The sequence below is a fragment of the Dendrobates tinctorius genome, unplaced genomic scaffold, assembly GCF_039654945.1.
Source record: "Dendrobates tinctorius isolate UK_male_01 unplaced genomic scaffold, ASM3965494v1 ptg000058l, whole genome shotgun sequence".
NCBI classification, from domain to species: domain Eukaryota; kingdom Metazoa; phylum Chordata; class Amphibia; order Anura; family Dendrobatidae; genus Dendrobates; species Dendrobates tinctorius.
In genome coordinates this window covers 2,033,551-2,177,729 of record NW_027361726.1, presented here as the reverse complement: position 1 = coordinate 2,177,729, position 144,179 = coordinate 2,033,551, and the positions used below count along the sequence as shown (strand labels likewise).

General features: G+C 44.3%; 1 protein-coding gene across 3 annotated transcripts; it reads left to right on the top strand.

Annotated features, from left to right (window-relative positions):
• The first annotated feature begins 30,532 nt into the window (after positions 1–30,532).
• Positions 30,533–140,554, top strand: SAMD4A (sterile alpha motif domain containing 4A). Of its 3 annotated transcripts, XM_073577936.1 has the most exons (13): positions 30,537–30,817; positions 31,630–32,108; positions 104,064–104,582; positions 122,150–122,413; positions 126,626–126,735; positions 127,044–127,130; positions 127,270–127,558; positions 127,940–128,025; positions 129,089–129,207; positions 130,928–131,156; positions 134,358–134,484; positions 137,282–137,365; positions 138,645–140,554. In XM_073577936.1, the coding sequence occupies exons 2-13, from the start codon at positions 31,913–31,915 to the stop codon at positions 138,671–138,673; spliced, it is 2,139 nt and encodes a 712-aa protein (XP_073434037.1). In that variant the 5' UTR covers positions 30,537–30,817; positions 31,630–31,912; the 3' UTR covers positions 138,674–140,554. The 3 variants fall into 3 exon arrangements, with proteins under 3 accessions (XP_073434039.1, XP_073434038.1, XP_073434037.1); XM_073577938.1 differs by lacking the exon at positions 31,630–32,108 and having other exon boundaries at positions 30,533–30,817; XM_073577937.1 differs by lacking the exon at positions 122,150–122,413 and having other exon boundaries at positions 30,535–30,817.
• The last annotated feature ends 3,625 nt before the right edge of the window (positions 140,555–144,179 follow it).

Sequence of the window (144,179 nt, the reverse complement as noted above, 5' to 3'; positions counted from 1 at the left end):
GTGGGCCTTGTTTTTCACGCGTTTTAATTTTGTGGTCTCTTTCCTTCCGGGCACTTAGAATGTTAAGGCGGACGCCCTTTCTAGGAGTTTCTTTGCTGATTCTCTTGATGTGACTGAGCCTACTACCATCCTAGGTGAGGGGGTAGTTCTTTCTGCCATTTTGCCCGATTTGAGATGCGCCCTGGAGGAATTTCAGGAGGATAAACCTGAGCGTTGCCCTATGGGAAAATTGTATGTTCCTGACCAGTGGAGAAAGAGAGTGATGTCTGAAGTTCATTGCTCCGCATTGGCTGGTCATCCAGGTATTTTGGTACCAGACATTTGGTGAGTCGGTATTTTTGGTGGCCTGCCTTATCTCGTGATGTCAGGAATTTTGTACAGTCATGTGGGACTTGTTCTCGGTCTAATCCCTGTTCTCGTTCTAATGGGTTGCAGATGCCCCTGCCGGTGCCCAAGAGGCCATGGACCCATTTCTCAATGGATTTTATTTCTGATCTTCCTGTCTCTCAGAGAATGACTGTTATCTGGGTGATTTGTGATAGATTTTCGAAGATGGTTCATCTTGTACCATCTTCCGCTGAGGTGGTGCCCTTGTTTTTACAACAGGTGGTTCGGTTACATGGGATTCCTGAGAACATTGTGTCGGACAGAGTAGTCCAGTTTGTTTCCAGATTCTGGAAAGCCTTTTGTTCCAATCTGGGAATTCAGTTATCCTTTTCCTCTGCGTTTCATCCCCAGACCAATGGGCAAACTGAGAGAACAAACCAGACCTTGGAGTCTTATTTAAGATGTTTTATATCTGCTGATCAGGATGATTGGGTCTCATTTTTGCCTTTGGCCGAATTCGAGCTGAACAATAGAGCTAGTTCTGACACTTTGATGTCACCCTTTTTCTGTAATTTTGGGTTTCATCCTCGATTCTCTTCAGGGCAAGTGGAATCTTCGTCCTGTCCAGGTGTGGACACTGTGGTTGAGAGAATGCAGCAGATATGGGACCAAGTGGTGGATAAGTTGTCACTCTCAGGAAAAGGCCCAGCGATTTTCCAACCAGCATAGGACCATAGGTCCCCGGTTTAAAGTGGGTGATATGGTTTGGTTGTCGTCTAAGAATATTCCTATGAAGGTTGCATCTCCAAAATTTAAGCCAAGATTTATTGGACCTTATAAGATTTTGGAGATTCTTAATCCTGTTTCTTTTCGATTGGCTCTTCCAGTTACGTTCAAGATCCATAACGTATTTCACAAATCACTGTTGAAGAGGTTTGTTGAGCCAGTCGTTCCAATGGCAGCACCTCCTGACCCTGTATTGGTTAAAGGCAATGTGGAATATGAGGTAGAGAAAATATTGGATTCTCGTTTGGTTAGACGGAGACTCCAGTATTTGGTCAAATGGAAGGGTTATGACCAGGAGCATAATTCTTGGGTCTCTGCCTCTGATATTCATGCCAATAGATTGGTTCGTGCTTTTCACCGGGCCCATCCTGGTGGCGTGGATGAGGGTTTGGTGACCCCTCCTCAAGGGGGGGTACTGTTGTGAACTCATTTTCTGGTCTTCCAGTTGTGAGTTCTCCTTCCTCTGGTGGTAACAGGAGGTAGTGAGGTTGATAGAAATCTGCCACCTGATGATGAGGATAACGATTGGATCTCTGGAATCTCAGACTGGATTTAAGACAGCCGACGCCCTATTCTGGTGCTGGTGATTCCTTCCGGCTTTCAGGTCTTGGTTTTCAGCTCTGTTCCAGCCATTTGAAGCTAAGTGTTTCTGCTAATGTTCACACTTGATTTTGTTGGTCTATTCAGTTTTTTGTGTGGTCAGCCAGCCCCGGCTGGGGCTGTGCTGAATTTCCACTCTTGTTTATCTGTATTTGCCAATTTGCTTTTTGTCCCTTATTAGATTGGCCTCTTTTTTGCTCTGTCTCAGAATATTTCAGAGTGCTGATATAGTGGGAGAAGTCTAGTGACTTCAGGGTTAATTTTGTTATCAGAAGTGTTGGACATTATTTTTGTAGGGTTTTTTTTTTGGCAGATTGCAGACAGTGTCTTTCCTTTCCTATCCTTTCTAGTTAGTTCAGGCCCCATCGTTTGCTCAGCCTATTTTCCTGCCTGTGTTTGTGTTTTCATCGTGTTTCACCGTCAGTACGTGTGTGGGGGCTGTCTATTCCTTTGGGGTCTGCTCTGGGGCAGTTAGTTTTCCCCTTTTCTTGCTTTAGGCTTATTTAGTCCTCCGGCCGTGACGAGGCATCTAGGATCATCGTAGGAACGCTCCACGGCTGCTGCTAGTTGTGTGGTTAGGATCAGGGGTCTGCAATCTGCATAGTTACCAACCTCTCTGGTTTTCTGTGACTTAGCTTGTTTAGTTTTCCTCCTCGGTGACCCATTCATAACACATAATGGTGAGTCTTGTGGCACATCCAGACGTACATGACACAGGAATTGGAGGAAAGCACAGAGAGAGGTCCCCTCCTTTTTAATAAATAAATAATTTAAAAAATGGTGTGGGGTCCCCCTATATTTGTTAGCCAGCCAGAGTAAAGAATACTATTGGGACTGGTATTTCAGGCTGGTAAGGATCCATTACTTACCAGCCTGATAATACCAGGCTGCAGCAGTCTACTTACCTTGGATAGTTAGCAAAAATAATGGGATCACCTCCAAAAAAATAGTGTGGGGTCCCCCTATTTTTGTCAACAAACCAAGGGAAAAGCAGACAGTGCGGCCTGGCAATCTCAGGCTGGCGAAGCCCATGGATTTTAGCCCTCACTAGCCTAAAAATAGCCCGCAACCGCCCCACAATTGGCACATCCAAAGATGGCACGTTATCCGGCTCTTCCCACTTGCCCTGTAGCGATGGCAAGTGGGGTAATATTTGTGGGGTTGACGTCACCTTTGTATTGTCCAGTGACATCAAGCCCACAGCTTAGTAATGGAGAGGCGTCTATAAGACACCTATCCATTACTAATCCTATAGTTTTATGGTAAATAATGACACAGCCAGAATAAAGTCCTTTAATTGAAATAATGACACAGACGCCTTTAATATTCTTAATTATACCATGCTTAAAACCACGCCTAATTCTAATTCCACCGAAGCCCTCGATCTCCTGTAAGAGAAATAAAATAAAAAAGCAACAGTATACCATACCTGGCCGCCGAGAAGATATACATCCTGTCCCACGACGAGTCCAGCTCTGCTACATCTGGATGTCAGGCTGAACAGTGGCATTATGCCACCACCCAGCCTGACATCCAGACACAGCGGAGCTTTATGCTGATGACCGGAGAAAACTTGGTCTCCGGCGGTCACCTGCACTGCAGTTTTCACAATCAGCTGACCGTGAGAACTTGCCTAGTGACAGGAGATAACCCCGGCGGTCACGTGCACGGCAGTTCCCGTGGTCAGCTCAGCTCATTGCAAGAACTGCAGCGGACACGGACTTCCGGCTGTGGCACAAAGTAAGATATTATTTAAAATCCCATCCACTATGGTGTAACATCTTTCCGCTGCTGGTTTGACGCTGCGGATGTACACAGCCTCCCACCCATAGCATATACTGACCGTGGAAACATACCCTCACGGGCTGGGTGGTGGAACCACTGTGTCCAAGCCCAAGGAAGTCCTGGAGGGGCTTGACTGGGCGCCTCACCCAATCTGACCACTGATCCGCAGCAGCTAACGATGCCGAGATCCTAGGGGAGACAAGGGAGGGGTCCATGTGCTACTCTAGGACTGACCTTGAGTAGATGGAAGCTGACCCCTAGGAACGGGTAACTGGGGCAGCCCGAGGGAATGTCCAACGGAAGCAGGCTGGGGAAGATGATAGGAACTGCAGATGAAGACAGGACCGGCTGGCAAAGAGATAAGCACTGGCTGGTGCAACTGGACCGACTGCCGTTGAGCTTAATCCCGGCGGATACAACTGGAGCTGCTGCTGTTGAGATTAAAACTGGCAGATGCAGCCGGCTCTGCTGTCGTTGAGGTGAGCACTGGCAGGTGCAACTGGACCGGCTGCCATTAAGGTGAGCACTAGCAGGTGCAACTGAATCGGCTGCCATGGAGATGACCACTGGCAGATGCAGCAGGCTCGGCTGCCATTGAGGTGATCACTGGCGGGTGCAGCAGGCTAAGATACAAGCACTGGGACTGAGAACTCACCAAGAGTATAGGCAAGACACACAACATTGCACAGGCACCTCCATGTTGGACACTTTAGAGGAACGTGCGCGGCCCCTTTAAGAAAGAGGAAGTGTGCGCGCCCTAAGCACAGTGCCCAGGGATTTGCGCGCAGTGCACGCAGCCTGAACAACAGCCGACCTGGAAGGAACAAGATTGGAGCTGCTATGGTGAATACGCTAGTGTCTGTGCAGGAAGAGAGGGACTGCAGGCAGAGACGTGGGCGCTACACATACCTTTGACTATTGTGACCAAAGAGTTCTGTTTTAACCACAGGACTTGTTTCCAAAATTCATCAGGCTTGTTTAGATGTTTGTTTGCATACTTCTGAAGCTGAATTTTATGGTGAGGACGCAGGAGAGGTTTTCTTCTCCTGACTCTTCCATGAAGTCCATATTTTTGCAGGTGTCTCTGAAAAGTAGAACAATGTACCGCAATTCCAGTCTGCTAAATCTTTCTGAAGGTTTTTTGCAGTCAAGTGCAAGTTATTATTTGCCTCTCTAGCAATCCTACGAGCAGCTCTCACTGAAATTTTGTTTGGTCTTCCAGACCTTATCTTGACCTCCACTGTTCCTGGTAACTGCCATTTCTCAATTTCTGTATATACTCGAATATAAGTCGAGTTTTTCAGCCCCCTTTTTGGGCTGAAAAAGACCCCCCTCGACTTATATTCGGGTCACGGTTCAAACTTACCTGGTCACCCCTCGTCTCCGCGGTCCCCGGTATGTGTCTGCGGTCCCCTGCAGCCTGTCAGTGTCCCGGCGGCGGGTGATAATAGGGCCACGGCGGCGGCGTTACAAGTCGCTGCGCGCCACTCTCTCCCGCCTTCCGTCTTCTGGCAGTGACGTACAGGGGGCGCGATGACGTGGATAGCACGCGCCCTCTGCCTGAGTCACTGAAGAGCCGGCAACGCTCAGGAGCAGCTGTCAGCAACGGAGGTGAGTACGGTATATAGTGGGGGGTTTTTGTGTTTTTTTTTATTCCTGCAGGGGCAGCAGCAACATGATAGGATTACCGGTAATCCTATCACTTGGCCAATAAATTATCATGCATTGGGGCCACTATTATGGTACTCACTGTGCAGCATTTATGGGGACATATGTTGTGCAGCATTACGGTACCGGTATTTGGGCCACCATTATTCACTGTGCAGCATTTATGGGGGCATATGTTGTGCAGCATTATGGTATTTGGGCCACCATTATTCACTGTGCAGCATTTATGGGGGCATATGTTGTGCAGCATTATGGTATTTGGGCCACCATTATTCACTGTGCAGCATTTATGGGGGCATATGTTGTGCAGCATTATGGTATTTGGGCCACCATTATTCACTGTGCAGCATTTATGGGGGCATATGTTGTGCAGCATTATGGTATTTGGGCCACCATTATTCACTGTGCAGCATTACTTTTATTCTTATCTATTTTTATTTTTGAAATTTACCAGTATCTTCGGCAATTCCCACCCTAGGCTTATACTCGAGTCAATAAGTTTTCCCAGGTTTTTGAGGCAAAATTAGGGTGGTTGGCTTATACTCGCATCGACTTATACTCGAGTATATACGGTACATTATGAACAGAGGAAAGGACAACTTCTGCTTTGTGGCCCTACACCATTTTCAGAGTGCTAGGCAGCTGCTTAGAGGAACCTATGGCTGCTGGCTTTTGGCACAATGTCACAATGACAGTCATTTTGACCAGGGGTGCACAACTTTTGCATGCCGCTGTATAATCTGATCTCCGTTTAACCCAATTTTTTTTAACCAGACAGATATTGGCAGTTTTTCAAAATAAGTTACAAGTTCAGGAGACAAGGGGGAGGAGGAGGAGAAGTGGCTCATAAGTAGAGAAAAGATTTCTGAAAGATATATTACAAATATTCTATTATTTGTATAACTGAGTTATGTAAAGGTTTTGACCATTTGACTGGAGGTTTCACCATTAACCGCTTCACGACTTATGACTTATAGAAATGTCATAGATCAGAGATGCAAGCTCCGCGCCAGAGCCCACATCTTTTCAGGCACATGACAGCTGATTTGATTAGCTGTTATGTGCCACTAACAACTGTGGGTGGAATCTGACGGCGGCATTTAACGCATGCTTACTGGAAGCATGTCACAAACCCTGCCAAATGACGCCCCTGTCACGATTGTGGGGTGCTGATGGGCTGGCATTATAGCCAGGAGTCTGTAGAAGCATTCATAGGAGATGATGATTATTGCTACACATAGCACAAGTGATCTTTCAGCTTCAAGTCTCCTAAGGGAACTAGAAAAGCCAGTAAAAAGAAGAAAAAAAAAGTTTTAAAAAAAATATCTACATTTTTGTATCTACCCCAAAATGGCATCAATAGTCCTTTCCCAGCCCTAAATCTTGAAAAATGGAGACGCTACCGGTCTTGGAAAATGGCGCCTTTTTCTTCTTTTTCTTTTTTTTTTGTTTGCAAACTTTCAATTTTTTTCATCACTTAAATATAAAAGAACCAGGACATGTTTGGTGTCTGTGAACTCGTAATGACCTGGAGAATCATAATGTCAGGTCAATTTTAGCATTTAGTGATCATGGTTAAATTTCCCGTCAGTAGGATTGCACTCAGTAACTACAGACAGTGTCAGGTCGGCGCCATTATACTGATTACACTGATACCTGGTGATGAAATCCGTCTTCTAGTTGTTGTGGAATCTTTCTTTTCAGTTTTGAGTTAATGGTATGCTCGTGGTCCAGGGTGGGGCTGTGGGAGGGTCTGCATGTGGTGCTCCGATTAGGTATTCAGTATGGCTTCTGACAGGTCACAGATCCCTCGCAGACCTGCCCCCTAGTTTACATAATGAACATTATAGTGAAAAAAAATCACCTTCTGAAGGTAGGCCCTGGCACCTGCGCTGCAGCATGAAGAAGATGCGACAACCACATGTAAATCTAGCAGCTAAGGCCGGTGCTAGGTCAGAGAATAACCCACAGCCGTCATCAGGCCACCCACCATCCAATCCCAGTCTAAGATATTCCTTCACAGGTATGGACCATGAAATGATGCGCCAGAAGGTAGAGTACCACACATGCACAAGATATTACAGGCAATACCCAGGGTCTCACACTTAGGGGTGCTACTTGGTGAGTAACATGCATGAACCCCTATTCTCGTGATCAGTGGCAATCCCAGTGGTGGTACCTCCAACAATCACAATCTCATCCAATGCAGATGTGACTTCCTGCAGGACTGACTTTTGGTTTTTCTATTACTGGTTGGTAATTTTAGAGTGTAATCTTTTCTGGCGCACTGTCGTACAGCGCTGCAGTTCCCTAATTGACCAATAGATGGAATATGAAGAATGCACTTGTTCTTCCCAGTGTGTCCAGCATCATCCAGAGATGTCCCAACTGTAATCAATGTATTCATTCATTACTATGCAGATTAAAGGAGGAATACCATGGCTGAGTAATGTGGAACTGTCACCTCTACCCATGTCAGTGGCATCTAAACAAAGACGGGTATTCTTCCTAATGTGCAAAGGAAGAATCTGGAATATTTTCATACAAAACTTACAGTATATGGCGTGGCCCACATCTGCCGCTCAGATACAGTAGATAAAGTGTAATGGTTTTCTGTGTAGAAATCTACTGTGAATTATTTCCTAATGCAAAGTCTCACATTTGAACTTCAAAAATAAACTAATGAGCCATGAATAATTCTATTTCTCCATTCACACCCAAAGTAAAAGATAAATGAGAGATCATAGTTTGCAATTGTTCCCTTTGCTCCCTCGTATAGCTCTTGACCTGTTGCAGAACTACACCTTGCAGACGCCTTATAATCTGTGTCTGTCAGGGTATTCTGGGAGTTGTAGTTGCAATTGTTATATGTTTCACTGTCTCCTGTCTCGTTAATTGGCTAAAGCGCAAATATTTTATATTACTTTGTTTTATAGGTTTGTTAGATACACTATAGTCCTTCTCCCTGTATAAAAGCAAAACATTTACATGGGATGAAAAAGAAATCAGTCCATCAAGACCCAGAAAAAACAAAACTATTGCCCTGTTTATAGATTTGACATTGCATCAGCCAGTAAGGAGTAAGAAGCACGTGAAGGTCCTGGAGTGGCCTAGCCAGTCTCCAGATCTCAACCCCATAGAAAACCTTTGGAGGGATTTGAAAGTCTGTGTTGCCCAGCAACGGGCCCAAAACATCACTGCTCTAGAGAGGAGATCTGCATGGAGGAATGGGCCAACATACCACCAACAGTGTGTGCCAACCTTGTGAAGTCTGACAGAAAGCGTTTGACCTCTGTCATTGCCAACAAAGGATATATAACAAAATACTGAGATGAACTTTTGTTAATGACCAAATAATTATTTTCCACAATAATTTGCAAAATAAATCTTGCCAAATCAGACAAGGTGATTTCCTGGATTTGCTTTCTCATTCTGACTCTCATAGTTGTGGTCTACCTATGATGTGATGTCCATTACAGGCCTCTCTCATCTTTTTAAGTGGGAGAACTTGCACAATTAGTGGCTGACTAAATACTTTTTTTCCCCATTGTATCACAAATTTAAGAATCTGATCAGACACCGGCATAGGCAGTAAAATCTGTCCATTGTGGAGCATTCTGTGGGCATTTCACCTAATTACTAAATGCCCAGGTATGCGAGTGGTTTCTGTTTTGCGAATGTAGACCAAACAAGTGAATAACTTCCAGCCTCCATATTCTTGATAAAGCTAGTTACATCTACACCCACGAGCTGATGTTTAAATCTAAGCAGAAACGGATTCCGGTCATTTGAAGGCAAATAAAATTATTTTATGTCCCATTAAGTGTCAATTTGCGCCGTAGGTGACATCACCGCACTACCTGTGGTGACATCACTATTCCCAGACATGGCGGATTTAGTCTATTCCTGTTCCTCATTTATCATAATGTTGATCCTTGATGCTGCTTTCAAGGAGGAGCTGTGGCAAATCTCCATTCAACTACTATTAATTATAATATATGTTATACCTCCAATCAGGAAAAAAAAACAAAACATTTTTCTACAAAAATCTGATTAATACAGCTACATGAAAGAGAACATAATGGTTTCACTACTACTTATTTATGCCATGTTCATTTTAAGTTTTGAAAAAAAAAACAAAACCCAAATACCGTAATCTAAGACAGACTGATTAGGATAAAGCAGTCGGCAGTTTTATTCAGATTTTTCTTATAGACAGCCTAATATAGTAAATGGTGTAAGTTAGTGTATGTGTTGTGGTACAGTAAAGGGTGTTTTACTGGATGGGAGATACATTTCTCCCAGCAGATTAATGTTTGGCCGGGTTTTTCCCTAAAGACAGGACCTGCGATGATGTCATGGTCACGTGATCAGCCCATGTGATGTCTACCTCACCGGTGGGAGGGGTTATAGACTATGTAATGGAGGTTGGTGTTTGGCACATGGTGAGTGTGTGTCTGGAAGTTACAGGAACTTGGCTGGACTTAGCCTGAACTTGTATACAGGATCCCAGTGCTGCAGGACTATAGCAGCAAGACTCTCAACAACCCTGGGAATGGCACCTGGTGGATGCCGCAGGACCTGGCAGCCGCTTAGTTAAGCCCATCCCATGCAAGGGGTGAGTCTGGGACCAGTGGTTCTCCAAGCTGGAGTACATTTATGTTTTTCCCTTATTTTCTGTTAACCTGCTGTTTGCAAAGTGACATTAAACCACTGAAATTAGACTTTAAGTCTGTGTGTTGCCTCATTACTGCAGCCCTGCCATTACCTACCAGAGTGAATCCCTACAATTGGTGGACTGAATGTGGGCAAACGCAGTGAGGCCAGGCTGTTTTTGCTTATTTTTGATCTGTACCCCAGCCTATGTCCTGGGTGAAACAAGTGGCACAGACCCAGGAGGGGAACTTTCCAGAAATGGAGGCCATGGTCAAAACGCTCATAGAGGCCATGCGACAGCAGCAGCAGGCTACACTGCAGCAGCAGGAGGCCATGCGGCAGCAACAGGAGGCCATGCGACAGCAGGCTATGCAGCAGCAGGCTATGCAGCAGCAGGAAACCAATCATCTGTTGATACAGCACACCACGAAAGCACAGACAAAAGGAACTATCCGGGGAATCCATGATGTCCGGAAAGCAGTTCGTACAGCGGTTCCCAAAATGGAGAAGTCGGACGATGTGGAGGCGTACCTGGAGATGTTCGAAGGAGTAGCTGAGAGAGAAAAGCTACACCGGGACCAGTGGGCAGAAATCATCGCTCCATTTCTGGCCCCAGGACCTTTGAAAGCGTACCAGGACCTACAAACGGAGCAAAGGGCGGACTACACGGTCGTCAAGGGTGAGATACTGGCATGTATAGGGGTAAATGTGTTAGTTCGGGCCCAGCGGATACACCAGTGGGAGTTTACCCCCTCCAAGCCAGCTCGGTCACAGTATTACGACCTGTTGCACCTGTTACGAAAGTGGTTGCAGCCTGAGGTGTTGTCCCCCATGACCATGCTGGACCGCATAGTGACTGATAAGTTTTGAAGGGTTTTGCCCCACTCCCTCCAGACATGGGTCGGACAGGCATCCCCTACTAATGCCATGCAGACGATAGACCTCATAGAAAGGTATGGGGCTACCAAAGGTAACAGGTTCGCTAAGTCTCCACCCCTGGTTCGGCGAGCGGAGCCCAGGAAGGCCGCTCAGGACTTATCTGGGAAGTAAGGAGCCCCATAATCTGCTGGCGGTGCCAGGAACCAGGGCATATGAGAGCTGATTGCCCCCACCTGGCTGAGCCCATGGACACCAAATTTGGGTACCGCCAGTCTCATTATGCCAAACCGATGTGTGCAATGGGCACCCCAAAAGGTCCCAATATGGAACATTTGTGTCAGGTTGAAGTGGAGGGCACCCCGGCTGTGGCCCTGTTGGACTCAGGGAGTCTTGTAACCCTGGTACGAGCCAGCTGGATACAAACCAGCGAGTATACGGGTCGGAAAATTGGGGTGTTGTGTATACATGGGGACTTTAAAAGACTATCCCACTGCACTTGTGATCAGCACGCCAGCGGGGAGGCAGTGCCACGAGGTGGGGGTTGTGACTAATTTGCATTATGATGTGATAATTGGAAGAGACTTTCCTCTATTTTCTATGTGTGGCCATCTGTTGTCTCACCCAAGGAGCAACTGCCGGCACCAGAGGCAACCAGGTTACATTCTCCAGAAGTAGGGCATGAACCTGGTGGCCTGGAGGAAGAAGTGCTTGCGGTAGGGGTAACCTTCCCTTCAGTGGACGAGGGGAAGAATTCTCCCATAGAAGTATTGGCTGGAGAGGTGGAAGACTTGCCGCCGGGACCCGAGTTGTCAGACTTGAATGTGTCAGGTGACAATTTTGGTATGGCGCAACTCCGAGACTCTACTTTGGCCCGGGCCAGAGAAAATGTACTGTTTGTCAATGGGGAACCCCAACAACCTGGGGCACCTACAGTGCTGTCACGCTTTGAGCTACACCAAGATTTGTTGTACCGAGTGGAGAAAATACGTGGGGAACTGGTAGAACAGTTACTCGTACCTCAGACATATCGTAGGCTGGTAATGGACTTAGAGCATGCGCATGTACTTGGTGGGCATTTGGGCCAAAAGAAAACCCTAGACTGAATTCTGCAGTGGTTCTACTGGCTAGGGGTCCATGAAGAAGTTAAACGGTACTGTAGTTCCTGTCCACTGTGCCAGGTAACCACTCCCCAGCCTCACTTTCAGAGTCCCTTGGTGCCTTTGCCAATTATAGAGGTACCCTTCGAGAGGGTGGCAATGGATCTGGTGGGGCCTCTCAATAAGTCAGCAAGGGGACACCAACACATCCTGGTAGTTCTAGATTATGCTACCCGATATCCTGAGGCCATTCCTCTGCGCCACACATCAGCTAAGCTTATAGCAAAGGAACTCATGGGTATGTTTTTGCTGGTGGGAATTCCTCAAGAGATTTTAACAGACCAGGGAACCCCCTTTATGTCAAAAATTATGAAGGAACTCTGCCGTTTACTAAATGTTAAGCAGTTGCGCACATCGTTCTATCATCCCCAAACAGACAGTCTGGTAGAAAGGTTCAATAAGATGCTGAAAAGCATGTTAAAAAAGGCAGTTTCCAAAGATGGGAAGGACTGGGATCTCGTATTGCTATATTTGTTGTTTGTAGTGCGGGAGGTGCCTCAGGCATCTACGGGTTTCTCGCCCTTTGAACTATTGTACGGCAGACATCCATGGGGCTTACTCGATATAGCCAAAGAGGCCTGGGAGAACCAACCTACCCCCCACAAAAGTGTGATAGAACCTGTTACAAAAAATGCAAGAAAGAATGGAGACAGTCCTACCCTTAGTCCAGGAACATATGGAGGCAGCACAACAGTCACAGAGTCGGGTCTATAACCGGGGGGCTTGGGTAAGAACCTTTAGCCCTGGGGATCAGGTGTTGGTACTTGTGCCTACCGTAGATAGCAAATTCCTTGCAAGGTGGCAGGGACCCTACGAGATCATGGAAAAGGTGGGGCCGGTAGACTACAAGGTACACCAGCCAGGACGGAGAAAGCCAGAACAGGTTTACCATGTTACTGTAATTTGCTTAAACCGTGAAAAGATAGAGAAAACCTTGGTGGGGATAGTCCGCTGCCTGCGTTTCAGATGGAGAAGGCTCCATTACCTCGGGGCGAGGCAGGAGAAGCCCAACCCGCAGTCAAAATTGCAGATACTTTGTCTCCTAGACAGGTTCAGGAGGTCCAGGAGTTCATTAGCCGAAATACAGATTTTTTTTCAGAGCTCCCCGGACGCACCTCCCTAATCCAAAATGACATTGTCACGGAGCTACAGGCCAAAGTCAGACTAAAGCCATATCGGGTGCCTGAGGCCCGGCGACAAGACATCTCGGAAGAGGTGAAAACTATGCTACAGTTAGGGGTCATAGAAGAGTCCCAAAGTGAGTGGGCCAGCCCAATAGTCCTAATACCCAAGCCTGATGGGTCTTTAAGATTCTGTAATGATTTTAGAAAGCTTAATGACATTTCAAAGTTTGACGCCTACCCCATGCCCCAGGTTGACGAGTTGATTTGGGCGGGCACGGTAGCGATTGAGTGATTTGGGCAGGCACGGTATTTTACAACTCTGGACCTCACAAAAGGTTATTGGCAGGTACCCATAACAGAGGCGGCGAAGGAAAAAACGGCTTTTGTAACGCCCGAGGGGCTGTTCTAGTATAAGGTGTTACCCTTTGGGTTGCATGGCGCACCAGCAACGTTCCAGCGATTAATGGATATTGTTCTCCGTCCCCATCGCCGCTATGCCTCAGCCTATCTAGACGATATTATTGTGTACAGCACTGACTGGGAAAGTCACTTAGCAAAAGTACAGGCAGTGATAGACTCTCTGCGACAAGTAGGGCTAACTGCCAACCCAAAGAAGTGTTCCATAGGGTTGGAGGAAGCTCGGTACTTGGGTTACGTCATTGGGAGATGAGTTCTCAAGCCTCAAGTAAACAAAGTGGAGGCAATTCAGAACTGGCCCCGTCCTCTCACAACAAAGCAGGTAAAAGCCTTTTTAGGTTTGGTGGGATATTACGGGCGGTTCATTCCCAACTTTGCAACCCTGTCCGCACCTTTAACAGACTGCTTAAAAGGAAGGAAATCTGTGATGATCCACTGGAATGATCAGTTAGAGGAGGCCTTTACAAAGTTAAAAGAGGTACTTTGTGGTACATCAGTCCTGATCACTCCAAATTTCAAAAGAGAGTTTGTTGTGCAGACTGATGCCTCTGAGATAGGGCTCGGTGCCGTGCTGTCTCGGGAGGTTAACGGGGAAGAGCATCCCGTTAGTTTCCTAAGCCGGAAGCTTACCCCAGCTGAAACTAGGTGCAGTATTGTGGAGAGAGAGTGCCTGCCCATCAAGTGGGCACTGGAGTCATTGCACTACTATTTGCTGGGGAGAACATTTCGGTTGGTGACAGAACATTCCCCTCTTAGGTGGATGAGTCACGCTAAGGAGAGGAATGCCCGAGTCACCAGGTGGTTTCTGTCCCTGCAAAATTTTAAATTTTCAGTAGAACATTGGGCAGGCACACTACAGGGTAATGCAGATGCCCTGTCCAGAGTTCACTGTATGTCATGTGTCCACCTCTCTAGGGTTGAACATAGGAAGGAGGTAGGTGCTACAGTAAAGGGTGATTTACTGGATGGGAGATACATTTCTCCCAGCAGATTAATGTTTGGCCGGGTTTTTCCCTAAAGACAGGACCTGCGATGATGTCATGGTCACGTGATCAGCCCATGTGATGTCTACCTCACTGGTGGGAGGGGTTATGGGCTATGTAATGGAGGTTGGTGTTTGGCACATGGTGAGTGTGTGTCTGGAAGTTACAGTGACTTGGCCTGAACTTGTATATAGGATCCCCGTGCTGCAGGACTATAGCAGCAAGACTCTCAACAACCCTGGGAATGGCACCTGGCGGATGCTGCAGGACCTGGCAGCCGCTTAGTTAAGCCTGTCCCATGCAAGGGGTGAGTCTGGGTCCAGTGGTTCTCCAAGCTGGAGTACATTTATGTTTTTCCCTTATTTTCTGTTAACCTGCTGTTTGCAAAGTGACATTAAACCACTGAAATTAGACTTTAAGTCTGTGTGTTGCCTCGTTACTGCAGCCCTGCCATTACCTACCAGAGCGAATCCCTACAGTGTGTACATGGAAACACTTTGCCAACATCCATTTATTGTCATGTCAGCCTGAGTTATTAATTCAATTTTTCTGAAATGAGTAAATATTGCCAAGTAAGGTACCTACTGTCTCCTTCCTCATCATCCTGTAGAATGTAAGCCCGCAAGGGCAGGGTCCTCTCCTCTCTGTATCAGTCTTTGTTAGTTTATTTACTGTAAGTGATATCTGTAATTTGTATGTAACCCCTTCTTATGTACAGCACCATGGAATCAATGGTGCTATATAAATAAATAATAATAATGTCAGCATTGGTGCAGGAAAGTTTTTCTTTTGACTTTCCAGCCTACATTATTTTTTTTTTTTTTAAATGCGCAAAATGGTCCTGAGTGAGACAAATTGGTTGCAAAGTTTTGTATCTTTAGCAATGTTTCAACAACTAGATCTTCCCCCATCTCAGCTTGCTTTATTAATCAGGTTTCTGTGAATGGAGTACCTCTAACAATATGGAAACTGGTGCTGAGTAATGTAAAGCTGGCCGTAGACATTAGATGGCTGTCGGCTGAGCGATGCTACGGACGATTATTCGGCTCTCCCATACAGGAACGCTTGTTTAGCGGAGCACTCCTGTGCTTACTATGGGAAAGCCGTCACCAGACAGACATGATGGCTTACCTCTGGGAGAACAAAGGGTTCGGCAGTAAGAAGGTGGACATGGCCATTCTACATCTTCCCCAACTATCAGTTGTCCGGGTTCCCCATACATGTTAGACTGTGAGCTGAACCCATCGATATGTGTTTGGATGGTATTAGTCTAATGTGCAGGGAGGCCTTTACCAAAATTTGATGTATTTGATCTGTAACAACATGTAAAAAGGAGGTAGATGATTTGAGAATAACTGGTTGCCAGTTTAATGTGTCTTAAGCAACCATTTGTTATGATAATGTAGTAACTACTCTGGTAAAAAGGTAACACACTAAAAACTGCAACTAACCCTGCCAGTTCCTGTACAGATTAGAGATCTTGACCCCGCAGTCTCTAGTGGTTCCTGCATGAGCTGAGAAAGCCCTAACCACAGGATAGACAATGGCAACTCAGACCTGTGCTTCCTGAAAGGCCATCGTGCACTTCACGTTCCTCCTAAAGAATCAGAGGGCAGAACAGAGTGTGAATTACCTACAGAAAGGAAAGTGTGCTGAAAAAAAAAAAGATTCCAGAATGTGTAAAACAAGCAACAGAATGCAAAATAAGGATATACTGTTAGAAAATAAACAGCCTACTTCTTAACAAGAAACAAAAGGTAGGTGTATGATAAAGAACATAAACAGTAGAGAGATAAACCCTAGCTGGTCTTTCACTTACTGGAATAAACTACAGCCAGCAGTATGGCTGGACATCCACATGAGGCTATCACCAGCAGGGGAATAGTATATAAAGCGGCACCGGAAAGGTCATAGGGCAAATGGGTAACTGAAAACACATGTTACACTAACAAGACTGCAGCAAGGATGACAGAAACTAAATACCTGGAGGAAAGGTGTATGTCCTGTGGCTTGGTGGAAATAGAAGCTAAGCAAAGACTCAAGGGTTCGAACCCAGATGCATGACACCAGTCTGTCAGCAGCTACAACATTGCTCATCTCAGATGCTTAATTAATCAGATTAATCAGATTTTTAATAACAATATATAAAATGATGTATTTGCTTATGTAATGAGACTGGGCTTCATTTGTGTGACTTTCTGAACTTGCAACTTATTTTCTTAAACTGCAATAAAAAAAAGAAAAAACAAGGGAAAATGACAGCGGAATGAAAATGAAAGCTTCGTTGAGCATGGAATCCGCCTGGAAAACCTGACTGTAGGACATTATGCTAAATCATTAGTGTTCTGCATGAATAGCGAAAATAATTGTTATTTAAATGTCATGCAAGTAAACCAGATTGGTCCAAATCTCAACCAGATTACCAGCGCATAAAGTCACATAGGAGATGCACAAATATTTTCCTATGTAGTTGTTAAAAGGAGTAAATACTTGGTACATAAAGGCTTTCATTCATTACTAGGCGTACATGCATAGAGAAAGGGGAAGAAACAAAGGAAGTGTTCCCAGTTGAAAGCTTGGGTTCATATTACAGACACCACATTCCTACAGTCTCTGCTCAGTAACTATTTGGCTGCTGAAGGGGCCACTGCTTGCTTCTGGGTGTATATACTTTGTGCTAGTACTGTAGCCACATAGTGCATGATGTATTCACTATACAGATCATTTACTGCCCTGATCATATCTCATCCTAAAGGGGTGTAATAGAATTCATAGGGCCCATTGCAACGTAAGATGGGCCCCTACCACCTAATGACAAAAAACATAAACTGCGGCAGGTATGTCTGAGAAGTCACAAAATAATGCTAGATGTTAGCTTTATTGTGGAGTGTCCTGCACTGGGACCTCCCACCGATCTGCTTTATGCTTGCTTCAAGTACACGAGTCTGAGCTGCAGCATCAGGCACAGGATTGGGGGGGGGGGGTGAGGCAAATAATATTATCTATAAAGGGGTATATGCCACTTGTATGGCATAAAAATTTTAATTTTTGTCAAATGACATTTTTGTCTAGAGATTGAAAACTTTTTGCTCAGTGGTTAGCACCGTGACTCAGTGGTTAGCACTGGGGCTTTGTGGTTCTGGGTTCACATCTCACCAAGGACAACATCTGCAAGGCGTTTGTGTGGGCTTCCTTCAGGTTCTCTGGTTTCATCCCACACTCCAAAGACATCCTGATAGGGAGTTTATATTGTGAGCCCCAAATGGGGATAGTAATCACAATACCTGTAAAGTGCTGCCAAATATGATGGTGCTATATAAGGATAATAAATAACTTTTTACCCCTCTTTCTACTTTTGTAAAAAGGCGAGAGAAGGGGAGTGTCTAACTGGAGTTTGACATGTTTTTTATTTTAATTATTCATTTTTATAGCGCCAATTATTCCATGGCGCTTTACATGTGTAAAAGGGGCATACAAAGACAAGTACAATAAACACGAGCAATACAAGGCACACACAAGTACAAAAGGAGAGAGGACCCTGCCCACGAGGGGGTTACAGTCTACAGGGGATGGGTGAGGATACACTAGGAGAGGGTAGAGCTGGTCATGCGGCAGTTCAGTAGACTGAGGATCACAGCAAGTTGTAGGCTTTTCGGCAGAGGTGGGTCTTCAGGTTCCTTTTGAAGGTTTCCGTAGTAGGCGAAAGTCTGATGTGTTGGGGTAGAGAGTTCCAGAGTATGGGGGAAGCACAGGAGAAGTCTTGTATGAGGTTGTGAGAAGAAGAGATAAGAGGGGAGTAGAGAAGGAGATCTTGAGAGGATCGAAGGCTTTTCGGAAGAGGTGGGTCTTTAGGTTCCTTTTGAAGGTTTCCGTAGTAGGCGAAAGTCTGATGTGTTGGGGTAGAGAGTTCCAGAGTATGAGGGAAGCACAGGAGAAGCCTTGTATGTGGTTGTGGGAAGAAGAGATAAGAGGGGAGTAAAGAAGGTCTGGTGGAGGGGTAGAGTGAGATGAGGGAAAGATGATGAATTCTGTTTTGTCTATGTTCAGTTTTAGAAAGTGAGCAGAAAAGATGAAATAGCTGACAGACATTGTGGGATTTTGGTCAGTAAGGAGATGATGTCAGGTCCAGATAGGTAGATCTGCATGCCATCGGCGTAGAGATGATACTGAAAACCATGTGATTCTATGAGCTGTCCCAAGCCGAAGGTGTAGATGGAGAAGAATAGGGGTCCTAGAACCGAGACTTGGGGAACAAGAGGGCGCGGTGCGGAGGTGGTGTGGGAGAGGGAGACACAATGTCCGGTCTGTTAGATATGACAAGATCTAGGATAGGGCCAAATCTGTGATGCAAAGAGATGAGAGAATCTGTAACAAGAGGGAATGGTCCACAGTGCCAAAGGCAGAAGACAGGTCAAGGAGGAGAACAGAATAGTGACGCTTGTTCTTGGTGATTAGTAGGTCATTGGTGACTTTAGTTAGGGCAGTTCCAGTTGAGTGATGCAGTCAGAAGCCAGATTGTAACCGGTCAAAGAGGGAGCAGGTGGAGAAGTAGTAGGACAGTTCAAGATGGACATGCTGTTCCAGTGGTTTTGAGGCATAAGGGAGAAATGATATTGGGCAAAAGCTACACACAGAAGATAGGTCAAGAGAGGGTTATTTGAGGATGGGTGTGATTGAGACATGTTTGAAAGATGAGGGGAAGACACCATTTGTAAGTGAAAGGTTGAAGAGATGTGTTAGGGTTGGGATGAAGACTGGCTAGGTTAGGGATGAGGTGGGACGGGAGTGGGTCAAGCGTGCAAGTGGTGAGATTTGATGTTGCTAGAAGGGTGGAGAGCTGATCTTCTGTCATGGTGGAGAAGCTGGTTTTCGTAGAACAGTGTTAAGCAGTTAAGAGGAGGGGCATTGGGGGCTGCGGGCCAAAGCTTTCTCTGATGTTATCGATCTTCTTATTAAAGAAAGCGGCAAAGTCTTCAGCAGAAATGAGAGGAGAGGGAGGAGGTGCTGGGGGACGGAGTAGAGAATTTAAAGCTGTTTAGGGTTGTGAGACAGGGAGGATATGAGAGATGAGAAGTAAGTTTGTTTTGCAGCAGTGAGCATGGACTTGAAGCTGGCGAGGGACTGCTTGTATGCAAAAAAAGTGCTCAGCAGAACAGGAGCTCTTCCATCTCCGCTCAGCAACCCTGGAAGCCCGTCTCAGTTCTTTGGTCAGGCTGGTCAGCCAGGGTTGCCTGTTGATTGTACAAGTTTTGCTGTGCATGAGGGAGGTGGCTGAATCAAGTGTTGCTGTTATTGTGGTGTTATATAAAGTGGCAGCAGCATCTGTGTCATGTAAGGAAGCTATGTCTGTAAGACAGAGAAGGGACTCAAGAGAGTGAATGTAAATTGAGGTGTTTGAAATTTCTGTAAGGGTGAGTGAATTTGTGGAGTGGGGGTTGCGCCCTTGGAGAGAAGAGGGAAGAGAATGTCCGTAGGTTTTGGTCAGATGGGGGAGGGGTGAGTTAGTGAGATTAATAAGGGAACAGAGGTGGCTGAAGATAAGGTCCAGCGTGTGGCCATCTTTGTGAGTGGCTGCGGAGGACCATTGAGTGAGGCCAAAGGAGGCAGTCAGTGATAAGCAGCAGGTGGTGAAGTGGTCTTGGAACACCTAAAGTGGTGTAGGGATTCACGCTCTCAGGTCGGCATTAGGTAGTGCTCTCACAGTCAATGCGGTTTGGTCCAAACAAGTGCAGTTTTCTTGCTTTCATAAAACTCCAAGGGATTCAAAACTAAAAACGTCCTTTTCTGGGCACAAAGGTAGCACAGCAAATAAACAGTCAACTTCGCAGGCACATGTATGTCAGTACAGGATCACCTGAACAGATTACAGGCCCTTCTATCAGGGCAAAGACCACACCAGTCTCGGTATCTCCCACAGCTTCCAGCGCCTCCCCGGAAGTGCACACCTCTGTTTGGACAGTGGACACCGGAAACATGAGCACCAATCCGGGCCGCAATAATGGATATTAGTATGCACACATTCATTGCATGGGCGGGATTTATAATGGGCTTTGTGAGGCTATGGTGCCACTCCCCCCTGATGAAGGCATGCTGTCGAAATGTGTGTAGGGGTTGTGGCACCATAGCTGCTTCCAGGTAAACCATCATTGTAATAAAGTGTTCGTGATGCCACCTGTGATACTCGGCAATAAATATGTTAGCCGATGCTGCAGATTCAGTCCACTGGGACAGTTGTTGATGCAGCAGAGTTGATTCAGCTCTCCACAGGCAGAGCTATGTCCCAGGCCAGTTAGGATGTTAGAGGAGATGTTGGTAGAAAGTGTGGTGCAGGGCTGGTGACGCAGGAAAGATTCAGAAGACACAACAGGGTGCAGTTTCCTTTACCTTTTACTAAGCTGTGCAGGTACAGTCCAGGGTTCAGGTTACAGATGGTTCTGGAGTCGGTCAGCCTGAAAGCAATTTGGGAATCTGATTCAGGTGGGTTGTGAGGCCTCCTTTCTAGCGATATTCTCTGAGGTACTTGCTGCTGTAAACTCTATTCAAGTTCCTCTCTCTGTCTGCTACTTAGGTAGAACTCTACTCGCATGACAGGCAACTGGAGCCTGCTTCAGGGATCGCTCCTATCTAGCGTCTTCGGCTCACACGTGCTGCTGTGTCATTAAGTATCAGTTGGGGACAGAGAATCTGCTGTCTTCTGTCCTCCGGATTCTGCTGCTGGGGCTTTAATACCCACACAGCCTTTCCATGCTTTCAGGTTGTCTCAAGTTACCGTGGGTCTTCACTTCAAGATCAGGATTGAATTGGTATGAAGATTGAGACAGAAATTTATTCTCTGTTTATTTTTTACACAATTTAGTGAAGAAACCATTACTAAGTAGCAGAGCTCCAAAGAATGAAAATTTGTGAACATCCCATTTATTTGATTACCACACCTAATATACTTCTGCTACATTGCATAAAGTAGTTCATGAGCCTTTATGCATTCCAAGCGCTAAGTAATCCATCAGCTTGCTGATGTTTTCAAATGGGAGCTTTCATTTTTCTTTCTGTGTCTGGTACTACAATTTATCACATCAGTACATAAACAACAGCAATGCTGTTCCTGACCTCAGTGGTAATGCAGCATAGGGCCAATTCAGAGAATTGGACACAGAGCTTTAGGGTGCCCCAGAATACCAAACTTTCCAATTCTTCGTCTGCAAAAAGTATCTTCCCAGCCACCTACTGTGTTAAATACCTGTCCCAGATGTGGGCTGTGCTCTCCTTACTCTAGTCCACTGAACTCTGTTTTATTCCACATTTGCAGACAGCCCAGTGTGATCCCAAGTGATCACCTGCCTGAGACTATAAAAGGCCTTCCAAGATACATACCTATGTTTTGGTATTAAGAATTTCTAGTACCTACGAAGTTCGGTCTGCTACCTGTTTGTGGTTTCCAGTACCTATGCTGCCTGTTTGCTCTTTCTCGGATGTCTCCGGTCTGCCTTTGATTTCCAGTATCTCTTCTACATGTTTGTGGTCTCCAGGACGTCTCCTGTCTGCCTGCAGCTTCCAGGACCTCTGCTACCTATTTCCCGCATGTCTTAGCCACATGCTGCAATGAAGGCCATGGCCTTTGTGCCCACCCAGACCTTGGGCTTTGAAGATCCACCTCATTTAATGAGCCTAAGACTGCTCATTGACTCCAATAGCCAAAGTAGAATGTGGCCACAATTAGGGTTTTTCCTTCTATAGTACTTGACATTGCAGTGCATTACACAGACAGTTCAATGATTTCAATAGAATTTTGTGCAATGCCCTGTTTCACCTTTAGGGGCTGTGAGGCAGTGAGGGGGATCATATGCGACAGTCGATATGTGTCCCCCAGGATGCGGACAGCGCCCTATTAGACCTGCTGGAGTGCCTTATGTTCACAGCAGGATGCCTGTGAGTCCCAAGGCAAAGTAAAAGTAAGTGTGGACCTGATCAAGCTATTTGGCTAAGGCAATGTTCAGAAAAAAATGCTAAGGGCTTTTATTTTTGGAGCAAACTACAGGATAGTAGTGGGGCAGTTCGGTCCCTCTGGACAGGGTCTTACAAGTGGCCTATGGCCACAGATTCCATTTTAAAAACCCTGCAGCAAAGGTTGGTTGGGTCAGTCTTGGTTTGCAAACTTGCAGAGCAGGTGACTCTGCAAAACTCAGCCTGTGTGAGGTAACATGGAGCCAAGCAGAGCCAAAAGGCCCAGCATTCCTCAGCGTGACATGGTGGTGCAGTCGTCCACGGCAACCGGTCTGGGATTAGGACTGTTTTGACGCCCGGCTGCGATTCGGAGGATTCCGTGTGCTGTTTCTTTTGTGAGTTTTTTTGGACATTAAAAGACATGTGCTTTGAACTTTCCTGTGGTCCCTGCCTATCTGTCACACTGCATCAACCCCGCTGCACTACAGGGCGCTGCAGAATAATTAAACATATGCTGTAGAATTCCCAGACAGTTCTTAGCAGATTCCTGGGGACTTCTTGTGATCAGCTTATCATCAGGGAACGCTTCTAAAAAGAGATTGTCCAATGCTGACTGTATAAGTATCGAGTCCATGGATCTTGCATGTTCTTCCCTCCGTTTATATAAGCCATCACAAGTAAGGGTGCATTATATGTGTGTATTCTGCTGTCAGCATGTGTTACATTGTGTCTAAACCCATTCATGCTTTTTTTCTTTTGAATGAACTTGCGGTGAGTCATCCGAGCGTCACGTGGTCGGATTCTCTGGAGCTGCCACAGGGCACACTGCGATGCCCAAGTAGGGTGTACTCTACAATTCTACCCTCTCCAGCTCACTCAAGTTCAAAGGAGGAAGTTAATTTATATTCCGTATGGTCAGAATCAGCTACAGAAAGACACTGTTCACAGTGCAGTAATGATGTTGGCCTCTCAAATCAGTGGTCCTCTGCCCACTGAGGGGCTTTGATGTTCTTGTGCCTGTCTCTGAGATGGAGGGAACTTTCTGACCATCATCAGGTGGTGAAGATTCCTGGACCCCAATGCTTTCATTTGAAGAGTGAAGCAGTGAATGCGCTCATCAATCTGCATATCTTAGAATTTCAATAGAACAATTACACATTTATTTAGACTTAAGATTAAATGTACATTTTAGGGCTCCAGTTGTTCTACTCCCCACAATTAAAGACCTATGAACGCTTATTATAAGGGTCGGACTCCCTATAATTTAAAGAAGTTTTATACAAAGAGACAAAAATACGGTACCACTCAAAAGGCCGATAACAGAGAACAACCCTCAAAACCCAAATTTAACATCGACCCGACTTGCATTCTTAAGAATCGTCTTTTTGCAACAGCAGGAAAAGGTCATGTCTGATTTCCTTGCAGATTTCACTCCTTTTATAGGTCTAAATCAATTATGTCTGCTGGAATAAAGTGGATATCCTTTTTCTGCAATACATGGCTTGTGGAAAAGTCTGATTGAGGAACACACCAGTGGAACAGGTTGGTATTCAGAAATGCAGACTGCTTCCAAGAGCATATTCCACTGACGTCATAGGTTGTGATCAGTGCAGCAGCAAGGAAGAGGCCAGCTGTCTCATCTCCTCTCCCCCCCAACCCGGGATCCCCTGAGTCACATTTTTATATTATTTGTTCAATCCAGACATTTATTTACTGGAAAGTTCTACAACATATAATAATAGGGATGCTATAAGGCGCAGGCGATACAAATCGACTCCCAGTGAGAACTACAAGTCCTAGGATGCTATGACAGTTTTCAGTGCTGGTTGCAGTTTCAGCTGGAGTCACAGATTGCTGGTTTAAGCCCCCCCTGATAAAGGTTATTAAGGGTCTTGGGCGTTTTCCTTCATTGCTACACTTGGAAAGAGTCACAAAACGTCAAATGAACTTCAGCTGCACGGTTCAATATCAGATTTCTAAAAAGAAACAGAAAAGTTTATCAAAACAATTTAGCATAAAGACAAAGGTTTCTTAGAGAGCATTTTCCTCTAAAATACATTTTATCTGTTTCTCTTGAAGTTAAATGACAACCACACTTGCCACCATCACAATATGTCTGCTGTCATCCCCCACAACAAGTTATAGCTCCTGTTAGTGCACACACCAGCTTACAATGGCCAGTAACTGACCCTGTTCTCATGCTCTGTAACTTGCAGTTCACTCTTTTTCAATGGATAGTTCCTCTTCATCAGTATTTTGCCAGCATTATAGGTGCTAGACTTTCCTTTCCCTTAACTTTCCAGCTTACATTATTTCTGCCATTTTCATATGGCGTACCTGTCCTGAACTGAAAGGCAAGTGATACTGTGATATACCAGTATGCAGCTTGACAGACTGGATGGCGGGAGCAGAGACAAAGTCCAGCCTTGACTTCCTGTACAAAGTCAGCTTCCACATCCTGTAGAGAAACAAACACCTACCCTACTTCTGGTAAAGCCAAAACCTCCCACTTCCCGTACATATAATGTCCCGCCCCCACAACCTGTAGTGACAAAGACCTGCCCTCACTTACTGTAGAGGCAAATACCACCCCCACTTCCTGTAGAGATAAAACAACACCTCCACTTCCTGTAGAGTAACAAAGACCCGCCCCCACTTACTGTAGAGAGACAAAAATCTATCCTACTTCTGGTAAAGCCAAAACCCCCACTTCCTGTACAGATAAAGTCCCACCTCTACATCCTGTAGGGACAAAGACCTGCCTCCACTTCCTGTGAAGAGACAAATAACTGCCCCCACTTCCTGTACAGTGACAAAGACCCACCCCCACTTCCTGTACAGTGACAAAGACCCACCCCCACTTCCTGTAGAGAGACAATGACCCACTTCCACTTCCTGTAAAGACAAAGAACAAATCCTCAAGAGAGAAGGATTCTCTGGTGTCCCCAGGCACTGAAATCTGCTGACATACAGGGTCTGCAGCTGCCTAGGGCACCGCTGCCCCAGGGTCCCCCAGCCAGTGGCATGTTGCTAATAGTGGCACACTATGCAGCTGCTATGGGGCCCGTGAGGCAGGGGAGTCTGCCCGTCGCCAGCGGAGTAGCAGCAGGTGACAGAAGGCAGGAGCCGACTGCGGCGGCTAAAGCCTGTGCCTTCTGCTAAAGAGAAATTAATATTTACTGCTCCCCACACCCATGGGCATGGAGAGGACTGAATATTCATTTTCTTTACTTAGGCCCCATTCAACTCTATGGGCATCATAGATGTCTATACCGTTGAGAGCATTAATGGAGGAGAGGGCATCAGATGATGCTCCCTCTGTTAGGGACAGCGGAACGCACCAAATATAAATAATATGAGGTGCGTTCGCCGCCCGGGGTCCACCGTGCGGTAGATGTAAAGACCGCTGCTGGATAATGTCAGACTCGCTAGGAGGCGGAGTACTGCGCTCGGGTTGACATCACCCGAGGTGCTAGGACAGACTGTTTTAGGCACAGAGACGCCCAAGAGTAAAATAAGGCTAGACGCCGGGCCTGTTACTTCACAGGGCCAGCCAGCGTGTGGCGTCGCAGCCGCGAACGCCAAGAGGTGCTGCAGAGTGCAGTGCGGCAGAAGGTACAGCCGCTTAACGACAGTGCCGGGGAACTGGACACCGTCGGACGCTAATGTAAGGTGCGGTAAGCATAGTGGCGCATAGCTTGCCACTAACTGGCACTGACTAAAACATACACTCTGTCCACATTCGTAATATCAGAGGGTAGGGGTTTCCAATGAGTCAGTCACCAGACACATGCATCCGTCACCATACACACATAGCAAATAAGGTCTACACTAGCGCATGGCCAAGCCGTCATGCGGGCTTTTTATAGCCATGCACTTCCGGGACCTTCCAGTCTTCTGAGAAGGACCAATCAGATCCGAAGCAGGACCTGAGCATGTGACCCCTGCTCTCCACTGAGAGGTCGTCTTGCGGGCATGCCCAGTAGCACGGCAAGAGGACTCTGGAGCCTCTGGAGCGGTTCCCTGCAAAGCAAGTTGCGCTACCATTGCAGGACCAGAGGTGGCAGCAACATCCAGACTCAGAGAGCGGGTCTGAGCAGAACGCCTGGATTGCCGAGATTGCTGAGCAGGTCCCTGAGCGGTCGGAGGGGAATGGGAGACTGCTGGATGTACAGCTCTGGATTCCTGTTGTGCAGTCTCAGAAATCTGATGCCTAACACCCTTTCCTCTGACACAGCCTGTGCGTGATGATGTCACTTCATCGCGCACCATGCTGTGTGCTGGTCAGACGACAGTGCAGCTGCTGAGACCAGAGCGAGGGAGAGGTGAGTATTGTGTTATATATTATATAATCAGTGAGTGAGTACTGATGGCCATAATACTGTGGAGGGGGCTACATTATATTCTATAGGGGAGCGGCATACTATATGATGGGGGCTATCCCATCCCCTGCTATGTCATTAAGACATGTAATATCTTTTATTATACCCTGATATTAGTGTGTTTTACCACACAATTGGTGGTCTTGTATTTATTTCTGTGTGGCTACATAGTGGGCCCCAAGAATGATTTTCTCTGGTGGGCCCAAGGTGTTCCAGTCCAACACTGGATCTAACAGTCACTAAGTTACCAGAACTTAGGCTTACAGCTGTGGAAATCAATCCATGTTTTATAGACCACAGGTTGTTACCTACAAAATGGGTCATCCAAACCAGACAGCTTTAAACTGTGTCATTTTAAGGGTAAGTTCATTTGCGGTCAAATAAATTTCCGATCTATCTCTTGTTTGTAAATGTGGCGTTTTCTGCAGCATGTGCATGGATTTCTGCAAGCCCTTTTCAGCTACATGGAGCAATAGTAGACATTTCCACAAAATAATCCGGCTTGCTGGTTTCCATACCAGACTCTTCATAGACAAAAGTAGCCCAAATTTTCTGAAAATGGTAGACTAATGTGAAATAGCTCAAGGACCGTGAGATTTTACATATAACTGTGAATGTCATTACTAGCGTCTATATTTAGGCCATTTAAAGAGGGTCCGTATGGCACCTACACTGCTGCACTTACTCGCTTGCCATTCAGGTGTCTGGAAAAGCACTTGCTAGGTGTCAGACAAGTTTTTGCATGAAGGGCAGGAAGGACAAATGAATGACTTGCGGTATATTTCCCAATGAACTGTGTTCCCGTCCGCACTTTCTTCGTCTGCTCACGGTCCCTTTTTCCTCTCTAAACGTCCAGTCTTCGCTGTCCCATTCTATATTTAGCCTCTGATCCGCCTGAGACTTCACGCTGCCTTTTGGCCTCTTTATTGTAGTGAACCCCGGCTACACCAAGCATAGGCACATTCTGTTCCGAAATGACTTACACTTTGGAAAAGTTTTGAATGCTTCCGTGAGGCTGAGAATAGATGTTATTACATCACCTAATAACACTAAAAATATTAAATTATATGGTATGATATTAATAGGCAAGAGACCCACCAGTCCCCGTCCTTTATTAGTCAAAGTGGAGAGCTGCTGCAAAAAGTGACCATAATGTGATATGGCCAGTGTCCTGTGTGCACATGGGAAATACCACTATTACACGACTTGTAACCTGCACTATGCTCTAGTTCTTGTTTCTGTTACTTGTATATCACATTTTCAGTTGTCTCTCAGCTTTTGGTGGAGAGTAGCTGCTATAATGTTTCATATGTACAGTGCACATTAAGGAATTCCTGCTCTCCTGTCTCTGTGCAGCATGTGTTCAGAAGCAGCAGCTGAATGGAAATCATTACACAGCAGTACTAAGCAGTGTAGCTGTGAATCTAACTCTACGTGAGATAAAACGCTTACTAGAAAAAAACAACACAGGTCTACCTCTTTTTTTCACCCTGTTTCTCCCTCCCGTGCCATCACCATACACTTGAATGGGTAGCTGTAATCTAATATGGGAGTTTCTCAAGTAAGCCACTCTCCATCAATGTACAGTATATGGAAAATAGGATGTCTGGAATCTGTCCAGAGAGGGTCAGCAGATCCTGTTCTACCAACAGGTTAGTGCCTGAAGCATATTAGATAGGACAGCTTTATTAATATGCCTTTAACCCCAAGGAAATCACAGATGATTATAGTGTAGTACATCCATGTAGAAGAACCGCTCTCAAGTGTGAGGACCCCAAGAAACGGTTTCTTGCTGGTCTGATTATTTGGGGAAGATATACTACTACACATTCACCTCCTTCCAGTTGAATCCTAAAGGGTAACCATCATTTCTGTGTGCCACCTCTCAGTCACCAGGGTAGGGTAGAAATCGGCAGGTGCCACTTGGGTACTATGAATAGGATAGTCCCTTTTACTGGGCAGCTTCATAGCTGTTGCAAAACTATATCTCTTTGCAAGCCCTGCCAACAAAGGCTGTGAGTTGTAGTTTGGCAAAAGCCGAGAGCTACATTTTACGACCAGAGGAGACTGAATAATTACGATTTTGGATGGAGTTTTCCTTTAAGAAATGGTGACTGTTACTCATTAACCTATATTTAGTGCTGCCCTGATGTAAACCATTGTACATCTTGTGAAATCCAATCCTGCTGACATTATAGAACTCAGTCATGTGATAATAATCCTGTAATTCGGTTTTCTTAATTTGTTTGCTTTCTTAAATAAACTCTATAGGATAAACTAAAACAAAGTCCTATAAGAAATAGATGCATAATAAAATTGATGTATATTTTTATACTATGATCAACGACTTTGTTATTTTTTTTCCTTGTGGTTTATTTATTTTCATTGCTACCGATTAGTCTTTGAATTACAGTCCGTGATATACGGTATGTACATATCATGATCACTGATATCTTTCATCCTCCAATTCATTCCTTTGAGTGTAGCTGTACATATAGATCTCTCTTGTTCCTATGTGATTTTCTCAATCACAACGGTGCATATTACCAAATGGAAGTATCCAATGAGCGTTTCGCTCACAAGCTTCATCCAGGGTTCACCCCTTTCAACCATTGCCAGCTCATCAAAGTGAGAGCGATAAGATAAGGGTGAACGATGGAGTGTAATTCTTATTATAAGACTGCGATAGCAATAAAGTTAGAGAATATGCTGAGCATGTGCTGAAATTGATAACTGGTGCAGGCTCAGTAAAGAGAAGTGACGAGCCTGCAATGGAGCGCACGGCCAGTGTGCAATGTAAAGCAGAGAGCGGTGAGCAGGAACAAATATGACATTGGCGCATGCTCAATGCCTAGCCCCCGAAACGGATATTACTAACGTCGATGGGATGTTGATCCAGAGAATTAATTTGATTGTTGAATGTGGAATCAGGAGGAAAAGGTTTTCTCTAATATGAGGCAATTAACATGATTCTTACGGGGGTTTTGCCTTCTTCTAGATCACCATGTTAGGTGATATGATTTTCTAGGATAAGGAGAGGATGGGAAAAAAGTCTACATTCTCTGAGGCCATGGAAATCGGACTGCACTCAGACGTCATCAGAGATCAGGCTGATTTATCCCACTGACTCAATGACTTGCATGGCTGACTGCTATCTGATAATTGGATCCAACTTGGCCATGCTGCATTCTTTTCTGCGGACAGGCTTGGTTGGAGGAAAAAAAAAACGGGACATTGGTCCGAGTGCGATCCGATGTTTTGTCAGATCACACTCGGACCAAAACTACCTATAGTTATGGGATACGTGGTAACTTGTTCCAACCAGAATACCTTTTACACTTAGCCTTAGTAGCCAAATGTGGTTTTCGCTTTTATGTCCATATTGGGCACTGGATAGAGGTTGTCGTAGGCCGGGCAAACACTTGTGCACCTCAATACCCGGCACGGAGTGTGCGGCCGCATGTATTTCTATACGGTCCGAGTGCCGCCAGGTAGTGAGACGCGAGACTCGTGCGAGTTTCTCACAAGTGTGACCCTAATTTGTAGTCTCACCCACCTTCTGCTAATACATGGCGCACACACAGGATTTGACAAACATTGGCAGCAGAGACGAAAAACTGCAACGTAAGCACCTTGAGCCCAAGCCTTGCCATGCAGGCTCCATGCCACAATGAATGGGCCATTTCTATTTCCACACTCCTCGGGTCACTAGAAGAAGCAGAAAATGGAGCATCTGAATGAGTGTGCAAAGAAAAGTGCTCCCTGCTGCAGAGAGTGGAGGTGGGGAGACATTTGCACAGACACCCTCAGCTTGCCCTCAGCCCACCCCACCCACTGTCCTCTGCGGTCTCCCGGCGGCACTAGGAATGCGTCCTGCTCCTCCCGAGTGAGCCCCCCTCTATTTTGGTGCCTCTCCCCCCCGCTCCTCAGTGCCGAGCCCATGACGTAATGGTTTATGTTAATTATTAGCATGTGGGAAGCCGAGGCTGGCGCTTCCCAGCTTCAGTCTCTGCGAGTGAGGGAGGGAGCACAGAGCCTGCAAGTCAACATGGCAAAGCCCAGGGAGGGAGAGCAGCAGCCCCTCTAGCTCCAGCCCAGGGTCCCTGGTGCAGGTAGGTGCCTCTGGGGATGGGGAGACCCCCAGTGTTCTGGCATTCTCTGTTGGCTTTTGTGGGAAACTGCAACGCTGTATCCACTGTGTGTGCTGTCTGTATCCCCCGGATTTATCAGCTGTGTATATGGCTAGTGGGGTCGGGTACGCTCTCAGATATTGTATATATGTAGTAATATTATCTGTGTCTCTCTGCCCAGCACACGAGCCATGTGAACCTCTCTGTAGTCCATAGAATCTGTTGCCTGACATCTATGACTACATGCAGAGCTGCTCTCACACAGGAAATCAACTTTTCCCCCTTTTTTCGCAGTTACCTGGTTATAATTTATTTTTATTTTTCCTGCATTAATATCTCATTTACCAAAGCTCAAGCCAGCGGTGTTATGGATAGGTTAACCCACTGACTTCCAAACAACAGTTGGGCACAAAAAAACAATTTATGCCTGGGATCTGTCACCAGAGGGGATTTGGCTGGAATATGTATATGTGGTTGATGCAGATGCTGCTGATTTTAATGTACCTTGGTCACTAAGTGGTTACATTTTGATTTAATCACTGCACCAAAAGAGGAAAAAAAAATTTTCCCCATATTTTGTGGTTGGTTGAATGGGTTGTGTGTCAAGGTTTAGGGCTTGGTTTTGGTAGAAAGTAGCGGTTTATTAGGTTGCGGATGTTAACTGTTGAGGAAGAAACCGAATTGAGTACTTTAACTCGCAACATATCTGTCTGTAGTGTGGCGAGGCTTGGAGAGCGTTGAGTCAAACGTTTTTCTCGAGGAGAATGTGTCACACCAATGTCTTATTTTCACAGTTGTGAACATTGACTTGGAATGCGGGTGTGGAAGAGTCCGAGAGAGAACCCAAAGGGACGTCAGATCAGGAAAAACACTACCCAGGACATCAGCAAAACCCCACGACGAGCATGCCTGAAGTGGAGGATACAACATTAGATTAATTTGTGCAACGCCAGTGATAGAGCCGACCCTGTGTAAAGAAAAATCAATCAATTGAACCATCTTTTTCTCTATTTTTTTTTATTTTTTTATTTTTTCATCTCCAAATTTCTCTGTGGATCCTGTAAATCTTCTCTCATCATGATGTTTCGGGATCAAGTTGGAATGCTCTCTGGTTGGTTTAAAGGCTGGAATGAATGTGAACAAACTGTTGCACTTCTTTCCCTGCTGAAAAGGGTTAGCAGGACCCAAGCCAGATTCTTACAGATCTGCTTGGAGCATTCCTTGGTAGACTGTACAGAACTGCACATACTTGAAGGGGAAGCCAACAATCCCGGTGAGTTTTGTATTCCGGAAATGCGGAGCATAACGTTGCGCAATCTGACCGTATGTCCTAGGCCACATAGGGACGTAATGCAGATGCGTCCATGATGCCATCAGTCTGGGTTGGTACACTGGGACTTCAGGCACAACGTTTGACTGCAAAATGCCAATGACAATTGACTAAATCATTCTTTAGTTGACTTTCTTACTACATTTTACAGTTTATGCTTCCATCTCTCTGGATGGACACCAAAAGAGTTCCCTTCTGTCCCCCATATGGTAGACCTTTTGGATCGATGGCTTGATTAGTGCAGCAGACAGCAAGGTTGCATATAAAGGCATTTCTTAAAAAGACGAATGTAATGGGAGCCTTTAGGTGACAGATGTTGCTATATGGCTAGGTATATCCCTCAGACTCTGCAGAACATGGTGTGACCCTTAGATAATTGCTTTTCTTATAGGCATGAAGAAGGCCGGGGCTTAACGGTAATAGTTGCAGGGGTTGCGATTGCACCTGGAGCCTAAAGGACTCAAAGCCTCTCTTTGGCCTGTATGAAAAGACCAATTTTATGGAAAACTTGCAATAATTGGGGCCCCATTGGAGCTTTTGTATTGGTGCCCCTGAGTGAAGACCATCCTCGCCAACAGTTACTGCCGAAACTACAACTCGGTCTGCAATATGTCCAATGTAACAAGCCACGGCAAAGTTGCCTCACTGTAAACTGTCGTGACCCCAAGTGGCGGGGATTGCATAGTAGAATCCGGTCTGCCCCCAGTCTAAGGCAACATTAATGGTAAACGTGAGCACCTTTGTCAAGGGAAAAATAATTTTTGGCAGCATTTTCAGAATTTATAGGTTGGAAGATCCATATGTTTCTTTTCTGGACTATACTGTATCTAATCATATGATTGATATTTCCTTGTGGAGACTTTTTTTTTCTTAAAGTCTATGGTTTACGCCATTTTCTGACAAGATTTCCAAGTTGATACTCATGATGGTGGGCTTGAATATTAATAACCAGCGGTTTACAAATTAGTCTAGCGGAATAATAGTCACTTGACTGAGATTCCTATACTTGCTATAGTTGAAGACCAAAACTAGTGAAAAACGAGAATAATGCAGCAGTCGCCCTTCCAGGTTCAATCCCACTCCCTTCATCTTTTTCCCCTTTGGCCCAATGGTCATCACTTCTTCATTATTGCACTTTTTTTTTATATACTTAGAGAATGAATAATTGACTTTTTTTTTTCCTAGCGGTCTTGCAGTTTCTTCTAGAATAACTAAGTCAGATCACGTAGAGTCTGGATTTTGTTGGCTTTTGGCAAGGTAGTTAGTTTCATTTTAAGTAACGTGCAGCATGAGCGGATAATTAATTTGCTGTGCAGTTTATTTTCTGCCGTGTGTTTTACCCTGGTCACTGTAATGTAGCCAGCACTTTTTTTTTCTTTCTATAGTCAGGAGGTTGTTAGAATTTTTTTTTTTTTTTTTTTTTTTTTCTTTATATTGTGGCAGGGCTAAGGGTCGTGTAATCGATGGGAGATATGTGTCTCATAAATGGCTTGTCTCTATAATGTAAGGCAGAAGTAAAGCATAACAGATATTATTGTTTTTGTTTGAAGGACCTGTGGTGAGGTCACAGTCAGGTGACCAGTCAGCTGCTGGGAACGTGGGTGTGGCTACAGCCTTATAATGTGGCCTGCTCCTGAACCAAGGAGTTGTGTGTGGGGAGGACTAAACCTCCCATGTGTGCTGAGACTCCTGCTCTGAGTCTACAACTACGGACATTGTGTTATTTTGCCTGAGCTAAAAGGCTATTTGTTTGCTGTTACGTTGCCTTGTGCGTTTATGCCGTGAATAAACTGCAAGCACTGTGGAAGAACCTGTCTCACATTTGTCTCCCGCTGCACCTAAGCGAGCCACATCCCCACAATTGGTGGTACACGTGCGGGCAGCGGTCCCAGCAGAGACTTGAGACAGTTGCTGCATGTCCTGGGTGAAGTTTGCAGCGGGGCAACAAGCATTGCCTGGAATCATGGAGGACCTCATGAAACACCTGGTCCAGTCCCAGGTACTGCAGCAGGAAACCAACAAGCTGTTGTTACAGCAGATCCAGCAAAGCCAGCAGGAGCAGCGGCAGCAGTTCCAGCAGAGCCAGCAGGAACAACGGCAGCAGATGCAGCTTCTGGCAACCGCCATCCAGGAGGGCAGGACGAGCGCCCCAACCCCAGGTCGGGCTGATGCCACCGACGTCGAGAAGGCGGTAAGACGCGCATTACAAAAAATGACCCCTGAGGATGATGTGGAGGCCTTCCTGACGGTGTTTGAGAGGGTGGCTGAGAGGGAAAAACTTCAGCCAGAGCGGTGGGCGGAGGTACTGGCCCCTTACCTAACGGGGGAGCCCCAGAAGGCGTACTTTGACCTGACGGTACAAGATGCCAGAGAGTATCCCAAATTAAAAACGGAAATTCTCGCCCGCTTGGGGGTAACAATGACTACCAGGGCACAGAGAGTGCATCGTTGGGCCTATCACCGGGACAAACCCCCGCGCTCCCAAATGTTTGACCTGTTGCACCTGGTCCAGAAATGGCTGCAGCCAGAGTCGGCTTCCCCTGCACAGATGGTAGAGCGAGTTGTGATGGATCGGTTTGTGCATTCTCTGCCGAGACCTCTACAGACTTGGGTTGCCCAGGGTGATCCCCAAAATGCTGATGAACTGGTTGGGCTGGTCGAGAGATACCAGGGGATGGAAGGTTCCTTGGGGAAGCAGCCCATTCCATATTGGGGGTCCCAGCAGGGGGCGGAGTCACAAAAAGGGGTGGTGCGTCCAAGGTCAAAAGGCGCGGGGGAGGCGGTGCCCAAGGTCCCCTCGGGTGTTATTTGCTGGAAGTGTCATGGGCCAGGACATATAGCGGCCCGTTGTCCCCAGACCACCGAGCAGATGGACTGCAGCATGGGACGCCGTAGTTCATACTACGCATATCCAGCTTGCAGTGTGAACTCGCTACCTAACAAGGGGCCACAAGCGTGTCCCGTGAAGGTGAACGGTCGAGCAGTAATGGCGCTTCTGGACTCCGGGAGCTTGGTGACCCTTGTGAGGGCCAGTTTTCCTCTAAACATACTCCCGGGTAAAAAGATTGGTGTTCGGTGCATACATGGCGATGCAAAGGACTACCCTATGGCTAGGGTGAAGATTGAAACGGCGCATGGCACCGAGTCGCATGAAGTTGGCGTTGTTCGAGACTTGTTGCATCCCATAATTATTGGCCGGGATTTCTGTCTGTTTTGGGATCTGTGGGGGATGGGTTCTGAGTGTGCTAGCAAGAGCAGGGAACCAATCCACCCCACTGAGGTATCGCCACCACCAGAGGCAGACGAGTTCCCTTTATGTGTCCTTGTTGGGGATGAAGAGGAAGGGTCCCCTGTACCTGACATCCCGGAGTTAGGGGTGGCCGGGGAGAATTTTGGGACTGCCCAACATAGGGACCCCACACTAAGGGAAGCCTTTAACAATGTCACCGTCATTAATGGGGTTGCACAAGAGCCGGGAGCAGACACAAGGTTTCCCCATTTTATGTTGAGTGGGGAATTGTTGTACCGGGTCACGAAAATAAGGGAGGAGGTGGCAGAGCAGTTAATAGTACCAGGCCCCTATAGACGAAAAGTGTTGGACATGGCCCATTCACACATCTTGGGGGGACACCTGGGGGTGGAAAAAACCCAGGAACGGATTGTACAGAGGTTCTATTGGCCTGGGTGTCACCGGGAAATAGTAAACTATTGCAGGTCCTGCCCGACATGTCAGTTAACTGCCCCCACATCTCATTTTCGGAACCCTCTTGTGCCACTGCCCATTATTGAGGTGCCATTTGAGAGAATTGCCATGGACTTGGTCGGTCCCTTAGTTAAATCAGCTCGGGGCCATCAGTATATATTAGTCATCCTGGACTATGCCACACGCTATCCTGAGGCCATTCCCCTGAGAAACTCCTCTGCGAAGAGTATAGCCCGTGAGCTGGTCCATGTGTTTTCCCGGACGGGTTTGCCGAAGGAGATCCTGACCGACCAGGGGACACCTTTTATGAGCAAGGTGATGAGAGAATTGTGCAGAATCTTGCAGATTTCCCAGCTGAGGACTTCAGTGTACCATCCACAGTCAGATGGCCTTGTTGAGAGGTTTAACAAGACCCTGAAGAGCATGCTGAGAAAAGTCAGAGGAAGATGGTAGAGACTGGGATTGTCTCTTACCGTATTTACTGTTTTCTATCCGTGAAGTTCCCCAGGCCTCCACGGGGTTCTCCCCCTTCGAGCTTCTGTACGGCCGGCATCCGCGAGGTCTCCTAGATATAGCCAAGGAAACCTGGGAAGCCGAAGTCACGCCCCACAGAAGCGTCATTGAGCATGTGGCACTGGTGCAGCAGAGGGTTGCAAAGGTGATGCCCATTGTTAAAGAACATCTCCGCCAGGCACAAGAGGCTCAGGCCAGGGTCTACAACCGGTCAGCCAGAGTGAGGCAGTTCAATCCGGGAGACCGAGTTCTCGTGCTAATCCCGACGGTGGAAAGTAAGTTCTTGGCCAAGTGGCAAGGGCCATATGAGGTGGTGGAGAAACTGGGAGACGTAAACTACAAGATCCACCAACCCGGAAGACGGAAGCCATACCAGGTTTACCATGTTAACCTTATCAAGCCGTGGCAAGATAGAGAGCCAGCGGTAACTCCGTGCTTGCTGGGCAACCTAGAAGGGGAGGTTGGAGCCGTTACCATAGCGGAGACTCTATCGAAGGCCCAGAAGCAGCAGTGCCGGGAGTTACTCCAGAAAAACCGGGACCTGTTCTCAGAGTTGCCGGGGTGCACGAAGGTGGTGGAGCACGAAATTCTGACCGAGCCACATGCGCGGGTGAACGTGAAACCATATCGTATTCCTGAGGCCCGGCGAGAGGTAATCTCCAAGGAGGTGCAGCGTATGTTGAAGCTCGGGGTCATTGAGGAATCCAAGAGCGGCTGGTCGAGCCCGATTGTCCTGGTCCCAAAACCTGATGGTGAATGGAGGTTCTGCAACGATTACCGGAAGCTGAATGAGGTCTCCAAGTTCGACGCTTATCCCATGCCACGCGTTGATGAGCTCATCGAGAGACTTGGACCTGCCAGGTACATAACCACTTTGGATCTGACCAAGGGATATTGGCAGATCCCCATGGCACAGGAAGCCAAGGAGAAGACGGCATTCTCCACACCAGACGGGTGCTTCCAGTATGTCCGGATGCCGTTTGGCCTACAGGGAGCTCCAGCAACCTTCCAGAGGGCGATGGATAGAATCCTTGCACCTCATAAGCTATACGCTGCTGCATACCTGGATGATATCGTCATCTTTACCCCGGACTGGGAGACTCGCCTGGAAAAGGTCCAAGCAGTGTTTGACGCTCTAAGAGAGGCAGGGTTTACAATAAACCCGAAGAAGTGTGCCTTGGGGAGAGAAGAAGCCAAGTACCTCGGATATGTAGTGGGGCGTGGCGAGATCAAACCCCAAATCAATAAAGTGGAGGCAATTCAAACATGGCCGAGACCTCTGTCAAAGAAGCAAGTTAAAGCCTTCCTGGGGATTGTGGGATATTACAGGAGGTTTATCCCAAACTTCGCCACAATGGCTGCACCTCTAACTGATCTGCTTAAAGGGACAAAGTCAGTGATGGTCAGCTGGTCCGAAGAAGCAGAGTCAGCCTTCCAAGAAATGAAGGGAGCGCTTTGTAAGCAACCCGTTTTGGTGGCCCCAGACTTTAAACGTGAATTTGTCCTCCAGACAGATGCCTCAGATGTCGGGGTAGGAGCTGTCCTTTCCCAAGAGATATGTGGGGAGGAGCATCCTGTTCTCTACTTGAGTAGGAAGTTGACTTCTTGTGAGAGAAATTACTCAGTTGTAGAGAAGGAGTGTTTGGCCATAAAATGGGCAGTGGACACATTACGGTACTACCTGGTGGGACGGAAGTTTAGGTTAATATCCGACCATGCCCCACTCAGGTGGATGAGGGAAACCAAGGGCAAGAATGCTAGGGTCACCCGCTGGTTCTTAGCCCTACAAGACTTCAGCTTCCATGTAGAGCATAGGGCCGGGAAGCTACATGGGAATGCCGATGCCCTCTCCAGAATCCCTTGCCTGGTAGGTGAAAGTGCCAAGCCCCACGGCTTTAGGCAGAGGGGGGAGGTATGTGGCAGGGCTAAGGGTCGTGTAATCGATGGGAGATATGTGTCTCATAAATGGCTTGTCTCTATAATGTAAGGCAGAAGTAAAGCATAACAGATATTGTTATTGTTTTTGTTTGAAGGACCTGTGGTGAGGTCACAGTCAGGTGACCAGTCAGCTGCTGGGAACGTGGGTGTGGCTACAGCCTTATAATGTGGCCTGCTCCTGAACCAAGGAGTTGTGTGTGGGGAGGACTAAACCTCCCATGTGTGCTGAGACTCCTGCTCTGAGTCTACAACTACGGACATTGTGTTATTTTGCCTGAGCTAAAAGGCTATTTGTTTGCTGTTACGTTGCCTTGTGCGTTTATGCCGTGAATAAACTGCAAGCACTGTGGAAGAACCTGTCTCACATTTGTCTCCCGCTGCACCTAAGCGAGCCACATCCCCACAATATGGATTTTTATAAACAAGAAGAAAAGCTAATTGAATTGCAGTGTGGCCTATATGTACACTGGACTTCCTGTAGGCACAGAGCGGGTCTGTGACGGGTAGATTCCTCTGGCCTGGCTGCACTGAATGGCGCATCTGGGCTTCTCAGGGTGGTGCAGTAATGGGTAACTGTTCTAGTGATTGCTGGGGGTCCCAACCATCTTGCTTATTACCACCATTTCTAGTGATGAAGCTACTTAGTCCAAAAACCCCTTTATGCTACAGTCCCACGTAGCATTTGGCTCACATTTCAGGCGTGACTGCTAAGGAGCCATAAGGAGTGTTTTCATTAGCGACTTTACGGAATTAAACTACCGCAATTCGTCAATTTATTTAACCATCAGCAGTGGTTTAAAAATCTATTTTTATAAGCTGCCCCCCACCCCCCTTCAGATGTACATGGGGGGGGGGGGTCATACAATTCTGTGTGCTCCTGGATTATGTGGTTACCCATTCATCTGCGTTGGCTCCATCTGATACAGTGTTACTTTTTTCTCTTCCGCATGTTTCCTACCAATATTCCATTTTATAAGGGGTCATCTTCCATAAATCCATACCCAATAACGCCTTGTAATGATTTTTTTTATCACCGACCGTCATGCATACATACCGAACGTGGCTTCCTCTGCCACTGATTGAAGCCTTTCCCGTGGACTATACACTGGCAAGGTTCTTCTGCTAGAGACTTTGTTTACCTAAATTGGAATAATTTACCTAAACTTCTCGATTGTCATCTGGGCCTTTTATTGCCCATTCTAAGAAAAGTGTGAAAGGCGGCAAAGGCACGAAGCACTACTAGATACACATACCTAGCAGCCAAATATGACAGTGTAGGAGAACCTGAAGTTCATAATGTCCACCATGTGATCTATAGCATGTCTAACCTCCATGTGTACTCACAATAACATGTTCATGTTTTTTTCCTTATTGCATCATTGTATTTGCACTATAACCTGATGAAACCATCCACTCGCATGGCGATTGTGACCTCCGTGTGGTTCCACGTGCAGCATTACGTCCGATGTAGCTTTTCTTTTTGCAAATTTAAGGCAGGTTGTGACTTATACACTTGGATTACTGTCACAATTTAGCAGAGTGTAAAGAGAGTTAGTGGACAAATTTTGCACTGCCAACAGAGTGGAGACGTGTATCTCTGTATGGTACAGTAAGGTGGGTTATTTCAACGCGTTTCGAAATATATAGTTACTACTTCAGGAAAAGCCACATTGAGGTGTTTTTCCTGAAGAAGTAACTATATACTTCAAAACGTGCTGAAATAAACCACCTTACTGTACCATACTGGGATATATGTAAGAAAAAGGTGATCTCCAGCGTGAGAACTTCGTGAGAGAAAATCACAATTTTTACTTCAAAAACATTTAAAACTGGTAATTAAGTCCATGGTAGATATGGGGTCCCTGGTGGTCCAACCGACGCGTTTCGACCATTCATACCAGGAATAAGACCTGAATGGTCGAAACGCGTCGGTTGGACCACCAAGGACTCCAAATCTACAATGAACCTAAACAATTACCAGTTTTAATGTTTTTCAAATAAAAATTGTGATTTTTATCTCAAGAAGTTTTCACGCTGGAGATTACTTTTTTTTTTTTCCTTACCTTTTTGCCTTGAACAACGCCTCTGACCAGGGCGGCTCCTTGCGTGGATAGACTCTGGATTTCTGCTGAGTCAGGTGAGCTGACCTTCCATTTCCCCCATACTACACATTACATATACTGGGATATGTCTCCAGTCTGTCGGCAGCGCAGAATTTATCCACTTACTCCCTTTACAGTCTGATGGTCACTTGCTGTCCTGTAGATCCGCTGCAACTGACTCTCTACATTATATGCTTCTTTAACAGATTGAACAGGTGAGTTTAATCTGCGCGCGAAGCTTACTGTATTTCTCTGATATGACCCTATTTGCGCTGATCTCCTCTCCTACAACTTCTTGTCACATTTTAGCGGTATTTGGCCTAATAAAGAGATTGATATTTGTTTTCAGTGATCAGTACTGGGAGGAAGGAGCGTGCTCAAGGTTTGACTTTCATGGGTGACTTTTTGCAACTTTTTGATGGGTAAATGTTGCATTACTAGCAGGTTTTTTTTTTTTTTCCTAATACATGAGACGCACAGACCTGTTGAGGGTTTGCAGAATCCTTTTCTTTAGCACCAAGTTGTATCAGAAGAGCGCCTAAGTGCCACCATTAGATACCGGGAAATGTAAAACTTGTTACGTATGGAAACCCCACCTAGAAATGTTTCTTTACCATTTTCCATTATACATTGAGGAAAATAAGTATTTGTTACACTGACGATTTGCAAGTTTTCCCACCTACAAAGAATAGAGAGGTCTGTAATTTTTATCGTAGGTACGCTTCACATGTGAGAGACAGAAACTAACAATAAAATCCGGAAAATCACATTGTATAATTTTTACATAATTAATTTGCATTTTATTGCATGAAATAAGTATTTGATCACCGACCAACCAGCAAGAATTCTGGCTCTCTCAGACCTGTTAATCTTCCTGTAAGGCTGGGGTCACACTTGCGATTGTGATGCGAGAAATTTGCACGAGTCTTGCGTCTCAATGCCCGGCACTCAGACCGGAGCGTTCAGCTATATAGAAAGACATGCAGCCGCACACTCCGGCCCTAGCGCCTGCGGCAGTGCCGGGTACTGATGCGAGAGGCTCGCGCATCACAGTCGCAAGTGTGACCCACGGTCTAAGGCTGGGATCACACACAACGAGATACGGCCGAGTCTCGCAGGTTAAAACCAAGCTCTGGCGCCGGCACTCCGGAGCGGAGTGTGCAGCCGCACAGCAATACATGGAGCTGCACGCTCCGCTCTGGGGTGCCGGTGCCAGAGCTTGGTTTTAACCTGCGAAACTTGGCCGTATCTCGTTGTAGTGTGACTCTGGCCTTAGAAGCCTCCTACTAAACACTCATTACCTGGATTAATTGTACCTGTTTGACCTCGTTACCTGTATAAAAGACAACTATCCACACACTCATTCACACTCCAACCTCTCCACCATGGCCAAGATCAAAGAGCTCTCTAAGGACTCCAGGGACAAAATTGTAGACCTTCACAAGGCTGGAATGGGCTACAGGACAATAGGCAAGCAGCTTGGTGAGAAGGCAACTGTTAGCAGAATTAGTAGAAAATGGAAGAAACAAGATGACTGTCATTCTTCCTCAGTCTGGGGCTCCATGCAAGATTTCGCCTCGTGGGGTAAGGATGACTCTGAGACAGGTCAGGATTGAGGACCTATTCAATGACCCGAAGAGAGCTGGAACCACAGTCTCAAATATTACTGTTGGTAACACTACGGAATCATGGATTAAAATTCTGCAAGGCACGCAAGGTCCCCCTGCTCACGCTAGAACATGTCCAGACTCATTTGACGTTCGCCAATGACATCTGGATGATCCAGAGGAGACATGGGAAAAGGTCATGTGGTCAGCTGAGACCAAAATAGAACTTTTTGTTATCTCCTTCTTTGTGCAAACACAGCAAAAGGAGTGGAGTATAACCATCCCAAACGTGAAGCATAGCTGGGGAAACATCATATTTTGAGGGTGCTTTTCTGCAGTGAGGTCAGGACTACTGCACCGTATAGAAGGGAGGATGGATGGGGTCATGTATCTTGAAATTTTGGCCAACAACCTCCTTCCCTCCGTAAGAGCATTGAAGATGGATCGTGGCTAGATCTTCCAACATGACAATGACCCAAAACACACAGCCAGGGCAACTAAGGAGTAGTTCTGTAAGAAGCATTTCAAGGTCCTGGAGTGACCTAGCCAGTCTCCAGAGCTGAATCTTTAAGCTATGTGCACACGTTTGGAATTGCCGTGGAAATTTCTGCTTCAATTCCGCAACTCCCTGCAGCAGGAAATACGTGGGAAATACGCATGCAGAATTCCCGCGAAGATCTAGCATCTTGCAAGCGTAATTAGCTTGCAGAATGCTAGCGTTTTACAAGTTATCTGTAGCATTACTTGGAAAACTGACAGGTTGGTCACACTTGTCTAACAGTGTTTGACAAGTGTGACCAACTTTTTACTATTGAGGCTGCCTATGCAGTATCAGTAGTAAAGATATAATGTTAAAAATAATAAAAAATCATGATATTCTCACCTTCCGGCATCCCCCGCAGCTTTCCCGATCCTTGCGATGCTCCCGGCAAGTCCCGTTCCCAGCGATGTCTTGCGACAATGACCCGCAGATGACGTAGCATCTCGCGAGACCGCTACGTCATCACAGGTCATTGTCGCAAGGTATCACTGGGAACGGGAGTTGCCGGGAGCATTGCGAGGATCAGAAATGTTGCAGGGGAGGCTGGAAGGTGAGAATATCACGATTTTTTATTTTAATTTAACAGGGATATTGTACCCAGGGCCTGGAGGAGAATCTCCTCTCCTCCAAACCTTGGATATCATCTGCACATTTTCTGCTTACTTTGAGCATGGTGGGCATAGCCACATGCAGAAAGTAAGCGGATTAATGCATTCCTATGTGTGTGGAATCCTCGCGATTCTGCAAAAAGAATGAGCATGCTGCGTATTTTTCTGTGATGCGATTCCACCACGGAAAAATACGCAGCATTAGCACAGCATGTGCGAAATGCCATTAAATACAATGGGTTGTGTTGTGCAAGCGTTTTTTGCGGCGAAAAAACACCGCAAAAACGCTAAAAATCTGCAACGTGTGCACATAGCCTTAGAGTGAGCTGAAACTCAGTCGTCAGCAACAGCCCCAAAACCTGAAAGATCTGGAGAAGATCTGTATGGAGGAGTGGGCCAAAATCCCTGCTGCAGTGTGTGCAAACCTGGTCTGGTGATGTTAGGTTCCGTTTTGTATTGTAGCAAATACTTATTTCATGCAATAAAATACAAGTTAATTATGTAAAAATCATATAATGTGATTTTCTGGATTTTTTTTTTTTTTTTTTTTTTTTTTTTTTTAACTGTCTCACAGTTGAAGTGTACCTACGATAAAAATTACTGACCTCTACATTCTTTGTAGGTGGCAAAATTTGCAAAATCAGCAGTGTATCAAATGCTTATTTTTTTTTCTACTATATACAGTTGTGCTCAAAAGTTTACATACCCTGGCAGAATTTTTGCTTTCTTGGCCGTTAAGAGAATATGAATCATAACACCAAAACTTTTTAACTCATGGCTAGTGGTTGGGTGAAGCCATTTATTGTCAAACTACTGTGTTTTCTCTTTTTAAATCATAATGACAACCCAAAACATCCAAATGACCCTGATGAAAGGTTCACATACCCTGGTAATTTTGGCCTGATAACATGCACAGAAGTTGACACAAATGGGTTTGAATGGCTACTAAAGGTAACATCTTCACCTGTGACCTGTTTGCTTGTAATGTGTGTGTGTGTGTGTGTGTGTGTGTGTGTGTGTGTGTGTGTGTGTGTGTGTGTGTATGCATAAAAGCTGAGTGAGTTTCTGGGATCCAGACAGACTCTTGCATCTTTCATCCAGCCACTGATGTTTCTGGATTGTGAGTCATGGGGAAGCAAAAGAATTGTCAACAGATTTACCAGAATAGGTAGTTGAACTCTATAAAACCAGGAAAGGGATGCAAAAAGATATCCAAGGCATTGATAAAGCCAGTAAGCAGCATTCAAACTGTGATTAGCACATGGAAAATCAGGGGCTCTGTAAAAACAAAACCATGGTCATGTAGACCAACAAAAATTTTGTCCACAACTGGCAGGAAAATAGTTTGGGATGCAATGAAAAACCCACAAACAACATCAGCTGAAATACTGGCCTCTCTGAAAACTAGCAGTGTGGCTGTTTCAAGATGCACAATAAGGAGGCACTTGAAGAAAAATGGTCTGCATGGTTGAGTCGCCAGAAGAAAACTATTACTGCACAAATGTTACAAAGTATCTCACAATACGCAAAACAGCACAGAGACAAGCCTCAAAACTTCTGGAACAAGGTAATTTGGAGTGATAAAACCAAAATTGAACTTTTTGGCCACAAGCATAAACGTTACATTTGAAGAGAGGTCAAAAAGACCTATGATGAAAGGAACACCATTCCTACGGTAAAGCATGGAGGTGGATCGCTGATGTTTTGGGGATGTGTGTACTACAAAGGCACAGGGAATGTAGTCAAAGTTGAAGGGAAGATGAATGCAGCACGTTATCAGTAAATACTGAAGGCAAATTTTCAATCATCAGCCCGGAAGCTGCGCATGGGACGTACTTGGACGTTCAAACATGACAACAATCCAAAACGCAAGGCCAAGTCGACCTGTCGTTGTTTACAGCAGAACAAAGTGAAGGCTCTGGAGTGGCCATCTCGGTCTTCTGACTTCAATATCATTGAGCCACTCTGAGGAGATCTCGAGCACATTGTTCATGCTAGACAGCCCAGGAATTTACAGGAACTGGAGGCTTTTTGCCAAGAAGAGTGGGCAGCTTTACCATCTCAGAAAATAAAGAACCTCATCCACAACTTCCACAAAAGACTTCAAGCTGTCATTGATGTTAGAGATAGCAATACACTGTATTAAAGGGAATCTGTCACCTAATTTTTCTACTATCAGCTGCCGGCACTGCCATCAGGGGCATTCTGTAATGCTGTAGATAAACCCCCAATGTAACCTGAAAGAGAAGAAAAACGAGTTATATTATATTCGACCAGGAGCGGTCTGGATCCGGTTTTGGTCCGATGGGTGTTGCGGTTTGGCGCCTCCTATCTTCTAACAATGACATCCTCTTCTTTGCTTCCCGTCGCGGCTCCTGCGCAGGCGCACTGCTCTGCCCTGTTGAGGGCAGAGCAGAGTACTGAAGTGCGCAGGCGCCGGACCTCTCTGACCTTTCCCGGCGCCTGCGCACTGTAGTACTCTGCTCTGCCCTCAACAGGGCAGAGCAATGTGCCTGCGCAGAATGCTGTAGATAAGCCTCTGATGGTGGTGCCGGCAGCTGATGGTCGAAAAAATAGGTGACAGATTCCCTTTAAGAAATGGGGTATGTAAACTTATGATCAGGGTCCTTTGGATGTTTTGGGTTGTCATTGCGATTTTAAAGAGAGAAAACGCAGTAGTGTGACAATTAATGGCTTCACCCAACCACTAACCATGAGTGGAGAGAAAGTTCTGGTGTTATCATTCTCTGAAAAAAGGCCAAGAAAGTAAATTTTTGCCAGGGTATGTAAACTTTTAAGCACAACTGTATATTGCATTTATATGGCTGTTAAGATGCATAAGTTTCTTTATAATCCCTTATACTATGGATTTACTACTTGTCAAAGAGACTTTTTTTTTCCCAATTAATGAGCCATTTTTTTCCTCCTTATGCCTCCTGAAATCATAATTAAATGTTTTCTAATGAAGTAAAGTCCTATGTAGTCAATGTATTGTCTATATACGTTGAAGTGAATGACAGCAGAGCTCAGAAAACTGTGACCTTCCGGCGGCCGTGGGTCCTGGTAATGACCGATCACTGTCCATGCCAATAATCTGACAGCTCATCCATGCCTTCTGGACAACCCCTGACAACCACCCTGAGCCTTACTTCTGCCCATGTATTAGGACTCGCCATCTTGCTGCTAGTCCCACCCTTCAAAGCCTTTGCCTATGTTGCCTTATTCAAATTTAATCTCAAATACGTAAGAAAATTAAAAGTTGGAAAAACTTTAGAAATTATAGACTGTTTGATATTTTGTATGCAATGATGAAAACCTGTTACAAGTTCCAGATGCCTATAGCAGCTTTCTCTAATATCGGGAATGCCGCAGTGGAAATATTAATACACCTACCGCCTTTCCTGAACTTCAGCAGACCCCGAAATGTGCGGACTCCCAGCTATAGAGGGCTATCTTAAGGTTTTACATTCGGTGGTCATTATGACCATACAAGTGATTGCAAAGGGTGGGACGGGCCAAGCTGGGTTCTTTCTTGACAAGGGGGGGGGCTGCTATGGCAGCAACTTTTCAATTCACCATTGCAGCCCCCATCTGCTGATGGTTATTCAGGCAGGGGGCATATATTTGTGTTCTGAATGGTGTTAATTTGCTGACAATCTTATCTGTATGGGAGTCTCTGGGATTCACTTAGACAGAGGTCCGGTGATAGAAGGGTGAAATATGTGTTATTTCTGCACTGGGGTATTTGCTCCCAGGGGGAGAAACTGCTGCTAGAGGGCCCTGGCAGGGACCGAGAGGGGCCTCCAGGCTTGGTGGGGTCCAAGAGGAGCTGCCTGTCAATGCCTCACTTCCATCTTTCCATTAAAAACCCATCCACAAACTGCTTAGTGTTCAAGTACATGGGGGGGGCATGAAGGAATGGATGTCTACCTGAACAGCCCTTGTGTAGCGCAGAGGTGCCCATTCTCCTCTTTTTGTAGATGTCATCCATTGATTAAGAGGTAAATGAATTGTCAGCCTGTATGGCGTGGAGCTGCTGATGCTCGGCCTCTGTCTTCATTGTCTATGGGATTGCTGGAAATAGCAGAGCCCTGTACATGGCAGTCCCATAGACAATGAATGGAACAGAGGCCGAGCAGGAGCACCTCCACACCATACAGGATGGGACCCAACTGAGCCCACATTTTTAGGGTAATAACAATATGTATAGGGATCTTAATTGTAATTTCTTTGTCTATCGTGTTCTTAGACCTGTTTAAGGAGTAGTTAATTTTTTTTTTTTTTTTTACCAGTTTAAATTTTACCCTCCCCATTTCCCCCCAAAAAACTTGCTACACCAGTGTTTTGCTCAAGGCTCTGAATGTTCTTCACTGATCCAGAAATGTCTTTGTCATCTCTGATGGTGTCAAGGTCGACCTTCTTTTTTTTTTTTTTTTTTTCCCTCTGTCTATTAATAGTTTTGGGTAGGCTTCTCATTTATCTGTTACCATTTATAGCCGCAGCTTTTCTGTAGCTGTTTGGTCATTCTTCCTTCCCTTCGCATTGTTTGGTCGGTTCGCGCGGCTCTTCCGAGGCTTCTGCATTGCAGACATTGTTTTAGCGTTTTCTAATCTGTTGCTCCTGTTTGCCGGCGTGCGCCAAGCCGTGCGTCTGTCACAATGGAATAAAGCTATTTTCGTCACTGCTGCGCTAGGCCCTTGATCCTCGGGACGGCTGTGGATTTCACATAGAATTCAGTTTCTGCTCAACGACACTTCTACGCCCTGGGTTACTCTAGTTTTTCTTTTCCTTACCTGCTCTACGTTCTGCTGAATGAAGCCTTGCCCCATAAAATGATTGCAGCAAAATGTGCGCAGAGCGCAGCTTCCAATATTGTTCATAAGGACACACAGCCCTCATTATAGGTCGCTGCAGAAGTAGAAAAACATGGCTGCTGCCTTGTATAAACGGCGCCACCTCTGTGCACTGGTTGTATATGGTATTGAAGCTTGTCTGGGCTGCAGCGCCACACACAAGCTGTGGACAGTGGGTGGAGCTGCTCTTTGGGAAGTAGACTTGTATTTCTTATCCAGCACAATATAATCATTTATTGGTCATCCACAAAAATAAATGAAAAGTAAAATGTCTATATTCAGATTTATTTCCGCCGTGAAAATACTTGACTGTTTTGCAGTATTGCACCAATTGAGCTGGAGGCGCTCGTCCTCACCCCACAGCAATTTTATACTATTGTGATTGTAGTCGGTGACTGGATGCAGTTTTCTGCACATTTAACAGTCAGCAGGAGCTTATCTGGAGGGATTTTGATCTCTGACTACAAAACAGGTCTCCATTTCCTGACTGGTAGCACAGATACTTATAGTGAATTGTCAAAGGTAAAAAGAAATGCAGCACTCGCCCGACCCTGTTTAAACTTGTGGTCTAATCCGTTACCCAGAAAACATGCGGAGGTGCAGGTGTCAGGGGAGTAGTTCATAAGAAAATAAGAACTGATGGACTTTTCATGCAGTACTTAAAATTTAACATTCAATTGTAAAGTTGCGGGGGTGCTGCCTGTCCCCACACTTGGCCTCTGCCTCCAGGGGTTCCGCCCGGCCTCTGCCTCCAGGGGTTCCGCCCGGCCTCTGCCTCCAGGGGTCCCGTTATCAGCAATCTCTCACATTGTGCTTCCTTCTGTAATGATGAACTATTCGCAGGCGCTGAGTCCTTCTAATGGCCATTCTTTCACGTCTCCAGGATAAGATTCCTATCCAGATTGGCACGGCTACGTCTGCATATGGCAGCTTGGGCCGAGGTCTGTTAGCACAGCTGAAAAATGTCTGAACACAAATGCCTATAGCGATCATTTATCTGACGGTATGTTTGCAGATACGTCCAGTAACGACTCGCTTCATTTACATTTTGCTAATTTCTTTCCCGTTGTTGCCCTCACACAAGTGCGGCAGGATTAAACCCTGATAAGGCACGGTCAGCATAATGAATGTCCTATGGGGTTTCAAAAGGGATTTTCTACTTCGGGAAACCGTTTAACAGGACTGACCAAACTAAAAAAAAACTGATCCTGGAGCAATCACTGTGGGGAACATGGCTGCATGTCTTTAACTTTACTACAGCGCCACCACATGTGATGTGCAGTATTGCGCAGTTTTCATAGAAATCCTTTTGCTGTCCATATAATACAGGACAAGCTCTCGTCTAAATGACCATCCCTAGTGTGGTTGAAGAATGGCCCCGCTCAGTCCCCGCCCTTCACATCAACCATACATAACATAGCCGGCCTGTGCAATACCACATCTTTCCTGTTGTGGCGCTACAGGATAATCCATTACTTGCCGCCATGTTTTCTTGAGTATAAAAGGGTTTCCTTGGGAGAGGCAGCAGCCGGCAGCCATCCTGCATGGAGTGTATTGTCATATGACTCGGAGGCCGAAAAGAAAAGTGGGAAAACCCTTGAGGAGCTTGGAAGTGAAATGTTTGCATTCTGAGCGCGGCAGCAGGGTGATGCTTTGGGGGAATTCCTGAAGAGGAATGTCGCGGCTGACACACCTAATGGCATTCTTCACCTTTTTTTTTTTTTTTTCAAAAAATAGTAAAAAATGTAATTTTATTCAATGTTGGTGACTTGAAGTTCAGAGTTTAGCCAAGAAAGCATAGTAACATAGTTACACCTCACGCAGCACCTGGGAACAGTGATGTGGAGAGGACACAGTCCTGGTTGCTAAATAAATATTACGGTATATTTTATTTTGATGCAATTTCCACCGTATTGTTAAAGTGGCAGATAGCGAATGTATCAGATGACCGATACTGCCCGTCCTGAGAGCTTATGTGCCACCAGGTCATTGTCTTCAGGGACTGCAGAGGTTGCGGGGACATCTGGGTCCTCTATCACAGGAGAAGACCTCCGCAAATGTTTTGGTTGAGTATCCAATTAGAGATTTTTGCACGGGGTCATCTAAAGATCTGCAAGTTTACCCTGGACACAAGGGCCGATATCCCAGGAAGCAAATTAACTTTTTGAGTGTGGATACAACAGAAGAAGAAAGTCCAGTACCTATAGTGCTGGTAGAATGCAATTAAATGAACCACCCAGAGAGGATACATGGAACGTTAAAAAGCAGGAGGACCAGGACTGTTCCTGGTCATTTTAGAAATCAATGTCCCCTAAAATCAGTATTTTACACACTCTGAGCCTACAAGCACACATTTTCTGTTGGCAGTCTATGCAGACCCTCACCCGACTTGTCACAACAGCTGAAGATTACATTGTGTGGGAGGAAGTGGCGTCATAAAGGACACTATTGTGGGACATATTCATGTCTATAGACAACTGTTCTTGGCTTTTGAGTGAAAGCAGCAATATAAAGGGGGGGAAAAAAAAAAAATCACAGAAGAGGGGTGAGAATAATTCGAGTCTCCTATTTGTCGTGGCTGATCCGTGTGCAGGTTTGTAATTTCAGCGAAGTCATTCATGAGCCAAACAAGGGCTTAATCTGTAGTTTGTGTAGAGCACAGCTCCTGCGTCCAAGAGGAAATGCTTCCCAGTACGAGCGCAGCTCCGGCTCCTCGCCCGCTCCGCTTCCCTAGCACACACAAACCACTGTAGTAGGGATGAGATCAGCTTTTCAATGGCGTCCACCCCTCCGGCCCCCACTGTGGACACGGGCAAAAGTCGCTGATGTAACTTGGCAGATGATGGCCCCATTTTTCTTATGCAATTTTTTTTTTTTTTTTTTTTTTTAACGTCTGCAATATGGTCACTTTTTAGGCAAAGTCCACACTAGGAGATTTCACAGGGTTTTTGTATGCAAGTTTTCAGCTGTGTTTTACAGTACCAGCAAAGCTTATGTGATTTCAGAAACACCGTTTGTCAGCATCAGTCAAGATCCTTTTTTTTTTCTTGGCGGATCCGTTTCCCCCCCCCCCCCCATAGACTTGCATTAACGGCGGATCTTGACAGATGTTCATCCGTTGGATCCGATATTTTGCGGATCCGCCAAAATTTTGGCGTCTGCTGACATCGCTGGATGGACATTGCAACGTTTTTTGCAACGTCGGATCCGCATTTATGCTACTCCTGGAGATTTAACCCTAAATACCGGCCGCAGGAAAAATTCTCTATCTCTCTCTCCTGGCACGGCTCTTGACACCGCGAGTTGCCCGCTCTCGGATCCAGCTACATCGGCAGTATTTTTATTTTTTTCAGTGCGGTTCCTTTAACTGTCCCAGGTCGGTGGATCCCGGCGCACCAGCGGTCCGGTGGCTCCAGTTGGTGTTTCCACTGCTACGGATCCGTTCTCCGCCTTTTTGGCGGATGACTACTGACAAGAAAAGCGTAAGTGTGAAACAGGCCTAAGCCATATCTTGTACTTAGTGCTTACTCTTGTGCCACTGTGCACAAGAGACAAATCTAACATGCCAAAACCGCAGCAAAAAATGAAATAAGTGGTGTAAATTGAAATATATATGTGTGTATGTATCACCAACCAATCACGAAGCATCTTTCATTTCACCAGCGCTGTCTAAAAGAAGCTGAGCTGTGATTGGTTGCTATGAGCAACAGTTTTCCCACTCGACAACAGCTCAGTAGACACTGACTGGGTGGGAGAAATCTAGCATCCCCGGAAACATAAGCTCCCAGCCATTGTCTGCCCCCCAGAAAGGAGCAAAGAGCACATGACAAATGAATCACCCCTCCCGTGCCCATATACCCATTACACATCCGCCATCCCATAGTCCAATAGGCACATCTTCCCTCTTAAAGGAATCTCCGGTATGGAAGTTAGGGCAAATCGATCAGCACTCTGGTACTGATCCCAGGCCTCTCTTAAAGGGATCCCCAGTATGGAATTAGGACTGTTCCACTCAGCGCTGTGGTTGTGACCCCCCAAGCCCCTCTTAAAAGGATCCCCGGTACGGAAGTGAGGGCAAATCCACTCTGCGCTTTGGTACTGACCCCAGGCCTTTCTTAAAGGGATCTCTGGTATGAAAGTTAGGGCAAATCCCTCAGCGCTCTGGTTCTGATGCCAGGCTGTCGGGATGATGTGTGATATTAGTGGTAGTAGTCCGGAGGCTCTGGCTGACGGGACGATGTGGGATATTAGGGGTAGTAGTCCGGTAGCTCTGGCTGACGGGATGATGTCGGATATTAGGGGTAGTAGTCCGGTAGCTCTGGCTGTCGGGATGATGTATGATATTAGGGGTAGTAGTCCGGTAGCTCTGGCTGACGGGACGATGTGGGATATTAGGAGTAGTAGTCTGGTGGCTCTGGCTGACGGGATGATGTGTGATATTAGTGGTAGTAGTCCGGAGGCTCTGGCTGACGGGATGATGTGGGATATGAGTGGTAGTAGTCCGGTAGCTCTGGCTGACGGGATGATGTGGGATATTAGTGGTAGTTGTCCGGTGGCTCTGGCTGACGGGATGTGTGATATTATTGAATGTGGCCAAGCGGAGTGGACGGGGCCCTACACTCAGAGTGTGTATGTGTGTGTATATATAATATAGTGAGGTAGCGCTGTTATTCAGTTAGGGGATCCTCGCTAGGCAGCGAACAAAACACATCCGGCACCGTGTTTTCATAAATCATAACCTAGTCCATGTGGTTTATTCTTCCTTCATAAACCCATAGAAGCAACATAAACAGCATTACAGCATTGCGTCCATTATAGCTTCACTCTGGTTAAGCCTTATATCACACAGGTTACTCAGTGTCCATACTCGGGCTCTTCAGCCTCATCATTATCTCACCCACGTCAGGGTTTCCTCATGGCTGTTGCTCCCCTCTGCAGACATCCACTCTCTCCTCTGGGACTCTCAGATGCTGGCAGCCATTACACCCAGCCACACACAGGCTGTTAGGCAGGAGACAACTCTCCTAGCAGAACCTTCCACACTGGACCAACCGGGTCCCTGCATTCACCCCATGTGACTCACCCTGGCCACTTTATATGGTTCATATCCACGCCCACCAGGTCACATGACTCTGACCTCATCACAGGTCCTTCAAGCATTTACACACTCTTTCCAACAGTGCTTTAAACACACCCTCTGGGTGGGTTTGTGGGTAACCAGGCCCCCCCAACTCTCTAGTTACCTGGAGACTTCTCCTTTACACCTTGAAACAACACCTCAGCAATATCATTGCTGAACAACACAAGTCTCTACCTCAAGGCCACCCACCCTGAGATACATAACAGTCCATCCATATTCTGCCACTCATCTTCTCTCTTGGAACATCCATACAGCGCCCCCTAGCGGTCACAGTGGTTACTGCACCACAAATAAAAAATTTTTTATATATATATATATATATATATATATGTAAGTAATTTGAGCTCTGGGCTCTTCGGTTAGTGATATATATATATATATATATATATATATATATATATATATATATATATATATATATATATATATATATATATAAATTACACTATGAATGGACCTTCCCATATAATTTTTTTTTTTTATGTTATAGTGGGTATGGAAAGTATTCACTTTGGGAAGCCTTCATGTGTTTTTCCGCAAACTCTAGGCGGGCTTTCATATGCCTGTCACTTAGGAGAGGCTTCCGTCTGGAGGGCTGCAGTGATCAGTGGCGTAGCCACTGTTTGTGGCGCCCGGGGCAGTCGAAAAATTTGCCGCCCCTTTGGTCGTTGATAATCCGGAAGCATCCGAAGAGCCCACACTACACTCAAAGATCTAATTTTTAGTCTGCTACTAACTCTGCTGTTATTATTTCAAAATTTCTAGACTTTCATCTTCTTGCAGTTCTCTATCTAACATGACTAACCAGGGCACATGTGTGACGACAAGCTGCGTGTAGAAGCTATGACACCACTGACTGACCAGGGCACATGTGTGACGACAAACAAGCTGCGTGTACAGGCTATAACACCACTGACTGACCAGGGCACGTGTGAGGACAGACAAGCTGCATGCACAGGCTATGACACCACTGACTGACCAGGGCACATGCAGGAAGATTCGCTGACACTGGCACATGCAGCTATATAATGCTGGTGTAATAGGTGGAGCTCACTGACCTGTGCCCCCGCTCGCAGCGGCTGATCTCAGTCACCGCTGTGTAGCTCGCATGTCAGCTGCACATGTCTGCAGTCAGGATAGTACTCAGCGGCGCACTGTCGCTGTCCTTCCTCTGTGATCATGTGACGACTGTTACCCGGCTTCTACTACCACGCCCACCGCTCTGGAGACCGCCCACCCGCTGACCTCATGACCGTGAGTCTCTGAGCGCAGCTAGTGATAGTGACAAGATTCTGCTTGTCACATACTTTCTCCGGTCCGTGCTGGGGCTGAGGCGCTATGGTCTGTGTACACCGCCGCTGCCTCTGGCTTCAGGTACGATACTGCACCGTGGTAGGCGTGTACCTATTAGTACGGGACCTTTGAGCATGTGATGTGTGTCACGTGACATGTCTTGTGCCTGCAACTTCTGGGGAGGCAGGAATCGCCTCACGAGCAGCCTGGACTACCGCCCAGACTCACCGGCATAAGGGACAGAGAGGAAGAGGCTGAGAGAGACACAGTGCTGCGCCGCCTGGGGTGGACCGCGCCGCCTGGGGTGGACCGCGCCACACACACACACACACACACACACACACACACACACACACACACACACGCAGTGATTAGTTGACTTTGTGGAACTTTCTCCCATCTCCCTACTGCATCTGTGGAGCTCTGCCACAGTGATCTTGGGGTTCTTCTTTACCTCTCTCACAAAGGCTCTTCTCCCACGATTGCTCAGTTTGGCTGGACGGCCAGGTCTAGGAAGAATTCTGCTGGTACATCAGAAAAATGGCACCGAAAGATGAGATGCTGAGAGAAAGCCTAAGGCCGGATCACACAAGGAATACAGCCAAGTCTCGCATGTTAATACCCGGCACTTGGGAACGGAGCGTGCGGCTCCATGTATTGCTATATGGCCGCACACTCCGATCCGAGTGCCGGGTATTAACATGTGAGACTCGGCCGTATTCCTCGGGTGTGTGATCCCGGCCTAAGGCAGCAACAACAACAGATCTGGAAGGAAGAACAGGAACATGAAGCGTCTTGACAAGACCAATGGCTGGAGAAAGCTGGACTCTGAGACAGCACAGAAGCACTAATGATAGCTGTACAAGAGCAAGCACTAGGTACCAGATCCATAGAAGCAGGAATATAGCACACAAGACAAGACCCAAGGTGCAGACTATGCAAAGAAACCTCTCAATCCGTCCAGCACATAGTGGCAGGATTCAAAATGCAAGCAGGAACAGCGTATACCGAACGCCACAACCAAGTAGCGGTAATTGTATACAGGAACATCTGCACAGCTTATGGGCTAAGCCACCCCTAATTAGGTCCAGGTGGGAGACCTCAGAGAAAATGGTGGAGAACAAAAGGGCTAAAATCCTGTGGGACTTTAAGATCCAGACAGATAAGCAGGTGTTGGCTAACCAACCAGACATTGTGATAGTAGACAAGGATCAGAAGACAGCAATGATAATAGATGTGGCAGTGCCAAGTGACAGCAACATCAGAAAGAAGGAATATGAGAAGCTGGAGAAATACCAGGGCCTCAAAGGGGAACTGGAGAAGATGTGGAAGGTGAAGGCAACAGTGATTCCAGTGGTGACAGGAGCACTTGGAGCAGTGACCCCCTAAGTTGGAAGAATGGCTACAACAGATTCCAGGAACATCTGAACTCTGTCCAGAAAAGCACAATACTGGGAAGAACTAAGATCCTGCGCAGAACCCTCAATCTCTGGTAGAGGACCTGAGAATGAGAAGGATTTTTTTTTTTTTGCTTTTTGTGCGCAGGCGCTGGGAAAGGTCAGAGAGGTCCGGTGCCTGCACACTGCAGTACTTTACTCTGCCCTCAATAGGGCAGAGTAAAGTACGCCTGCGCAGAAGTAAGGAGGAGGATGTCATCACTAGAGGATGGGAGGCACCGGACCGTGACACCCACCGGACCGGACCCCTGGGTGAGTATAATCTAACTCGTTTTTCTTATCTTTCAGGTTACATCGGAGGCTTATCTGCAGCATTACTGTAGATAAGGCCCTGATGGCGGTGGCCGCATCTTATAGGGCAAAAATTAGGTGACGGATTCCCTTTTAATGGCTAACTGAAAAGATGGTAACACATTGCAAGCTTTCAAGACTACTCAAGTCTCTTCATCAGGCTGGACTAATGCAACATCTGGTTTCGGATGCCTGCATGAAAAAGGATTTACCATATGTAACTTTTTTTTTTTCCCCCCGAGTCTATTTGCTGGGCAGAACACATTTTTCATTGGCTTTGTATTTACACCCGTATAATCCTAAACCACCAGGAGTGACAGTGTGCCCAGTTATTCTTGTGCATGGTATCTTGCATTTGGGGTTTGTTTGCATGCATGATCATGGTGCTGCACCCATATAGGTTTTGTGCATAATGCTTTTCAGTGGGACTTGATAATGGCAATAATTATGCCCTGGGTTCCTCGTGGTATCAGCCAGTTATGTGGAATTCTTCCCGTATTTTATCACATTGCCCATTTCTTGTTGTGCAAGGCGAATGAGTACAGCGAGATCCTAAATGTACACTCGCTGACCTCAGCGTACCTCAGATTATGTGTAGTCGGCCTCTCGTTGCCTCCTGCCGTACACTGGATCGCTGCTCACTGATGTACAGTGGAGAAAGCGGCAATTTTCCGTGTTATCTGTAGTTTGTGACATGGTTACTCTGCACCAAGAAAGATTGCAGAGGAGCTCCTTCTCCGCAAGGCAAACCCAAAATCCATTTCTGAATTTATGTGCAAGAGAGAAGTGCATATAGTGAACTTGTTCTATTCAGTATATAGTGATGTCCTGGGGGTGTGTGGGGTCCGGTGGCCCCTTCAGCACGGCTTCATGTTTGGGTCGTGAGCTATGGTGGACTAAATATCAGGTTGGTCTCTAATTCTAAGGTTCTCCCTTACTTGTGACCATATGAAAACTGGCACCATATGGAATTACCGTATGTATGTAGTGATGTGTGACATGCTGCTTTTGTAGTTCAGCACGACTTCATCTTTTGTGATGTTACAGCTGGTGTTTCATGCAGGCACCGAAACCTGTATACATTGTGTTGATCTGTGCAGTTCCAGTGGTAGGGCATAGTTATCTTCAATTAGCCGCAGGTTACATGGACGGGCCTGAGAATTTTTTCAATGTGTTGTCGTAATTCTTTTTTTTTTTTTTTTCTTTTTTTCCTCTTGAACATTCCGGCACACGGATCAAGTTCCGATAACCCTTAATGGAAAAAAAAACAAAAAAACTTTCACCGATTTGGAACTGATTTTGCTGCAATTTTGGAAACCGTTGCAAAAAAATAAAATGCATAAGATGCAACGTGTGAACGTGGGAAATTTGAGTAACATAGGTGACATTACCGCTTCTACAGAGCTTCTCATTCATCGTCGTGAGACTTCTGATCCCAAACTTGCTGGCAAAACTCATTAAGTCATTGGATTCATGTCGCTTTCCCACATACAGATACAACTAAGTTATGGATATATAAACTTGTGAAATTATTGGTGATTTTATTTTAGGGAGAAAATGCTGCAAAATAAAAAAAAAAAAAACTACAATGGAAAAAAATCGATTGTTAATAAAGGTCTATTTCTTCAGAAATGAAGAAATGAGGGAGTTGCTTGGAAATTTTCTGCTCTTTCTCTGCAGTTTTTGCACCAGATTTGGTGACAGGGAATATTCATGTTAAAAGCTGCTTAAAGAGAACAGAACCGCTTTGTATCCGTGTCTGGTGAGCTCTGTAGGAACGCTTTCCTCTGCAAAGAGAATACAAAAACAAACACTTTTCCTCCATGAGAGAACGGCACAAGTAACGATCCAGAGCAGCGAAGAGCCGGACGGGGGTCAGTCTTTGCTTTTGTTCCGGTTTGGAGCTTCTTCCAGAATCTATGAAGGTCATGGAATTCTAATCCAAATGTTGGTCTACTTTGTACAAGATCGCAAAAACATAGCTGCTTCCTTCCAGAAATGGCGCCACACCTTGTTGTGGCTAGTATCTGGTATTGCAGCTCAGTTTCATGTAAGTGAATGGAGAGGAGCTGCCGTACCACATACAAACGAAGCGCGGGTGTCAAAAAGTCATCATATATTTTCTCTTGATTTAGGACGCTCTCTTTTAACGTTCTAATTTCTGTGGTTTCCTAACCGGTGGCCCTCCAGCTGCAGACAGGTACCGTTACCCCAGTGTACAGCAATGAGATGTAGGGAAAACAAATACTCTCCAGCATTTGAATCCCCACAGCAAGGTCTGTACAGACACTGGACAAGCAAGGCATGCTGATATATTAATGTCTGGAATTGGGTGCAGCCTCAGACTGTAACTGAGTGACTCCAAGGTATGTAATGTATGTACACAGTGACTGCACCAGCAGAATAGTGAGTGCAGCTCTGGGGTATAATACAGGATGTAACTCAGGATCAGTAATGTAATGTATGTACACAGTGACTGCACCAGCAGAATAGTAAGTGCAGCTCTGGGGTATAATACAGGATGTAACTCAGGATCAGTAATGTATGTACACGGTGACTGCACCAGCAGAATAGTGAGTGCAGCTCTGGGGTATAATACAGGATGTAACTCAGGATCAGTAATGTATGTACACAGTGACTGCACCAGCAGAATAGTAAGTGCAGCTCTGGGGTATAATACAGGATGTAACTCAGGATCAGTAATGTATGTACACAGTGACTGCACCAGCAGAATAGTGAGTGCAGCTCTGGGGTATAATACAGGATGTAACTCAGGGTCAGTAATGTATATACACAGTGACTGCACCAGCAGAATAGTGAATGCAGCTCTGGAGTATAATACTGGATGTACCTTGGGATCAGTAATGTATGAACACAGTGACTGCACCAGCAGAATAGTGAGTGCAGCTCTGGGGTATAATACAGGATGTAACTCAGGATCAGTAATGTAATGTATGTACACAGTGACTGCACCAGCAGAATAGTGAGTGCAGCTCTGGGGTATAATACAGGATGTAACTCAGGATCAGTAATGTATGTACACAGTGACTGCACCAGCAGAATAGTAAGTGCAGCTCTGGGGTATAATACAGGATGTAACTCAGGATCAGTAATGTATGTACACAGTGACTGCACCAGCAGAATAGTAAGTGCAGCTCTGGGGTATAATACAGGATGTAACTCAGGATCAGTAATGTATGTACACAGTGACTGCACCAGCAGAATAGTGAGTGCAGCTCTGGGGTATAATACAGGATGTAACTCAGGATCAGTAATGTATATACACAGTGACTGCACCAGCAGAATAGTGAATGCAGCTCTGGAGTATAATACTGGATGTACCTTGGGATCAGTAATGTATGAACACAGTGACTGCACCAGCAGAATAGCGAAGTGTGTGTCTGGAGTAAGGGCTGTTCACGTTGAGCAGGTTGAAGACGTCGGGTACCAGCCTCTTGGACTAGTCCCTTGTGCCGCATGGCCCGCAAAGTGTTAAGAGTAAAACATACCTGTCTGATTTAGGTTCCCTGTCACATTAGACTTACAGTCCGATGTAGTCAGTGTATTATACAAAGCAGATTTTGTATTCTGTCTTTCAAATTTTTTCTTTTTAATTCCGACCCGTACTGGGTGTAGGAGTCCAGTGGGCGGTTCTACTGATTTATTTCTTGTTTGTGCTACATTACTGTTGGTATTATTCTCATAAGTTATATTCAGAGGGATGCAGTCATTGCTGGAACCAGATAACCCTTTAACGTCACTTCTAAAGTCGGCCATCTGTTTATTGTATGTATCCAGAATACGTATCTGCATATTCTTAACCAGCAAAGGTTAATAATTATTGATGTTGGTGCAGAGCTCTGAATGCAGCTCTGGACCACAATGGGCTAGAAGTCTTGTTTTATGGTTCAGTACAAGTAAGCCAAAGTTGTTGTGGTTTTTTTTTTTTTTCTCCATAGTTTTATAAATTTCCACCTTGTATTATACCTTGATGTCAGTTACCAAAATTGTGTTTAAAGTAAACTTGTGTAAGGCGCACGGCAATGCTGTGTTTTTACTAAACGAGGCTGGAATGATATGAATGAAGCCTTTATTCTCCTATTCATAATTTTATTCCCTGCAGTATTTCTGGCTGTGTCATGGAGAGACTTTCACGTGTCTTTGCTGGATGGACATTTTGTAAGTTGATGAACTTGATAGGAAAGTAGAACTGTGTGGCCGACGCACATGACTATCACGTAGGCAAGATAATTAAAATAGACCACTGGAGTGCTGCCATAGTCATCTCTGACCACCTCTGTCACTGGACTCTTGTAGTCCAACTTTCTTTGTGACTAGTATAGATCATGTGATCATTTCTAGGAATGATTTTCTCCAGGTAACTTTTTGTTTTAGAGATTTGTATCTTTTTGAACTTGGTTTTCTAATCCAAGTTAGTAGCCCTGTAGTAGCCTTAGTATCTTAGTAGTAGCCGTATTATCTTAGTAGTAGCCTTAGTAATTTAGTAGTAGCTGTATTATCTTAGTAGTAGCCTTAGTAATTTAGTAGTAGCCGTAGAATCGGAATAGTAGCCTTAGTAATATTACTAAGCTACAATCTAACAATCTAAAATACAAAGAAAAAACACAGTATGACAAATGTGCAAAAATACTCTGTTGTAAAAAATATAACAGACAGCAAGTGCTAGTATAAGATAATAACAAAAACAGGGTATTTAGTTGATACGTTTTTTGCAAAAAATGTATACTAAGCCACTCCACCAATGTCATGGTATACCCATCTCGGAGCAGTCCTATCGAATGTATTTAAAGCCTGATCATGTGAACAGTACCTTTTATGAGCAGGATTCAGAAAGACGTGTTTAGGTTTGGTAGATTCCCGCCCCTCTCTTGTGTGACATGCACATAAAGAGCCGTCTTACACAGCGTGCCCACATCAGGAAGCGTCATTCTGAATCCTGCTCATATAGGTACTGTTCACATGATCAGGTTTTAAATACATTAGATTGGACTGCTCCGTGACGTTTGCAAAAAAAAGTATCAACAAAATACCCTGTTTTTGTTATTTTTTTACTAGCACTTGCTGTCTACTGTTGTAAAAAATATAACAGAGTATTTTTGCACATTTGTCATACTCTGTTTTTTTTTTTTTCTTTTTTTTTTCTGTGTTTCAGTCTTTGGGTGGTGTGAACACTGTCCAACTGACCTGTTCACTTTTGTGCATGTCACATGTTTTTAATCTGACAATCTAGTAGCAGTAGTAGCCTGAGTAGCCTTATTCTTATTATTCCTATTCCCTGACATGGCTGTTATTTAAAAAAAAAAAAAACTTTTAAACTTTTTCTAATCACCCCTACACCCCTTCCTACTTACGGCTCCTCTGTTTTTACTTCTGGAAATTGACATGTTGGTGTTAGCAGCAGGGCTGTGGAGTCGGAGTCGTGGAGTCGGTAGAAATGTACCGAATCCGACTACAGCTTTAAAAAAAAAATGTATTAATATTTCATAATTGAACTTTCATATGAATTTTATAAATGTTACTCAAATATATATGTTTTATCAAACTATGAACAACAGTGATAAGCAGTTCTGCTGGGGAGAGAGACATTTCTTACTTCTTGTGGGTCACTGTTCTCCACTGCCCTTATCTAATCTTATACTTGGTTAACCTCATGCTGCCCCAACCCCCCTACTTACAATGTATGAAACTGAAAGTGAAAATGTGTTGCAAATTCTTAGTAGTAAAGCTCCTCCTCTAGACTAGATCATACTAGGTGTGCGTCTTCCAAGCATCTCACAGCTGCCTGCTACTCAGAAGAGGAAGACTGTAAGAAGTATTATCCTTTCAGCAAACTTTGCATCAGTTAACTGTGAGTACATGAGGAATAATAACAGTATGACTGACCACTATATCAGTTGTACCACCTGGCAATAATTTTGTACAATTGTTTTTAGGAAAAACAATGGTCATTTGGATTGTGAATGCAGAATTAAAAACCTGAGAATGTCAAAGAAGCATCACATTAAATCAGCTGTATTTGAACATTTCACCATCACTCAAGATAGAAAACATTATGCCTTTCAGTGTATGACAAATGATCCAGACGAAAACAAATGCTGTGAAGCCAAGATGAGTGCATATTCAGGCAAAGATAAAAATGCTCCTACCAGAGCTTCTAATGTAAAGAGACATTTACAGCGCTTTCATCCAGAAGTACTGAAAGCAGTGGATGAGAGAGACTGCATCCAAACCAATGAACCAGTGCCCAGCTCTTCCAGCCAAACAAAGGAGCAGAGAACTTTGCAGCCATCAGTTGCAAGATATTTTGTCAGTGACAAAGTTACTGTGACAATGACAGTAGATACATTTAAAAAAAACAGATCATAGAGCTTGTTGTAAAGGATAGTGTGCCTATTTCATTATTTTCACGACCAGCTTTTATGTGTCTGAATGGGGAAATGGCCCGCAAGCTTGGTGTTTCTCTGGAGAGAGAGAGAGTATTAGAAAATTTAGTAATCGAAGAAGCTTTTAAACAAAAGGAAGAACTTAAAAAAAAAACTCTCAAGGGATGCTTCCTGTTTCTTAAAATGGATGCCTGCACACGTCACAGAGTGAACTATTTTGCCATCAATGTCCGATTTGTTTGTGAGAAAAATGAAATAGTTACCAAGACATTGGCAGTAAAAGACACCAAAGCTCATCACACCTGTGAGTTTCTCCAGGTCTTGGTGGAAAAGGTTCTGCAAGACTATGAACTTAAAAGAGCAAGTTCTTTCTGTCGTAACTGACAATGCTTCAAATATGATAAGTACTATTAAGCTAATGAATGAGAGTAATGATGGTGACCAGCAGCTAGAAGAACATTCTGGGTCCACAGACACAGAAATGTTTGAAATAGAGGAACACAGTATTGTAACTGAGGAGCAAACTGAAGTTGCTTCAGATGAACAGCAACATGATAGTTTAGATGATCTTGTTGAAACTGTGTCAATATGTTCTTTCATTCATCACATGCGCTGTGTTGTGCATACGCTACAGCTGGCTATAAGAGACAGTCTGCAAGAAGGACATGCTGCTGCACTGATTGGCAAGGTGAAAAATTGGCTACTGTTGCCAGAACCCCTAAAGTTGACTCAATTTTGAAGAGACGTGCTGGAAAAGGGGCAATTATTGATCAAGCCACACGATGGGGCAGTACTTAATGATTCAGCGCTTGGTTGAACTGAAAACCTTTCTTGTAGACATGGCTAACCCTCAACTGACGCTAAATGAAAGTCAGTGGAATCAGGTGACTGAGCTGGAAAAATTGCTAGAGCACCCATTTACAGTGACTAAAAAATTACAAGCAGAGGACTTAACTCCAGGTATTTTCTTAAAGGAGTGGAAGAACCTGATGTTTCGCCTGTCCCAAAGAGGAGGGTTAATTGCAAGTGGCATTGCTACATCAATGAAACGGAGAGAGGAGCTACTATTACAAAATAACATTCTTTTGGCAGCTGTTTATGTAGACCCAATGCATCGGATTCTTCTAGATGATCAACAGCTAAGTAAAGGAAAAGAAGCTCTGTTTGAAATAGCAGTAAGGATGAAAGGGTTGCAGAACAGTCAGGAGGAACAAGAAGAATTTGGTCATCCTGCCACATCTTCACCCTCATCAACTGATGAAGAATTTAATTTCGAAAAATATTTGGATCACAAGGACCGTGCAAAGCGTTCCCGCATAGAAGAGTCATCCCCATCAAGGAACACAGCCAGTACATTTCAGCAGAATTTTTCATGTGCACTAAAAGAAATTGAGAAATTTGACCGTTCATCAAAAATAACAGTGCAACAAGCGATTCCTCTGTATCCTGACATTGTCAGAGATGTTGCCCGAGTGGTTACTGCTTTGCCACCAACACAAGTTAGTGTAGAGAGGTTGTTCTCTGCTCTCAAAATAATTAGATCAGATTTGAGGGCATCCATGAAGGAGGATCTGACAGAGGCAATACTTTTTCTGAGGACAAATTTATAGATTTCTTCTTATCAACTGCATAAAAGTGTTTATTGCATATTTACTTACAGTTTAGAAAAGTTTATAAAAGTTATTTGCTATATTCTAATTGTATTCTAATAAATGTAGTTTTTGCTCTAAGTGGTCTGATTACTTATATGATGGTGAGAAACTGAATAAGCACGATGTTTAATATTTTACAACAGTAAATTTGTTGTTATGAATTGGCCATTTATGAAGGAGTCGGAGTCGCAGCCGGAGTCGGAGTCTGATAAAATCCAGGAGTCGGAGTCGCAACTGTGGCTTACCGACTCCACAGCCCTGGTTAGCAGAGGATCTTTGCATAATATGACATTACCCAATCTGAGACCATTTCAGATGACATAGGGACACACCACTTCCACAAGAAGAATGGTAACCGCCATTAGGGTTAATGGATTTACAGGAACAAAAACCCGAGGAAAGGCACACCCCCTGTCGTTGGCTCTAGGATTCGGGAGTAGTGACAAGGGCTCAAATGGAAGATGAGAATTCATTGGGTTTGTTATAATCTAAGTATTTCCGCTAATTCATGCTCTAGGGTTGGCATTAGGTAGCGTTCACACAGGCAATGTGTTTTGGTCCAAACAGGTGAAGCTTCATAAAACTCTAAGGCCATGTGCACACGCTGCGGTTTTGGCCCTGCAGAACTGCAGCAGTTCCGCAGACATGGTACCTTACCATGTTAGCCTATGGGTTTTCAAAACCGCAGTGCTCGCGCTGCGGTTTTTTACCTGCGGAAAAGCTGTGCTTTTTTTTTCCGCAGCATGTCAATTGTTTCTGCGGATTCTGCTGCGGTTTCACACCTTTAACATAGTAGAGGTGTGAAACCGCAGGGCAAAACCGCAGGCCAAACCGCAGGTCACTTTACCTGCGGTTTTACCTGCGTTTCCGCGGGAAAAAACCTGCAGGTGAATCCGCAGCATGTGCACATACCCTAAGGAAGGTATTAAAATGTGCAGGAATAAAATTAAATCAATATGGATAACTAAAACACTACAAAGTGTAATCAGACTAAAACAAAGGGCATTCAAAATTCTGAAGGCCGAGAATACAGAAATGACATTTCAGGAGTATAAATATCTAAGAAATGTAAAAAAAGAAATTAATCTAGCAACGTTATCCACTGAGAAATTGCCAGTGACATTAAAATAAATCCCCCAAAATTTTATCAATACATCAATGCCAAAAAGAAAAAAAAAAGAAAGATTGGTATCGGTCCCTTAAAAGACTATAATAACAAGATAATAGGGGACAAAGAAAAGCAGGCACTTTTCATCCATTTTCACCAATGAATGAACTGTTCCAGGGATCATTGAACAGGGGAAAAAAAATCAAAGTTCACCACCTGATATAATTAGTTTAACACAAGAAGTACACCTGCGTCTGAGCAAATTAAACATTGACAAATGCCCTGGCTCAGATGGCATTCATCCACGGATACTGAGGGAGCTGAGCTCAGTAATTGACAGACCGCTGTATCTCATATTCTCCAGTAAGCATGACATCAGAGTGCAAAATTTTTTAGGGCATTATAGCAGATGACCTGCAGAAATATATTGTAGATAATATAATAACTGACAACCAGCATGGATTCATGAAAAATAAGTCGTGTCTAACATGTTGGGTTTCTATGAGGAGGTCAGTGCAAATCGGGGTGTTGGTAATGCGGCTGATGTGGCGTTGCCCGGGCATAGTAACTAACTTCAGTTAGTTGTTAGATACATACACACACACACTGTATAGCCCACTCTGCATAGCCACATTCACTATAATATCCCATATCATGCCGACAGCCAGAGCCACAGCACTACTACCCCTAATAGCCCATATAATTCTGTCAGCCAGAGCTACTGAACTACTACCACTAATAGGCCACATCATCCCGTCAGCCTGGGGTCAGAACCAGAACGCTGAGTGGAACGGTCCTAACTTCCATACTGGGGATCCCTTGAAGAGAGGCCTGGGGTCAGTACTAGAGAGCAGGAATGTTGTATCCAATAATTGAAAGTAGAAACTAGCGTATGGATAAAATTTCACTTTTAATTAATTGTATTAAGAAACTGAAAAATACAAAGAGAAACCCAAGTGCAAACTAGGGGACCCTAAACCACATACAAAATCATGAAGAACAATGTTAAAAACCTATACTCCCAGGTGATTAAACCTGCTGTAATGAGTATAAATCATTTTGTACTGGAAGCCCTCAAGTTCTGCCTCACAAGGAATGTCTTTCTATTTGAGGTATTTCCACCAGCTCAGGGCACTGCGATGGGCAGCCCTTGTGCGCCTTCGTACTCAAATTTGCTGGTGGGAAGAGGTGATCTTTAGTGACTCCTCACTGCCTAAATGACAGGATCTTCTTGTGGCTACGCTACATTGACAATATCCTGGTCATATGGAAGGGCAGTATTAATGATTTTGGCATTTTTGTTGAAAGCCTAAATTCAAACCATATAGGCCTGAATTTCACGTGACATGAATTCCAGTAGATTGACTTTCCCGGACATCTGTATTATGAGGAATGAGGAGGGTCTGCTTTGCACTAAGACCCATAGAAAGGTGACTGCCACCAATTCCCTATTGAGATGGGAAAGCAGCCACCCTTCTGCTCTTAAGAAAGGTATCCCGATTATCCCGAAAAGCCAGTACCTGAGGATACGTAGGAACTGTTCTGATAATAATTTCCACGTACAAGCAAGAGAACTGCAGGGGAAGTTCCTCGAAAGAGGTTATCCAACCAATATTTTAAACAAAGCCTACAAAGAATCTTTGAAAAGAGATAGGAAAGAGTTACTAATCCCTAGGTCAAAGAATACAGAAGAGACTTCTATTTGTTTTATCACAAGATTTTCCAATGGGGCTGATATAAGATCTGTATTGCAAACACACTGGGCGATACTAATAAAGGATAAGGATATCAACAAATTTATCCCCTCAAATCCACAAATTACTTACAAAAGGGGTAGGTCCTTAAGAAACAGGCTGGTCCATAGCCAATTTCAATCAAGAGAGGCATCTGTTTTTTTAGTAACCCAAATAAAAGGATGTTCTAAATGTGGGAGATGTAAAGCTTGCTTATACAATCTCTAAAACCTTCATGAGTAATGTGACTGACACCACATATTCCAATATTCCATATGGCATTTTATAAATTGTCACACCAAAGGTATAGTGTATAAAGCTACATGTAGGTGCAGTATGAAGTATGTTGGGAAAACTAAAAGGAAGTTACGCAAAAGGGGTTGGCGAACGTGTTAGTGATATTGCCAACAAGACACCCTGTTGCTAACCATATGAACGCCCTTCATAAAGGAGATCTGAAAATTTCTTTTATTGGCATTGACAAGATTCTGCCCCCTTTAAGGGGAGGGGATTGGGACAAACTCATTCTCCAAAAAGAAAGTAAATGGATTTTTTGTCTAAAAACAGTACATCCTTTGTGTTTGAACGAGCAATTATCTCACAGCTGTTTTCTATAGATTACATCAGAATGTTTTGACTGTTCGTTTTTCAAAAATTCGTTTTGATTTTTTTTTTTTTCCTTGATGTTGGAACTTTCCTAGAACAGTCCTCTGGAATTTTTTGTCAAGGTGTGCCGATTCCCTGGGCTTGCCCCTGACACTCCCTATATAAGGGGTGGTTCCATGAGGCCCACTTGCCCAGTTTCGGGCACTGTGACTCCGGGTTTCCACTCTGATACATCTCAAAAGCACGCTTCTTATTATAAACGAATTTTTAATAAAATTTTTTCCGAATCTTTTCCTAATGTATATCAAAATAATAAAATGTCTATTCGGGTATTTTTGTTGTCTAATGTGCTTAGTTCTACATTCTTTATTAATCAGACCTCATGTGGTTGGTTGACATGGGGTTAAGAGAAGCTTTGAATCATGCTGATTGGAATCCCGTACAGTGGTAGGTGTAATATATATAGAATCACTGACTGCGCATATGCTACTATTCAGACCATGTACCCATTAATCCTGTTTTAGGTTTGATTTTTGTTTTTTGCAGTAAATGAGGCGCTCATTCCACACAGGGTGGATTGGGTCTCATTATTTCTTATGGACCGGTACTTAGAAGGGAAATTCTTGCGGCTTGTTTGGAGGAGTTTCGCATGTCTCCATAGCGATGATGCGTTCCAAAGACAGGAAATGCGGTCCATTCACTGGAAGCGCATCACACGCTGGAGGCGGGGTTAGATCTGGCGCGACTCCCGGCTTCTGCTTTTAAACCGCAATAGTAAGGATAATGGTAAGGCAGCAGGATCTCTTGGACAACTCCTCGGAGTCCGACCAGGACGAAACGTGGCGGGAGACGCATTATATGACTAAGGCAACAGTATGACACCTGAGGCTGGAGGCTCTCTGTTACGCTGCACTACACATGAGATTCCTCTTATACCGGGTGAGATCTAACCATGCTGGCTGTTTTTTGAGAATTAATTTTCATTTTCTGAACTATGCTATTAAGAACGTTTTGCATCACACTGTCCACAGGGAATGCTCCTCTTTAGATGGGAAGCATGATTCCTATTCTGTGATGTGTGATGAGGTTTTTCATGATTGTTGCTTTTGTCATTGCTGCTCATATAGTATTTTTATTGTTTACTTCATGGAAAAAGGATGGTGTTTAATGTGTGCTGTTAGCATCATTTATTTATCATCACATATGTTGTTGACTAATGGCAGTCTTCACGATCTACATTGTATAACACCAACTGGAATACTCTGATTTTGGATCCGTGTTTATAGGATCAAAATAATCTAGGACAGTGAATTGATATTGGATTGATACAAATTGTCATTGCATTTGGATTTCTCTTTGTATTTTTCAGTTTCTTAATACAATTAAGTTACATTTTATCCATACGCTAGTTTCTACTGGGGTCAGTACCAAAGCGCAGATTGGATTTGCCCTCCCTTCCATACTGGAGATCCCTTTAAGAGGGGCCTGGGGTGAGAACCAGAGCACTGAGTGGAAATGCCCTAACTTCCATACCAATGATCCCTTTAGGAGATCCTTGGGTCAGAACCACAGCGCTGTGTGCAACGGTCCTAGCTTCCATACTGGGGATGCCTTTTAAAGGGGGCATGCTGTCGGAACCAGAGCACTGAATGGATTTGCCCTCACTTCCATACCAGAGATCCCTTTTAAGAGGGGCTTGGGGTCAGAACCAGAGCACAGAGTGGATTTCCCCTAACTTCCATACCGGAGATCTCTTTAAGAGGGAAGATGTGCCTACTGGACTATGGGATGGCGGATGTGTGATGGGTATATGGGCAGGGAGGGGGTGGTTCATTTGTCATGTGCTCTCTGCTCCTTTCTGGGGGCCAGACAATGGCTGGGAGCTTATGTTCCCGGGGATGCTAGATTTCTCCCACCCGGTCAGTGTCTGCTGAGGTGTTGTGGAGTGGGAAAACTGTTGCTCATAGCAATCAATCACAGCAGCTCAGCTTCATTTAAACAGCTCTGGTGAAATAAAAGATGCTTAGTGATTGGGTAGGGCTATGTGGAGTGGGTGTGGCTGATACATACATGCACCATACTCATATTTTTTTTATATATATATATATATATATATATATATATATATATATATATATATATATATATATATATATAATATATTTATTTGATCCTGCACCACATAACAGCCTTATACTGAAGCTACAGAAGATGGGACTGGGGGAAACTATATGCAGATGGGGAAGGAATTTGCTAAATGACAGGAAACAAAATGTGGTCATAAATGGGATGTTAAGAGCAGTGGGGACCACGGGGAGCTGTGCTTGGGAGCAGTGGGGACCGCTGGGAGCTGTGCTTGGGAGCAGTGGGGACCGCGGGGAGCTGTGCTGGGACCAATTCTTTAGAACCTTGTTATTAATGACCTTGTGGATGGGATTGAGAGTAGTGTCAGTCTGATTCTTATTCTTTGCTGACTACATCAATCTATGTAGGACATTAAAATCTGACCCCGACATATTTTGCGGACGATCTGGATTAGATGTGTGATGGGCAAACACTTCAGATGAGATTAATGGAGATAAATGTAGAGTAATCATAGAGGACGGAGGAATCGTATAGCTGCATATACATTTAGATGGGAAAATACTTGGGACTACAGAACAGGAGAAGGACAAGGGATTTTGGTTACAAGAAAGCTGAGCAGCAGCACTCAGTCAGGCAGCAGCCGCAAAAGCAAACAAGATTTTACGGTGTGTAAAAAGACAGATAAAATCCCGCAATCCCAACGTATTGTTAGCGCTTTATAAATCACTTGTGAGGCCACATCTAGAGTATGGGATCCAGTTTTCGGTTCCACATTTTAAAAAAGGATATTCAAAAATTAGTCAGTTCAAAGACACAAAAGAGATTATTACTCGGGATGGAGACATTGCCTATATTACAAGAGATGGAGGCCTCTCCTATATTACACGGGATGGAGGCCTGAGAGGTTGAAAAAGTTGGGCTTGTTTAGCGAACAAAAAAAGATGCCTCAGTGGAGATCTAATTTACGTGTATAATATGTGTGGTTCATACAGAGAACGGCACAGGACTTATTCCTTCCATAGACCATACTAAGGACCAGGGGACACTCATTTCAAGGGGAATAGAGGTGATTCTGGCAGCTAAATAGGAAGGGGTTCTTTTCAGTTAGAGCAGTCAGACTGTGGAATGCCGACCACAAGAGGTAGTAATGGCCGACGCTATAACAGCTTTTAAACAAGGGCCGGATGATTTCCTCAATACACAGAACATTGCTGGTTATAGAAAATTTAGTGACAAGCAATTGGTGGAGAAAGGTTGAACTTAATGGAAGGTTTTTTTTTTGTTTTTTTTTCTTCTTTCCCCAACGCAAATCATCCTCTTCTGGACACAAAGGTATCACAGCAAATAAACAGTCCATTCAGCAGGTAGACATGTATCAGTGTGGGCTCACCCATCAGATTAGTCCTTTCTTCTGGATCAAACAACATACACAGAAGAGGCACAATCCCACCAATCTGTTTCCACTTCACCCTGAGCTACAGCAACCTCCCACCAAATAGAAGTATTCAACTTCGAACACAGTTCAGACTGAACAGGCTGCAGCTTCTGTATGTTTCCCTGCAGCTCCAACACACAGACTGCTCTGCTTTCCTAGCTGTCCTGTGCAGTCTCCATTCAGAGGGAGACCACGACTTCTCTGTCCCAGCTACAGCTCACATTTTGGCTGGTTCCTCACTAGCTTCAACACATTCAACTGTTCACCATCCAGCAAACTGACATACCAAATGACCACAAGCCCTGGTTCTTGGTCAAAACTAGTCAAGTGCATCAAATCAAACTCTGCAGTGCTGGGATGTAACACTTTTCTGCCTGGCTCTGCTACACTTGCACTACACTGCATACAGTCCCCTTGCAAACCAATGCTTATCCATAAAGTGGCAAAAGATTTCTAATTAAGGCGAAGTACTTTTACCCCCCCCTTAAAGGTTGTGTTCACATTACGTTTTTGCCCAATGTCAAATCTGAACGTGTGCATAAGAGTGGGAGAGAGAGCATGTCCATTTAGCTTCCATCTGGCCTTTGTACATTGGCAAGGAGTATAGAAAAGTGTAGACTACGCTCTTCTATTCAACAGTGTCTTGTAGCGAAAAGTATATGGTAAGAATATATGTATTAATCAAAGGGGAGCCTCTAAGTGATGATTGCGTAACCCATATGTTGAATGGAGGAATACAACCCAGTGTGGTCCCAGCCAAAGATGCAGCAGTTAAAAGGCAAAAAATAGTTGCAAAGTATGCACAACTTTTTAAAGTTGTAATCCAGCATGTATTTGGAAAGTGACAAGGTCTTTTTTTCCCCCTATGGAAAGTGTAAGGAGCTGGGCCTGACACTGGTGAAAGTTGTTTTTCCATTTGGAGGAACCAGGAAAACTGTGCTCTTTGTGGCTAGGGAACAGCGGAAATCCTTCTCCTCATCCTCTGGAAAACACGAGTAGCTTTTTTGCAGAGGCGATGTTCCAGGTAGCTGGCAGATACTGACTGGTCTTATGACTTATCACCGGTATAAAATATAGCAAAGTGCAGACATTTACAAGTATCCTTCCAAGTTTTGTTTTGTATAATTTTGGCATAGGGAACATGTAGAAAAATACTAAGGCTGGTTTTACACTTACCATATTCTTGTGGGCCGATTTTGCGACCCCCCCCCCCCCCCCAATAGATTTCTATGGGGCCGCAAAATCGGCCTGCAAAAGTTCCATGGTGTGCCTTACGGCCTTGAGGGCCGTTTTTGCGGCCGTGATAAAAGATTGAGCTTGCTTGACCTTTTATATGGCGTTCGGACATGGCTCCCATTATAAATCAGTGGGGCCGCAAAAACAAGCGGAAGTTTGTTTTTGCGGCGCGCCGTCACTTCCGGTTTTGCGGAACGCCGTTGTTTTTTTTTTTTTTTGTTTTTTTTTTTCTAATACTATTTCCATAGTATTGGGGGTGGGGGGAAGGCGATCCGTAAACTTTTTTGCGGCCCGTTATTGCGGTACACCACAAAAAATGCGGCGATACGGCCCGCAAAAAATGCGGAAAGTGGAAATGTAAGCGATGTTCTACCTGATGCAAGAGTGTTTAATACGCAAGGTGGTACATGCCATGTAGCCGATTATGCAGCTGCTATGGAGGCCTTGAAAAGAGGGAGGGATCATGGGGTCATACCATCTATATCCACAACCTAAGTAGGGCTTCAATTAGAAGAGATGACTGCTCTTTTGGGCTCCAAGGTAATATTTGTAACAGGGCTCCTACCTACCATCTGCCATTTATAATAGTGGTGGCATAAGAGCCTTTGTGCTCTGCACCCCTATATCTATAGATGATATTAGCAAAGAAAGTGCTCATGGACTGCCAAAAGAAGAGGAGATATAAAAAAAAATAAAAAAATAGCAAGGATTATTTACTGGGATACGCAGGGTACAGGGTGCAGTTCCTATTTTGGAGGAAAAGTTTTGGTGATAAAGCACAGACATTTGGTGGCTATAATGACAAGTGGTGGTGGTCCTGGAATAATTCATTGTTGCATAATGCTGTACAAGAAGAATTTGTAACAATGATGGGGGTGGGCTTTTTTTTTTTTTTTTAAACACAAATTTTTGTAAATGGTGTTTTAAAAGCTATTACCTAAACATGACCTTGAAGGTTAGAACCAAGAACAAACATCCCCATCTTGAACAGGAAGACTACTTCTCAATGGGTGGTTAGTGACCGAAGAAAGAATGTAAACTATACTGGAAGAACAAGGTAAAGTGATGCGGAAATCATCAGTTATGACTGTTTATAACGAATTGGCAGTGCTGTCATCCTTCACTATTACAATGCTTTGGAAAGCTTGGCCGTGGGCCTAGAGGTGGAAGCTACTCCCTACCGCCTGCCATTTACAATCCTGGGCATTTTGGGCACCAGGTCCCTAGTGTATTTATTAGCTTTACATTACCTATAGCTAAATACCTGCTTGGTCTATACACCGCCACTACTCCTTAAACTATAGCGCCAGCTACTGTATCTGCTCTTGTGCCAAAGGTCAAACATGACTAAAGTTAAATTCTATGATTGGTTCAGTTGGTTTACTTTTTGGATGTTCTTTGTTTCCTGAAGTTTCAGGAGCGGCCTATATAAAACCTATTTTAAAAAGGATAATCACGTTGGCTGACGACCAACATAATGAAGTGATCGTTTGAAAGCATACAAAACCTATTTTGGGTCTCAATTCAAAATGTCCACAGGCCACCCAGATATCATGTCGTGGTTTTTTATCCTGTGGTCATTGGGTTAAGTAACTTTTTGCATCTCCTAGTGACTGGGGTACAGCTATGGGATGACGTTGCCAATGAGGCATGTGCTTGGAGTATGAAAGAGAGTGCCACTTTTAAAGACAAAAAAAGTTTAAACTAATAATTTTAACAGATTAGTCCAAGGCCTGAGATCCCACCGATTTCCGAATTCAATATAAGGTACTGGGTGCTCCCACTTCCAGAGCTGCATACTTTTCACCTGACTTTTCAGAGATGGGTAGGGGGGCTCAAAATCTGTCCACTCATGGAGCTTTTGGCAATCAGAAGGGAGACTAATAAGTCAAAAGTATAGTTGTTCTTTAAATACAAGACTCTACTCTATTGTTACGTATTTGGTTTAAAAGGAATTGTAACTGTTCACCAGTTATGACCAAGTCACTAAGTATCATTGGAATATATGTATCAGGAGATTTGACTAAGATATCATTCTTCGTAGGGTCCATTCCCCCACTTAACCTTTAATATGTCTTAGTTGGGCAAATGGGAAAAAACTGTCAGAAGAGGATAACCGCAAGAATTTGGTCCCAAGCCGGAATTTGGGTAAACTCTACTGATTGACCAGCAGTTAATTTCCTGAGCCGTGGGGCAGGGATTAGTTTTGCACCCAATTTCCTATGTATATTGACTATAATAGCCAGCAGAGAGGCTAATATCACCCTAGAGACAAACCATGATCAGTGTTGTCATCTTTCACACACTCAATGTTAGTATATGGTGCTTTATGTCCCTTGACCTGGCTTTGATTTGACCATGAATCATAGTAGAAATGCATTGGTAGGCGATCCATAACCTGATTGAGCGCGCTGTTGCTAGCTGTTACTTTCTTTATCTGGTTAATGCAGTTTATTCTTATGGCTAGGTATGCCGCGTGTCACGAGTCTGGGTTGTTTCAAGCAAAAGTCTTTTAGTTGAAAAGGTATTCTTTTGTGGGACTTTGATCTCTTTCTACAGAATTTGTAAAACATGGATCCCACCAAGGTAGAAATGTGATGATAATGTGGTACTGTAAAGTACTGTCCTCCATCATCCTTCTGGGAAAAGGACTAACTGAGATGCAGTTCAACAGGAAGAGTGGGCTCAAACGTAAATGGAAGATGATAGTTCCATTGCAGCGTTAAAATATTACGCCTGCCCCACTCCCCACTCTCCTCCTTTTGGACTTGTATCGGTAGAAGTGACGCTGCATGCCCTGATCACATTTGCACTGATATCGGTAGAGGTGACGTTGCATGCCCGGCTCACATTTGGATGGGTATTTGTATTGGCAATATATCCTAAAAGAATCCTTATGGGACACACAATTGGGTGATATCTTTACATGATATCACTAAAAAGGGGCGACAGATTCCCTTTTAAAGTCAGAAGGTTCTGGCACCACAGATGGAGACTGCCATTTCTTAAGTTGGGAAGGAATCCCTGGAGAGACTTGACAGGGTCTGATTGCTTATTTTCTAACATGCCATAATGCCGACAAGTGGCACTAGAATAATTGCGAACATTTACATGCCCAATTTACCAAAGGTCATGTGAGCCCCACCATTGAGGACCTGGTTTGTAAGACTTTTGACAAGTAGTGAAATGGATAAAACGTCACTGTGAGCGATGATATTGGTCTTGGCAGAGAATAGGGAATTTCCTTGGGCTCTTTAAATTGATTTATAGGACGTTTATGAGATTGGTAACACTCCTAGGTTAGCATTGCTTTGTCTTTTCTGGTTGTACAGTGGGAACATGTCGTGTCTGGGTCTAGATACCATGTGCTAGTCTTAATATAAATGCTGTTGGGCTCTACTAGGCCTCCAGCCTGGGGGGGATGTTCTGGCCTCCAGCCCGGGGACGGGGGGCTGCTCTGGCCTCCGCACCCACTAAATTACCGTAATGTATGGCTATGATAGAAAAGACCCTGGGGGAAGAGTGCTTTATATGCAGCCCCTGACATTGCTGGACTTCAAATATTCCTATGAATCATGGGTAATGCATTTCATTAACAGCTGTAGCTGTGGCCCAACCCCAGTATATGGATAAAAATGGAAATGCTGTTATGAAGGAGTTCTGTATTTTTCCTTGCATCGTATGTTCTTGTATTTATCAGTGTTTCTTAGCCTTTATTGATATTGTTGCGAGTTATCCGGTCCTATCACTTTGTGCTTACGGGCCGTCGTCTGACGATCCTTTGCTCGGAGGGACACTTCTTCTTGCCTGCAGAAGAAGTAGCGTTTAGTTGCTATGGTTACACAGCCTCCGCTTGTGAACGTTGCTATAGGATGTTGCGTAGCAATGTTTCCATACCCAATCATCACCATTGCTCCTTCCTTACGGGCAGGAGCTACAGAAGATTTTCTGGTTCACTGTTTTTGTTTTTTTTAAATTGAAAATGTGTGCAAAAAAAAAAAAAAAAAAAAATATATATATATATATATATATATATATATATATATATATATACTATTAATACTTTACTACATTTTTTTGTTTTTTTTTGTTTTTTTACCCTACAGTCTAAAAAAAACCTTTTTTAGTTCACACAAATCACTGCCAGTCCTGTAATGTTGACCAGTCCGATCCATTTCAGTTGCATCTTGACTATATAAGTGGAAATGTGATCTAAAATTGAAAGAATGTGGCTGACCAGCGTCATTTGGGATCCTGCAAGGCTGTGCGGAAACTCTGCATTCTTCAATCCAGTGTGTGGTGTGCCAGCACATTCTTACACTGTGAGATACTAAGAGGCGCTGATTTGTATGGAATACTCCGGAGAATAAAGGCTGAAAATAAATAAATCTTTAAACTTTCACTCTGTGTTTTCCACAGATGTTGTTACCAGTGGAAAATGTTGCTTCAAACATTCATGTGTTCATGAGGGGAAAAAATTGATGTTTTCCAAATGTTGATCATCGTCTAAAATAAATGTGAAGTCAGTCGTGACTCTGCCTTCTGGGGAGGAAGTACACCAGTGAGCAAACATTAGATGTCAAAGGGATACAAGCCTTCTGTAGGAACTAAGGGCATCACTAACCCTACACCGCTAAAACTGGCACCATTTTTATTTATCTAGCAAAATGTGTGTGATAGTGCTCTTCTTAACCTCTTCCTCTTAGATTGCAGCCATGTTTAGTTGCTAGCATTTTGTTCCACAGTCACTCCTGTTTTGTACCAATGAACAACCCCTGTTCTATCCTTTTTTTCTCTCCTTTTTTTGTTTCTCTTCTCCTTTTTTTTGTTTCCTCCTTTTTTTTGTTTCTCTCCTTTTTTGTTTCTCCTTCTAGCTCTCCATTTTTTTTTTTTTTTTTCTTCTCTCCTTTCCTCTGTGTTCTTGGCTGAACAGCAAATTCATTTCAAAGCCTGCTGTTCAGGATACAATACGCATGCACCCTGCTGGAAAGTGGTACTCTCTTGAAAACAAAGGATTGGGAACATTAATATTCCACCTGCCCAAACCTTTTTATTTTGTTTAATTCTATGCTGAACAATCATTGGTTGAACAGTTCATAAACAATAACTTGGCAGTTGGTCCCACTGAAACTGGCAAATTTGAGAATAATGTGGTACTGTAAAGTATTGTGGCCTCCATCGTCCTTCCGGGAAAAAGAGCAATTGAGATGGGGTTCCACGGGAAGAGTGGGCTCAACAGTAAATGGAAGAGGATAGTTCCATTGCAATGTTAAAATATTACGCCTGCCCCATTCTCCACTCTCCTCCTTTTGGACTTGTATCAGTAGAAGTGACGCTGCATGCCCTGCTCACATTTGAACTGATATCATTAGAGGTGACGTTGCATGCCCGGCTCACATTTGGATGGGTATTTGTATTGGCAATATCTCCTGCCTCGCTCATCTCTAGACGGATATCAGTAGAGGTGATGTTACATGCCCTACTCTCATGTGGATGGTTATCAGTTGTAGTTACGTCGCTTGCCCCGCTCTCTCCTGGATGGTTAAAGGTAGTAGTGATATTCTCTGGATGAGTATCGGTAGTAATAACCTCCCCTGCTCCGCTCTCCTCCTCTGGATGGGTGTCTGTAGTAGTGACCTCACCTGCCCCTCTCTCCTCCTCTGGATGAGTATCTGTAGTAGTGACCTCACCTGCCCCGCTCTCCTCCTCTGGATGAGTATCTGTAGTAGTGACCTCACCTGCTCCGCTCTCCTCCTCTGGATGAGTATCTGTAGTAGTGACCTCACCTGCTCCGCTCTCCTCCTCTGGACGGGTATTGGTAGTAGTGACATTGCTTGCGCTCCTCTCATCTTCTGAATGGGTATCTGTAGTAGTGACCTCACCTGCCCCGCTCTCCTCCTCTGGACAGGTATCTGTAGTTGTGACCTCACCTGCCCTGCTCTCCTCCTCTGAATGGGTATTGGTAGTAGTGACCTCGCCTGCCCCGCTCTCCTCCTCTGGATGGAAATCTGTAGTTATAATGACAAAGGATTGAGAACATTAATATTCCACCTGCCCAGTCCTTTTTATTTTGTGTAATTCTATTCTGAACAATCATTGGATGAACAGTTCATAAACAATAACTTGGCAACTGGTCCCACTGAAGTTGGCAAATTTGGCCAGTGTATGGTCACCTTAAGAAAGCCAAGTGGCTAAAAAAATAATTTTGGGTTAGTGTTCAATAGAAGATGATTATATAAGGGTTGCTACTGGTACCAAAACAAGGTGAGAAAAAGCGAGGTTAATTGCCCTTCACTGATCCTTTGCAGTCTCTAGTCTGTTACTTAGCTGGTCTGCGCTGTTCTCCCTTTTTTTTTTTTTTTCTTTGTTCTTCCCTGACACATGACCGGGAAGTTGATACCAGCTGGGATTGGGTAAGCATTGCAATTGGAGAGGATTGTGGAGGGTTAGAATTGGTGCAAACTCCGGTCCTCTGCGCTGAGTGGGTAAATCCACTCTCTGGCCCATATGATTTGTTTAGTTCTGAAACATAGGAGCCGGTGGTGATTACCATTTCCATATGTTTACTTTTTTTTGTGTGAATTTTTGTTGGCAGCAGTTTAAGCATGATACTTTGCAAGCGCGTGACAACAGAGTGTCTTTATTCAGGAATAAACACCAACAATATATAAGCTCAATAGATCAGGAATAAATCATTTGTGTGTCTCTCTGTGCAGCATCTACAGCAGCCTGCTTCTCTCAGACACAGGAAATACGGTCACATGCTCTCCCTGTGTGAGCCTCTGGGTTTTTTGTTTTTTTTTTGTTCTAACTTTATGAACAGCATACACATCTAGCAACTGAATGCTCATAGACAGGAATGGAGTTGTTGCACCAAACATATTCCAACACCCCCCACTCAACAAATACTTATCCTGTTAATCCCATTGCAGTTCTGAAATCCACAAACTTGGCTCTTGATAATGGCTTTGTCATACCGTCAGCTATCATCTTGTCAGACTTGCAATAAACAAATTCGTACACCATGTTCCACCAAGTCACGTAAGTGGTGATGCTTTACATTAATGTGCTTAGTCCTTGCACTAATCTTCTCCTCGCTGGCAAGTTTAATGCATGCTTGGTTGTCCTCGTAGATAACTGTTGGTTGAGCTAATTGGTTGCTGAAATCTTTCAAAAGTTGTTTCAACCAAATTACTAATTGACGTGCATAAGCAGCAGACATATATTCTGCTTCTGTAGAAGATAATGCGACTGACAGTTGTGACACTTGTTTTCTGCCCGTACCAAGAAACAGGAGAAAATTCAAACTTGAACAAGTAACCACTTGTTGATTTTCGATCACTTGAATCTCCAGCCCAATCTGCATCAACATAACCTCTGCGACTGAGAACTCCTGATGCAGATATCTTAAGATTTAGCCTTCTGAGTTTCTTTGTGATATTGAAGAATTCTCTTAATTGCATTCCAGTCTCTTTGGCGTGGCTTGTTTACACGTCGGCAGGGAATTCCAACTGTGGCTGTGACATCCGGACGAACTGTGGTTGCTATGTACAGAAGCACCTCCACTGCTTGTCTGTAACTCTCATTGCTGGGTAGCAGATCTTCTTCCAACTTTAAGCAGGACGGATCCATTGGTGTTGACGCACCTTTGACTTCTGACATTACAAATTGGTTTAGGAGTGTGGAAATTTTAGAACTTTGGTTGAGAAGAAAACTCCCATCTTCTTTTCTCTGGATTTGGATTTCCAAGGTAGTCTCAAAGTGCTGGTTAACGATTTAATCTAGCTTTGCAATTTCTTTTTCATTGTGGTAGCTCAGTAAGCTCCCATGTCTGGAGTTGAAGTGACTAGATCTATTCATTAGCAGCATTTATCCACTTCTCCTTCTCGTGGACAGGCAGTCTTTGCATCACTTGCCATGACTGTGGCTCTGGTTAAGGAAGTGTTCTGACCATATAAGAAAGGCATCTAGCTGTGATACCTTTTTGTTTGGCCTTTCTGATCTCTTGACTGGAGGTTGACTTGGTTCTTCTGTGTCTTCCTTGGTGGCTTCATAGCTTATCCACTCTTCAGTGTTTTTCCTTTTCGGTGTCTGGGTTTGCTGATTGAGATTCTTGTTTCTTAGGTTGAATAACTGGTGTATTTTCATGGAATTTGAGCGATTAGCGTTTTCATCAGTCACTACATCTGTGATTGTTACTTTGTTGGTCTCTGGGTGCAGGATTCTGTATCCCTTTTGAGTTTCGCTATAGCCCACCAGGACTCCTTGCTTAGCATGTGATTCCCACTTGGAAGGTTTTCCTTTGGGAACATACACAAACGTTTTGTTTCCAAATATCCGTAGGTGCTTCAGGTTAGGCTTCTCGGAGTTCCATAGCTCATAGTTCCATAGCTCATATGGAGTTTTATTTGTGGCTTTACCTGGCACTCTGTTTTGAAGATGGCAAGCTGTCATGATGGCTTCTCACCAATACGTTGTAAGTAGATTCGCATCAAACATACTACTTCCACTTTCACAGAAAGTACGGTTCTTTCTCTCTGCAATGCCATTTTGTTCTGGGTTGTATGGAATGGTAATTTGTAACACAATTCTTCTATCCTTGTTAACCCCTTTCTGTCATGAGACGTACTATCCCGTCCATGTGCCCTGGAACTTAATTCCCAGGGACGGGATAGTACGTCACAGCGATCAGCGGCGCCCACGTGGTGAGCGCCGCTGATCGCGGCCGGGTGTCAGCTGACTATCACAGCTGACACCCGGCACAATGTGTCAGGGGCGGTCACGGACCGCCCCGACACGTTAACCCCGTGCACACCGCGATCAAACACGATCACGGTGTACCGGGGGTTAAAGGGAAGCATCGACAGGGAGGGAGCTCTGAGCCCCCACAGCAGCACAATGTGCAGCGCTTCTGCGGGGGGCTCTATCCCTGCAGGTCCCCAAATCCAAGATGGCGACGGGGACCTTCGGGGGTCTGCAGGGAGCTGGCTTCCTCCATGCCTGCAAAGCGCAGACAAGGAGGAAGCCTTGTGCAGTGCCTGTGACAGATCGCTGATCTGTCACAGTGATCTGTGATGTGACAGATCAGCGATCTGTCACATGACAGGTATGTCCCCCCTGGGACAATGTAATAAAGTTAAAAAAAAATGTAAAAATAATTTTAAAAAAATTGCTAAATAAAAAAAAATATTCCCTAATTCATTTTTTGAAAATAAAAAAAAACAAAAGTACACATTTGGTATCGCTGCGTCCGTAACGACCCGCCCTATAAAACTGTCCCATTAGTTAACCCCTTTAGCGAACCCCTTAAAAAATAATAAAAAACGAAGCAAAAAATGATTTATCATACCGCCGAACGAAAAGTGCAACAACGCGCAATCAAAAAGGCGCATATAAATATCCACGGTACCGCTGAAAACGTCATCTTGTCCCACAAAAACGAGCTGTGATACAGCATCAGCAAAAAAATAAGTTATAGCTCTGAGAAAAAAGCAATGCAAAAATAATTTTTTATATAAAATTGTTTTCATTGCATAAAAGCACCAAACCATAAACGACATAAATGAGGTATCGCTGTAACCGTACTGACCCGAAGAGTAAAAGCGCTTTATCAATTTTACCGCAGGTGGAACGGTGTAGACGCACCCCCCAAAAGAAATTAATGAAACGCTGGTTTTTGTTCATTCTGCGTCCCAAAAATAGGAATAAAAAGCGATTAAAAGATGTCACGTGCCCGAAAATGATACTAAGAAAAACGCCAACTCGTCCTGCAAAAAATAAGACCTCACATGACTCTGCCTCAAAATATGAAAAAATTATAGCTCTCAATATGTGGTGATGCAAAAACTATTTTTACAATAAAAAGTGTCTTTTAGCGTGCGACAGCTGCCAAAAATAAAAACCCGCTATAAATAGTAAATCAAACCCCCCGTTATCACCCCCTTAGTTAGGGAAAAATAATAAAATTAAAAGAATATGTATTTATTTCCATGTTAGGGCTAGAGTTAGGGCTGAGATTAGGGTTAGGGGTGTGTTGGGGTTAGGGTTGGAGTTAGAATTGGAGGGTTTCCACTGTTTGGGCACATCAGGTGCTCTTGCAACATGGTGTCTGATCTCAATTCCAGCCAATTCTGCGTTGAAAAAGTCAAATGGTGCTCCTTCCCTTCCAAGCTCTGCCATGTGCCCAAACAGTGTTTTACCCCCACATATAAGGTATCGGCCTACTCAGGACAAATTGCAAAACAACTTTTGGGGTCCAATTTCTCCTGGTACCCTTGGGAAAATAAAAAAATTGGTGACTAAAAGATCATGTTTGTGGAAAAAATACGATTTTTTTTATTTTCACGCCCAGGCGTTATAAACTTCTGTGAAGCACTGGGGGGTCTAGTTTCCAAAAAGGTGTCATTTGTGGGGGGTTTTCACTGTTTTAGTACATCAGGGGCTTTCCAAACGCGACATGGTGTCCGATCTCAATTCCAGCCAAAAGCGTCAAATGGCGCTGCTTCCCTTCCGAGCTCTGCCATGCGCCCAAATAGTGGTTTACCCCCACATGTGGGGTATCGGCGTACTCAGGACAAATTGCACAATAACTTTTAGGGTCCTGTTACCCTTGGAAAAGTAAGAATTGAGGGAGAAAAGATCATTTTTGTGGAAAAAATGACTTTTTAATTGTACGGCTGTACGTTATAAACTTCTTCTGTGAAGCCCTTGTGGTTTCAAAGTGCTCACCACACATCTAGATAAGTTCCTTGGGGGGTCTAGTTTCCAAAATGGGGTCACTTGTGGGAGGCTTCCACTGTTTAGGTACATCAGGGGCTCTCCAACCCTGACATGGCGTCCCATCTGAATTCCAGCCAATTTTGCATTGAAAAAGTCAAACGGCGCTCCTTCCCTTCTGAGCTCTGCCATGCGCCGAAACAGTGGTTTCCCCCCCCCCCCCCACATATCAGGTATCAGCGTACTCAGGACAAACTGCACAATCACTTTTGCAGTCCAATTTCTCCTGTTACCCTTGGTAAAATACAAAAAATTGAACCTGAAGTATTTTTTTGTGAAAAAAAGTTAAATGTTAATTTTTTTTTTTTTTTTTTTTAAATATTCAAAAAATTCCTGTGAAGCACCTGAAGGGTTAATAAACTTATTGAATGTGGTTTTGAGCATCTTAAGGGGTGCAGTTTTTAGAATGGTGTCACTTTTGGGTATTTTCTATCATATAGACCCCTCAAAATGGCTTCAAATGTGATGTGGTCCGTAAAAATAAAATGGTGTTGCAAAAATGAGAAATCGCTGGTTAACTTTTAACCCTTATAACTTTCTAACAAAAAAAAATTTTGGTTCCAAAATTGTGCTGATATAAAGTAAACATGTGGGACATGTCACTTAAGTTTTTTTGTGTGCCGTATCTCTGTGATTTAAGGGCATAAAAATTCAAAGTTGGAAAATTGCGAATTTTTCGCCAAATTTCTGTTTTTTTCCACAAATAAACGCAAGTTATATGAATGAAATTTTACCACTAGCATGAATGAAGTACAATATGTCACAAGAAAACATTGTCAGAGTCATCGGGATCCATGGAAGTGTTTCAGAGTTATAACCTCATAAAGGGACAGTGGTCAGAATTGTAAAAATTGGCCCGGTCATGAACGTGCAAACCACCCTTGGGGGTTAAGGGGTTAAAAATGGTTTGCACCTTACCACTTGTATAGTCAGTTCCACTATCTGCACGCAGGGCTTTTGGCTTTCTTTCAAATTTGTTAAACACTACAGCAAGATATTCAAGTTTCTGTGAAACTTCATCCTTACTGTGACTCAGGTAGGCGACTATATATCTGGAGTAGTCATCATAAAATGTGAGAAAATATCTCTTCTTGCTAGGAGTTTGAACACTCATTGGACCGCATAAATCTGTATGTATCAGATCCAGTGGCTGTGTAGATCTAGTGGTGCTTATTTTAGGAAAGGATTTTCTGGACATTTCACCTATAAGACAGCTGGTGCACTTCATCATTTGACTACACTGGTTGATTTCAATACCATTTGCAAGTTGACCTAACTTCCTTACTGCTTCTGGGTCTCTGTGCGAAGGACGTCTGTGCCATACATGGATACAGTTCTTATGCAGATCTTGTCTAGCACTGTACACGCTTTATTTGCATTTTAGCTGGTAAAGTTCATCTTGGATTTTTCCTTCTGCAAGAGTGTGACCCTTCTTTGAGAGGATACAGCTGTTATCTTTAAAAGTAACTACATTCCCCTTTTGCGTGAGCTTCTTTACTGACAGATTGCTTTCAAGTCTGGGAACATAGAGAACATCCTTTATTGGGATCTTTCTGCTTTGTGCTGAGGAAACTGGACAGTGGAGGTAGCTGTCTCCTACTCCTTCTGAAGTCATATAGTGACCATTGGCTAAGATGACCTTTTCTGGCTTGCTTTCATTAAGGTCAGTGAAGAAATCCTTGTTTGTCATATAACTGCTTGCACCAGAATCTATACACCATATATGCTTTGCAGATTGGCCTGTACTGGCATTAAATGCAGCTTCAACACATGCAGAATCTTTCTTTACAGCTGTTTTAACCCTTTGATGACTGTTCTGCTTTTTAAGCTGACTCATTCTTGCTTTCCAAATTCTGCAGTTTGCTTTAACCCCTTAATGATTGTCGATACACTTTTTTAACGGCGGTAGTTAAGGGTACTTAAACCACAGCGCCGTGAATTCGTGGCGTTGTGGAAAAAGTGTATAGCTCCCCCTAGAGTCAGAATTTCTCTGGGATCTCGGCGGGAGTAGCCGAGACCCCAGAAAATACGATTCGGGTCGGTTTTTACCAACCCCAGGGTTGCAATTGCCGTTATTAACCGTATAACAGCGACCGCAAAATAGAAGTCCGATGTGCCATTTATAGGGTCCCAAATCCCCCCCCCCCCCCCCCCCCCCCGTACCTCCCGGTGTCCCTGGGTCTCCTGGCTTCCCTCCCACAGCTGCCGGCGTCTGCTTCCGGTAAGAAAATGGCATGCGCAGTGCGCCCGCTGAAATCTGCCGGCTGGCACCCGGCAACAATAGGAAGATTTAAGTTCCTAACACAAAAAACTTTGTTTCCAAAATTGTGCTGATGTAAAGTAGACATGTGGGAAATGTTATTTATTAAGTATTTTGTGTGACATTAAATATTGCAAAATTTTAAAAACTGTCATATTTCGTGTTTTTTTTTTTTTTTTCATAAATAAACGCAAGTCATATCGAAGAAATTTTACTATTAACATGAAGTACAATATGTCACAAAAAAACAATCAGAGGGATCCGTTAAGGCGTTCCAGAGTTATAACCTCATAAAGTAACAATTGTCAGAATTGTAAAAATAGGCCTGGTCATTAAGTTGCAGATTGGCTCTGTCACTAAGGGGTTAAGGTGGCTGGGCTTTTTACAGATAAAACATTCATGGTTTCTCTTAGATTGCTCTCATATTTGGGGAAATCCTGTGTCTTTAATGCTGTTTCTGCTCTGGATTCGTTACTGCTGCTTACATGCGTTTTTCTCTTGAATTCATCCACAAGTTTTGCCTTTAACTTACTCTAGTGTCAGCTTATCATCTGGTCGTGCATCTACTGCAGTCACGAGTGTGTCATAGCTCTCTGGAAGACCACTTAATAGAAGTGCAGCAATCTGAAAATCTTTAATTTCTTCTCTGATACCCCTGAGACACTCCACAATCTCTAGGATGTTTATGATGTAGTCCTGCATATTCTGTCCATCACTTAGCTTTGACTGGTACAGCTTTCTCATGAGAACGCTTATTGCTGAGATTTGATCTTTCATGCACTTTCTGTAACGCATCTCGTATCTCCTTTGCAGTTGCAGACTTGCATATATGCACAATCTAATTATCATCTACACTGAGGGAGATCATGCTTTGTGCTTTCTGATTTTTTTCTAGCCAATCATCTGGTAATGTATGAGGCACTTGTTCCTGAGTATATTTCCACGTAACTTCACTTATGAGCAGCATCTTCACCTTGAATTTCCAGGATCGGTAGTTCTGGTCAGTGAGGCTTGGCACTGAGAACTTGACAGGATTGCTGCTAGTGAACATCTTCTCTGTTGCTCTGTGCTGCTTTTGCTCTGAGCTTCTCTTGCTCTGGGCTTCTGTTGCTGTGATACTCTGGGGTTCTGTGTCACTCTGGGCCCAAAGCCTGTTGTCACATGCATCATGGAGATTATCCTGAATAATCCGCTGCCAACAGAGCTTCTTTATTTGGGAATAATCAGGAACAATATATAAGCTTAATAGATCGGGAATAGACACACAAATCATTTATCTGTGCAGCATCTACAGCAGGCTGCTTCTCTCATACACAGGCATAGGAAATACAGTCAAATTCTCTCCCTGTGTGAGCCTCTGGGAGGTTTTTTTTTTTTTTTGTTTTTTTTTTTTTTTTTTTTTCTTTGTTCTAACTTTATGAACAGCAAACAAATCTAGCAACTGAACACTCCTAGACAGAAATGGAGTTGTTGCACCAAATGTATTCCAACAATCTTTATACCTTCCGGATTCTTGAATGATGGGGATCTCTGCTTCTGTAGTCTCCCTGTGTTCTTTGCGTAGTATTCAGAACAGTGTTGTGACTGCTAACACTGGGTCATCTAAGTGCTACTGTTCCTGCGACTGTGCTTTCTCGGGGCTGCTGACAGTCAGTAGTCACACTTCTGACCTCAGCTGTCTGCTGAGAGGTGGCAAAGTTGCTTCTCTGCACACGCGGTATTTTATCCTTAATCCAAGTGGGGTGCCGTTTGTGACACGATTGTGCTCTTTCGACAGCGTAAGGTTTTCGTGCAAAATAGAATAAGGGTGGCACTCACCGTCCCATGAAATCAACTTTATTGAGGCAATTTAAAACATCCAAGGCAGGAGAGTCCCATGTGGAATATGAAGGGCGGCAGTTTCATGTAAATGCGCTTCTACGGGTCTTTCATGAGGTAGTACGGGCAGGGGGCAGACTCCGGATGCATTTGTGCAGTGCAAAATTAAGTAAAGTTTTATATATAAAGTATTTGATAAATTTATGAAACGCTTCTTCGTTCACTGGAGAACATTTTAAGAGCAAAGCGTATTCCTGTAATTGGATGAGGAAAGCATGGCTAGATCTCTTGACTTAGCAGGCGCATGATGGATGTCCCAAAAATATCTCCTCCGCAGGATCAAGTCCAAAGAGTCGGAGGGAAGGAATGTGCGATGCTCACTATGTCTGACATGTAGAAAGTTTTTAGAGGCAGATGGGTTTTACAACGGCGCACATTTTAAACTTGAACTTTGCTAATTTCTTAACCTTTGAAAGAATCAAGGCCCCTTTCCAATGTGAAGAGAAGCCACAAAAGACGTGGTAAAATATAAACATGGGCATGTTTCTATTATTCTTTATAACGAGCATTGATCGACTGTATACAAGGTGCTTGTTTAATGTCCATTACAGACTGAATGCAGAACACTTGTCATTGCTATCAACCATACAGCAGCACGATGTCGGCAGCACATCCCCTGTATACATGGCAAGGTGTGGGGTCAGCAGCCAGGAGAATGCATAGTAATTTTCCTTGTGCTGAAACCCTAGACTGCCTCTCATTGCACCCATAAAGTAGAGACAACAAAAGTGCCCCACAAACACTGTACGATGCCCCCACAGTGAATTCCTCCTCCATATACACAGTATGGTGACCCCAACACAGTATGATTCCCCACACACAGCCCTCCAATGCAGTATTATGGACTCCCCATAGTACTCCAGATACAGTGGCATGTAAAAGTTTGGGCACCCTTGGAGATTTGTTTGCTCAGATAGGTTTGACCAAGGTTTCAGACCTTAATTAGCTGTTAGGGTCATGAAACTTCTGCAAATTCTTGAAGCAAACATAACACCATGTGTAAAGGTATGTGCAGACGATCAGTAAACGCTGCAAGTTGAACTCTGCCTACTTGTGCTGCATCCAACCCACAGCAGCCAGATGGTACAGCATATTTTGAGATTTCTAGAAATCCCATGCCCACTATGTGTGCACCAACGCCCACGGATCACCCACGAAGGACTTGCGGCGCGTGTTTCCAGACCGCAGCATGTCCATTTATCTTGCAAAGACCCGAGTCTCAACAAGATGAATTTCACTTGTTGTTATTATTACACCATTGATTCCATGGTGCTGTACATGAGAAGGGGTTACATACAAATTAGATATCACTTGCAGTAAAGAAACTGACAATAACAGACTGATAGAGAGGGGAGCGGACCCTGCCATTGTAGGCTTACATTCCACAGGATGGTGGGGAAGGAGACAGTAGGCTGGGGGGTTGTGGCAGCTCCGGTGTTGGTGAGGAGGCAGCGGGGTCATTGCAGGCTGTAAGCTTTCCTGAAGAGGTGGGTTTTCAGGTTCTGTCTGAAGGATCCGAATTTGTTTGATAGTCGGACATGTTGGGGCAAAGAATTCCAGAGGATGGGGTATTTTCTTGAGAAGTCTTGGAGGCAGTTGGGTGAGGAGCGAACAAGTGTGGAGGAGAGAAGGTCTTGGGAGGACCCGAGATTAGGTGAGGGAAGATATATCGGGAGATTAGTTCAGAGACACATGGAGGAGACAGGTTATAGATGGCCTTGTAGGTCCGTATTAGTAATTTTGAACTGGATACGCTGAGGGAATGGGAGCCAGTGAAGAGATTTGCAGAGGGGAGACATGAATTAGTTGGGCAGCAGAGTTAAGGATGGACTGGAGAGGTGCGAGGGTGTTGGCAGAGAGGCCACAGAAAAGAATGTTGCAGTAGTCGAGGCGGGAGATGGTGATGGCATGCACAAGCATTTTAATAGTTTGAGGGTTGAGGAAAGGACGGTTTCTGGAAATACATTTGAGCTGGAGGCAACAGGTAGGTAGAGCTTGGATGTGCGGTTTGAAGGACATGCAGAGTCACGGGTTACTCCGAGGCAGCGGACTTCTGGTACGGGGGAAAGCATCATGTCGTTAACTGTGATGGGTCAGATAAGGAAGATCTGTGAAATGGGGGGGAAAGATGATCAGTTCAGTTTTGTCCACATTGAGTTTGAGGAAGCGAGAGGAGAAGGAGAGTATGGCTGATACACTCCGGGATTATGGACAGCAGAGAGGTGACGTCTGGGCCAGAGAGGTAGATCTGAGTGTAATCAGCATAAAAGTGGTACTGGAATCCATGGGATTTTGAGTTGCCCCAGGCCAAGTGTATAGACTGAGTAGAGTAGGGGTCCTAGAACAGAGCCTTGGGGGACTCCCAACAGAGAGAGGGTGGTATGAGGAGGTAGTGTGGGAGATGCTGAATGTGCGGTTGGAAAGGTATGAGGAGATCCAGGATAGGGTGAGGTCATTTGATGCCAAAGGAGGAGAGGATCAGTAGTAGGAGGCAGTGGTCAACTGTGTCGAATGCAGAGGACAGGTCTAGAAGGAGGAGTATGGAGTATTGTCTGATAGCTTTGGCTGTAAGTAGGTCATTAGTAATTTTGTGTCAGGACTGTCTCAGTGGAGTGATGGGGTGGAAACCAGATTGTAGATTGTCAAAGAGCAAGTTAAATGAGAGGTGGAAGAGAAGTTCAGCGTGGATGTGCTGCTCCAGGAGTTTGTAAGTGAATGGGAGCAGCGATATTGGGCGATAACTGGATATTTTCAAAAGATTGGATGCGGTGATTCCGCACGGTTCAATGAGCACATTCAGATTCACCTGCGTTAAAAAGCCGGCAGCACTTTGGAAGCAGTGGACACGTGCTGTGTCCAAAGCGCTGCCAAGTCCTGATCTTGTGCACCTACCCTAAAAAGGCTGAAGGTGAAAAGAGGATGGCTTCTACAAATGGATAATGATCCTAAACACATGTCACAATCCACAATAGACTACCTCAAAAGGCGCAAGATGAAGGTTTTACAATGGCCCCCACAGTCCTCTGATCTGATCATTATTGAAAATCTGTGGCTAGACCTCAAAATAGCTAAGGATGCAAGATGCCCCAGGAATCTCACAGAACTGGAGGAATTCTCCAAGAAAGAATGGAGGAAAATCCCTTAAACAAGAACTGAAACAGCCAATACAAATATAGCTCAAATATAAATGTTGTATATCCACTAAATTAATATAAACCTATAAACGTGACACACAACTAATTTATTTTTAAAGACATACTTATTGATTAAAGTATAAAATGATAGTAGCAATTATAATAACGGTCAATAAATAATATGGATATTAAGAGATGTCAAAACTATAAATTCATCCATCATGAAAATTCAGTAAATTTAGGTGAAGGTTTTTTTTATAACATTTCTTTGGTGTATTTGGGTTGCCCTCCCAGGGCTGTGGGGTACTCGGTACCGGGCCGGTGTCAGGGGAATGTGTCACAGCAGCGGTGACCCGGTCTGTGGCCCTGGGCGCCCAAGTAATGGGGGAATGTAGTTAATGGAATAGTTTGTGACGCCACCTGTGGTGTTCGGCAAGCGAGATGTTAAGCCGACGCTGCATGCAGGTCCACTGGGAATGATGGTAGGCTGCAGCAAAGGTGTAAAAGCTCCCCACAGGTGAAGCTGTATTCCCAGGGCAGTGTAGAAGTGGTTGGCACGGGGCTGTAGCAGTGCCGTAAGGGTAGGAAGCAGACAAGACACAGCGGGGTGCAATTTCTGTACCTTTACTTGATAACTGCAGTCCAGGGTCCTGATTACAGATGGTAACGGAGCGGGCTAGCCTGGAAGCAATTCAGGGATTCTCTCTCAGCAGATGGGCTGTGCAGTCTCCTTCCTAGCACTTGTTTAAATGAAGTACACCAAGTACTGAGTTACACTGAAGTTCCTCCTGTCAGATGTTCCCAAGAACCTTACTTGCACGGCAGACAGCTGTAGCCTTTCTCGGGACTACTCTGAGTCCTGGCTCACTATCCAAGCTGCTGTTGTGCTCTCAAGTCTTAGATGGGAGTAGGGCATTTACAGCCTCCTACTCCTCTGGTGTCTGTTGCAGGACCGTTAGTATCCATACAACCGTGGAGACCAGGCTCCAGTTCATGCGCTCTCACTGTGAAGGAGCTCTCCTTTCCTAGCTCAACCTCCAGCTTCTCTCTACACGTCTGCACACTTCACCCTTCGCAGACTAACTGACTACTCCTTCCTCTTGGCCCTCAGAGAGCACTCCTCCCCTTAATTCCGGTTCAGAGCTCCCCCTGCTGGCCTGGAGTGAAACTGTGTTGCATGTATGGATTGACTGCGAGAGAGACCCATCATTGCCTCCAAGCCTGGCATTACCCTCCCCTGGAGGAAGGCAAAGCCACTGTGGCGGCCATACTCCTGGGGGCGCCACATATTTATTTACCCCGTACTTCCCTGCACAGTTTTTACCACCTGTTTTTGCTTTCCCCCTATTCCCCTAGTTTGCTTTTCCCAAGTATCCTTTTGTACTGTTTTTATACTTTAATCAATAAATGTCTTTAAAAATTTTTTTTTTTAGTTATGTCACGTTTATAAAAATTGAAAGTGCGTTTACAAGCTGTGATACTTACAAAAAGGGGGTGTTACTATGTACTAACCATGCAGGGTGACCAAACTTTTGCATCGACCCAGTTTCCTTTCTTGTAATTTGTAAAATGTAAAAAAAAGTTGTTGTTTTTTTTTTCCCCTTGGATACAAAGGAAATGTGTCATCTGTTACTTTAGTACTTTTAGAGATCATTTCATCTTCAACTTGCTTAACTGTTCACACTAACAGTAATTTTGAACAGGAGTGCACAAACTTTTGCATGCCACTCTAGTATAATACACTTTCCATAGTCCTTCATACAGTGTTACGTACTCACTGATTTAAATTTAAGAAATACCATATTCGCCTCTCCTCCTTGTTCCCCCACTGTTCCGGTCTCTGAAGTGAGCACCTTGAAGTGCCCGCACATCTTAGGGCAGAAAGCGTCATGTAGTGACAACATGGCATCCGCTGGGCTCAGACATCGAAGAAGAATAATGGAGAAGGAAATGTCAGCTCTCTCCCTCTTTCATCATTGCTTTCAACTGTATCGGTATCCGGCATGCTGATGCAATTGAGCGTGACAGGTGAGGGCCTGGTACCGGAGCTGGCACCGGACCCCATAGCAGCCGCGTGACCTGCCACCATTGTCGGTAATGCCACTGTCCACAGCAATCATTTATAGGCTGCAAAAAATTATCCTACTGAAATACTACTCAACTCCTCTTATCTCTACCAGCATAGAAATTAAAGGGATTGTATCTGGTACAACCATATTGATTGCCCGTCATCAATATCTGCTGGGTGGGAGTCCGGCATGCCCACTGCTGCCAGTAGATGTAAACCATAGAGATCCCGAAGGGAGTGGGTTTACCGTACCCGGGAGCTGGTAACAGAGAAGCAGTGGAGGGTGCTGTATGTCAGACCCCATCGATCTGATTCATTACCTATCCTGGGAACAGGGCACAATATCATACTAGTGGAACTTGGGCCTGGCACTTTTTTCACTTTATATTTATTGGCATTCAAGGAATATAGCCATTAAATTATCAACTATCTAAATCAGACCTGGGCAAAGTGCGTCCCGCAGGCCACATCCGGCCCTCTGGCTGTCTCAGTATGGCCCGCGGACTGAGACAGCCGTGGGAATGGAAATCTGAGGTCCACAGGCCGCACGATGCCCGCCCGGCCGCTCGCTGTTTTCATGTTCGCCGAGGCGCTGCTGTCTCCTTTGGTGGAGGAGGGGCCTCTGGCCACTTCCTCCACCAATCAGCATGTGAAATGGCTGATGCAATGAAATGACGTCATCGTGTCAGCTGTTTACTCCGGAGAGTCCGTGCACCGGAGAGAAGCACAGCGCTGGGGAACGGGACGAGGTGAGTATGTGGTGGGTTTTTTTTTTTTTCCTTCTATGTATGGGCTTTTGGGTGGGCATGGGGAGGCTATGAGGGTGACAATATGGTGCTGCACACATGGGGTGACATATGGGGGCGACATGCAGTGTGTGTATATATATGCCGTGTGGGCAGCACGGTGGCTCAGTGGTTAGCGCTGCAGCCTTGCAGCGCTGGAGTCCTGGGTTCGAATCCCACCTAGGACAGCATCTGCAAGGAGTTTGTATGTTCTCCCCGTGTTTGCGTGGGTTTCCTCCGGGCACTCCGGTTTCCTCCCACACTCCAAAGACATACTGATAGGGAATTTAGATTGTGAGCCCCATCGGGGACAGTGATGAAAATGTGTGCAAAACTGTAAAGCGCTGCGGAATATGTTAGCGCTATATAAAAATAAAGATTATTATTATTATTATTATAGGGAGGCTGTGTGGGTCTCATGCTGCTTGTATATATAGGGAGGCTGTGTGGGGCTCATACGATATATAGGGGGATGTCGGCATACTTGATTCTGCTCAATATACAATTCTGATACAATTACTGTAATAATAAAATTATCAATAGTATAACTATAAAATATTGATATTGAGCAGAATTAATTTTGGCCTATTAGTTCGGCCCTCCACAACAGTCACGGTCTTTCATGTGGCACCTTGGGAAAATTAATTGCCCACCCCTGATCTAAATGATCGATGTTAACTTGCGGATCGCTTGGTTTTCTGAGTAATCCCAAGGAAAAAACTCTGAAATGCCCTATTGGAATGGAGCCATATCCGCACGCCACTGCTGCATTCACTCTATGGGCCTGCAGGAGATGCAGTTCTCGGCTTTTTCCTACAGTGGTATAGAAATGAGTGCAGCCATGGTGGGCATACTGCTCTGTTATGGGGTGAGCTGTTTTCGGGATGGGTAGAGGTCCCAGAAGTCTGACCCCCTCTGATCTGTAAGTTAATAACTTTTTGAAAAGGAAACTTTAAATGATGGTAATAAACTTTAATAGTTTTCCAGTTGTAGAGGTGCAGATGTCTCCATAACAGTGCTGCCAGGGCCGGCGTTTGGACCAGGCAGACGCCTGGGGCCCCCACCTACAAAGGGGGCCCCCTGCATCTGCAGTCCGTTTATGAAGTGCCCAGAGGGTGTACAGCAGTGAATAACGCTGTGCATTGCTCTGAAGTCTTGGAGTGTCTCTCGCAAAGCCCCTTGAGCCCCCCCTGTCTCTCCCTGCAGTTAGGTTAAAAGTTGAGTGAGGGGGAGGGTCCGATTACAGCACAGCAGATGACTGCAGCTCTATGTCTACTCCTGTGTCATGGCTGCTCCTAGCACTGACCTGAGAATGGATATGCCTAAGTGAAGCCACAGAACCTGGTAAGAGCAGCAATATCAGGTCAAAGTGCAGTGATTTACTCACTGTGGTCCCAGAGCTCTGTGCTGATTGCTGTAGGATCAGGATTCACAGCCACATACAGCAGCGATCAGCATCAGCTCTGACCACAGTCACTTATCACTGCTTGTAATGTGACAGGGCGACCTCCTGTCACTACTGTCTGGATGACATGACAAGGATATTGTCTGCTGAATCAGGGGATTTATGATATAGAAATAAATGAATTCCGATATGAAATAACAAGGGTAAACCATACATATATATAGTACTAGTACAGGTTTGCATAGGAATCAGCGTTTTGGTGCCTTTTTTTTTTTGCAGCCAAAAAATTATTAATGATCTAGTGGATGGCTTACACAGTAAAATATCAGTATTTGCAGATGATGCAAAACTATGTAAGGTAGTTAACACAAAGGAGGACAGTTTGCAACTACAGACAGATTTGAGTAAATTGGAGAATTGGGCTGAAAAATGGCAAATGAGGTTTAACACAGATAAGTGTAAGGTTATGCACATGGGAAGGAGAAACTGATGCTCTAATTACTTACTAAATGGGAAACTGCTGGGGAAATCAGACATGGAAAAAGACTTAGGCATCTTAGTAAATAAGAAGCTATATTGGAGTGCCCAGTGTCAGGCAGCTGCCACCAAAGCAAATAGGGTCATGGGATGCATTAGAAGATGCCTGGGGACACGAGATGAAAACATAATTCTCCCTCTGTACAAATCGCTCGTCAGACCACACTTGGAGTAGTGTGTGCAATTTTGGACGCCGGTGCTCAAGAAAGACATTACTGAACTTGAAAGGGTTCAAAGGCGGGCTACTAAAATGATAAATGGAGTTGGTTTACTACAATACCCAGAAAGGTTATCAAAATTAGGTCTAATTACTCTATAAAAGAGAAGACTTAGGGGAGACTTAATATATATGCACAAGTATATCAGAGGGCAATACAGAGATCTCTCCAATGAACTGTTTGTACCAAGGACTGTGACAAGAACAATGGGGCATTCTCTTCGTTTGGAGGAAAGACAATTTCTGCACCAGCTTAAAAGAGGGTTCTTCACGGTAAGAGCAGTGAGGCTCTGGAATTCTCTTCCTGAGGAAGTGGTGATGGCCAACTCACTGAATGAATTTAAGAAAGGAATGGATGCTTTTCTTGTGAGTAACAGTATAGAAGGTTACGAATAACATAATATTATAGGTAGATGGTTGACGCAGCTTAGGGGAAGGAATTTTTTTCCCTATGGAGAAAATTGGCTTCTACTCTGTGGGTTTTTTGCCTTCCCCAGGATCAACAATGCAGAACAGCTGCACTAAAAATAGGCTGAACTAGATGGACATAAGGTCTTCCTTCAGCCTTCAAAACTATGTTACTATTTTAAAGCTGGCTCTCTTGGCAGTAAAAACACTGCTTTCAAAATGCCCATTTTTTAGGGTATGTGCAGACGATCCGGAAATGGCAGCACTTTGAACGTAGCGGACTTGTGCTCCGTCTAAACTGCTGCCATCTTTTGAACGCAGGTGATTCCACATGTGGTCACTGAACCGTGCGAAATCACTGCGTCCAGTACATGGTAGGGGTGAGATTTTCTAAAACTTTTTCATTGCTTTCTACGGGTGCAAAAAATTGCTGAAAGAAGTGACGCTGCAGATTTAAAGAACGCTGCAGTTGTGAAATTCAGTCAGGAGAAAATAAAAGGGTGTGCGGGAGATCTCTGAAAATCTCAGTCTTTGCTTGTGCTGTAAAATGCTGTAAGCTTCTTATTTGCAGAAGAAAAAGCTGCAGAAATTCTGCATATGAACGTGGCCAAGAGCGGCTTTTTAAAGTGCCAGCAAAACATATGAGATTTCCGAAATCTCCTGCATGCGCTTGATTTTTTTCAGACTGAATTTCAGAACTGTAGCACTTTTTAAATCTACAACGTGTCACTTCTTTCAGTGTGTTTTCACCTTTAGAAAGCAATGAAAGAATAAAAAAGAAAGCTGCAGATATTGCATCGGTATTTTTTGCTGCAATTTTTGAAATGGTTTTGGTGAATTAAACTATTAAGTGTCATTCACACGTTCAGTATTTGGTCGGTATTTCACATCAGGATTTGTAATGCAGAAACAGCAGTGGAACAATCAGAGGAAAAGTATAACAGAAACACGGCACCACTTCTGGATTTCTCACCCTCCTGGTTTTGACTTGCACATACTGATGTGAAATACTGACCGAATACTCAACGTGTGAACGTGGCCTTAAACATACTGTAGACAAAGCAATCATCCTCACTTTAAAAAAAGCTGAGAAAAGTGTAAATAACCCCAGAAAACAAGCTGAAAAACAGGTGTTTTGAACGCAACATTTTTACTGCCAATTGAACAGGTTTTGGCTACTGAAAAAAATGCATGTGAACATAGTCTTACTCTGAAATGCTATGGCTATCTGTGGTGTTACATAGGACTGCAGGTGACATCTACTACATTATCTGTTCTCCAAGAGTTATTACTGCTATCTCTGGTGTTACATAAGATGAGGTCAGAGTCATGTGACTGGTCACATGAGCCGGGGAGGGCTTCTGTTCTGGAGTGTGCTATGCATAGAGGGAATTGTATGGCGATCGGTACACAGCCCCTTCTGAAATGACAGGTGGGTGTGGTGGCTGATTCGCAGTGCGGGAAAACTGCAATCCCGGCCTGGATATCGGGTGGGAGTGTCAAAATCAGGACTGTTCCGCTGGATCCAGGAGAGTTGGGAGCCCTGCTGTGTTATCTGCAGTGTTAAAAAAAAAATTAAGAGGGGGTTGGGGGACAACTTTTTGTCTTGGGGCCTGGCCCTCCAATCTTTTCTGATCCTAGCCACGCTCCTGTGTAATGCTAATAGTGGCAGACCCATTGACCGATATAAGGCCCCTGAATATGGGGGCCACAGTGCCAGCACTGGCTCCAGGCCCCTCTGCCACCTGTATCCACTTCCTGCTCATGTAATGTAACCTAAATGTGTGGTTTTACAATGTTAACATTTGGGGCCCCACTTTAAACTTTTGCCTAGGGCCCCACTTTGTCTAAAACCGGCCCTGAGTGCTGCATATGGTAGCGGTGACCGTACGTCGGCATTCAGAGATACCCTGGATTCTATGGACCGTATGAAGCTGACTCTTATTAGAATCGTCCTTGTTCACCGGTGACTCACTGAGGTTTTCCATTGAATGTCGCTCAGTTTTGTCGACTTTCCCTTGTTTTTGTTGTCGTCTGCGGGTGTTTTTCCATCCTGAGCTCACCAGAAAAATCAGGAAGCCGCATTTTTATCTGAAATTTGAATTGGCAGGTTAAAAGAGAAGTATTATGCTCTTAAAAAAAATTCCTCCATTTTAGCTCCTAGAGACGCCTGGCTGCCAACTCAAATTGCCGAATCTAATTTAGAAGGGTTATTGCAGTTCGCAAAGACAGTCCCTCACTAAACTTAGTGCTCAGTCAAACAGCTGAGACACCGATAGACCCGACCCATCACATGTACCCACTTGAGAGCTGGTATTTAAGGATGGACAATCCTTCAACTGAAGATGAGGAAAAACAGATTTTTATTAAATTCTTGTTTTATATAGTTGACGTAAGTATTGACGTGACGTTGACTTTGGAGCCTTACTTTGATGTGATCCTTACTTTGGACCAATGTTTGATCCTCTTTCAATCCACAAGTGTGAAAGGGATAAAGTGATTTGTCATGAAGACCCACTTCCGGCCCCTACACAGCTGTATCCAAAGGGCTCTGTTCACCCAACAGAAGTGTCCCCCGAAGAATCGGGGTCTGAACTAGAATAGGCTCCAGGGTTGCAGTTGTTGTATCCGAGCCTTGGATCCTAAGGGGACTCAAAAGGTCTGTTTTTGGTCCATATGAGAAGACCATTACTATAAAGCCTGTGATAGTTGGGGACCTTGTAGAAGATTTTACTTTGGGCCCAAAAGCTTTAAGTTGAGCTACTGCTAAGTGTATACTATGTATAATATACCAAGGTCTCTGTCTTTGGCTTTGTGGATTAAAGTCTTTTGTTCCTGGTTACAGGAAAATCACCTGATCTGTAGACCTTTTTGTTCTGTGGCTTATCTTTTATTTGGTTATTTTGAGGATTTACACTATTTCTGGCCATTATATTCCTTGTATCCTGCCTTTCATCACCAGATTTCTCCCCTGCAGGTTTTATCAATGATTTTCAGTTGTCTCTGAGTAGTGGACTCCTGCTCACCTGTCGTTATGTAGCACACAGGCTCAAGGGGCTCCTGTTCTCCTGTCGTTAGGTAGCGCAAAGACACGAGGGCTCCTTCTCTTTGGTCCTCCTTCAAAGGGCACCTTGACATGGCAATTGGGCTCGCATATATTCGCCAATCTATGCACTAAGTACCTTCTTTTTTTTTAACTGTATTTTTCATAGCAATTTTTGCAGGTGAATATTTCATATACACATACTGTATAAGCCGACCTGAGTATAAGCCGAGGCCCCTAATTTTGCCACAAAAAAACTGGGAAAACTTATTGACTCGAGTTTAAGCCTAGGATGGGAACTGCAGCAGTTACTGGTAAATTTCAAAAATAAAAATATCAATAAAAGTAAAATTGAGACATCACTAGGTCAAATGTTTCTGAATATCCATATTGAATCAAGAGCCCCATATAATGCTCCATACAGTTCATGATGGCCCCATAAGATGCTCCATACAAAAATATGCCCAATATAATGTGTGGTGTAGTAACCACTGAGTCCGCTAGGGGGCGCTGTGTGGATGTCCCAGGAGAAAGGATGAATGGCAGAATACCGAATGGCCGTTATGTATCCCAAAGTGGGTGGCTTTGGGATGGAGACTTATGTGTTGTTCAGCAATGATATTGCTGAGGTGTTGTTTCAATGTGTAAGGGAGAAGTCTCCAGGTAACTAGAGAGATGGGTGGACCTAGTTACCTACAAACCCACCCAGGGGGTGTGTTTAAAGCACTGTTGGAAAGAGTGTGTAAATGCTTGAAGGACCTGTGATGAGGTCAGTCATGTGACCCGGTGGGTGTGGCTATGAACCATATAATGTGGCCAGGGTAGGTCACAGGTGGTGAATGCTTGGACCCAGTTGGTCCAGTGTGGAAGGTCCCAAGGACACAGAAGATAGCACAGCGCAGTGGTGGAATTGGGGACAGGTGAATATAGCAAGTGTCGGGGACTTGAGCCAGTGGCGACATCGGCACCTGGCCCTCATAGTGCACTGGTGTCCCAGCCTTCTCAGGACACCGGCACTTGTCCCACTGCCAACGCCGACCCTGTCAGCAGCCACTGGGACACAAAGAGGGTGAAGGGGAGCGCGCAGAAGATCCGGATGCCATGCACCGGTGAAGAATTAAGTGAGAACCGTGACTCGTCTATAAACCGAGGGGGGTCTTTTTCAGCCCTAAAGAGGGGCTGAAAAACTTGACTTATACACTAGTATATACGGTAGTTCGTTTTTTTTTTTTTTTTACCATTTTCTGTGGCAATAATGCAGTTTCAATGTTCTAGAGTAATCATTCTTAGAAAATCATGGTGCAACTCTTATTGTATTTCATCTTACCTATGTAGTATTGTATAAGCTGAGTTTTTCAGCGCATTTTTTGTGCTGAAAACGCGCCCCCGAGACCACTCCCCCCCCCCCCTCGGCTTATACACGAGTCATTATCCCAGAAGGGAGAGGGGGAGCGGCGGAATAGCAGGTCAAAGGAGGCAGGAACCTGTGGCTGTAACTGTGCCCTCTGCTAAAGAGAAATGAATGTTCACTGCACTGGCAATGAATATTCATTTTTCTTAGTGTGCACAGTTACAGCCACAGCCACCGGCTTCCAGCAGCTGTGTGTAAAAAAAAAAAACAAAAAAAAAAAAAAAAAAAAAAAAAAACATACCTTCCTTGCGTGCCCTCGCAGCATCCTGTTCCGGCTTCCAGCAGCTCCCGCGTCTGAGTGATCACATGTCCCCGGTGAGTCGAGAGAGGTGAATTTTCATTACCTTAATGAGCGGGGACACGTGATCGCTCGGCCGCAGGAGCTGCTGGAAGCCGGAACAGGAGGCTGCGAGAGTGCGCAGAGAAAGTGGGAGTTTTTTGTTTTATTTTTTATTTTTTTTTTTTATGCTTTTCTCAAGAGGGGGCCATGCATTCAAGGATAGGGAAGAGGGGGCCATGCATTCAAGGATAGGGAAGAGGGGGGGCCATGCATTCAAGGATAGGGAAGAGGGGGCCATGCATTCAAGGATAGGGAAGAGGGGGCCATGCATTCAAGGATAGGGAAGAGGGGGCCATGCATTCAAGGATAGGGAAGAGGGGCCATGCATTCAAGGATAGGGATGAGGAGCCATGCATTCAAGGATAGGGATGAGGAGCCATGCATTCAAGGATAGGGATGAGGAGCCATGCATTCAAGGATAGGGATGAGGAGCCATGCATTCAAGGATAGGGATGAGGAGCCATGCATTCAAGGATAGGGATGAGGAGCCATGCATTCAAGGATAGGGATGAGGAGCCATGCATTCAAGGATAGGGATGAGAGGAGCCATGCATTCAAGGATAGGGATGAGAGGAGCCATGCATTCAAGGATAGGGATGAGAGGAGCCATGCATTCAAGGATAGGGATGAGAGGAGCCATGCATTCAAGGATAGGGATGAGAGGAGCCATGCATTCAAGGATAGGGATGAGAGGAGCCATGCATTCAAGGATAGGGATGAGAGGAGCCATGCATTCAAGGATAGGGATGAGAGGAGCCATGCATTCAAGGATAGGGATGAGAGGAGCCATGCATTCAAGGATAGGGATGAGAGGAGCCATGCATTCAAGGATAGGGATGAGAGGAGCCATGCATTCAAGGATAGGGATGAGAGGAGCCATGCATTCAAGGATAGGGATGAGAGGAGCCATGCATTCAAGGATAGGGATGAGAGGAGCCATGCATTCAAGGATAGGGATGAGAGGAGCCATGCATTCAAGGATAGGGATGAGAGGAGCCATGCATTCAAGGATAGGGATGAGAGGAGCCATGCATTCAAGGATAGGGATGAGAGGAGCCATGCATTCAAGGATAGGGATGAGAGGAGCCATGCATTCAAGGATAGGGATGAGAGGAGCCATGCATTCAAGGATAGGGATGAGAGGAGCCATGCATTCAAGGATAGGGATGAGAGGAGCCATGCATTCAAGGATAGGGATGAGAGGAGCCATGCATTCAAGGATAGGGATGAGAGGAGCCATGCATTCAAGGATAGGGATGAGAGGAGCCATGCATACAAGGATAGGGATGAGGAGCCATGCATACAAGGAATAGGGATGAGGGGGACAATGCATATGCGCTTATACTCGAGTCAATACGTTCTCCCAGTTTTTCGTGGCCAAATTGGGTGCCTCGGGTTGACTTATACTCAAGTATATACGGTATATGCTTTTTTTTTTTTTTTTTTTTGGCACCTATTCACACTAGCTTGGATGCGCTGGTCTCTTTCTCTATTTGCATCTTTTAAATGTCCAAGGTTTTGTCTGCATGTTACACCCTTCCACATTGATTATATTACCATCTGTCTGCTCTAGCTATTTTGGAGCCTGTATTGTGGGTGTTCACTTGACATGTTGTATTTATTTCATACGTCAATATTTATCTCTGAGAACTTCTGTTCTGATCACATCCACGCATTTTGGGATTTCTTTGGATAACCACAGTAAAAGTGTGTATGTATGTACAGTACAGACCAAAAGTTTGGACACACCTCATTCAAAGAGTTTTCTTTATTTTCATGACTATGAAAATTGTAGATTCAATATATAATTCCACATGTGTTAATTCATAGTTTTGATGCCTTCAGAGTGAATCTACAATTTTCATAGTCATGAAAATAAAGAAAACTCTTTGAATGAGGTGTGTCCAAACTTTTGGTCTGTACTGTGTGTGTGTGTGTGTGTGTATAATATATTTATTTATTTTTCATGACTGGCATCGCAAAGTAAGTTGACGGGAAGCTAACATCAGAACATGATCTTGTTTAAATCAAGTTTTGACATTAAATGTATCTTATGTAAATGACTGTATTTTGCAAGTTATAAAATGCGCCAGATTGTAAGACTCACCCCATATTTTGAGAAAAATAGGAAAGCTTTTTTTTTTTAATAACATGGTGGTGGTGCTTCTTATAATCCATGCATCGTATTACTTAACGGGGGTGGTGGCTGCGGTGAAGCCGGGTCCCAGGGTCACTGCTGGAGAAGGCAAGAGTGGAACGTTGCTGCAGGCCGCACTCTCAGCACTGAGACCTCATCTCCAGAGATCTTTGTGCTGAGATACCATCTGTGCATGCCCCAGGAGCCATTATCCCAGAGTCCACCGCACAGTAATTCATGTAAGTTTGGGGGCTCTGGGCTTTCACAAAAATATCGGCAGAGTCCCCTCGCTATCTAACACCCACAGCGGCATGCATCAGAACACCCCCTCATCCCAGCCTGTGGCCTGCAGCAACGCTCCACTCTTTCCTCCTCCAGCAGGGACCCTGCTCCACTGTGGCCGGTCAGGTATATCCGCATTATAAGACGAACCCACATTTTCCCAAAAATCTTTTTGGGGAAAAAAAGTGCATCTTATAATCCGTAAAAATACGGTATTTTACTTTTCTGGCAATGGTCTTTGTTTGCATATCACAATCTGTATTTAAAAGAGAAACTTGCAATTTTCACACCAGCCCAAGAGGCTTTTTTTTTTTTTTTTTTTAGACATCCTCTTTCAGGAAATGCACATGTACATTAGCAGCAATGAACCCATCTTTTGTATCGACGCATCTAATGAGCTTGTACAAAGGTGATTGTGAAGAGTGGAGGAGATGGTGAGCTGTGACATCACCTATTGTGATTGGAGGATCCTGTGTTGTAAGCTGTTTTTAGAGGTGTTACCAGTTATTGTTATCCTGCCTCTGCTGATAAGGAAACTGCTGAAAGCTCTTCCTGAAATTAAAAAGTATGAGTTTTCAAAAAAATAAATAAAAAAATAAATAAAAAAATCCCGGGAGCCCAATGTGAAAATTGCAAAACTACTTTAAAAAAAAAAAAAAAAAAAAAAAAAAGTCTGATTTAAACAATAGGTAATTTTCTAATGATGGCTTCCCATAAAGGCCTCCAAAGTAAATGCCTGTTTTTTCCATCCCCTGATACTACCATGGTGTGCTTATACAATTACCTTCAGTGGTTTTTTTTTTTTTTTCTTTTGCCTCAATTTAGATATTTTAAATAAATAATAAAAACACAAACTGTTACTGTGAATGGTAAGAAGCTGGCTGATTTTTTTTATGTTTTGCTTCCTTTCAGCAATCATTAACCAGTGGCAACAAGAATCCAAGGACACGGTGATCTCTCAGCTTTTAACCCACCTGCCTTTACTAAAGCCCGGTAACATGGACGCTAAGGTGGAGTACATGAAGTTGCTGCCGAAACTATTGGCGCATTCGATAGAACACAACCAGCACATAGAAGAGAGCCGCCAGTTGCTGTCATACGCCTTGATCCACCCGGCCACGTCCCTGGACGACAGGAGCGCTTTGGCGATGTGGCTGAATCACTTGGAGGACCGTACATCGGGGAACTTTGGTACCCAGGGGCGGTGTCGATCAGACTCTTTGGATTATGGGCAAATGCATTACTACCACCAAAGACAGAACTCCGATGATAAACTGAACGGCTGGCCGAATTCCCGCGACTCTGGAATCTGCGTCAGTTCTTCCAACTGGCAGGACAAGAGCATGAGCTGCGAGAATGGACATCTGCCCCTCTACCCTTCTTCCTCGGTCTCTACGACAGGCAACGCTATTGGAACAAGTACAAGCACAAGTAAGGCGTTTGATATTGGAAATGTTTAAATAAAATGCTCAAACGTTAATTGCAAAAAATCTGCAGCGTCGGACCACACAGTCTGTAGTCATTGAGATACATAGTAAGGTTTTCTACGTTTCTTTTTGGTTATGGACATTTCCAGTATGTTTTATGGGATCCGACTGCTGGTATCCTCACAGATCACAAGAATGAAGGTACCCAAAATTCCCTGTGTCAGCGGACCCATAGTTCATTAGGTGTATGTCACCATCACTATATTTGCTACTTTTTCTGTTTCCCTCAATCCTATGGAAGTGAATGGAGCCGAGGTCTTGCATTCTACGCTCTCCATTCACACACCAGGTTTTTAGGAGCCCTGTTGTCTGGATCCAATCTTGTGTTGTATTAACTTTAATAGTGGACAACTCCTTGAAATGTGGACATGAATTTGCTCTGTATAGATGGTGTGACCCCAGAATTATTTCCTTTGGTTGGGATCACTGAACCCCAAAACTATCTGGTTATAAAATGAGTCATTACAGTTTGTTGCTAATTATTTATTAGGAGTAAACTAATTTAATGGGGGTGAAGCACCCATGTCCAACCTTGTGCGCGAGCATGACCACAACTCCATTCGCATCTGTAAGGGAAAAGTCAGACGGCCGTAGATCTCGAACGGGGATCGCAATGTACGGACTTGCCGGCGGTTCTCCAAACCTGAGCGTTACAGCATGTATTTCTATGCAGCTGTGGCGCTCGGGTCAGGCCAGTCCGGCCACTAGGTTGTGATCCCCGTCCGAGTTATACGGCCATCTGACTCCTCTAAAACGGACTTTGTCTCCAGCAATCCGGTAGAAGAAAATGGAGCCTGGTCAGAACCGCTCCATTCACACAAGGGACGTTAAACCCCAACGGTGGTATTCCCAGTGATCAGACATTTATCCCGCATCTTGTGGATCGTGGAACAGTCCCCTTAATATGCTTTTAAAGCCATAAAAAAGTTTTACACATCCTTTAAGAAGTCTCTTATGTGGTGGTATCTAGCCTGTGGTCTAAAATGTTGCAGAAAGACTACTACTCTCAGCATTCAGAGCCTGCTGGAAATTGTAGGTTTGAGTCCTAAAATACCTTATTGATGTAGTTATCATTGTACATGTAGGTTATACAAGATTTAAGGGGATGCGTTCTGGAGAGTGGGACCCCAATATTCCACCGGCAGGGACCCCTTGTACCCCAGTCAGAATAATAAAATATTAAAGATTTATTAGACGAAACAATTTTAATACAGTGCAGTACCTGTGTATGGCCTGTAGATGGTGCCCATATGACCGCAGCGAGCCTGATGCATCCCGACCTGAATAATGCAATAAATGAGGTATAATAAACACAATGAAGAGAATTGGAGGAAAAAGCTCCTTTACTCGATGGTCAAATCTTCCTGCAGGCATGGACAGGCTGATCAGCCTCAGCGACTGTTCGGAGGATGATTGCACTTTGGGTCGGGCGTTAAAAACTCCACTTTCATTATGCACAAATGAAAATAAAGGCACGCGATGTGCCTTAAATAAAGGTTTCCATTAAGCTCTTGAGATGCTTCCACTGCGTCTTTCCTCCTCAGTAACTGGAGTTACTCCTTTGGCTCCATCCTTTGCTCCATATTTCAAGCGTAGAGCTAATTAGATTAGGACACCTGGAACTGTTTATTGTGTTCCTGATAACCGCGTTGGATTGTTTTGTGGGTTTTCTACCCTCTGGCTGGTTTATTTTGTTGCTTTTTCCATTCACATATGTTGCTAACCCTTCTGATCGATACTGGCCCAGATGGCCAGTACAGTAGCCCTCTCCTTCCATTCCAATCGTTGCAGGTTACGGACAATGGCTCCTGTTGATGGAGAAAAAAAATTGCACTTTGCTAATGTTTAGTTTTTCCATATGTTGCTCGTTTCAAGATCACTGCATTGTGGCAATGAATGGAAGCACTCATGTTTTACATTCATACTTGCTTCAATCAGGAGCAGATTGACCATACGGGAAGTGTCCAGAGCTGCGGCCAGCAGGGATCCGCCGCTCCATGGTCATCTTCTCAAATATGAATGGATCTTTACTGATGTATTTAATGATGAAAAGCGTGGGATGTAGGGTGGGCTGGGGGACGTAGCTTGGGATGTAGGGTGGGCTGGGGGACGTAGCTTGGGATGTAGGGTGGGCTGGGGGACGTAGCTTGGGATGTAGGGTGGGGCGTGGGATGTAGCTTGGGATGTAGGGTGGGCTGGGGGATGTAGCTTGGGATGTAGGGTGGGGCAGGACATGTAGTGGCCCTTGTAGCGTGGGATGGGGACGTAGGGTTTTGCGGAGGACGGGATACATGGCGGGGCACGTAGGGTGGGGCGGATGACATAGAGTAGGATGTGACTGGGCACTTAAGGTACTGTCACACTTAGCGATGTACCAGCGATCCCGACCAGCGATATGACGCTGTCAGGATCGCTGGTACATCGCTAAGTGGTCGCTAGTGAGCTGCCACATAGGCAGATCTCACTAGCGACATCGCTGGGGACGGGGATCGCTACTTACCTGTCACACTAGGCGATCCTGCGTCCTCCCGCCCGGCTCCACGCGTCGCTCGTCCTCACAGCAGGAAGCGCCACAGGAAGCTGACGACGAGAAACAGTCCTGAACGTTCTCGCGCGATCAGCGATAACCAGCGGGGGAGCCGGTCGTAGGTAAGTATCACACACAGAGATATCGCTAGCAATATCGCTATAACGTCACGAGTGAGGCGGTTACTTACTACATTCACATTTTGTTTTTCTGCATTCATGGAAACTGAATAAATGCCTGAAAAGGATTTGTTGCGTTACTGATGCAGACAGGAGTAGAGGGGTGCCGCTTACTTCTATGGGGTCATTTTGCTTTTCATTGGGTGTCTGTTTTTAGAATAGATGAAAAATCGCAGCATGCAAAACTGTTACTTCCATTCTGAAGACGGACCCCATGATTATCGATGGCTCCCCCTCCGCTTCAGTTTGGTTTGCATCACTTATGCAGCTTATTTTGAATAACTGAAAAATAGGAATTCATGTCCAAAATGGAACAGAGAAATGGAACGTCCAAGTGAAAGTGTGAACGTTTCTGATCCGCAGGGGTACAAACCTTTCAGTGGCCTTTCATATACCGGTCTTAAATGGGAGCCTGTTGGAGTAAGGTCTGCGCAGGAGGTTGGTAATGTGCGACTATGCCCATAGCTAGCAGACATTTCCTCTGCAATTTATGCCAATTTCTTAAGTGAATATTTTGAGCCCTTACTCACCCTGCCCTCTCTCCACTAAGCCCACTCACTCTTTGGAAATTGGTAAAATGTGCACAAAACAGACATTCACTAAAAAAATTTGACTACGGTATTTTGCCATCATAAACAGGTCTTGAGACATATCCTCCAAAGTATTTTTAGAAAGTTGTTGAATACATCTATTTTTTTTTTTTTTTTTCTTTTTAGGTTTTAGTTTAAATACCGTAAGTATGCACAAAATGCAATTTTAGCCATGAGGACACTTTTTTATTGTAGGGTCCTAGTTACTATTAGTTTTGCATGTACTTAAATGTGGTATCTGTTTTTTAAATGCCCTTTATTTAAAAGGGCATATCCTCAACACCTCCGTTAGTCAGCAGAGTAGATGGGTTACGAGTATCAAGGTCTTCGGAGGACCCAACATGTCTGAACATTGTATCAATGGCTCATTCTTTTATTAGGAAATGTGTAATTGTTCACTTCCCCTCTGGAGGCGCTGTAGGAGAGTTATCACTTAGAGAATAATTACCTGATACAGTCAGATATTGCGAGGTTTACAAAAGTGGAAACCAGTCCGTATGGAGCGAGCAGCTGTGTTTGATATCTTTATATATCGAGCCCATGTATGTATTTTTGGAGCGGCTGAACATCACATTCAACCAGTTATCCAACAGGTGCCTAGCTGTGAAAGTGTAAATGCGGCCCTGGAATGACAGGTGCAATGCTATTCATTCCATGGAGTTCGCTTACTGGAGTTTTAGTCTTAAACCAGTTGCTGACCTCAGGCCGAGCTGCACATTTCATTCATACAGATCCTTCCCGGGTCTCTCTAAGGCGACCAGAAGCAAAGCTTGATATCTGACCAATTGTGCTGGGAGCCAAGGTGAAATAGTCAAATTATTATATTACAATTACAGGGACATTTTCCAAGATTGCAAATCCTCACCTATCTACATAATAGGTGACATTGTGCTGATTGGTGGCGGTTCATCTGCCGGGGCTCCTACTGATCCCAAGGACGTGGATATAAAGTGACCTTTAGCAATGAACCTACCATCTGCTCCACCATATACAGTTGGGTCCAGAAATATTTGGATAGTGACATGTTTTGGCATTTTAGCTGTTTACTAAAACTTATTCAGGATCCAGTTCTATAATCAATATGGGCTTAAAGTGCAGATTCTCAGCTTTCGGCTGGGGTCACACTTACGAGTGCAATGCGAGAAACTCGCATCAATACCTGGCACTGCCATCGGCACTCAGACCCGGAGTGTGTGGCTGCATGTCTTTCTATAAAGCTGAGCGGTCCGGTCCGAACTGCCGACGGCAGTGCCGGGTATTGATGCAAGAGACTCGCATTGCACCTTTACTGAAAATAATATCTATACAAAAACCAACATGGATATTACCGCCATATGGTCAGTGGTAGATACCAGTCCTACGGAACATATGATATCAAAGTACAGTTATACACTCACTGGCCACTTTATTAGGTACACCATGCTAGTAACGGGTTGGACCCCCTTTTGCCTTCAGAACTGCCTCAATTCTTCGTGGCAGAGATTCAACAAGGTGCTGGAAGCATTCCTCAGAGATTTTGGACCATATTGACATGATGGCATCACACAGTTGGCGCAGATTTGTCGGCTGCACATCCCTGATGCGAATCTCCCGTTCTACCACATCCCAAAGATGCTCTATTGGATTGAGATCTGGTGACTGAGGAGGCCATTTGAGTACAGTGAACTCATTGTCATGTTCAAGAAACCAATCTGAGATGATTCGAGCTTTATGACATGGCGCATTATCCTGCTGAAAGTAGCCATCAGATGTTGGGTACATTGTGGTCATAAAGGGATGGACATGGTCAGCAACAATACTCAGGTAGGCTGTGGCGTTGCAACGATGCTCAATTGGTACCAAGGGGCCCAAAGAGTGCCAAGAAAAAATTCCCCACACCATGACACCACCACCACCAGCCTGAACCGTTGATACAAGGCAGGATGGATCCATGCTTTCATGTTGTTTACGCTAAATTCTGACCCTACCATCCGAATGTCGCAGCAGAAATCGAGACTCATCAGACCAGGCAACGTTTTTCCAATCTTCTACTGTCCAATTTCGATGAGCTTGTGCAAATTGTAGCCTCAGTTTCCTGTTCTTAGCTGAGAGGAGTGGTACCCAGTGTGGTCGTCTGCTGCTGTAGCCCATCTGCCTCAAAGTTCGACGCACTGTGCGTTCAGAGATGCTCTTCTGCCTACCTTGGTTGTAACGGGTGGCAATTTGAGTCACTGTTGCCTTTCTATCAGCTCGAACCAGTATGCCCATTCTCCTCTGACCTCTGGCATCAACAAGGCATTTCCGGCCACAGAACTGCCGCTCACTGGATTTTTTTTCTTTTTCGGACCATTCTCTGTAAACCCTAGAGATGGTTGTGCGTGAAAATCCCAGTAGATCAGCAGTTTCTGAAATACTCAGACCAGCCCTTCTGGCACCAACAATCATGCCACGTTCAAAGGCTCTCAAATCACCTTTCTTCCCCATACTGATGCTCGGTTTGAACTGCAGGAGATTGTCTTGACCATGTCTACATGCCTAAATGCACTGAGTTGCCGCCATGTGATTGGCTGATTAGAAATTAAGTCTTAACACACAGTTGGACAGGTGTACCTAATAAAGTGGCCAGTGAGTGTAGATGGTGACATACAGCTGACGTTCTTTCTGATGGAATTGTTCACTTTTCCCATCTTTTCCATCTGGCCCAGACTGACATGACAACTTCTCCATCCAGGACTCTGCTGCAGAGCTTACAACAAAGACACATTTCAGATCTCATATTTCCAGCCCCATCACCATCTATCCCCAACCTGCACAAGGACAAGCTCCTTATTCTGCTGCCGTATATGTCCCTATTACTTCACCTGCGGTGTGGAACAGTGTGCCTCTAAATGCTAAAACAAACCTGTAGAATATATAAATTCCCTACGCAAGAGCCCTGGAACACAGTGACCACATTTTGTCCCCTAGAAAGTAATGATGCCCTCTGTGTGCCCCTCTGACAGGTACAGTAACCGGAGTTCCCTTACATCAACAATATGTGTCCACTTTACATTTAATAATGTCCCAAGTCTCCCCCTGTGCAGCTCCCCTATACACAGTATAATGCACTCTCACTGTATAGTACCACCCACAGTACACTGACCCCTTAGAACCCCCAAACTGTTTGATGGCTCCAACACTGTATGATACCCCCATTTTATCTCCTCCACACTGTATGATGGCCCCCTAGATAGCCTCCATATAGTATAATGTACTCCCCATAGGCCTCCATCTAGTATAATGCACTCCTCCACATAGACCTCCATATAGTATAATGCATTCCCCATAGACTAACTCTATATAATGCACTCCCCATAGGCAGATTTTATAGTATAATTCATCCCCCATAGACACTCTATATTGTATAATGCTTTCCCCATATGTAGACTCTAAAATAAAATGCACTCCCCATAGTATAATGCACCCCCCATTGGCAGGCTCTATATAGTATAATGCACTCCCCATAGGCCTCCATATAGTATAATGCACTATACATAGGCTTCCATATTGCATAATGCAGTCCCCATAGGCCTCCATATAGTATAATGCAGTCCCCATAGGCCTCCATATAGTATAATTGTCACAGGGTCCTTCTCTGGTATCACACAATCAACAGAGCAAGCGAAGAGTGAACAATTCCAAGACCTTTATTCAGGCAAAAATACGAAAAGGTCCATATTCAGTCCACCACACAAAGGATAAGATAGTCCAGAATAAGAATGCAGTCCAGTATCAGGCCCCCGGGGCCTTATTTAGGCAGACTATATAGTATAATGCAGCCTGTAACATTGTGTCCCTCCCCCGGCCTGTGTTCCTGGACTGTAATGTAATCAGGCCTAGGTCCACCGCACTTGTACTGCATCTAGTGGTGGATTATGTCTTTGTTCCCCTCTGCAGGAGGCATCTTCAATACACAAACCTGTAGACAGCCTGCAGACAGGGTTTCTGGAACATTCTTAATCCTTGGAGCTATGTTTAAGGGGGTGGGTGCTAGTATCTCTGCCCAACAAGGGGGCTGATCCCAAGAGTGGTAGAACAACAAACCACATGTTGAGTTGGTTGATGCTGTGTGCTTTGAAGGACAAGGATCTGCAGCTGTGGCTGGATCCTGGTATCATGTATGGAGATTGGGGATTATTTTGCCACATGGAATTGTGATGTCTCCCTATCTTACTAGATTTGAGGACTACAAAACCTACAAAAGACAAAATGAAAAAAACCCTGCTATAATTAAATAACTAAAAAGCAAAAGTGCATTTAAATCATACAGAGTTCTTAGTAATACTGTATTTGATCAAACATGTGTCATGTGTCAAAGTTGACATCTGTGTGAATAAGGGCAGACAAGGTCTGGATCCCAACCACTGGACACCAGTCAGGGGAAGCCTTTAAATACAGTTTCCAGCTCAGGAGAGGGAGGCCACACCCCAGCTTGCACAGAATGCAACAATACTAAGAAAAAACACAAAAATTGAGCTTGGTTTGAGTTGGTACACATGCAGCATATAAATGCATGTTCACATGGCCAAAAAGCATACAAATCCTACAAAAGACAAAATGAAAAAACCCCTGCTATAATTAAATAAGTAAAAAGCAAAAGTGCATTTAAATCATACAGAGTTCTTAGTAATACTGTATTGTCTGCCCTTATTCACACAGACGTCAACTTTGACACATGATAAGGTTATTAATATTAGACAGTGTAGGACCGCCCCGACCACAGTCACCTTGTCGATGGTGGGACGGCTTTTATGCTATGTTTGATCAAATACAATATTACTAAGAACTCTGTATGATTTTAAATGCACTTTTGCTTTTTACTTATAGCAGGGGTTTTTTCATTTTGTCTTTTGTAGGTTTTGTATGCTTTTTGGCCATGTAAACATGCATTTATGTGCGGCATGTGTACCAACTCAAACCAAGCTCAATTTTTGTGTTTTGTTTTTTTTTTTTTTTTTTTTAGATTTGAGGACTGAATCTAAAGACTGTTGTTGTTTGGTGACTTATCAAGGGCTGGGATCTTATGCTGAGGCAAGATCCCAGTGACCGTGTGTAAGCTTCCACGTGGGACTGTTGTGTCCCTCATCTGCTGGATCCATTGAATTCACCCAAGGACTATTTCTATTTTCCTGGCGTCAGATTGCCAGGTGGCGCCCCCAAATCTGCTCCCTTTGTGTGAACTCATTATGGATGCTGCAGAACTATTTTCATTTGTGTTGCTCCAGTTCACTGTTCCAATAAATCTTGTTGGATTGTTGATTGGCCTGGTGTCTCTGCCTGCTCTGCAGCATACCCCGTCACAAACTGTTGGCAAGCAGTGGAGTCAGAGCAGAAGGACTGGAGGACAGCGGCCCAGAAATGTCTGGAACCGAAATCTCAGTATACAGAAACTGGACTGTGGGGAGTTTACAAACAAAGGCCTGTGAATTAGGAGTCTGCTGCAAAGGACTGACCAAGGACCAACTAATTAAGGCTTTGGAAGGAGCTTGCCTGCAAGAAGGCACTGAAGGATTCTCACAGCAAAGGGAGGAAATACAAGAGCTGCAGGTAAATACCCAAAAAAGTCAGTGGGTTGTGTGGTATGAGGAGGAGATGGCGTTGCTTGGAGAGGTCACCATAGAATATAAGATGGAGGCCATTTGTAGAGCTCAAGAGAGGGCATTGCTGGAGAGACAGCTTGCTGTGGAAGCAGCTGGAAGCCCCAGACAGACTGTATCCACATCATCCACCATGAGCGAATTCCCCAGAGTGTCCCACAAGAACTTCAAGCCGTTTAATGAGGCTGCATGTGACATTGAGGGCTTCTTCCAGGACTTCGAACATCAATGTTGATTAATGGAAGTCCCGGAAAGGGAGCGAATCAGACATCTGGTGGGGCTTTTAGAGGGTGGAGCTGCTGAGGGCCTATAGAGCTATGGACCCCCGGTGCAACTGTGAGTATGGGGAGGTAAAAGGCTATTCTAGAACATTATGCCGTAACCCCAGACACATACAGGACTCAGTTCTGCTCCTTAGCCTGTGATGGGGAAGTGTATTTCAAGATGCCCACAGTCTCAAACCAGTATGTTATCGCTGTCTGGAGGGAGAGGGGGCCTTAACTTGGGATACTTTCCTGTAGGTCATCCTAAAAGAGCAGTTTTACGCCAAATGCCCTGCTGTGATCTGGGAATGGGTCTGTGAGAGGAAATCAGCGACCGTGGAATGAGCTGCTGCTGTAGCTGATAAGGTTCTAACCATCAAGTCTCAGTGGAAAAAACTACTAGTCTGAGAGAAAAAACCTACCAGCTTCGCAACGCTGGCGGCAACTTGTCCTTCGGCCTCTGTTAACCGTCCCACTAGATTACAAACTCATGGCGAACCCAGTGTCAATGTGCCTCCCATTACTCCTGCCTCATCTTTGGGAATACGACGTGCAGGAAAAATTGTAGAACGCAGGTGTTGTGGATGTGGGCATCTGCAGGCCACATGCCCAGCTATCAAGTGGAGAAATCGTTCTCAAACCCAACAACCACCTCCTGCACTTTCACATGGATTTCAGCCTCCAGGTTTCCTTACCTCCGTCCCCAGAGTGCAAGTGGGAAGTAGTGCGATGTAGCGCAGATGTTACCGATGTGGGCAGCCTGGGCATCTGCAAGACACCTGTCCTCAGGGTCATTTGAGTCACATGTTGAGTTGGTTGATGCGGTGTGCTTTGAAGGACAAGGATCTACAGCTGTGGCTGGATCCTGGTATCATGTATGGAAACTGGAGATTATTTTGCCACATATAATTGTGAGGTCTCCCCACGCTACTGGATTTGAGGACTGAATCTAAAGACTGTTGTTGTTGTGTGGTGATATGCAAAGGGCTGAGATCTTATGCTGAGGAGACATCCCAATGACCGTGTGTAAGCTTCCACGTGGGACTGTGTTGTGTCCCTCATCTGCTGGATCCATTGAATTCACCCAAGGACTATTTCTATTTTCCTGGCGTCGGATTGCCAGGTGGCACCCCCGGATCTGCTCCCTTTGTGTGGACTCATTGTGGACTCATTATGGACGCTGCAGAATTACTTTCATTTGTGTTGCTCCTGGTCACTGTTCCAATAAATCTTGTTGGATTGTTTATCGGCCCAGTGTCTTTTCCTGCTCTGTTGCATACCCCGTCACACAGCCCCCCATAGGAAGAGTCTATATAGTATAATACTTTCCACATAGGCAGACTCTATATAGTATAATGCACTCCCCATAGACTGACTCTATATTGTATAATGCACCCCCATAGACAGATTCTATATTGTATAGCGCACTCCCAATAGGCAGACACTATAGTATAATGCAGACGATAGTCTAATGCACCCCCTCCATATAAAAAAAAAACAAACTAAATACAATACTCGCCTCCTCAGAGCTCCCGCACATTTCCAGATAGCGGATGCCGATGAAGTGAAGTCATTGTGCCCGCTGTCAATGTCTGCATCAGGGACGTCAGATCCTGAGGGGGGAATGATATGAGAAGGGAGCGTAACGCTCCCTATCTCATCAATGTGGTCAGCTGTATCCAGCCGATACAATTGAACTTCCGATGACTGGTGGGGGAGGGGCACTGCTGGCACCGGGCCCCTCCCTTCTTTGCCGCAGAATGTAACTGTATCGGCGTGCTGTGCACACCCATACAGTTACAGTATCGTAGTTCTAGGTGGGTCCCCTTAGGGCACGGGGAGACTGTCCCATCTGCCCCCCCCCAGTAGCTACGCTCCTGGTTCAACCCCTATAATTGAATCTGGAAGTCTCCACTTCAATTGAATTTCTGTTTCATTTTAACTCCAAAATGGCAGCCAGCAGAGCTGAAATCGCGAAGATTCGGTCACTGGCCAAATATTTCTGGACCTAACTGTATATATGCGTGCGCGGTGATGTTTTTAGTTTATCAAATACGTCCCCTTGGCTTTCTCTTAATTTACTTGTCTCTGGTGTCGGGACCTGTGTAGAAATCGGGCTATGTATTAACCAAAGATCCTGACCACGAGCAGCTGCTACTTTCTAACTTTCGCTTGTATGGTTTAGAAGTCCATTAAACTGTCTGTCTCAGTCTTGATAATTGCTGAGAGATCCTTGGAGACCACAGAAAACCCTGAAAATGAAGCGGCTGCCGCAGTCGTCGCTGAGCATCGGGCACATTGTTCTAATTTCCGCTCAGGAGTCCTTCACGAGAGAATAAAAATGACTAGTTATAGGGAATCCCAAAACATCAGATTCTAAGTGTCGGGATGCACTGTCTGTGATCCATTACATTAGCAATGGATAGATCCTTTTTAGTCTAGTTTTTCTATACTTCTTGCCTGCAGGTGGCAGTATATAACAAGGATAGAATAATTATTTTCTGGTATTAAAGTGCCCCTGTCAGCAGGATTGTACTCAGTAACTACAGACAGTGTCAGGTCGGCGCCGTTATACTCAGGGCTGTGGAGTCGGTAAGCCAAACCTCCGACTCCTCAGTTTCCATGACTCTGACGCCTCCAACTCCCTCATACATGGCTCATGTTTAAGTTTGTGATACCATTTTACTACAGTACATTTAACATCAGGCTTATAATCATTATCATCATTATTATGATGCAATAATCAAGCCATTTAGATAGAACATAAAATATATTGGATTACACCTTTAGAACAAAAAACTTTTTTGCATATTTACAATGTATTATACACCATGCAATAAGTGAAAAAAAAATTTCCAACAAAAAACATACTGAACAACATTTGTGCAGTCTATGAATTTGTTCTGAGAAATAGAATTGCCTCCATCAGATCCTCCTTCATAGATTACCTCAAATCTGACCTAATAATTTTTTAAGGCTAGAGAACAACTTCTCTGCACTAACTTGGGTTGGAGGCAAAGCCGTAACCACATGGGCAACATCTCTAACAATTTCAGGGTGTAAAGGAATTGCCTTGTGCACAGTCAGTTTTGATGAATGATTGAACTCTTTTACTACTTTGAGAGCAAGTGAAAAATGTTGCTGAAATATGGTCAATCTGTTTTCTATGGGAGTGGAATCTTTCTTTTTTTTTTTTTTTTTTTTTTATTTCCTGCGGCAACGCTTTGCCTGCACCATGTCGTCCAAATACTTTTCGAAATCAAACTCCTCATCTGATGAGGATGAAGAAACGGCGGCAGCAGCAGCACTGGCAGGACCAGAGTCCTCTTGCTCTTAGCCGTCCAGGGAAGATAAGTACTCGTGCGCAGGAGCGTGATGCTGGGGAGCGATGTAGCAACAGGAGGGCGACATCGCAAGAAGGGGGGTGGACCCGGACACACCCCCCCGGATGAGTATAATAAAACTTATTTTTCTGAAGCCCCCCCCCCCCCCCCGGTCAAACCTGCAAGGTATCTACAGCATTACAGAATGCTGTAGAGAAGCCCTGAAAAGCAGTGGCCATATCTTATATCGGCCGAAACTGCTGAAAGGTTTGCTTTAAACACATCTGCTGTCAATGTTACAGTAACTTTGTCACTTACAAAATATCTTGTAACTGACGTTTGAGACGCTCTTTCCTCCTCCTCCTTTGCCTGGCAGGAAGTGCTGGTCTCTGGTTTCTTGGTGCTGCTGTGTTCTTTTTCAGTCACAGCTTTGTAAACTTCTTTGGTGGCAGCATTGTAAATGTTTCTTTTTTTTTTTTATTGGAAGCTCTTGAAGGAGCATTTTGATCACTGCCTGAGTATGCACTGATTTTGGCATCATAGCATTTGCTTTCATCTGGGTCACTTATACACTGACACACAAAATGTTTTTGTTTTTTTTTATCTTGAGTCACTGTGAAATGCGCTCAAATACAGCTGATTTCATAAGATGCTTCTTAGACATTTTGTAATTATGTAAATTCATTCTAAAAATTTTGTCTTGTAAAAAAAAAAAAAGAAGATATATTGAAATTCTTGCAAGAACAGGGAATCATGCACTGTATAATTTAGGATATAAATTAAAACTATCTTTGCATAAATCAATAGGACACATAAATATAATGTTTGTAAAATGTTAACTTTACTCTGAACTTTCAATGTCAGGCTTGTCTCGGGGTACTGCTTCACAGCATATGTCTTCACAGTCTATGAAGAGGGGAGGAGGGATGGATGTTTGCACTGAATCATATTCCAAAACACACAAATATATATGTCCTCATCAATCCTGTTACTGTATTTCCGAATTTGAAATGTTAGAAAAATGTTTTTCCCCTTATATTCTATATATAGTGTATATAAGTCATCATAGCAGCTAATTTCTCCAAACATGAACTAAAGAGGTAAAACAAACTAAAACATCAAGCATACAGAGACAGCATATATTGGACTATTGATTTATGCACAGTTTATTGAAAGTTTAAATATGCTTTAAGAAGTTCTTGCCTTAATCCTGCTTTTCTGTTCACTCAAGACGTTCTGAGATGAATGCAGGCATTCCTTCCCTCTGTTTATTTTTCCCCTTATCTGTAGAAGAGACACGTCACTACTTATCATGAACATAAACTGCAGCACAGATTAATCTCTGCTAAAAGTCTAGACCTTAGATCAGGAATAGGACAGACCTTTAAAGGACATTTCATAACGTTCCCAAATTCTTATGAAAAAAATATTCCCCACAAGCTGCATTGAACTACTGTACCCAATTTTATTATATATATTTTATATATCTTAGGAGCTGGAGTCAGTCCATTTTATACCCACTCCAACTCTGACTATACCAAATCTGGCTCCGACTCTGAATCCACAGCCCTGGTTATACTGATCACAATGATGTCTTGTTTGTTTAATCTTTATTTTCAGTTTTGAGTTAATGATATGATCATAATCCGGGGCGGACAGCATAATCACATGTTTTACTGTGTATAGAATTATTATGGTTGAGGTAATCCTGATTATAAAAAAAAAAAAAAAAAAAAATTTTGAAAATGGTGCCTGCCACGCCTGCGCAGTAGCAGCTATCGGTGTATATAGAGGTGATCCGATAGTTGCCATTGTACAGGCGTCTGCAGCACCCACTTGCTAGAAAAAAATTTCCTCTGCCGGCGCATGTGCAATGGCTGCTATTGGATCAACTCTATGTACACCGATAGCTGCTACTGCGCAGGCACAGAGGGCGCCATTTTTGAAATGGATTTATTTATTTTATTTATTTTTTTTAAATATCAGGATTACCTCAAGCATATTTATTAACACAGTGCACATGCAATTATGCTGCAGTGCAGGGGTCACGTCCGCTGCCTGCAGAAAGGGATTTTTTTCAGTATGTATATACAATATTCATTAAGTAAACCAGGGGGCAGGTCAGTGACCTGTCAGAAGCCATACATATGAATACCTAATCAGAGCACCACATAAAGTCTCACCCACAGGCCATCCCAGCCCCGCCCCGGAGCATGAGCATATCATTAAGGCTATGTGCCCACGGTGCGTGTTAAAACGCACACCAAAAACCGGACTCCTTCCCAGAAATCGCGCTTTTTTTCCGCGCGATTTCACCGCGATTATGATCGCGTTTTTGCCGCGATTTTTGTGTGCGATATTCAAGCACTTTCCAAGCAATTTGAAGCATCGCTTGGAAAGTGATTGACAGGTTGGTCACACTCGTCAAACATAGTGTTTGACAAGTGTGAGCAGCTTTTTACTATTGAAGCCGCCTATGCGGCATCAATAGTAAAAGATAGAATGCTAAAAAAATAAAAAAATTCGGTGTATATTTACCTTCCGGCGTCCCGCGCTGCATTCCCGGGCCACAGCGTTCCCGGTAATGCCTTGCGAGACCAGTGATGACGTTGGTCTCGCGTTACTATAGCGATCTCGCGAGACCGCGTCATCACAGGACCTTGCCGCAAGGCATTACTGGGAACGCTGAGGCCCGGGAATGCAGCGCGGGACGCCGGAAGGTAAATATACCCCGATTTTTTTTATTTTTATTCTTTTTTTTTACAGGGGGATGGTACCCAGGGCCTGGAGGACAGTCTCCTCTCCTCCACACCGTGGGTACCAACCGCACATGAGACGCTTAACTTCCCGCATGGTGGGCATAGCCACATGCGGGAAGTAAGCGGTTCTCATGCATTCCTATGGGTGCGGAATCGCGGCAATTCTTTGCGATTCCGCACAAAAGGATGAGCATGCTGCGATTTTTTTTTTCCGCGATGCGATTCCGCCGCGGAAAAAAGCGCAGCATTAGCACAGCATGTTCTGTACACGATTTTTAAACGGTTTCGCGCTGAAAATCGTGGCAAAAACGCTTAAAAATCGCTACGTGGGCACACAGCCTAAGGCTAAGTGCACACGTACCGGCATTCTCGCGGAAATTACCGCGAGAATTCCGGAATTCCAGTCCGCGGGAAAATCGCATTTTAAATTCCCGCGATTTTCCCGCGGAAAAACTAGCATTTTGCAAGCGTATTTAGCTTGCAGAATGCTAGCGTTTTCCAAGCGATCTGTAGCATCGCTTGGAGAACTGATTGACGAGTGTGACCAACTTTTTACTACTGAGGCCGCCCATGCAGCATCAGCAGTAAAAGATAAAATGTAAAAAAAAAAAAAATGGTGTTATTCTTTCCTTCCGACGTCCCGCGCATCCGTTCCCAGTAATCCTTTGCGAAAATGCCCGCGATGACGTCCGTTCTCGCGGGATCGCGATGACGTCGCGCGAATGACCGCAAGACTTCGCGATCCCGCGAGAACGGACGCCATCGCGGGCGTTTTCGCAAAGGACTACTGGGAACGAGAGCGTGAAGAGAAGTGGGAAGGCTGCGCGGGACGCCGGAGGGTGAGAATAACAATATTTTTTTATTTTTAAATTCTATTTTTTACAGGGATATGGTACCCAGAGCCCGGAGGACAGTCTCCTCTCCTCCGGACCGTGGGTACCATCCGCAATTGTTCTGCTTACTTTCCGCATGGTGTGCACAGCCACATGCGGGAAGTAAGCGGAACAATGCATTCCTATGGGTGCGGGATCGCCGCGATTCTGCAAATTAATGAGCATGCTGCGGTTTTTACCGCGAAGCGATTCCGCCGCGGTAAAAACCGCAGCATTAGCACAACATTGCGGAATCCCATAGTGTAGGAATGCATGGGATGCTTATTTTTCGCATTTTCGTGGCAAAATTGCGCGGTTAAAACCGCCGCGGAAACGCGAAAAAACCGCCACGTGTGAACTCAGCCTAACTGAAAATGTAAAGATTCCACAACAACCACAAGATGGACTCCATCACCAGGTATCACTGTAATCAGTATAACTGCGCCGACCTGACACTGTTGTTACTGAGCACAATCCTGCTGATGGGGGCACGAGATTTACAGGGGTATTTCTATTTAATAAAGTGATGGCAAACTAAAAAGATATGCTGTTACTTTTTTGTTGTTTGGGGTGGGGGGCTTAAAATCCCGCTAATTGTAATGATGGCACCTTTATAACTTTCAATACTCGTTTTAATAGGTGCTAAATTATCAGGTATTCTGGATTATATAATGGCTGTACAAAGTTATAACCTTCAGAGATTTAAGGGGTTTGTTTAGAATCCTTAACAGGACCTACTCTCTCCCCTTCCCCGGCGATGGATCTGGTAATGCTATTGAGCCAGATTAATTTGAATGGAACTAAACTGCAATATCATGTATAGCACATAGGTGGCAATGTTTCACAACCTCTTTTTTATTTTTTTTTTTTTTAAATCCTAAATCGCCCCTTTAATCAGAGGTGTCTTTAAATAGCTTCTCTTCTTGCCAACTTCTGGAATAAGGAGAGATTTCTGGGACTCCAAATCTGCTGGAAATCTTATGGAAATAAGCAAATTCAAGTGGGAAAAGGGTGTGGAGAGGCAGAAAATGGGCATTAAAGGGGCATGACCTCTGGAAAGCATTGTGGATACAGACAAAAACGACGGGAATTTACCCACCGGATTGACGTTCTATATTACTATGCAATCCCCAATCGGAATTGCTGTTTAACGCCACTGAAGTGAATGGAGCCAAGCTGTAATACCACGCAAAACCTATAGACCTTTTTTTTTTTTTTTTTTTTAGGACGAAATCATCCATTTTTTTTTTTTTTTTTTTTTTTTTTTTTTTTTTACTTTAATCCTGGCCAATACCCATAATTTAATCCTATTCTCTCCATTCCATTTATTAGTAATATTACCTCTTTTTTTATTTTTACATTTTTTTTTTTTTTTTTTTTCAGTTCTCTCAGGCCAGACGCACCACAGCCCCTTGAAAAGATCGGTGTCCCTTACCCCGCCCATGAATGTGCCGAACCAGCCGCTAGGACATGGGTGGATGTCTCATGAAGATTTGAGAGCTCGAGGATCTCAGGGTGTTTCATCCGATCATGCCCCTCTGTCTCCCCAAAGCAGCGTGGCCTCTTCGGGGAGCGGGGGCAGTGAGCACTTAGAAGACCCCTCTGCTGCACGTAATACATTCCAAGATGAAGGAAGCGGGATGAAAGGTGAGTGTAGTAGGCTCCCCTTGAAGGTAAATGGCCTGTTCTTTACAAGATAAGACCAGATTAGAGCAAGAACTGCAGTGTAATGCATGAGTGAAGCATGCATGAGCCTGAGCTAATGAGACAGGAGATGAATTGGAAGTGAGGGAGCACTATAAAACCACCAAGGCTTTTATGGTCACACATACTGGTATATCACATTGTCCGGCTTTCTGCCACTAGTAAATAGGCATTTGGGCCAAGAGGCGTAACTATAGTCTGATGGCCCCCACCTGCATGCGGCCAGATGTATAGTCATGCATACTCACCCCCTCCATGTAATGATGTCCCCTGTCCTGGGCCCTCTTCTGTAATGATAGCCACCCATCAAGGCCCTTTTCTATAATGATCTCCCTCCACCCACCACCCCGTCCTGGACGCCCTTCTGTAATAATGTCTCACCCCCTCCAATTCCCCTTCCTATGCCGCTTCCTGTTATAATGTCCCCTTCCCTGTCCTGGGCCCCTTTCTGTAATAATGTCCCCTCTGTCCTGGGCCCCTTCCTGTTATAATATCCCCCCCCCCCGTCCTGGGCTCCTTCGTGTAATGTTTATACACACACGTGCACGTCCTGGGGACCTTTCTGTAATAATGTGCCCCCCTGTCTTGGGCCTGTTTCTGTAATGTGCCCCCCTGTCCTGGGCCCCTTTCTGTAATGTGCCCCCCTCTCTTGGGCCCCTTTCTGTAATGTGCCCCCCTGTCTTGGGCCCCTTTCTGTAATGTGCCCCCCTGTCTTGGGCCCCTTTCTGTAATGTGCCCCCCTGTCCTGGGCACCTTTCTGTAATAATGTGCCCCCCTGTCCTGGGCCCCTTTCTGTAATAATGTGCCCCCCTGTCCTGGGCCCCTTTCTGTAATGTGCCCCCTGTCTTGGGCCCCTTTCTGTAATGTGCCCCCTGTCTTGGGCCCCTTTCTGTAATGTGCCCCCCTGTCCTGGGCACCTTTCTGTAATAATATGCCCCCCTGTCCTGGGCCCCTTTCTGTAATGTGCACCCCTGTCCTGGGCCCCTTTCTGTAATGTGCACCCCTGTCCTGGGCCCCTTTCTGTAATGTGCCCCCTGTCTTGGGCCCCTTTCTGTAATGTGCCCCCTTGTTCTGGGCACCTTTCTGTAATAACGTTCACCCCCTATCCTGGGCCCCATTCTGTAATAATGTTAACCACCCCCCGTCCTGGTCCTCTTTCTGTAATAATGTCCACACCTTCCCCCCCTGGTCCTCTTTCTGTAATAATGTCCACCCCTTCCCCCCCGTCCTTGGCCCTTTTATATAATAATGTTCACCCCCCCCCCCATCCTGGGCCCCTTTCTGTAGTAAGGTTCACCCCCCACCCCCGTCCTGGCCCCCTTTCTGTAATGATGTTTGCCCCCTGTCCTGGGCTCCATTCTGTAATAATGTTAACCCCCCCCTTCCCTGTCCTGGGCCCCTTTCTATAATAATGTACACCCCCCCCCCCTTCCCTGTCCTGGGCCCCTTTCTATAATAATGTACACCCCCCCCCCCCCCCTGTCCTGGACCCTTTTCTATAATGATGTTCACCCCCCCCCCCCTGTCCTGGACCCTTTTCTATAATGATGTTCACACCCCCCCCCTTCCCTGTCCTGGGCCACTTTCTGTAATGATGTTCACCCCTCCGTCCTGGGCCACTTTCTGTAATAATGTTCACCCCTCTGTCCTGGGCCCCTTTGTGTAATAATGTTCACCCCTCTGTCCTGGGCCCCCTTCTTTAATAATGTGCCCTCCTGTCCTGGGCCACCTTCTGTAATAATGCTCATCCCCCTATCCTGGGCCCTTTTCTGTAATAATGTGTGCCCCCCCATCCTGGGCCCCCTTCTGTAATAATGTGCCCCCCCCCCCCCCGTCCTGGGCCCATTTCTGTAATAATGTGCCCCCCCCCCCCCCGTCCTAGGCCCCTTTCTGTTATAATGTCCGTTCTACCTCTCTTTTCGGATACATGAAGAAAAAAACGATTGCTTTCACCTTCCTCCACTCTTCTATAGCCTGCAGCTGTGTTCGGCATGCCAGCTATGGACTGCGCATGACGTGGCTGACATGCGCCCTGCACGTGACTCACATGCTGGTGGCCTCTGGTTGTCCGGCAGCGTGTATTGCGGTGCAGGGAGTTGGTGAGCTGAATGTGCGTCCTCAGATCCAGCTGAAATGGGCTCTGGCGTTGGCTGCTCTCCTCCCGCATGGATCGTTTCACCCATGCTTCGGCCATTGCAAGTTAAGGCTATGGTATTTTTTTTGTCCTGTATTGCTTCAGATGGGCGCCTTAAAAATACCAGCTTGGTAGCAACATAGTAATTTGCTGTTGAAGCGACACTGATGGCCATGCGCAATTTCCACTGAAAGACTTGACAGAATTTGCACGGCTCCTGCCAGGCGCTCCGCCCCGGGTACAGATTTGTCTATCCTTCCATGTGTGCAGCATCTTTAATCCTTGCGTTTTATCCGAGAGGTCACATTTGTTGGGTCTCAGATATTCCTTATTGACAGCTGCGAGACTTCATGCCCCAGGAATGACCCGAGCTGCAAGTGGTTGTGGGGTAGACTCTGAGGAGGAGCCATGCGTGCTGTGAAAAAAATCCCCTGGCAGCTGGGTGAAGTTGTGCCGTTTGCAATCCGACAATTAAACTAATGGGTTCTAGCTGCAAGTGGTACATTTACTGCTATCGAACGCTTCCAGAATGCTTGAAGCCAGCGGAGGGGCGCACGAGGACGTCTGCTGAAAGAAAGGGGGGGAAAATGGCTGAAACACAAATATTTCTTATTAATCAGGAGAATGTGCAATTTTTTTTATTTTGTGATCTTTTTATTTCTGCTATATGTCCCCCCCCCCCCCCCCCCATACTGTGAATCACTTTTCTGAATCTAAAAAAGTGGAACGAACAATCCTGGCCCCTCTGGGCACATAAGTTCTCACACCCAAGGGTCCGCTCCCGGCACCAGACTCCTCTGTCCTCACATGCTGCATGTCTCCTTCTGTCTGTCTTCGGGTCACATTGCTTCAGTATATTCATCATTTTGGGGTTCTTTACATATTGAATAATTTTAGGCCATGTAACAATGTCCTCGATGCAGAACATAAACAATAGGAAATATACACACACTCTTCATTACTACATAATACGGCTGCTGGGAAATCAGAGCCTCTATTGTAGACTTGCAGAATTCCACACAAACGCCTGTATAAGTCGATGAGGTGTGTTGGTCGCCATTGTCGTCTGCGGTGTTGTGTCCGTTGCATGACAAATACAAACAATGTCCAATGAGCCCCATTGTCTTACAATAGGATCTTTCTGATTCTGTCAAAGTGTCTGCCATTTTGACAGAATTGGAAGAATTAGAACCAAATGCTTCCCTAACTTTTTTGGTATTAAATATGATGGACTCTGCAAATAAGAATCCTGATAGATTTATCACCAGATTTCACAAAAAAAACTGCATTCATTAGTAAATGGATATCTGATCTGATGAGGCTAGTGTACTTATTATGAATGTCTATATGAGAGTGGCTGTATAATTATATTTCAATCCACTTAGATTGATTTGTCAGCTCCTCAGTGTTCATCCTCACTGCTACTGTGGCTGCTGAATCTCCATCTACAGTACTTTGGCTAATTGAGAGCCACTCATCTCAGTGTTCTGCCTCCCTGCTACGGTTGAAACTCCACCTACCTGGTCTGATTGACAACCATTCAGTGTTCTGCCTCTCCGCTGCTGAAATCCATCTACCTGGTCTAATTGACAGCCCCTCAATGTCCCACCTTCCTGCTGCTGCTGAATCTCCACCTACCTGGTCTGATTGACAGTCCCACAGTGTTCTGCCTCCTTTCTGCTGCTAAAACCCCCCCACCCTTCTGATTGACAGATCCTCAATGTTCCTCAATCCTAATGCTGCTACTGAAATCTCACACTGCTGAGTGCAAGCTGTAGCTGTCAGGCTGGGGGCGAAGACTAAAAATCCTTGGACTCATGAGCTCATTTGATTTGACTCCTAACAAGCTGATTTCAGTTTCTGTATAATGCAGTCAGCTTTTCCTTTTCATAGTAAGTACTCCAGCCTTATTGGGTCTAAGATCTTTCTAATGTGTAGAATCTAATGATATAGCAGATTTGTGTGGGAATCCTTTTTGTTGGCTGATTTGCATTGAGTTCCACCAAACACTTGTCTTGCAGATGTGCCCGCGTGGCTCAAAAGTCTTCGTTTGCACAAGTACGCAGCCCTGTTTTCTCAGATGACCTATGAGGAGATGATGTCCCTCAATGAGTGTCAGCTGGAGGCTCAGGTACGCCAAGATTTGTTTTAATTCTATTTCTGTGATAAACTTGTCAGGACATGCTGAGAGTTGTAGTTTTGCAACAGCTGAGGAATCCCAGGTCGTGTAGAGCTGCATGTGATGACTTCTTGCTGGGTCCGGAATGGAAATCACTGGTGCAGAAAAACTGGTTGGCCTCTTAGGTTTTTTCATTCTGGGTGGTGGGCATGGAGCTAGTCCTATCACAGGCAGACTTGTATGTTTTCGGGGTTTTGGGTTTTTGAGATTTTTATAAAAAAAAAGAAATGTATGTTTATTGTTTGTTCCCATTATTTCAGAATGTTACAAAAGGTGCAAGGCACAAAATAGTTATCAGTATCCAGAAGCTGAAAGAGCGGCACGTTCTGCTGAAGTCATTGGAAAGGGTAAGTGTTCCTAGGGGACTCGCTGGTAAGAGTTTCCACCGGTCCAAGATCCCTCCAAGGTGGTGATCAAGTGTCTTCTGTGTTGATTGTGGTAGCGGGCGTCCATGTATCTCATCAGCATCATTCCTACATTGCACAGGACATCTTAGAAGGGGGCAACCTGCGGGGGCCGCTCCAAGAGCTGCACCAGATGATTCTCACCCCCATCAAAGCCTACTCCGCACAAAACTCCACTGCTGAAGACCACAGCCGGGAGTCGGACCCTCCGTCTTCATTACTAGGCATTGAGGGTCAAGGATCAGAAAGCAAAGACTCTGCTTCTGGGGGGATTCAGCAGCACCATATGGGCAACCTGGAGGGCGAGAGTGGGGGTGTCCCTTTACCTGAAGGGGATCTTCCAGGACAGTTCACAAGGGTAATGGGTAAAGGTAAGCAATGCAAACCTAGAAGGATCAACTTTAAAAGGGTTTCAATGAATGACTTTCCAAGAAAGTCGATACTATTTTTTCTCCCAAAAAAATGGCATCACTTCTGTCTACAGATTGAATGTGGTATTGCAGTTTAACCCCATTTGCTTCAGCTGAGCTGCAATACCAGACACAACCAAAGGGCAGGTGTGGTGCTGTTTTTGGAAGAATCCTGTAATTTTGTACCTTGCTGGTAGCAATAGTAGATTGAGCATGGTCTCCCCCGGAGAAACGTGAATATCAGCCACATTTATTTTTTCTCATTTTATTGACCGGTCGCCATGTATTATCAACTTTATTGTGTTTTTTTTTTTTTTTTGTTTTGTTTTTTTTTTATTCCAGTTTGTACTCAGCTCCTGGTGTCCAGACCAGATGAAGAGAACATCAGTTCGTATTTGCAGCTGATTGACAAATGCCTTATTCATGAAGTAAGTGACACTTAAAGGGGCATTTTCAGGTTATCCCCTATCTATCTTTCCAGTCTCCAATCACGTAGGGCTCTTCAGAGCCCCTTTTCTTTGGATTATATGGGTGCTTGAGATGGTGCCCCCCGTATATGGGTGCTGGCCCGGTGCATCCCCCTCCCCGTATATGGGTGCTGGCCACGGTGCACACCGCTCCCCGTATGTGGGTGCTGGCCACGGTGCATCCCCCTCCCCGTATATGGGTGCTGACCACGGTCTTGGTGATCCAGGTAATGGTGGTGATACCAACACACACATACGCAGGTCCTGATTTAACTATTGCATTCGTGTCTGTATTTTTTTCTACTTTCTGTGTTTATTTATTTTTTTGTTTTTCATCAAATTCTTCTTTTAGGCTGTGCCTATTTTGAGGTCCATTTTCTACTCAATTGTTTGTTTTTTTGTTTTTGCTCTTTATTTTTCTCTTTCCTCTGCTAACTACTGTGTGCTTTTTTTTCCTTCTAAATCCTGATGTTTTCGGTTGATTTTCATGATTTGTGACCATTTTAAAAAGTGTGCATAATATTTGCTAAACGTGATCGTGCAGCCTGGATTTATTTTTTTGCCGTGTCATTTTGAAAATTTTGGTGCAAGAAGTTCCACCAGATACCACAAACTAAGAATATGTAAGGGGGGATGCAAATGATGGCGGCAAATGGCACCCGCACAACGCTCGTGCGCTACTTTGCAGGCAGCTGGGAAGGTGGGTGGTCCCTGCGGACGTCTCTGAACCACGGATGACCTCACTAGTAATGTAGGGTATAATGCTACTCTTGAAAGTATCCAGAAATTCTTGTTTTAGGGAAGGAGGCTGCTTCATTAGATTTTGCCTATAGGACTATCCTGCCTGAAGTAGCCGAGCTTGTCCTAGCTAGATCTGCAGTGCAATTTTTGTACATATTTGCGGGATTTTATGTGTTGCAAACATTGTAACAGACTTCTGCTACACAAATACAATGTGGCAGATGCTTTCTATTGCATAGTGCTTTATTCTGGTGCAGTCCGATAAAATGATGTATTTGCGCAGGCCTTTACGGAGACACAGAAGAAGAGACTGTTGTCATGGAAACAGCAAGTACAGAAGCTATACAGGTCTTTTCCACGGAAAACCCTCTTGGATGTTGCTGGGTACCGGCAGCAGAGAAAGTAGGTTGGGTTCAGATCCCCCGTGTGCTAGTTACCTTAGTGACTGCGTTTCATCAGCTTGTTGGGAAACCCATCTCTGTCTGCAGGCTATGGGGTTTTTTCTTTCTTTCTTTTTTTTTTTTTTGTCCTTTGCAGTAAAAATTCCTGTGCATACATTAGAGCGCTGCCAGCGATCTGCAGGTCTGGGATTGGGAAGTTCTGCGCTGGAAAAACCTCCAATCCTTTTCACTTTGATCACTTCAATTAAAATTTATGACACTGATGTATTATTTTAGGAAAAGGATGAGGGGGTTTCCTCATCTCCCCCAGGCTGCAGCAGCAAGTCATTGAAATTTCAGCTGCATAACACAGGGAATGTAAATCTCCATCCCTTTTTCTTTGTAAAAGGGAAGAACTCCTAAAATTCAAATCGCTGTTCTTGAATCTCCATATGTGGGATCTGTCGTTGTTTAACGCCCAGAAGCTGCGCCAATCCTATCCGCAGGTTGTGCATTGGGGATGAGCTCCATGGGGCCAGTGTTTTACACAGGCTGCACAATGCCGCACACAACCTGTAGAGACATGGGTGGCGCTCTTTCTGAAAGAAAGCAGCCATGTTTTTCTAGCTTCATACATCCCCCTTTTAAAAAGTGGTGTTTTCAGGATTTAAACGAATATGCCTGCTTTCTTTTAAAATATGCAAAACACAAGCCGCGGAGACACCATCACATGTTTCTCAAAGCAAGCAATGACTAGCCAGGTCTTTCCCCGGGAAGGAACAACCACGGGAAGGGCAGTCTCCAATGAAGGAAACCACCTATGCCAAAACATGGTATCCATCCACTGACAGCTGTTTCGGGGTATTGCCCCTCATCAGTGTGGAGTAGGAAACTGGCTAGTAGGAGCAATGCCTAGTAGAAGACTGTGAAAAATGAGGATGATTGACCTCATGGAGATCAACATCCAACACTGCGGAGACACATCACATGTTTCTGAACGCAGTGATTCTAGAGCAAAGCCCCCATCCCTTATGGGAAATATGTAAAACATGAGAAACATGTGATGGTGTCTCCGCAGTGTTGGATGTTGATCTCCATGAGGTCATTCTTCCTCATTTTTCACTGCTTTCTTTCAAAACGCAGAGCCACCCGGATCTGCAGGTTGCGTGTGGTCGCAGCTGTGCACCATTCACTTTGAGAGCTGAGCTACAATACCAGGCACAATTTTGTAGGCATATATGGCGCAGTTTTTGGAGAAAATGAGTTTTTCTAATTTCATTATACCCCTTTAATGTTGCATCCATCTAGTTGTTGCATGATAATGGCAGCCATTGCAGTGTTTGGACACCCAATTGTGCACAGACCCTCAGCTAACTCCTTCTGGCGTTCTGCTGTGATGGTGGCCCTCTAGTCCTTGCTTTATTTCCATGCACAAGGAGGCTCAGTATGAACAGAAATAAGACCCAACTACGATAAGGAACTGTAACATTGCATATGATTGCAAGAAAGGAGCCCTAGTCTCTACTCGCTGAGGAGTAGCTGGAATAGGAAGTTATCTGCAGAAAATACAGATCTGTTCTATAGGGCCACCTATAGGTGTCAATAGACATTTTCCTTCTAGAAGAGAGCTAATTTACATAAATTAACCAGTGTTGCATCTGGGGCTACATTTTCTAAAACTAATGTAAGTTTGTTTTCTTGTGTGGATTTTGTTGTAAATCTCTAAATGTCACCGTCACCAGAACCAGCGTTGACGTCTTCATTGGCAGCCGAGGGTTTGGACAGTCCAACTCGTTGCCCACAGCTGGATCTGTGGGCGCAGCAATAGCAAGAAGAAACCCCCGGCAGTTTCAGCTCCCCTCCCGGAACCTACCCAGCACACGGCTTGGTTTGCTGGGTCCAAGCAGCCTCCTGGGGGCGACGCAGCGAACAACGTCCAACAATCCTGCAATGCTGAAGCAGGGGAGACAGGTTGGTGCACCAGAATATTCGAATTCATGTCCTAAAGGGGAAATCTTTGGAGGGCTGCATTACTTGGTGTGGGACCAAAAGAACTGATTCCAGCTCTATTTTCTTGATATTGCCATAATAAAAACAACTATGTCTGCATCATAAGATGCCGGACTATTGGCGTTTTATATTGGTAGGAAGCTAAGTCTTTGCTGCAGTCTACCTGTACAACAACTACGGGGCCCTAAAGAGTCGCTGCTCTTGGTGCAAAATATTCTTGGAGGCAGAGATGTAACTTTATGTTCATGGGCTTCAATGCAAAATCTGCAAAACTGCCTCAACCTACCACGGACTACTTATACTGGTGTCTTATGGCAGGACATCTAAGGGGTGACGTTTCTCACTTATCAGTGTGAGGAGGCTTATAAGCCATGCAATGCTCCTAGGAAATTTGCATATTATGGCAGGAGGACATTGGGCCGGACGTGACCCCTCCTTATAGCTACTTCAGCGATGTATAGAATGGAGCTAACCATCCCAACCTTCCCGCCTCCAACCCCCCCCCAAATATTCAGTTATTTTTCAATGTATTTATTTTTGTCACATCAGTGTCCTTTTTTTTTTTTTTTTTTCTCATGTTTTGGAACCTAAATTACAAACACTACGACGCCACGATAAAATAAGTAGGAGCCGGCCCTCCCGGACACATGATTACTTAACCATGTTCTATTTTTTCCACATGTCTGGATCCTTTTAAGGAAATAAAAAAAAAAAAATGTAGTGAGAACAGATTGCAGGCATTTCCTGTATTCCCTGCAGAGGGGGGTACCAAAGGGGCCGCAAAGAGATTTTAAACTCTGGAACCAGGAGTGGACCAGGTGCAAAAAACCGCTCCAGCTGAAAAAAAAAAATGTACTTTTAGGTGGGAAGTATGGCTTTTGTCATTATAGTGGTGCTGGCCCTTTAAGAAAACATATTTGGCCAAAAGCTCCTTCTAACTACAGATGTGGAGGAAGAGAAGGCTTTATAATAAATCTATTTCTGGGATACACGTTGGTCCAGAGGTGTTGCCTGGAAAAATTAGGATCGGCATTATGAAGCCTAGATTTGTAAGATGCAATAATTAAACTCCCTGTTAGTTATATCCCATACTGTTCGTTACCTATAATGCCCGTTTATTATGTAGCACTCTACATGACCTGTTGGGCTTTAATTAAATTCTATATTGCAGTTTGTCTTCTGTTATCAGCCATTTCAAGCTAGAACATACTTGACTGTAGTGTGCTCTTCATGGATTTACCCATAATTTCGGGGGCCCCATACTGGCAATATTTTCGGACCCCCCTGACTCCCAGCTCCTCCACCGTCCACTCTTGGAAAAACTCCACATCTGCACCATGTTCTCACCAATCACACATACATAGCCAGCAGCTTTTGTTTTAGCCAAAAGATTTTTTAAGTCACACCCACGACAAGGTAGACTCTTTTGGCCGGGCCCTACTCTACTCTACTCTACTCTACTCTATTAAACATTTGTTAAAATAGCCAACACTCTCTTTTAGGTATATTTTTTTTTTCTTTAAGGGAATGAGTCTCCGCCTGGATGGCGGTGATATGATTGCTAAGACTCTCAAGTATACCCGGCATAAGGAGTATTGGGGGAGGGGGGAGGGGGGGATAGCTTTGATTGTATTACTACAAGATATGTGAATTGTTACATGTATATTGATATCCACTGTTTATTGTTTAAAATCTTTTGAAACCTAAATAAAAATAACTGGTTTAAAAAAAAAAAAAGGGAATGAGTCACATACATTTTTTTTTTTTTAATTACCAATAATGCCACATGCAAGGAACAAATACCGCCGTACCATGACCAGACAACATATTACCACTACATAGTGACCAAATACTACAATACTGATGGTTATTAAAAAAAAAAAACCCACAATGCTAATATTACCACAATACACATGAGCTCTGTATATAGTATACAGTGTATAGCGACAGATAATACAGTGATCATCAGTGACATTATACACGAGATCTGTATATAGTGTCAGTGTACAGGTAATAGTGATCACAAGTGACATTATACACAGGATCTCTGTATATAGTGTACAGGTGATATAGTGATAACCAGTGACATTATACATAAGAGCTCTGTATATAGTGTCCATGTACAGGTAATGCAGAGATCACCAGTGACCTTATACACAGGAGCTCTGTATATAGTGTTATAGTGTTAGTGTACAGGTAATACAGTAATGGCCAGTGACATTATGCACAGTAGTCCCGTATATAGTGTACAGTCTAAGTGTACGGGTAATAAACTGACTTGCTGGTGACGTCTCTAGCTGAAGTAATTAATCTTTCCTTTTCTTCTTCACCCAGCGCAGACTGCCATCACTTCTTCCAGCCAGGACTCATAACTGCAAAAATGAGTTTTCTAGAGCACCGCTTCCAGAGCAAATTTCCCTAATTTCTACAGTATGCAGCTGAATAAAGACGTGCACCCACCGTTAATTTATAATTAGTTATTATGCAGCCCACGATTCCAAATATAAATTATAATCCACCACTGTGCCCCCACTAACTATACATAGCCACTTTCCCACCCAATAGATATATCAATTAATTAGTCCCTGTACTCTTTCCCCAGTTAATTACCGGTTACCAGACTCTGCATCCTCAACATCCCCTATTCTGTACCTCATCCCCAATTCATTATATTTACATACCCCCCTCAGTCCAAATTCATTGTCATGACCTCTCTCTCCAATCCCCACCCTACATTCATTATCAACTGCTTGCCCACCCTTAATTTATCATGATTTGATGCCCTCCACTCTGTTCATTATCATTTGCTGTTCTCCACTCCCAATTTATCATTATGCGTCACCAGCACGTCACAGGAGAGGTGGAGGGAGCCCTGGAGATGCACGACCATCTTGTTTTGATGGCTGTGCAGCACTAGGAAATCTCCCTGAGTTGAGATGTGTGCCGCCGATGGCGGGTCACAGTATATTGTTATACTCTGGGGCCCTGTGAGCAGAATCACAAGAGGGGGCCCACTAAGGGCAGTAATGCTCTGATGGCAGCGCTGCCCATTGGTTGCCACACATGTGCCAGGGACTGGGCATGGTGCCTTTTTGTGCAGTGTTCTTGACCCCTTTTTGTACCATCTGCTCAGTTATGGTTCCTTCTTGGTTTTCCCAATAGAATCTGTGGTTCGCCAACCCTGGTGGGAGTAATAGTATGCCAAGTCGATCTCACAGCTCCGTGCAAAGAACGCGCTCACTGCCTGTCCATACCTCCCCACAGACAATGCTTATGTTTCAACAGCCAGGTAAGCGTTTTGCATGCTTAATATCTAAGGTCTTGCATTTTTCTGATACACTGGTCCAAATCGCCTCCATAGACCGAGAGAAATGATAAAATTCTGCTTACCAGCAGTGACCACTAGAGGGAGTTCATTGCATGCGGTTTTATTACATTCAGAATTTATGGGAAGCTCCCCCTAGTGGTGGCTTCTGTAGATACACTTTGGTAGAGAACCTCCTATATTCTAGAGGGTTTGTCCAACTGGAATAGAATTGCACAGTACTAGGCATGTGGATAGATTTTAGCAAATCCCATCTTCATGTCGCAGATTTTTCAGCAAGCATTAAAAAAATAGATACTCTCTCTCTCTATCTATCTATCTATATTTTATCTACAGTGGGTACGGAAAGTGTTCATACCCCTTTTAATTTTTCACTCTTGTTCCATGGCAGCCATTTGGTAAATTCAAAAAGTTATTTTTTTTTTTTCTCGTTAATGTACATTCTGCGCCCCAGCTTGACTGAAAAAAAACAAATGTAGAGATTTTTGCAAATTTATGAAAGAAAAACTGAAATCACATGGTCATAAGTATTCAGACCCTTTGCTCAGTATTGAGTACACACACCCTTTTGGGCTAGTACAGCCATGAGACTTCTTGGGAATGATGCAACAAGTTTTTCACATCTGGATTTGGGGATCCTCTGCCATTCTGCCTTGCAGATCCTCTCCAGTTCCGTCAGGTTGGATGATCAACATTGGTGAACAGTCATTTTCAGGTCTCTCCAGAGATGCTCAATTTGCTTTAGGTCAGTGCTCTGGTTGGGACAATCAAGAATGGTCAGAGTTGTTCCAAAGCCACTCCTTTGTTGTTTTAGCTGTGTGCTTAGGGTCATTGTCTTGTTGGAAGGTGAACCTTCGCCAAGTCCAGCGCACTCTGGAAGAGGTTTTCATCCAGGATATCTCTGCACTTGGCCGCATTCATGTTTCCTTCAATTGCAACCAGTCGTCCTGTCTCTGCAGCTGAAAAGCACCCCCATAGCATGATTCTGCCACCACCATGTTTCTCTGTTGGGATTGTATTTGGCAGGTGATGAGCAGTGCCTGGTTTTCTCCACACATACTGCTTAGAATTATCACCAAAAAGTTCGATCTTCGTCTCATCAGACCAAAGAATCTTATTTCTCATAGTCTGGGATTCCTTCATGTGTTTTGTAGCAAACTCTATGTGGGTTTTCATATGTCTGGCACTGAGGAGATTGTAGTATGGTGTGGAACGTAGCGCAGCCGTTGTGAAGTGGTGCACAAGTAGGTTCCTAAGCCAGTATATATAAGAATGAAACTTGGCACAACTTAATAGGATAATCCAAAAGAAAATTTTATTGCAGTCAGTCCGTACAAAGACTATAGACGTTTCAGTCCCATATGGACCTTCATCAGTTTATTGATCATATGCAAAAAACAAAATAACGAAAAATAAACATAATGTCAAAATAACAAATTAAGGTATAAAGCAGCTTAAAAAAAAAACTAATAACATGGGGCTCTTCTCCCACGATTGCTCAGTTTGGCTGGACAGCCAGGTCTAGGAAGACTTCTGGTGGTCCCAAACTTCTTCCATTTAAGGATTATGGAGGCCACTGTGCTCTTAGTAGCCTTGAGTATGGCAGAAATTCTTTTGTAACCTTGGCCAGATGTGTGCCTTGCCACAATTGTCTCTGAGCTCCTTGGCCAGTTCCTTTGACCTCATGATTCTCATTTGGTCTGACATGCACTGTGAGGTCTTATATAGACAGGTGTGTACCTTTACAAATCAAGTCCTATCAGTTTAATTAAGCACAGCTGGACTCCAATGAAGGAGTAGAACCATCTCAAGGAGGATCACAAGGAAATGGACAGCATGTGACTTAAATATGAGTGTCTGAGCAAAGAGTCTGAATACTTATGACCATGTGATATTTCAGTTTTTCTTTTTTGATAAATTTGTAAAAAATTTCAACATTTGTTTTTTTTCAGTCAATATGGGGTGCAGAGTGTACATTAATGAGAAAAAAATGAACTTTTTTAAATTTACCAAATGGCTGCAATGAAACAGAGTGAAAAATTTAAAGGGGTCTGAATACTTTCCATACTCACTGTATACTCACAGTACAACACACAGCCTGCACGCACACTATACACAGGTGACATACATATAATACTCACATTACAACACAGGTTGCACTCGCACTATACGCAGATGACATACAGCATGTCCATTTGTGTTGCAGATTTTTTCTTAGTGGATTTTGATGGTGTTGAAGTGAATGGAAAATGGTTTTGCAGCAGAAAATGTGCCTGCCTCATGTGGTTTCTACCAATGCAAATTTTGCAACAATTTTACTTCTAATGTATATTAAACTTAGTGTTATTAGGGCAAATGGTAACGACTGAATAAATTGGTGTGAAGTTTGCATATTGTCTAATGATTGTTTTTTTCCCTCTACTCTGAGGGTACATTAGACCAGTGACTCTACAGCTATTGTAATACTACAGGTCCCAGCATACCCTGAGAGTCACTGCTTTGCAGCAGGTAGAAATTTGTAAAATTGGGCAAAACTGCTTGCTTTTCTCTACCAGAACGTTAAATGACAAGTTCATCTCTGGATTTTCCACCTTTTAATATCTTTGTCCTAATGATTTAATAATGCACCTGTTTTTTATATTTAGCGCTTTGTGGTCCGGCCTCGTAATAGCAAATTCCTCGTCTGCGAGGGACTGATCGTGTGACAGAATTTCTAAAAATTGAAACATTGGGTCTCTTTTTCTTTTTTCTCCATCTCCAGATTTTCCAATACCAGCAACCGAACCTGATATCAATAACCGTCTGGAATCGCTGTGTCTGAGTATGACTGAGCATGCTCTGAGTGGTAAGCATTGCAAATATAGCTCAGCTAAAAATACCCGGGGAGGAGACGGCCCAGAAGAGGAATGTCTGCCAGACGTAATACATGTTCAAAATGTCTATTTTCTGGCTTTGCTTTGTAAATCCGGCCAATGAAATCACCACTTACTAGACTACAGAGGAGTCTGCTGTTTGGAGTCCTGCAGCAGGAAAGCTCTGGCGGTCCAATGATAGAATGTCAGTCTGCAGCTGCCAAAGTCAGTTTTGTGGTGGGCCGAGGTATGTGAGGTTATTGCAAAGCAGGATCTGGTGTAACAGCAAAACAACATGTCTGTACACTGTGTGACTGCAGGAGGGAGACGCACACAACCTATTGCCATTGCTGAGCACTAATTTGGTAAATCGGGTGCAGTTTTCCAGCCTGAGATCAATGGTGTGTCTCATAATTCCCTGCGGTCAGAAAGGACAGGGAAACGAGGGCAGATGGGGAGTCTGAAATTAGGAGCAAGGTCAGTCCACTAAAATCCACCAAATGGGCTATAAAAATGTTTAAACCTCAGGCCCCTTGTAGTGAGTGCACAGAAGCGCATACCTGGTGTGTATTCCCAATCCACAATTCCACAGACCGAAAATCTCCTGTGTATTAGTGTGTGGCCTTTTTTGTGCCCCTCTCCTTTTGTGCGGCTTTTCTCTCACGGGCCATCTCTCTGCCCCCCACCCCCAAACATGGCACTTTTGTGTGGCCTTTTATCCTGTGCTCCCCTTTGTGGTCTCTCACTGCACTTTCCTCCACTATCCTTGCTCATGCTTTTTTTTTCCCCCATGTGGCCATTATACTCGGCCTCTCTGCACACATCTTCCCCCCCCCACAATGCATCCTGCCCCTTTGCAACTTCTTACCACCATTGAGCAGCCTTCCTCTCTGAGACCCCTTGTGCAGCCCTTTTCTCGGGTAACCCTGGTGTCTGTCTGCCATTCCCCTTCCTCTTTCCTGCATGACATTTCTCTCTGTGACCCCCACCTTCCATGTTCTGGGGCCTCCTCCATCCTGGAGATTTTGGAGTTCCCTAATAGCCATTCAGCAATACTTTCTAACCCAGGTGGTAATTTATACATGTAATCTTTGTGCCCATCTCCTCTATTTATGGGTGGGATGGTGGCCACCACCTAACATTTTGCTCTCTTCTGTAGCTACCCATCTAACTATCACACCTACTGGCCTAACATGCAACAGCAATGATGAGGTTAACCTGAAGTTTTCACTGCCCTCAATACATCTTGTTTCTTTTTTTTTTCTTTTGCAGATGGTGTAGACAAAACATCCACTATCTGATGCGAAACGGTACTTTGTGGCAGCGCTGGGCGTAGCACACGGAACTGCTGGTGCAGTGTTGGGTTTTGCTCACTCTCTCTTCCCTGGATGCGCCAAAACAATTTTGCCTCCCCCCTCGTTATTGTAGAAAGACAGACAATTGGAAACCTAAGCTGAGCTTGCAAGGGAAAAAAATAGCTATTTTGTTACTTCGTGAAATGAAAATATAAACTTTTCCATTTGATCAGTTTCCTGAATGAAAAGCTTCATGTTATGAGCGGGAAACGCATGAAATGTGATCGGCAAGAAATTTTGCTGCCGTTGGACAAAACATGTCTGACCCATCACTGGGGACCTGACATGTGACCAAACAATAGAAGAAGGAAGAGGTTTTTGTTCTGCTGCATTTTTTTCCCGATACATTTACAGTATTTTGAATTCGTTTTCCCCCTTGGGTAAAAAAATAACAAAAAAGAAAACAAAAACACAAATTACTCATGTTTACAAGTTAAAGGGTACATCGGTTTTTCAGGTATGCCTTCTGTATCTAAATATTCATAGATTTATTTTTTTTTAATTATTAGCAGCCGGTTTGCGTCATGTAAGAGCCAAAATTTTCTTATGGAAATAGAAAGTGTCTTCAAGGTTTTGGGTCCGCAGGGGCCATTATTTTTTTTTTTTTTTGTCAGATAGGCCTATGTGTAGCTAACCATAGATATCAGAAGAAAGTCTGCCCTCTCTTGGATGGCTGGTGTCCCCACTGACCTGACAATTGGCGTAATAATAAAAAAAAAAAAAAATTCAACCAATTCACTTTTAAGAATAGCTAATTAAAAAAAGAAAACTGGGTAAAAAAAATTGGGGGTCAAACTTCTAATGTCTATGGGCTGCTTTGTGGGGCCAATTAAGTCGGGGTGAAGATTTGGGGTGTTTATGGAAAGTCGTGGAACGTGAAAAGAAAAGAGCAGAGTTGTTTTTCTCTTTGGGTTTTTCTTCTGTTTTTATTTTTTGTCTCTGAAGAAGACTTTGCTGAGCATCCTCGTCCTCTGCTTGATTTGGAATTGTATCATTTCAAAGTTTTTATTGTGCAGTTTTGACTGTTTTTACCTTTTTGTATTTTTTTTTTTTTTTTTTTTTTTTTGAGGAGTGCAAAGGCAATTCAGCTGTTGGTAGTTTTGAAATAAATGCTGCTGATGGGATTTTAGTGCTGCTTATGGAGATTCGTACATATATTTGCCAGAGGCAAGAAAAGTACTAATTACATACTCTAAAGTAAAGCAAATATTGCTGTAATAACCGCTCTGCATCTGCTAAATGACAGCGCCTGGTCATAGATGGGATTCCAAAGTCTCCTGCTCATTCCTCCACTGGGCCATCCTTGGAGAAACATTTTTTTTTTTTTTTTTTTTTTTTTTTTTTTAAGTCATTTTTTCCAAAATGAATGGCAAGCTTAGCCATGAACAATGTGATTATTAGCATAATATTTTGTACCAAGTGTTATTTTCCCTTGTAGTGGCCAAATGTCAGTGCATCTGCAGCCAGACTTAAATGGACGATATAGGAGAAAATGGTGAATGCACACAGGGCTGTAGGTCCCCTAACCTGTTGTCTGGTGCTTCTGTGAGGTACCATAGTCATCGCCCGAGAAGCAATGCTTCTACTGGCATCCACTGGAACTTGCAGTCATTATTTTTATTTTATTTTTTTTTTAACAGATTCATTAGGAATTAATGAAGACAAAGACAACCTTAGAAAATGAAAGGGTCATGATACAGATTGAGCCCATAGCGGGCTGTGGGCACAATACAACTAGTACAACTAGTATGGCTGTGTGCATGATATTGCCCAAATGCAGAAAATACATTAATACATTCGACTGTTATTAAAAACATTCAAAAAGTTTTTATTGGCTTCTGACTTTCTAGGAACAGATACTCTTGCCATGTCATTGCATGGCTAGTATTGATGACCCCTTACTGATGGAAGAACGTATGTAACTATAGAATATACATTCTCTATTTGACCATATTGTCAGTCCAATCAATTTTTGTTTTTTATTGTGACAAAAATTGGGACTTCATCCTATCGGGAAAAAACATTCCCAGAAAGTTCATAACAAATGCGCGTACCTGAAATCTCCAAAACAAGGCGGGGAAATAAAAAGAAACCTACAACTGCTGTGGTTGGGACATAACCCATGTTACATGCTATATCTACGTGTTTTATACATTGGCAAAATCAAACTTGATTTCCCTTATTCTGTCAGAAAAGGAAATTTTATTTATTTTTTTTTGTCTACAATAGAATTTTTATTTTGTGGCAAATTTTTTTTGCGCCAAAGTGTGTTCACATGGCGCCTTTTCAGACACCGTCTTGATAGCTACACTCGGTAAGCCCTAATGAACGGGGCTAATCTGCATGCAGGGATTCTCTTGCAAATATAAGCAGATTTTTCCATAATTGTATGAAGAAGAATCGACCATGTGAACATAGCTGTCATATCTAGCACCCATCATTTTCATACTGCACAATGTATATATAGTACAGAGGCTATATTTTAGTGGACCGGATGCTATATATTGAAGGTGCTATATATTTCTGACAGATGCCATGTATTTTTTTTTATTATTGTGACAATCCCCTTAGAATCAGAAATGACCTAACAGAGACGGTGGTATTCCCAATTTTGAACCTTTGTAATCATTGACATTGTATGGCAAGTTATAAAGGTGTTTGGGGGGGAACCCCCTCTAAAAAGGCACAATAGTATTTTATAGTTATTTTCAGATATAGAAGAGAATTGATGTCCTACATGGGTAGCTCTTCTTTTTTTTTTTTTTTTTTTTTTTTTATCTAGGGGCCTTTTTTCCCCTCCATCTGACTTGGGCCCTGTGCCCTCCCAAGAGCTCCTTTTATGTGTCTGTGACGGGAGCTGCTTTGGAGGTGACTGTGGACCCCTTAACCCTAGGACCCCGTGCAGCTGCACAGGTTGACCCAATAGTGTGTCCGTCCCTGTTTGGGCAGATGTCCTACAAGTATTTTGTGAGATGAAGCATTGCATACAAGTTGACGGTCTGATGAATCAATAATACAGGGGATATCAGGGCCTCATTTATCAAAACTATCAACTTTGTTGCCTATAGAAACCAGTTAGGTCTCTGCTTTCATTTCTTAAGCTGCCCTGAAAAAATGAAAGTTGACATCTTATTGGTTGCTATGGGCAACAAGGCCACTTTTAGACAGTTTTGGTCATTGAGGCCTTAGCAGTAAAAATGGCCTTGTTGCCCATTGCAACTTATCAGAGCTTGGATTTCATTTTCATAGCTGCTCTAGAAAAATGAAAGCTGAGTTGTTATGGGCAGCAAAGATATGTCAGACAGTTTTTGATAATTGAGGCTTGGCCAGTAAAAGTGTCCATGTTTGCCATACCAACCAAAGCTCAACTCTACTTTTTTTTTTTTTTTTCCCTCTAGTACCGATTTTAGTAAAGAAGGTAAAGCTATGATTGGTTGCTATGGGTTACACTGCCAGTTTCACTGCTTAGGCCTCAATGATCAAAACTGCCTAACAGTAAAATTGGTCTGTTACCCATAGCAACCAATTAGACTTTGGCATTCATTTTAACAGAGCAGTTTAAGAAATGAAAGCAGGCTTCTGATTGGTTGCTAAGGGCGACAAAGACCATGATTATGGTTAGGCCTAAATGATCAAAATGCCTAATGGTAAAAATCAGGGCTGTGGAGTCGGTAAGCCAAACCTCCGACTCCTCAATTTCCCTTACACCGACTCAGACTCCCACATATATTGCTTATATTTAAGTGAAAAATTTATTGTAGTACAATGTGAACATCAGACATTTAATCATTTCTATGATGCAATAGTGAAGATATTTAGATAGAACATAATGTCTATTTATTGGAATACAAGTTTAGAACACAAAACTGTAATAAATTGTAAATATGTAATACACTGTATACATGTACATGTATACGGTACAGGCCAAAAGTTTGGACACACCTTCTCATTCAAAGAGTTTTCTTTATTTTCATGACTATGAAAATTGTAGATTCACTCTGAAGGCATCAAAACAATGAATTAACACGTGGAATTATATAATTAACAAAAAGTGTGAAACAACTGAAAATATGGCTTATATTCTAGGTTCTTCAAAGTAGCCACCTTTTGCTTTGATTACTGCTTTGCACACTCTTGGCATTCTCTTGATGAGCTTCAAGAGGTAGTCACCGGAAATGGTCTTCCAACAGTCTTGAAGGAGTTCCCAGAGATGCTTAGCACTTGTTGGCCCTTTTGCCTTCACTCTGCGGTCCAGCTCGATTGGGTTCAGGTCTGGTGACTGTGGAGGCCAGGTCATCTGGCGTAGCACCCCATCACTCTCCTTCTTGGTCAAATAGCCCTTACACAGCCTGGAGGTGTGTTTGAGGTCATTGTCCTGTTGAAAAATAAATGATGGTCCAACTAAACACAAACCGGATGGAATAGCATGCCGCTGCAAGATGCTGTGGTAGCCATGCTGGTTCAGTATGCCTTCAATTTTGAATAAATCCCCAACAGTGTAACCAGCAAAGCACCCCCACACCATCACACCTCCTCCTCCATGCTTCACGGTGGGAACCTGGCATGTAGAGTCCATCCGTTCACCTTTTCTGCGTCACACAAAGACATGGTGGTTGGAACCAAAGATCTCAAATTTGGACTCATCAGACCAAAGCAGATTTCCACTGGTCTAATGTCCATTCCTTGTGTTCTTTAGCCCAAACAAGTCTCTTCTGCTTGTTGCCTGTCCTTAGCAGTTGTTTCCTAGCAGCTATTTTACCATGAAGGCCTGCTGCACAAAGTCTCCTCTTAACAGTTGTTGTAGAGATGTGTCTGCTGCTAAAACTCTGTGTAGCATTGACCTGGTCTCTAATCTGAGCTGCTGTTAACCTGCGATTTCTGAGGCTGGTGACTCGGATGAACTTATCCTCTGCAGCAGAGGTGACTCTTGGTCTTCCTTTCCTGGGGTGGTCCTCATGTGAGCCAGTTTCTTTGTAGCGCTTGATGGTTTTTGCCAATGCACTTGGACACTTTCAAAATTTTCCCAATTTTTCGGACTGACTGACCTTCATTTCTTAAAGTAATGATGGCCACTCGTTTTTCTTTACTCAGCTGCTTTTTTTCTTGCCATAATACAAATTCTAATAGTCTATTCAGTAGGACTATCAGCTGTGTATCCACCAGACTTCTGCACAACACAACTGATGGTCCCAACCCCATTTATAAGGCAAGAAATCCCACTTATTAAACCTGACAGCGCACACCTGTGAAGTGAAAACCATTTCTGGTGACTACCTCTTGAAGCTCATCAAGAGAATGCCAAGAGTGTGCAAAGCAGAAATCAAAGCAAAAGGTGGCTACTTTGAAGAACCTAGAATATAAGACATGCAGTATTTTCAGTTGTTTCACACTTTTTTGTTAATTGTACAATTCCACACGTGTTAATTCATAGTTTTGATGACTTTTTCATAGT

Excerpts from the sequence above, each read along its gene's own strand:
- SAMD4A (XM_073577936.1), top strand. The coding sequence starts at position 31,913 with ATGATGTTTCGGGATCAAGTTGGAATGCTCTCTGGTTGGTTTAAAGGC. Across the intron at positions 129,208-130,927 it reads GGGTACCGGCAGCAGAGAAA|AACCAGCGTTGACGTCTTCA; the intron begins GTAGGTTGGGTT and ends CACCGTCACCAG. Across the intron at positions 134,485-137,281 it reads GCTTATGTTTCAACAGCCAG|ATTTTCCAATACCAGCAACC; the intron begins GTAAGCGTTTTG and ends CTCCATCTCCAG.